Source organism: Mesoplodon densirostris, chromosome 1 (assembly GCF_025265405.1).
Source record: "Mesoplodon densirostris isolate mMesDen1 chromosome 1, mMesDen1 primary haplotype, whole genome shotgun sequence".
Classification (NCBI taxonomy): Eukaryota; Metazoa; Chordata; class Mammalia; order Artiodactyla; family Ziphiidae; genus Mesoplodon; species Mesoplodon densirostris.
This window is the reverse complement of record NC_082661.1, coordinates 155,770,949-155,876,738: the sequence shown is the minus strand read 5'-3', so window position 1 is coordinate 155,876,738 and position 105,790 is coordinate 155,770,949. Positions and strand designations below refer to the sequence as shown.

General features: G+C 38.5%; 1 protein-coding gene across 3 annotated transcripts; it reads left to right on the top strand.

Moving 5' to 3' along the window:
- The first annotated feature begins 15,182 nt into the window (after positions 1 to 15,182).
- WDR19 (WD repeat domain 19) lies at positions 15,183 to 104,311 on the top strand. 3 transcript variants are annotated; one of them, XM_060110955.1, is made up of 37 exons: positions 15,183 to 15,239; positions 17,849 to 17,940; positions 18,228 to 18,293; positions 21,920 to 22,045; positions 26,353 to 26,468; positions 29,919 to 30,034; positions 33,815 to 33,895; positions 35,035 to 35,147; positions 35,424 to 35,597; positions 43,876 to 43,946; positions 44,412 to 44,584; positions 44,668 to 44,782; positions 45,673 to 45,779; positions 46,935 to 47,057; positions 56,838 to 56,987; positions 61,265 to 61,412; positions 61,542 to 61,746; positions 64,278 to 64,437; positions 64,631 to 64,741; positions 69,035 to 69,144; positions 72,314 to 72,371; positions 74,529 to 74,669; positions 74,750 to 74,832; positions 75,311 to 75,394; positions 76,634 to 76,780; positions 77,098 to 77,222; positions 79,271 to 79,383; positions 80,929 to 80,997; positions 85,154 to 85,231; positions 86,795 to 86,891; positions 87,565 to 87,689; positions 90,601 to 90,682; positions 92,452 to 92,602; positions 94,309 to 94,432; positions 95,185 to 95,261; positions 95,584 to 95,708; positions 104,030 to 104,311. In XM_060110955.1, the coding sequence occupies exons 1-36, from the start codon at positions 15,234 to 15,236 to the stop codon at positions 95,693 to 95,695; spliced, it is 4,029 nt and encodes a 1,342-aa protein (XP_059966938.1). In that variant the 5' UTR covers positions 15,183 to 15,233; the 3' UTR covers positions 95,696 to 95,708; positions 104,030 to 104,311. The 3 variants fall into 3 exon arrangements, with proteins under 3 accessions (XP_059966938.1, XP_059966928.1, XP_059966945.1); XM_060110945.1 differs by having other exon boundaries at positions 103,994 to 104,311; XM_060110962.1 differs by lacking the exon at positions 15,183 to 15,239 and adding an exon at positions 15,248 to 15,331 and having other exon boundaries at positions 103,994 to 104,311.
- The last annotated feature ends 1,479 nt before the right edge of the window (positions 104,312 to 105,790 follow it).

The window sequence follows — 105,790 nt, the reverse complement described above, 5'->3', positions numbered from 1 at the left end:
GCCTGTTATTGTTTCATGGATGCTGGCCGAAGACACAAAACTCCTGGATCAGAGAAAAAGGACTTTATTACTCAAGGTGTAGAAAGCAGTATGACTGTCATCCTTGGGTTAATTCCCCTTGCCTCCCAAGTCCCACATGAGCAACGTGGAAGATCCCAGGTAGGAAATTCCCTGACTTGGGGAATCCACTGCTTTTGTAGTAAATGGTAGGCAACGCTTAATTTAAACTATGTCTCAAATTTTAAAATTAATGTGTAGCATCTAATATTCCTTCCATGATTTGATTCCCTTGTCCAGCCCCAATTAAACTTCAGATTCAGAAGTTCAACAGAGACATGGAGGTACATCTCATGTTCTACCTAAACATCAATTGAGAGAGCGATAAAGGATGTTCTTTTCCTTTTCTGCATGAACTAACAATAACAAAATCTATTGTGGCCATCTTAGACTGTGTCATACCAGCCTATGGACCCTTCCTTGGAGAAATGGAAAAGAAAAGAAAATGAGTGACTAAATAATAGAAGAAAAAAGAAAGAAATAGAACATGGCAATGGGGAAAAAATGGTTTACAGGGGATATTATGAAGTTAAACAGAGAAGGGGGAAATAAAGAATAGGGAAGGGGGAAATAAAGAATAGGGAACAAACTGTCAAGATTTACAAGGCTTTTGAAAGTAAAAACAACAGCCCTTGAAAAATGTATACTGTATACCAGTAATTTCAATCTAAAGTACCATCTGATTTTGTTGCCAAGCCAATTTAAAAGTAGGTAAGAGAATCAGAATGACTGACTGTAAAATTAATCTAATTCAGATAAAAACATACTAGGGACTTCCTTGGTGGTCCAGTGGTTAAGAAGCCACCTTCCAATGCAGGGGACGTGGGTTCAATCCCTGGTCAGGGGAACTAAGATCCCACATGCCTCGGGGCAACTAAGCATGCACGCCACAACTAGAGAGCCCATGCGCTGCAACAAAGACCCAGCTCAGCCAAAATAAATAAATTTTTTTAATTAAAAAAAGTAAATAATTTAAATTTCATTTAAAAAAAAGCATTTTCCTATCCTAATAATGCGATCTAAAGCCATTAGGTGGAATATGACAAGGATGGCGCCTGCAGTGGTGTTGAGGGACGTCATGGTAGCCCCGTGTGGGGTATTGGAGTCCAAGTGGGGTGAAGAGGGCATCCTACAGAGGAGAGGGATGGCCTGGGGTAGGGTGTCAGACCCCAAGCAAGGTAAGGAGGGTAACCACACAGGGGGCAGCCTGGCATTAGAAAGTCAGAGCCTGAGCAGTGAGGAAGGTGTGTGGGGGGAGGATGACACAACGAAAGTCTGGAAAGAGGACTTAGAGCCCAGCAGGGAGGCGTGGGCATCTGGGCAGAGAGGGAATGGGGGCAGGGATTAGAGAGTGTTTGCATACAAGGGTGTGATGTTGTGATTTATAATAAGAAATATGTATCACTATTTGTCTTCCAGTTTCTGGCAGCCTCCTAAAACCCTTGGAATTTCCTGAGCCGAGGGCGATCAAGGTGTCTTTTGTGTGTTAATGAGGTAACTTTCTGAAAGCACCTAAGGATGGAGGTCTGTTGCCAGGAGAACCAACTTAGTGATTAGAGGGTTGGAATTTTCAGTCCCACCTCCTTTACCTCAGGGGAGGGGAGAGAGGCTAGAAGTTGAATTAATCACCAATGGCCAATGATTTAACCAATCGTGCTTTGTAATGAAACCTCCATAAAAACCCAAAAGGATGGAGAACTGGGTTGGTGAACACGTGGAGATTCGAGGAATGGAATGCTCAGCAAGGACTGGAAGCTCTGAACCCTTTCTCCATACCTTGCCCTATGCATCTCCTCCACCTGACTGTTGCTGCGTTATATCCTTTTATAAACTGGTAAATAAAATGTTTCTGTGAGCAGCTCTAGCAAATGGATGGAACCCAAAGAGGAGGTTGTTGAAACCTCCAATCTATAGCTGGTTGGTCAGAATCACAGGTGACGCCTGGGCTTGAGATTGGTGTCAGGAGTGTGAGGGTGGGTGAGTAGGGGGTAACAGTCTAAGGACTGAGCCCTTAACCTGTGGGATCTGCCGGGATATTTCCAGGTAGTGTCAGAGTTGAGTTGAATTGTAGGACACCCAGCTGGTATCAGAGAATTGCTTGGTGGTGTGGAAAAACCCTGCAGACATTGGAATCGGTCCCAGAACTATTAAAGGGGATTAATCAAATTAGTGATTATATTAAGGATAATGAAAGACCAGATCCTCACTGTTGGAGAAGAGAGTTATGAATACAGAAAAGGAAAGAAAACTAGAATGAACACTGTAGTGTTGAATTGGAATTGGGCACATTAGTATGAACTCAGTTTTCAAGATAGATTTAGATAGATGAAGATAGATAGATAGATAGATAATAAATAGATAAATAGATATATTCCCTAGCTCAGGCCACAGAGAGTCTGGGAATAGCAGTGATCACATCTTGTGCCCAGATCTTGACTTCTAAACATCACTTTCTACCAAAAGGAATGACAGATCCTTGGGCAAATGGCTAGTTCCAGAGATGAGGCAGGGAAAATACATGGTGAACCTGGAACATCTTATTGTGCCAGTAAACAAGGCTGTACTCAAAGAATGTTGGGGACATAGCAAAAGTACACAGAAGTCAGCTTCGAGGGGCTTCCACTGGCCAAAATGGAGCCAATTTCAGCATAAAAATAAATGAGAATAATGAATTATATCCCTTTGAATAACACAGGAATCCATACAGGTATAAATAAACACACAAACTGAAAGTTTGATGAGGAACAAGATACTTACATGGTTCTAAGATATCTTCCCCCCAAAATATTCATTTATTACAAAGGGCAAAGGATAACTTTACAGGTAAGAAGCCTGGCAGATACCACTTTAATCAAGTGATCAAACTGAAAATCATCAGTAATGGGACAAATCAAAATCTTATGCCACATGATAGAATGGGATGAGAAGAACACAGCATTACTTCTGTGATACTCCTGCCGAAAATGCATAACATGAATCTAATCATGAGAAAATATCAGACAAAGTAAAATTGAGGGTCATTCTACAAAGCAACTAGACTGGAATTTTCAAACATGTTGAGGCATGAAAGTTAAGATTGAGTAGCTATACCAGATTGAAGACTAAAGAAAAATGGCAATTAAATGCAATGCATGATCCTGGATTGAATTCTTTCACTGTAAGTAACATTATAGAGACAACTGTCAAAAGTTGAATGGTTCTGTGAATTAGATGATAGTAATGTATCAATGTTAACTTCTTGATTTTTATGGTTGTATTGTGGTTTTGTAGATAACTATCTTTGTAGGAAATACAATGTATTCTGGGGTGATGGGCCATCATGCTGGCAACCTACTCTCAAACAATTCGGGGCAGGAGTCAGGGCAGTGGGGGCGGGGGGCGTTACTTTTCTGTAACTCTGATTGTTTCAAAATTTGGGAAAGTGGTTTTTAAAAAGTAGGCCCATTTTAGGCTTAACACATGTTCACTGTGTTCTAGGCCTCCTCCTTCCGGTTTTCCACAAAGCAAATTTCTTGCCTTCCTCAGATGTATAGGAAACATTAATGGAGTTGAAAATCATCTACAAGTAATTGATTATTGAAAACTGCACATCTGATCTCAGATTTGCCAATGATAGCTTCTCCGCATATAACTCCATCAATATGAGATCGATTTTATGAAAATGATCCATATTGCAAATGAAGCAGACAAAATTCAGTTTTCCATTTCTTCCTTCCAAGAAATTCTTAGAAGCAAATTGATACCCTTCCCTGTGGAAGAGATTAGATAAAGTGCGTGAAGGCATGGGAAGAAATGCTGAAACCTTTGAAATGAGTAGCATATATTTTACACATTAACTAGGAAGATGAAAAGGTGTTTTATATTCAGGGATAGCCTTAGGGTTTGAAAGACCTGATGTAACCAGAGTGTTTTAGGACCTTAGCTCTGTGTTATACTAGTGGTCCTCCTATAGATAGAAGTATCAGCTAGAAGAAATCTAGGGCAGGTCTCGGGTCCCTGACCACTTCTGCCCTGTAAGTCTGATCCTGTGTGTTTATCAGAGAATGTTGCAGTGTAACAGTTACATTACTTATCCATTATTTTCACTCTTTCAGAATAGTAACTTTTCACTCTCAAATAGTAACTTTTCCCTTGGTTCCAAATATATCCCATATGCTTAGCATTTTTAAATACCATAGGATATCTTTTTCTTTTTTTTAAGAAAAATTCATATTTCTGGTGTGTTTTCAAGAAAAATCTTGAAGTCTGCAGCTACTTAAGACAATATTCACATTTCTCAACCCTACTACTCTGATTTTTCCTATTCTTTTTATTTTCCTTAATTTCTTTCCTTCCCTTTGGCATGCTTCTCCTCTGCTCTTTTAGAGAAAGCATTAGTTTCAATCATTTACCCTTGGAGGACAGGTCCATCCAGAAGTTTGTAAATCACTAACACTAAGGGACTTCCCTGGTGGTGCAGTGGTTAAGAATCCACCTGCCAATGCAGGGGACAAGGGTTCCATCCCTGGTCCAGGAAGATCCCACATGCCACGGAGCAACTAAGCCCGTGTGCCACAACTACTAAGCCTGTGCTCTAGAGCCCGTGAGCCACAGCTACTGAGCCCGTGCACTTAGAGCCCATGCTCCAAGAGCCCGTGCTCCATAACAAGAGAAGCCACCACAGTGAGAAGCCCACGCACCGCAATGAAGAGTAGCCCCTGCTCTCCACAACTGCAGAAAGCCTGCGTGCAGCAACAAAGACCCAACGCAGCCAAAAAATAAATAAATAAAAAATTAAAAAAATAAAGACATAATATTTTTTAAAAATCACTAATAATTGAGACAAGCGATACCCTTTGGTCACTGCATGCTCCTCACTGAGGACCTAAACACCCAGTTTTAAAAAAATTCAAATCCCCAGATACAGTATATTCTTAGGTATATTCAGAATATAGGTAAGTCAGAGCTTCTACCTAAGGCTCTTTATGAAACAAACAAAAAACCTGGATCGTGTGATTAGGTAGATTCAATAGTTGTTTTATGACAAGGTTTAATCTGATTTTCAGAAAAGCTAGTTTTGTTTATCAAGAAAATCACATTAAATGTAAAGATTCAATGTTTGTGCATAGGCTTTTTTTTTAATTAAGTCAAAATTCATGTAACATAATATCCATTTTAAAGTGAACAATTCAGTAGTATTTAGTATATTCATATCGTTGTGTAACCACCACCTCTATCTAGTTCCAAAACATTTTCATAAGCACAAAAGAAAACCCTGTAGCCACTAAGAAGTAACCTCCCATCCCTCCTTTCCCCAGCTCCTGGCAACCACCAATCTGCATCCCATCTCTATGGATTTACCTATTCTGGGTATTTCATGTAGAATAATACAATATGTGACTTTATGTCAGGCTTCTTTCACTTAGCATACTTTCAAGATTCCTCCATTTTGTAGCATGAAATGTAGCAACACTTCATTCCTTTTTATTTTGGAAAAATATTCCATTGTATGTGTATACCAAAATTTGGTTATCCATTCATGGACATTTGGGTTGTTTCTACCTTTTGGCTAATGTGACTAGTGCTGCTATGAACATATGTGTACAAGTATTTGTTTGAATCCCTGTTTTTAATTCTTTGAGGTATATACCTAGGAGTGGGATTGCTGATTCATATAAGTAATTCTATGTTTAACTTTTTAAGGAACCATCAAACTGGTTTCCAGAGCAACTGAGCCATTTTACATTAGTGAGCATAGGTTTTTACCAGAATTAGCTCTCCACTTTCAGAAACAAAACAGGCGTTCCATCTGCTGTTTTACATTTGGCATACTCTAGAATAAACGAATGGTTCTCACCTCTGTACACCACAGAATTAGAGAGAGAGAGAGACAGACAGACAGAGACAGAGACAGAGACAGAGCAGGAAAGAAATAAAAGATAGGCTTCATCTCTAGAAATTCTGTTTCAATAAATCTGGGTTGAGCCTGAGCCACCCCAATTGACCCCCAAGTCATTCTAATGGCAGTCAGGATTAAGAACTACAATATGAACTCCGGGGAGTAATGCAAAAAATTTCTCCTAGAGAATAGGAATCATTAAATTGTCATGGACCCAGAACTAATTTTTTGTTTGTTTGTTTTGGTTTTGTTTTGTTTTGTTTTTATAGCTCTGCATTGGAGTATAATTGCTTCACAATACTGATTTAGTTTCTGTTGCACAACAAAGTGAATCAGCCATATGCTTACACATCCCCATATCCCCTCCCTCTGAGCCTCCCTTCCATCCTCCCTATCCCACCCGTCTAGGTCATCGCAAAGCACTGAGCCGATCTCCCTGTGCTATGCTGCTGCTTCCCGCAAGCAAACTATTTTACATTCTGTAGTGTATATATGTTGATGCTACTCTCACTTCGCCCCAGCTTCGCCCCCCTACCCAATGTCCTCAAGTCCATTTTCTATGTCTACCTCTTTATTCCTGCCCTGCAACTAGGTTCGTCAGTAACTTTTTTTTTTTTTTTTTAGATTCCACATATATGCGTTAGCATACAGTATTTGTCTTTTTCTTTCTGACTTACTTCACTCTGTATGACAGACTCTAGGTCCATCCACCTCATTACAAATAGCTCAATTTCGTTTCTTTTTATGGCTGAGTAATATTCCATTGTATATATGTGCCACATATTCTTTATCCATTTATCTGTCAATGGACATTTAGTTTGGTTCCATGTCCTGGTTATTGTAAATAGTGCTGCAATGAACATTGTGGTACATGTCTCTTTTTGAATTATGGTTTTCTCAGGGTATATGCCCAGTAGTAGGATAGCCAGGTCATATGATAGTTCTATTTTTAGTTTTTTAAGGAACCTTCATACTGTTTTCCATAGTGGTTGTATCAATTTACATTCCCACCAACAGTGCAGGAGGGTTCCCTTTACACCACACTCTTTACAGCATTTATTGTTTCTAGATTTTTTGATAATGGCCATTCTGACCAGCATGAGATGATACCTCATTGTAGTTTTGATTTGCATTTCTCTAATAATTAGTGATGTTGAGCATCTTTTCATGTGCTTCTTGGCCATCTGTATGTCTTCCTTGGTGAAATGTCTATTTGGATCTTCTGCCCATTTTTTAACTGGATTGTTTGTTTTTTTGATATTGAGCTCCATGTGCTGTTTGTATATTTTGGAAATTAATCCTTTGTTGTTTAATTTGCAAATATTTTCTCCCATTCTGAGGGTTGTTTTTTTTGTCTTGTTTATGGTTTCCTTTGCTGTGCAAAAGCTTTTAATGAAGTCCCATTTGTTTATTTTTGTTTTTATTTCCGTTACTCTAGGAGACGGGTCATAAAAGATCTTGCTGTGATTTATGTCAAAGAGTGTTTTTCCTATGTTTTCCTCCAAGAGTTTCATAGTGTCTGACCTTACCTTTAAGTCTTTAATCTATTTGGAGTTTATTTTTTGTGTATGGGGTTAGGTAGTGTTCTAATTTCATTCTTTTACGTGTATCTGTTCAGTTTTCCCAGCACCACTTATTGAAGAGGCTGCCTTTTCTCCATTGTATGTTCTTGCCTCCTTTGTCATAAATTAGGTGCCCATATGTGCATGGGTTTATCTCTGGGCATTCTATCCTGTACCATTGATCTATATTTCTGTTTTTGTGCCAGTATTATACTGTCTTGATTACAGTAACTTTGTGGGATAGTTTGAAGTCGGGGAGCCTGATTCATCCAATTCTGTTTTTCTTTCTCAAGATTGCTTTGGTTATTCGGGGTCTTTTGTGTTTCCATACAAATTGTAAAATTTTTTGTTCTAATTCTGTGAAGAATGCCATTGGTAGTTTGATAGGGATTGCACTGAATCTGTAGATTGCTTTGGGTAGTAGAGTCATTTTCACAATATTGATTCTTCCAATCCAAGAACATGGTATATTTCTCCATCTGTTTGTGTCATCTTTGATTTCTTTCATCAGTGTTTTATAGTTTTCTGAGTACAAGTCTTTCGCCTCCTTAGGCAGGTTTATTCCTAGGTATTTTATTCTTTTTGTTGCAATGGTAATTAGGAGTTTTTCCTTAATTTCTCTTTCTGATTTTTCATTGTTGGTGTATAGGAATGCCAGAGATTTCTGTGCATTAAGTTTGTATCCTGCAACCTTACAAATTCACTGATTAGTTCTAGTAGTTTTCTGGTGGCATCTTTAGGATTTTCTATTTATACTATCATGTCATTGGCAAACAGTGACAGTTCTACTTCTTCTTGTCCAATTTGTATTCCTTTTATTTCTTTTTCTTCTTTGACTGCCATGACTAGGACTTCCAAAACTATGTTGAATAAGAGTGGCGAGAGTGGACATACTTGTCTTGTTCCTGATCTTAGTGGAAATGCTTTCAGTTTTTCACCATTGAGTATGATGCTTGCTGTGGGTTCGTCATATATGGCCTTTATTATGTTGAGGTAGTTTCCCTCTATGCCCATTTTTTGGAGAGTTTTTATCATAAATGGGTGCTGAATTTTGTCAAAAGCTTTTTCTGCATCTGTTGAGATGATCATATGGTTTTTATTCCTTAATTTGTTAATGTGATGTATCACATTGATTGATTTGCATATATTGAAGAATACTTGCATCCCTGGGATAAATCCCACTTGATCATAGTGTATGATCCTTTTAATGTGCTGTTGGATTCTGTTTGCTAGTGTTTTGTTCAAGATTTTTGCATCTATGTTCATCAGTGATATTGGTCTATAATTTTCTTTTTTTGTGATATCTTTTTCTGGCTTTGATATCAGGGTGATGGTGGCTTCGTAGAATGAATTTGGGAGTGTTTCTCCTTCTGCAATTTTTTGGAAGAGTTCGAGAAGAATGGGTGTTATCTATTCTCTAAATGTTTGATAGAATTCGCCTGTGAAGCCATCTGGTCCTGGACTCTTGTTTGTTGGAAGATTTTTAATTACACTTTCAATTTCATTACTTGTGATAGGTCTGTTTATATTTTCCTGTTTATATTTTCTGGATGATCTGTCCATTGGTGTAATTGGGGTGTTAAAGTCCCCTACTATTATTGTGTTACTGTCGATTTCCCCTTTCATGGTTGTTAGCATTTGCCTTATGTATTGAGGTGCTCTTATGTTGGGTGCATAAATATTTACAATTGTTATATCTTCTTCTTGGGTCCTTTGATCATTATGTAGTGTCCCTCCTTATCTCTTGTAACAGTCTTTATTTTAAAATCTATTTTATCTGATATGAGTATTGCTACTCCAGCTTTCTTTTGATTTCCATTTGCATGGAATATATTTTTCCATCCCTTCACTTTCAGTCTGTATGTGTCCCTAGGTCTGAAGTGGGTCTCTTGTAGACAGCATATATATGGGTCTCGTTTTTGTATCCATTCAGCCAGTCTGTGTCTTTTGGTTGGGGCATTTAGTCCATTTACATTCAAGGTTATTATCAATATGTATGCTCCTATTACCATTTTCTTAATTGTTTTGGGTTTGTTTTTGTGGGTCTTCTTCTTCTCTTGTGTTTCCCACTTAGAGAAGTTTCTTTAGCATTTATTGTAAAGCTGGTTTGGTGGTGCTGAATTCTCTTAGCTTTTGCTTGTCTGAAAAGATTTTGACTTCTCCATTGAATCTGAATGAGATCCTTGCTGGGTAGAGTAATCTTGGTTGTAGGTTTTTCTGTTTCACCACTTTAAGTATAACCTGCCACTCCCTCCTGGCCTGCAGAGTTTCTGCCGAAAAATCAGCTGATAACCTTATGGGGATTCCTTTGTATGTTATTTTTTGTTTTTCCCTTGCTGCTTTTAATATTTTTTCCTTGAATTTAATTTTTGTTAGTTTGATTAATATGTGTCTTGGTGTGTTTTTCCTAGGTTTTATCCTATATGGGACTCTTTGTGCTTCCTGGACTTGGGTGACTATTTCCTTTCCCATGTTAGGGAAGTTTTCAACTATAATCTCTTCAAATATTTTCTCAGACCCTTTCTTTTTCTCTTCTTCTGGGACCCCTATAATTTGAATGTTGGTGAATTTAGGGTTGTCCCAGAGGTCTCTGAGATTGTCTTCAATTCTTTTCATTCTTTTTTCTTTATTCTGTTTCTCAGCAATTATTTCCACTATTTTGTCTTCCAGCTCACTTACTCATTCTTCTGCCTCAATTATTCTGTTATTGATTCCTTCTAGTGTATTTTTTCATTTCAGTTATTGTGTTATTCATCTCTGTTTGTTCTTTAGTTCTTCTAGATCTTTGTTAACATTTATATTTTCTCAGTCCATGCCTCCATTCTATTTCCGAGGTTCTGGTTCATCTTTACTATCATACTCTGAATTCTTTTTCAGGTAGATTGCCTATTTCCTCTTCATTTACTTGGCCTTGTAGGTTTTTACCTTGCTCCTTCATCTGTGATGTATTTTTTTGCCATCTCTCTTTTTTTTTTTATGAGTGGGATTGTGTTCCTGTTTTACCAGTTGTTTGGCCTGAGGCTTCCAACACTGGAGTTTGTAGGCTATTGGGTAGAGCTGGGTCTTGGTACTGAGATCAGGATCTCTGTGAGACCTCACTCCGATGAATATTACCTGGGATCTGAGGTTCTCTGTTAGTCCAGTGGTTTGGACTTGGAGCTCCCACCACAGGAGCTTTGGCCCAACCCCAGGCTCGTGAACCAAGATCCTGCAAGCTGCCTGGGGAGGCAAAAAAAAAAAAAAAAAAAAAAAAAGAACAATAACAAAGCAAAAAATAAAATTACACTAGGAAACTAACAGATATGTTAGAAAGAATATAAAGATTAAAATATAGATGAATCAACAACCAGAAGGTACATGAGTACCACAATAGTAAAAAAGAGGAGGAGGGAAAAGAAAAACAAAAGGGAGGGGGGAAGACCTTGGCTGTGGAGGGTGGGGCCTAAGCAAGGGCAAGGTTTGGGTGGTGGGCAGGGCCAATGCTTAGGATCCACAGGGCTGGAAAAGGCCCTGGGGGATGTGGGAGGTGGGGCTTAGTCTCAAGGAACAGAAGGGGCCCAGGTGTGCCCTTCCCCTGGTCTCAGAGGGCAGGGGACCTCACCTGGGAGCCCAGTAGGCTTCCCAGGCCGAGTGGACAAGGCCAGCACCCTCTGCTCCTCTCCTGCTCCTCCTGGAGGGCTCCTCCCACCTGCCTCTCCTCATCTTCCCAGCCTCCCTCCTGTTGCCCCAAGGACCTACACGGCCTGTATGGGGCTTTGGAGGGGGGAGTACTGGCTTGGTAGCTCAGCAGGCTCCCTGGCCTGGTGGGCCAGGCAATCACCCTCTACTCCTCTCCCCCTCTTCCTGGAGAGTCCCTCCTGCCTGCCTCTCCTGATCTCCCCGGTCTCAGAGGCACCAATCTCTCCTGGGCTCCACTTCTCCTACCCCCTCAGTCTCCCTACATCCCACTGGTTCACTTTGGGGTTCCTCCCCTCTCCTTGGGCAGCAGAGTCCCCCACCAGTGGCCAGCAGGTGCCCTAGTTGTGGGGAGATGTTAACTCTGTGTCTTCCTACATTGCCATCTTGACTCCGCCTCCCAGAACTAATTTTAATTTCTTAATTTCCTTGCTTATTTGATTCATAGCCATGTATCTGCATCTAGATCATGCTTGGCACAGAACTGGACAAAAATAATTGGCTTAATTTTGAATATTCAATTATATATATATATTTTTTAAATAAATAAATTTATTTATTTATTTATTGCTGCTGTTGGGTCTTTGTTGCTGTGCACGGATTTTCTCTAGTTGCAGCAAGCAGGGGCTACTCTGTTGTGTTGTGTGGGCTTCTCATTGCAGTGGCTTCTCTTGTTGCAGAACACAGGCTGTAGGCATGTGGGCTTCAGTACTTGTGGCTCACAGGTTCCAGAGCGCAGGCTCCGTAGTTGTGGTGCACGGGCTTTGTTGCTCCATGGCATGTGGGATCTTCCTGCACCAGGGCTCAAACCCGTGTCCCCTGCGTTGGCAGGTGGATTCTTAACCACTGCGCCACCAGGGAAGCCCCAGATATTATTTTTGAATACACTATCTTTCTCTAGTTATTGTTAGGCTTATTAGACTTCTTTTCTATATAATTTTTGTTTAATTTATTTATTTTTGGCTGTGTTGGGTCTTTGTTTCTGTGCGAGGGCTTTCTCTAGTTGCAGCTAGCGGGGGCCACTCTTCATCGCGGTGCGCGGGCCTCTCACTGTCGTGGCCTCTCTTGTTGCGGAGCACAAGCTCCAGACGCGCAGGCTCAGTAGTTGTGGCTCACGGGCCTAGTTGCTCCGTGGCATGTGGGATCTTCCCAGACCAGGGCTCAAACCCATGTCCCCTGCATTGGCAGGCAGATTCTCAACCACTGCGCCACCAGGGAAGCCCTCTATATAATATTGGTAGGAAATTATTTCCTCAAATGGCTATCATTTTAAAGTTTGGAAGTGTAAATGATAAACTGGAGGCAAATTATAAGATGATCAAACAATATTGGCATTTCCTGGAAGTGTAGTATGCAATAAAAACTTTCTGAATTTATATCTATTTATCTTTAAAATCTGAATTCCACCTAAATTTCCTAGTTTCTTTATCCGTACTTAGTGTTAAATGTCATTATTTTCCATCCCCAATCCCATGCTATCCCTCTTTCTCTTCACTTTGGAAGCTCTCCTCTTTCTCTCTTTGGAAAAACGTTTTTCTGATATTATAACAAGTTATGTTAATCATTTTTCTCAGTATCCTTTTGAGAAGCTTCATACCATTTTTACCAGCTTTTATAGCAGATTCTGACAAATACTTTCTCATAATGACATACTTTTCCAGATAAATTAGAGGTTCCTGAAGATTACTATAATAACATATTTATTTATACTTAAATAAGGAATCAATTTTAAGTTACATAGTTTATTTAAAAAATAGCTCTGTGCACTCTAGAATTACCCCTTCCCATATACTGTATAACAGATTGGCTAACTCTTCAGTGAATCTCTCCCAACAAATGGACACCAGATCCTTTCCCAGATGTACAGGTTTAATCATGTTCCTGGTTCTTAAATTTTAGAATGGGAAGCTGTATTTCTCTTCTTTCCCAAATATTTTACATAAAATTTTGTATTCAGGTAAGGATACACATATTTCCAAGGTATACAAAAACTTCCAGAAGAATACCACAACTAAAAATATTTTTATCAATTTTCAAGTTCCATTATAGATAAGAAAAGTGAAGCTTAGGGGGAGTTCCCTGGCAGTCCAGTGGTTAGAACTTGGCACTTTCACTGCCATGACCCAGGTTCAATCCCTGGTTGGGGAACTAGGATTCTGCAAACTGAGGTGCAGCCAGAAAAAAAAAGAAAGAAAGAAAGAAAGAAAAGTGAAGCTGATAATTATTGCTACAATGGCAATCATATTACAGTATATAAATGTATCAAATTAACATGTTGTACACCTTAAATCTATACCACACTATATGTCAAATATATGTTTCAATTAAGAAAAAAAGTGAAGCTGAGAAAGTTAAGTACATAACCTGTTACTAACTGGTTGTTACTGGGTTCAAATCAGTTTGTCGGCATCTTCCACCTTGTACCTCATTACCTCTAAGTATCCTTTCTCTTTTATCCACCTATTGAAATCCTGCCTATTCTGTTAGCCTAATGAGAAAAACAGAGTAATAAAAAACAAAAAACTAGGCATTAATTAGGATCCCTGTTTTATCTAAAATAATAATACCAAATTCTCCTTGCAGCTTAAACATAATAAATTGAAAAGTGACTTTCAGAGGCATATACTTGGAAAAGATTTGTTGCTTTGTAAATTTAATCAACATAAAAAGGAATACAGACTGTTTTTAGTATAACACGTATGACAAAAAAGTGGAGAGGCTTTAGGAAACAAATATGGAGAAAACAGTGGCCTCAAAGTGTAATCCACAGATGGGCATAATCAGCATCACCTGAAAATGTGTTAGAAATGCAAATTCTCCACATCAACCCCAGAAGGACTAAATCAGAGACTCCAGATGGAACCAAGCAACCTGTGTTTCAGCAGGCCCTCTAAGTGAGTCTGACACCCACTAAACCTACCAGATATACAGTAAAGTTAGAGAACCCATTTTTCTAAATGATTCAGCCTCAGAAGCAGTGGAAGGAGTTGAAAAAGAAAAAGTTGATTTTCTTGGTTTGGGGAAACTAAAAACTTTTATTAGGATTGTATGCTTTTCTATTGCTCAGTACTAAGCACCCTAATAAATGTTATATTATTTGACCTAAATAAATGTGTTAAATACACACATATATACCATAATTATAAATACATAGTAAAATTGGTATACATAGGGGCAAAAAATAGAGGGAAATATGCCCCCCAAATTAATATGTTGATGTGGGATTTTTGTTTTCTTTCTTTTTAACTCATTCTCCCATATCAGGTAAACATAATACATAGAAATTTGTACGCTTTTCCCCTATTAATTGGTCTTACGTCAGTTTAATTCTCAGGCCCTAAAGGTAAAAGTAAAATTTTGTCTCACATTCCCTAAATCTAAAAAAGTCCCATTCACTCTGTTTTTAAATACTACAAGGACAATTTCTGAATTTCTACGTCTCTAACCTTTTTCTCCTTCACTCAATCACCTATTAAAAACGTCTCCGTTTAAATGTGCAGGTCTTGCACCCAAATTTAAACATCTGAAGATACAAATATATCCCCAGCAGAAATCAGTCTTCAACTTTAACATTCCTTGAATAGCTTCAGAGTGATCTCTTTGCGTGGATTGCTTAACAGTATTGCCCCATGAACCAGCTCCCCCCTCCTTTTATCCACTCTCAGCTCCTTTATTTTCTTGAAATTCTCAGCGCCCTCCCCTGGCTACTATTGACTTCTTAGCAGCCGGGGCCGAAATTTACGCAGGCGCTTTCCAACGTCTCACAGAGTTAGCCTCCCCTGGGTCGCATCCAATCAGGGCCCAGCCAGAAAGCAAGGGCGCAGCAGGCCCTCGCGAGGTTCAACTTCTCTGGGCCTTGTTTCGCGGGCATCACGTGATCTCAGTCCGCGCCTCCCTCTCTTCCTCGCGGAGGTCGCCGCTAGGCCCTGTGCTTCAGCTAGCGCTCGCTGATTGGCCATTGCTCGCGCGGTCTCCTGGGTGACGGGAACGCGGTAGCCTTCTTGGAGGAGATTGGGTGCGCCTGCGCACTTGCTAGATCGCGCGGCTGCTCGAGCGTTGAGATGAAGGTAAGTAATTTACGAACCCCGGGGGAGCGGGAAGAAGCCCGCCAAGAGCCGCTTTGAGGATAGGAGCTTGTGACCTCCCTTCGTCCTCCCGAGTGCGTGAGAAGTGGGGAAGGGAGCGGGGCGACCAACGAGGGGGAGAGCAGGGGCGAAGTTGAAGGAACAAGGGAATAGGAAGGAAAATTGAAGAGGAGAAGGCGGGGAGGGAGGCCTCTTATTTCTGGGACCGCGGATGGGGTTGGCGCTTTGCGGCAAGAGGGAACCCCGCCACGGCTGGAAATGAGCAGACTGGATCTGAAGAGAACCAGAACTTCGCACGGTGGAAAGAACGAGTTGTGTGAAAGCGCTTGGAGGGTCGCGGTGAAGTTGACTCGTTCGGGTGTCAGGAGCTGCCTCATTTCTTGCAGCTAAACACCTGGCAAGCCGCGCGACTGCTCAGCGCCTTAAAATGATTGAAAAGCCTGCGAAAAAATAATCTCAAATTGTATTGCCTGTGACTGGTGCAATTTACAGATCACCTGGCGGCGATGTACATTATTCACGGGGAAATCTGCACACGCAGGTCTCAAGCTCTAGAGCGTCATCCTCTGCACGCAAGGTTTCTGGGCTTGGGCTTCTCGTGAACCCCATTCCCCTGGCTACAGATCATTAACCGTTCGCTTTACCGATCAATATCCCCTTACACACACACACACGCGCGCGCGCACACACACACACACACACACACACCCCTATCTGGCAAAGAAATGGAAAGCTTAGTTTTTATAAGTTCTGGTGGCTATTAATGTGGAGATTGGAGTTGACAGACTGGTAATCTTAACTCATTTCTAAAGCTCTTCACAATTTATGAAGTACCAGAAGTAAGGAGATATTATTATTCCTGGTTCACAGTTGAGAATTCTGTGTTTGAGGCAATTTAATCGACCTGCTTTAAGCCCTACAGCTAATAAATAAAAAGCCAAATATAAACGTTGGTTTTCTGGTTGTGAAGCTAGCACATTTTCCGGTCCATTGTATGTGTATGGAGTGTCTGTAAACCTCCTTTGAATAAAAATAGTTTATAAGATCACAGCCAGAGGAGGTCTACCATGAAGCTGGTAAAATTCAAGTTTAGGAACCCCTCACTTGCATGCAGGGGTTCCAGGGCAATGTGGTCATAAAATTGCAAAAGTAAGATGCTTTTATATTCTTTTTTTTCTTTAAGGGTGTCTTCATGGTCCACAAAACTTGGATGCACCTGTGATTTTAGCGCACCTGTTTTCAGTAGAGGTGGATTTAATCTTTAACATAGTAAATGCCTATGATTGGTGTTCAATTTTGACCACTGGAAGAGTTTTGTGTTGCTATTCATACTGTCAAGCCACCTGCAGTAGTCTCTAAACTTCACATGCCTAGATATAGGCATCATTGTTTAACCTGTAATTTAACCTAATGTTAAAATCTACATTTATTCATCCAAACTCTTAAGTTCCTAGATGTTCTAGATCAGCACTGTTTTGATATAAATATAATGTGAGCCAGTGTAATTTAACAATCTTAGTAGCCAAATTAAAATGTTTTTAAAGAAACAGGTAAGATTACTTCTCATAATATATTTTATTCTACCCAGTATATCCAAAATATTATCACTTCAACATGTAATCAGTATGAAAATTATCAGTGAAGATAGTTTTCATTCTCTCCTTTATAGTCTTTGAAACCCCATGTGTAGTTTATATTTACAGCACATCTAAATTTGGACTGCCCACATTTCAAGTCCTCAATATAATTCCAAGTCCACATGTGGTTTGTGGCTTCCATACTGGATACACAGTTCTTTATTGTCTAAGTGAAAAGAATGATTTTTCAATTGAAAAAGTGTCCACCCAATAGCCAAATTAAACACTTAATGATAAAGTAAATGTAACTGATGGGGAAAGGAAAATAATAATTTTGAAGAAAGTATAGACATTTTGTATTTCTATCGGGGTTTTGTTTTTTTTTGTTTTTGTTTTTTGTTTTTTTTGGCTGTATGCGGGCCTCTCACTGTTGTGGCCTCTCCCGTTGTGGAGCACAGGCTCCAGACGTGCAGGCTCAGTGGCCATGGCTCACGGGCCCAGCTGCTCCACGGCATGTGGGATCCTCCCAGACCGGGGCACGAACCCGTGTCCCCTGCATCGGCAGGCGGACTCTCAACCACTGCACCACCAGGGAAGCCCCAGGGTTAATATTTTTTAATAGCAACTTTGTTAAATTTAATCTCCCCAAATCTATGCTATTAATAATTAGCTAAGTTCAAGTTTAAATTATTTAAATTTTTAATAGCTATAAAACACTAAAGCCATACATTTTTATAAAATTGATATTTGAAAACATTCAAAAGCAAAAACGTTTTATAGTGAATGCTCCCATATATATCGAGGTCCATACTTTACCGACCAGATTGTGGTTATTTGGTTGGTTGGTTGATTGGTCATTTTGTTTGTTACATTGTTGACTTCTTTTGGGTAAGCTCTAGCATAAGCCTTCACCATCCTGAATCCTACTGTTTTCATTATCATGTTTTGACATCTTTTCTGACCAACGCTTAATTGTATGTTTTGACAATATAGAAATTGTATTGTGTTTTTTAGCGTGTTTTCTCACTGCTAGAAAAGACTTGGCTTGGCACACCAATAAAGTTTACCTGGCAGAAAACATCAGGAAACTACCTTGCAGTAACAGGGTAAGAAATCAGTGAATGTTGGTAAATCATCCTGACTCCAAATGGTTGTATGCCCACCTAACTACACTATCTGTTCAGTAGAAATTCTTGGGTGATGACTGAATGGTGGGAAAAGTAATATATTTCCATTAACATCACAATTCATAGAACCTTTTCCCTGGTAATAACTTTTTACATATAAATTATGAAACTATCGTGAGAAAATAAAATCAGTTGGGTGTATAAAAAAACTCTTTAGAGAAATAAGAAACACTTAAATCGTATCTTTGCGTTCTGATTTCTTTTAGAGCTGATCATATTGTGAAAATCTTTGATCGCCATGGTCAAAAAAGAAGTGAAATCAACTTATCTGGGTAAGTACAGTGGTAGATCAAAAACTTTTTCAAGCTTTGTGGCCTAAAAAATAAAAAAACACTGTCTGAAAACTATGATCAAATCGAATTTTATAACATATCTTACCTGTATCTCCTCTTTTGCCTTCTCCATTTGCAAAGAGATTTGGTTTTTTATACCATAAACAGTTAATGAAATATGTATATATATAGCATATGAATTAGAATTTAACATTTATAAACACTCATACATTCACAGATAGTCTGTAAGACAGAATTATAAATGAGTCCATGTGAAAGAATTCTTACTTAATTATAAACAAGCTTTAGTGTGTGTATATGCAGGTAAGATAAGCCCATATGTCTGTAGTATTTCCTCTCTAATAGTTACTTTTTGCATACTTCTTAAAGGACAAAGACCTTATTTTTTTTTTTTTTTTTTTTGGCGGTATGTGGGCCTCTCACTGTTGTGGCCTCTCCCGTTGCGGAGCACAGGCTCCGGACACGCAGGCTCAACGGCCATGGCTCATGGGCCAAGCCGCTCTGCGGCATGTGGGATCCTCCCAGACCGGGGCACGAACCCGTGTCCCCTGCATCGGCAGGCGGACTCTCAACCACTGCGCCACCAGGGAAGCCCAAGACCTTATTTTATATATTTTAAGGAAGTCATTCTAGATTACAGTAAGCATAACATAAACATTTTTTTTTTTTTTTTTTTTGCGGTACACGGGCCTCTCACTGTTGTGGCCTCTCCTGTTGCGGAGCACAGGCTCCGGACGTGCAGGCTCAGCGGCCATGGCTCACGGGCCCAGCCTCTCCGCGGCATGTGGGATCTTCCCTGACCAGGGCACGAACCCGTGTCCCCTGCATCAGCAGGCGGACTCTCAACCACTGCGCCACCAGGGAAGCCCCCACATAAGCATTTTTAATGATTCAGTGTGATCATTCCCTGTATTAGTTATTTTACTGATAGCCTTAGTGGTTATTATGATGTGTAGAATCCCTCACCTAAATGGTCTTATGCTGCCAGGCTTTTTAAATTCACATCTGCTTTCTGTAGCTTATCGCCATCATCTTTGCAAATCAGGTTGCTTTACTTCTCTCCCATCCACCTAATGCCACCATTTTAGCATTTCCCATTGCTCTCTTTTTTTTATTATTATTAATTTTTATTGGAGTATAGTTGCTTTACAATGTTGTGTTAGTTTCTGCTGTACAGCAAAGTGAATCAGCTATACGTATACATATATCCCCTCTTTTTTGGATTTCCTTCCCATTTAGGTCACCACAGAGCATTGAGTAGAGTTCCCTGTACTATACAGTAGGTTCTCATTAGTAATCTGTTTTATACATAGTAGTGTATATATGTCAATCCTAACCTCCCAATTCATCCCACCCCCGCTGCCCTTGATATCCATACGTTTGTTCTCTACGTCTTGTGTTTCTATTTCTGCTTTGCAAATAAGTTCATCTGTATCACTTTTCCTAGATTCCACATATAACGATATTAAATGATATTTGTTTTTCTCTGACTTACTCTGTATGACAGTCTTTAGGTCCACCCACTTCTCTTCAGATGGCACAAATTCATTCTTTTTTATAGCTGAGTAATAGTCCATTGTATATATATACCACATCTTTATCCATTCCTCTGTTGATGGACATTTAGGTGCTTCCATGTCCTGGCTATTGTAACTAGTGCTGCAGTGAACATTGAGGTGCATGTATCTTTTGAATTATGGTTTTCTCCTGGTATATGCCCAGGCATGGGATTGCTGGGTCATATGGTAGTTCTATTTGTAATTTTTTAGGGAATCTCCATACTGTTCTCCATAGTGACTGTATCAGTTTACATTTCCACCAACAGTGTAGGAGGGTTCCCTTTTCTCCACACCCTCTCCAGCATTTGTTGTTTGTAGATTTTCTGATGATGCCCATTCTAACCGGTGTGAGGTGATACCTCATTGTAGTTTTGATTTGCATTTCTCTAATAATTAGTGATGTTGAGCGTCTTTTCATGTGTTTGTTGGCCATCTGTATCCCACTGCTCTCTTAATTGTTGCTTCTGGTTTCTCTATTCTAAGAAACAGAGGGCAAGCTAGTGATAATTATGTCTAAAATAAAGTAAGAAGGCACTTAGTAAAAAAAACTTCTTTGAGTAAATTGTATGAGCTTTATTGCATAATCTCTGTGACATCTATTTTGGTTACACAATGGCCTTATTTTTTTTTTTTTTTTTTTTTTTTTGCTGTATGCGGGCCTCTCACTGTTGTGGCCTCCCCCGTTGCGGAGCACAGGCTCCGGACGCACAGGCTCCGGACGCGCAGGCTCAGCGGCCATGGCTCACGGGCCCAGCCGCTCCGCGGCACATGGGATCCTCCCAGACCGGGGCACGAACCCGTATCCCCTGCATCGGCAGGCGGACTCTCAACCACTTGCGCCACCAGGGAGGCCCAATGGCCTTATTTTTTTACTTATGAATCTTTTGCTGTATTCATCATAGTTGAATTAGACTGTCAAAAGATCTCCACATAAATAAAATGCCATTATATATTGTCTTTAATCGGCAGATGAGTTTATCAACAATTTGAAAGCCTCCCTCTTCCACACTCTCAAAATCCTGAAAATATTATAGAAAATTGAGATCCCAAAACATATTTTATTTCTTTATTTTTAACTTTTTTTTTTTTTTTGGCCACACAGTGTGGCATGTGGGATCTTAGTTCCCTGACCAGGGATCAAACCCATGCCCCCTACATTGGGAGCACAGAGTCTTAACCACTGGACCGCCAGGGAAGTCCCCCAAAACATATTTTAACAGTTCGAAGAATAAAATAACTTAAGTAATGCCCAGCTATCTTAAATGTAAAACTGAGTATGGCTTAGCCAATACCCAAGAACAGAGGGTCTCCAAATGAAATATAGCATCAGAGAAGGAAGGAAAGGTTAATCTTCAAGGAAGTTCTTAAATTATAATAGACATTTGGAGTAATGTTAAACAGTAAGAAACATGTTAAATAGAGCATTTCCTATTTATAACTATTTTGTTATCTTAATTGAATCACTCTTATTCTATTAAGATATGAAATAAAAATAAACTTTCTTACTCACTATTTCAGAATTCAGTCTTTCTTGTTGTTTGCAGTCCTACGTCTACCCAGCCTTGATCTGTTCAATACACAGTTTATCTAGATATAACATCATTTCTTATCAGTACCTACTTTCTCCCTCTGTAAATCTGAAATAACCTTTCGAAAGTTGATCATACAAATTTCCTCTTGATTCCAGATGTGATTCCTTTCCAGAGGTGCTTGATGAGTTTGTTTTACCAAAGGGCCAGGCTCTTTATAGGTGTTGAGAAAATCTGCTAACTTATTAGGTATAATTATATTTAATATAGTATATGAAAATGATATTTAAAATAGAATTTAAAATGTTTCTGTTCCCTCAACAATGACATAATTGGTGTTAGTTTTATCCAGGCACTGAATGGTGAGTTATATTTCTCACTTTAGAAAGTTTATGACGTATTCAAAAATAGATTGAATGGTCTTGTTATAGACAAAAATCACAAATAGTTGAGTGTTTAAATTTCTTTCCCTACTTAAAAAAAATGCATAGTGATGTTTTGCTCTCTTTTTAAAAAGTAACTGTGTTGCTATGGATTGGGATAAGGATGGAGATATCCTAGCAGTGATTGCTGAGAAATCCAGTTACATTTATCTGTGGGATGCCAACACAAACAAAACCAGCCAGTTAGACAGTGGCATGAGGTAAGGATAATTTTTTTTATATTTTAAATCTTCACTTAGAAATATCATTATTTGCAGATTTGATGCTACAAATACTGCTTTCATTATAAAGATGCATTGATGAGTTATTTTCTTATAAAGGAAAAAGTTCATTTCTTTTTTAATTGTTATATATAATCCTATTAATTTTGTTCAGTTAATTAGAATAAAGTTGTTATGATTATAAAATATGACTTCTTAAAAAGTTGCTTTCAATGGAACAGACTAAAATGTCCAAAGAAGAGAGAAAACATATATGGGAAAATCTGGAGATGGGATTGGCTGCAGGCATGGCTGGATCTAGGGGTTCTAATGATGCAGTCAAGACTGTCTCCATCTCTCAGCTCTTCCTTTCTCTGTATTGACTTCTTCTAAGTCAGACTCTCTCTCTTTTTAAAATTTTATTGAAGTGTAGTTGATTTATAATGTGTTAATTTCTGCTGTACAGCAAACTGATTAAGTTAAACATACATATATTCTTCTTCATATTCTTTTCCATTATGGTTTATCACAAGATATTGAATATAGTTCCCTGTGCTATACAATAGGACCTTGTTTATCCATCCTGTATATGTAAGTCAGACTCTTGATGGCTACTGGTAGGTATCAGCTTATACCATTCTTCACAGCAAGTTATGCCAGAGGAAAGAGCATGCCCCTATCACATTACTAGCGTCCACTCATTTCTTCAGAAGTTCTCTGAATAGGGTAGGCAGGGCCATGGGGTTGATAATCCTACCCAGTGAAGAGTGGAATGAGGGTGGGGAAGTTCACAAGTGGGAAAAATCCTGGGCAGACAATAAATTGCAGGTCTCTGCTGAAATGGAAACCATTTTGCCATATGGAAAAGAAAAACCTATCGGTATTTACAACTAAAACTGCAATTTTGACCTTGAACAAGTTGCTTAACCTCTCTTTAAGCCTCAATTTCTTCATATATGTAAAGAGTGTATAGTAATAATAATCTGCTTCATGGCATCATGTGGCCTGCAGGTGGGCAGGAAGAGATCACACACATACCATAAGGTTAGACTATACTTTTCCAACTTATTTACCAAGGAATAACAGAGCAGGACCAAACATCACCTTAGCGCAGGTTCTCTTGACCCTCCAAAGTGACGCACGAGACATGCATCCACAGGCAATAGTGCCTGACCAACATCAAGTCTTGCTAGGTCTGAGAACCTTCATTTCTTGCTCTGTCCTTTAACACTTCGGTACATCACTTTTCAGAAGGATTTTACACACCCTGTGTGCTTCCATTCAAGAGGATGTTTATAAACATCAAGTACTGCTTCATGAACCAAATTGAGCATCAGTGAGGCCAAATCCTGACCCAGAGAAAAAAATTTCATAATTAATCCCAGGTGTTTCGAATTGGCAGCTCTGCCTCCCACTGCCTATCTTCCCCCACTTCCATTTTCTCACATCATCTCAGGATTGTTGTGATAGTTAATTGTATGCAGTGGCCAGGCACCAAAATAAGAACTGAGGGAACAGTAGATGTTATTGTAATTATCAATAAGGTAAAATTAAGGGTGTTTTACTGTTGCTATTAATATGGAATGTCTAAAGGCCTTTGGCTATAGAAAGGTATACCTACTACTGTTTGTTTTTTTGTTAATGATCAATCTAATACATCATGATAGGTAACAATTTTGAATATCAAGTTTGCAAAATTTTCTTAAATATTTTGCAAACTTAAGTTTCCTTTAAACAATTAAAATTTCATTTACAAATTTAATCTGATTAGATTCTTCTGCGCACTTCAAACACAAATAATTCACAAAGCATCAAATATAATTATTACAAAACTTGCTGCAGTGCCACTTAACTATCTTAAATTATTAGGTTAGCACAATGGGTTGAATTTATTTCATCATTTTTACTAAATGTATTTTTTATACTTTTTAAGATTATAGTAGTACTTACCCTGGTCCTACCTAGGCCTACAGCAGTAATCATTTAGTTTTTTACCTGGGATACAGCAATCTTTTCAGAGAAACTCTGAGTACAACATCTGGTTCATCAACCAATTGATTCTTGGTTGGATTATGGGACATGGTTGCTTCTCCCAAGACCATTCACACCTGAGTACTAGTCGCCCTACTCAGCTTCTTTTCTAATTGACCTTCAACTGTCATATCAGCCAGAATTTTACAAACCTGTGCCTTTCACATAGGTTGCCTTTTTTTGTAGCCAGGTGCATTTTCCGAAAGTAAAATATTCATTACATTTTTCTTGGCCAGAAATACGTGTGATTATTATACGTTGGCCTGATCGGTTAACATAATTGGAAACATGTATGTCTTGGGATCTTACTGTACTTTGTAGAACCTTCTAGAGGTCTTACCTCCTAAGAGAGGAAAGATAAAGCCCATTCAGTGAACTCTTCTTTTGATGACATTTGATTACTTGATCTTCTTGGAATACACCATTTAACCCTCTTTCTAGTTGGTTGTTCTGTGACTGTTAGTACTGATCAACTATTGACTGGACTAATATTGTTACACTACTCTTACTAGATGTGACCACAGTTGCTAATCAGACCTTGTTCTTGTCATGTAGTTCCTCTTTTCTCTGATACTATTTAGCTCACTCCAATTTTTTAAATTCATGTTTTCTGAGCAGCAGACTCCAAAATGGGATTAAATGTGTAAGGTGTTTATCACAGGAAATATCTGTGAGGGAACAGAGAGGGAGAAGAAGTTAGAAGAGCCGTCAGACCACAGTGCATGTCTGACCCTTGTAAAGGAGAGAGGGAAGAAAGAAAGGGGGGTAGAAACATCTGGGACCGCAGCACAGTTCTAAAAAGTTCAGCTAGGCCCAGTCTGAGCCAAAGTTACCATCAAAGGAGTCCTGTGCCTCCCAGGAATGGGCCTCAGCAGGACCCCTGCCATGCGCAGTCATTGTCTGGGAACAGCCCATGGGAAGGTGTGGTCCCAGCACATTGAGGTGGTGATGGATTCCAATGCCTAGCAGCTGGGGGCCTTGGTCGGTTACACTTTCTATAGTTGGAGATCTGAGAGGCATGTTCTCAAGGCTGCTGTGCCTACTTAAACTGAGAGACAAATGCATATTTATCTTTTATAAAATATGTACTTAATATCTTTTATAAAGTATACTGTATACTTAATATATTCAATAATTGTAAATATATACTCAATTGAAGAAAGCTAGCAGACCGGTATATTAATACTTCTTATTAAAATTAATTTTTAGCTAAACATTTTATTACATTCACTTATTATTACAACTAACTTTTCCTATGCTTTAAGTGAATTTTTGTCTTCCAAGTATCATTAGGTTTTATGGCCTTTCACAAACTCAACTTGTTTCAATTAAATATGTAATTTTTAATGCTCAAATTCCTCTAATTTAGCCAGAGGAGTCCCCTTTAAGCTGACTCTTTTGTCCTTTTATTACTGCCCTCAACATTCTTGAGAGCTGTGTTGCTTTCTGAAAACAGTAGCTTGATCTATCAGTGACTCGCAAAGTTTAGCTGCATCAGAATCACCTGGAGAGCTTATGAGAACACAGACAGCTGCGCACCACCCCCAGTTTCTCATGCAGTAGGACAAGGGTGGGATCTGGGAACTAGCATTTCTGAAGTTCCCAGGTGGTGATGCTGGTCCTGGGATTGTATTTTCATAACCACTTTTCTAGATCCATTGTGATTTCTTTCCTCAATATATAAATGAGCTACTCTCCAAGGAGTCTTGATTCCCTTTAGTAGAAGATTGTATAAAAGTTCAACCTATGGATCCTAGAATGCACAGTAAGAACTGGTGGTAGGCAAACGTGCCTTCTACCTCCTTCTGAGCTACTCTTAGCAGAGCTGGAAAATGTATGTCTTTTTTCATGAATCATGAATTCCCAATGATTTTTCCAATTTAGTATATCGTATAGTTGGACCCTACTTTTTTTTAAAGCATGAGATGTTATCATCCATGAAGATTTTTACCACAATTAGAGTTACAACTATCATTAGTAGACAAATTAATAAGTATCTCATCATGAGTCATCTGATGAAATTTGATATTCCATCATGACTGAATTGAAGCCTATATTCATCATACATTTGTATTTTAAGTCTCACTCACCTAAGATCATTTTATAGTGTCTCAGAATGTCTTTAGCACTTCTTCGTAGTCCTAAAGCATTAAGTTGTAATTTTGTACTTCAGCTTCTAAGTAGATGTTAAAACTATTCATGAAGTACTTTTTAAAAGGACTACTTAAGGGGTTATAATTGTGAATTGTTTAGTAATTTGTATCTTAATGTTACAGGGATCAACTGTCTTTCCTTCTTTGGTCAAAATTTGGAAGTTTCCTGGCTGTTGGAACTGTTAAAGGAAATTTGCTCATTTATAATCGTCAGACATCTCGAAAGATTCCTGTCCTTGGTAGGTTGTAGCTGGAAACACTGCTAAATACTTGAGATGCTTTACATAAATGGAAATTTTACCACCTCAGATTTCCCTGATATTGCAAGAGAAATTTTGTAGTTTAAAATGAAGACTTCCCTGGTCAAGCCATACATCTATCTAAACTAGAAGATCCATCTTCACTACCTACTAAGAATTTCCCAGGCTATGTAACAGGTTGCCCTAGGGTGAGCCTGTGCCTTTGGACACCAGTACATTAATAGCATGGCTTCCATCTGACCCTTTCTCACCCAGATTGTGCCTCTGGCATGGAATAGCTCAGATGCATATCAACACATTAGTAGATGGGCTAAAACGTTTGGAGGCTTCTTGGACAGAGTATATCCAGATTCCTAATTCTGACCCCTCACTCTCTCCAAACACCAATTTATTCTAGGAGTTGACTTCGAGTTATATTTCCCTCAGGGTATATGACTGGATGGTATGTGTGTTTAATCCATTGACCTTCTTGGTTCGGTCTCTTTGATTCCCCCAGCCTCTGGTCACCTAGCATCTGCCCTGGGACTCCCCAGGAGGAAACAGTATCGATTCTTTTCAATTATTGTAACATCATGCTGGTGAATGGTGAAACAGTGGGCTTAATTACATACAGGTGGCCAGTATAATTTACCACTAATGGAAGAATTAAATCCCGGAGATAATAGTGCCCACAGAATACTTGAGAAAGTGCCTTTCAATTAAGGACACTTGTTCATTTCAAATTATTTTCACATATATGTATATCTTTCATAGGAATATTTTTAGTGCTCTAGCTAAACAGTTATGTCATTGATCCATCTGAAAAATTAAAGTAAAAACTTTTGAGTTACAAAACTCTGCTTTCACCATATAAATTAATTTGTTTGACTTAAGTAGGCATTTCCTATATCCCACTTCATTTACAGGTATATTCTACCAGTTAACTTATAAGCCCTAGAAATTTTGACACTTGAGGTATAAGAAAATAATTTGTCAAAGCATGATTATTTTGTGTCAGTATCTGTCATATACACATGATTTTATATGTGATCTTTGTATTTAATATGAATATTGATTCTAGTCTCAGCTAATTTAATTCACTGTGTAAAATGGAAAAGATTCAGGCTAATTATATATTTTAGGTCCTTTAGCTGCCTCTTTCAGAGTTAGTTGTGATTTGTGGCTCTGCTTTTTTTCCTTTGAAATAATTTACTTTCCTAAAACCAAGGCATTTCACTTCCAATAGCAGCTGCACGAATGCATGGTTTTTACAGTAGCTAATGTCTGTTACCTTGTTTCGTCATGCTCTGATTTATTTCCTTGAACTAGACTAGATATAGGCAGTTCTCACTTTGCATGCTTCTAACATGCATGAATTTCATTGTTCACAGTGTACCTAATATTGCCAGTCTCCCAATAACATGATTTACATTTCAGTGGCCATAGTATGGTAACTGTAAGTTAATACTAATTAAATGAGTCAATACATCTAAAGTGCCCAGAACAATGTTAAGCAACCACACAAAACATGTTAACTGTTATCAGTGAAGTTAAGGTTAACCTGACTTCTGAGCACTAGAAGAAAAGGAGAGATTTTCTTCTCCCTTTCTTGAGTATAGAAAGAAGTTTGTCTTTGGCGTCTTTCCACCGCTCCTCATGTACTCCTTTTTTCCCTTCTAACGCCCATTACTTTGGACACCCAGTTCCAGTGTACCACTTAATCTATGATCAGCAAAATCTCCTATATCCCAGTCTCTTCTCTGAATGTTCCCTTCACTTTTGTGCTCTGGTCTTCTGATTTGAAATACTACCTCTATAGTCCCATATTTATCTCTTCCAAACTCTAGACTCATACATCCAGGTGCTTACTCAACATCTCCAATGAGATTTCTAGTAAACACTTCAAATTTAATACCACCAAAACCCATAGTTTTCCCTCTCATTGATGGCATTTCATCCTTTTAGATATTTAAGCCAAACCTTATCGTCATCCTTGACCCTTATCTTTCTCCTATGTTCCATACCTAATTTGCCAGAAAATTTGGTAGGATCTATCTACAAATATCTCCAGAGCCAAGACTGTTCTCATCACCTCTACTGCTGCCACCATGGTGTGGGGCTCAGACATCTTTAGCCTGAATTTCTGGAATATCTTAACTGGTCTCCCTGCTTCAGATCTTTCCCTGCTATAGAATATCCTCAGCCCAGAGGCCACAGTGAGCCTTCTGCTCAGAACTCTCCAGTGGCTCTCCATGTCACCAAGGGTCAAAATCCTCACTATGGCCAGCCAAGCCCTCTGTGACCTGGCCCTTGGCGACTCTCTGACTTCATCTCTTACCCATCTTCTGGGACTTCACAGCTATACTCTCCTCCTACCTGAGCCTCTAACACACTGACACACTCTGGCCTCAGGGTCTACTCACTTAACGACTATTTATTTAGAGCCTGCCTTCTGCATACATACTGTATTAGGTTCTGTAAGGGGTACATGAATAAAATAAACATGATCTCTGTCTCAAAAACAGCTAAAATAGCTAACATTTATATGGCATTTCCTATATGCCTGGCACTATTCTAAGTGCTTTAACTCATTTGATCCTCAACCCCTATGAGAGAGCTCCTACTATTATCCCCAATTTTTGGATGATGTGACTAAGGAATAGAAAGGTTAAGTCACTTACCCATGGTTTTGCAGTAAGTGGTGGAGCCACTTATTCAAAATAGGCAGTCTGCCTCCAGAATCTGTATACTTAATTAACCTTGGGGCTCTTGAGTATTTATCTATCCCAGGACCTTCAACAAATGCCCTCAGTGTCAAGCATGCAACTTCCACCCCAAAATGTGGTTTTTGTACTGTCTAGATTGCTCAATAAAAAAAGTCCTGATACTTAGTGGTTATCTAATATCCCATACTAGCTAAATGAGTCAACTCTTAACACAAGTCTCACTAAGGTGCATTCATATTTGTACCTCAGTGTTATCACGAATCATTGTATGTCCTTTAGTTATATATGCATAGTCAAAACTGTGATATTGAATCTGCTTATGCCAAGGGTCTCCCACACTGTGAAGAGTAGTAGAGATAGTAGAGATAGCTTCAGTGCTTTGAGATTTAAGCACATTTTGTGCTTAAGACATTATTGTGATAAGTTTGGTTATATGGTAAACAAACAAACTTGTCAAGGGGTGGAATATCTTTTTATGTTAGGACATATGCTCATATGCACATAAAAAATTGGAAAACAGGATTGCCCTCATATGCCTTTATCTTGATTTACAACTTGGTAATAAACTGTTTTAAATAAGGTTGCTTAGACACTAACTGCTGAGATTTTAAATTTCTTGTCTGTTTAATTTCCATAGTATATTATCTAAACTTTCAGATTAACATCACGGATATCTAAAATTTTTTTTGAGAATCAATATGTACAAAAATCATCTCTTTTTCAGGAAAACATACTAAGAGAATCACATGTGGATGTTGGAATGCAGAAAACATGCTCGCTTTAGGTGGTGAAGATAAAATGATTACAGTTAGTAATCAGGAAGGTGACACAATAAGACAGGTAATACAGTAACATCTCTTTGGTCTGCTATATTCAAATTTTCTTCCAAAACAAAGTTTGTCTATCAAAAAATTTAAAAATCTCTATGTGAGATATGTATACAATAACTTCACATTCTAAACATCAATTTTTTTAATGTATTAGGACATTTTTCTTTAATATGAATACTTTATCCAAATATCCTCCTTTGTACATTTCCCATTGGCTAGTATTAGCATGGATTATCAGCTCTGTGGTTATAGTCAAACAGTATATTAGTGAAATAACTCTTATTTTATATACGTATATTTATGGCATAAATGTTAACAACTGGACTCAGTCAGGTAATGTAATCAACTGCCTGATTCTAAAGCCCACTCCTTTAGCTGATATGTTAAATTGCTTCCAAACTAATTCTAATTAAATTTAATTTTAGGATTAAATTTTACTGATGTTCAAATTTCCCAAGATTGATTAGATCTTCAGAGGCTCCTCTCAAGGGAATTTGTATTACCCATAGCTATAGAAGCTCACCAGTGGCAGAGTTTCACTTTGGATGACTTGGCTTATGATTTATTACTTCTAGAGCAATATTGACATTCTTTGAATACCTGCTAGTTACATGGCACTGTGCTATGTACTATAGAAGAAATATGAAATATGACTACAGAAGAAATAAGAAATATGGCCCTATATTAACTATCTATTGCTGCATAATAAAATACCCTCAAACTTAGCAGTTTAAAACAACAAACATTGCTTTGCAGTTTTTGTGGATGAGGAATCCAGGTGCAGCTAAGCTGGGTACTTCTGCCTCAGGGTCTCTCATGAGGCTGCAATCATTTTATCAGTCTGAACTGCAGTCTTATCTGAAGGCTTGACTGGGGACCACAACAAAGCAGCTGGCAAGAGAGTGAGAATAGTCATTCAAGACTTAAGCTGCAATCATTAATAAATAACCTGATCTCAAAATTATTTTTGCTGTATTCTGTTCTCTAGAGGTGAGTCACTAGGCCCAGCCTACACTGAGGGGCTGGATGGGGATTACACAAAGGCATGAACACCAGGAGGTGAGGATCATTCCAGACCATCTTAGAGGCTGCCCACCATAGGCCCCCTACTCTCAAGAAGAGAAAACTAATCATGATAAAACATATATCATCTTATATGATTATCAAATTGTGTGATATAGCTTACAAGTCCTATAACATTTGTGAGACAGAGGAGATAAATGAAAGTTGGATTGTGAATCTGTAAGAGAAAAGATGATCTAAATCAGTCAGGGTATAGGCAAAACTATTGTAACAACGAGACCCAAAATTACAAGGACTAAGAATATGGTAGTTTGGGTGGTTTTTCCTCTTTTTTTTTTCTCATAAAACAGAGAGGGGTAAGCATGTCATCTATGTATCTCTGCTTCTCAAGGTTGTATAAATTCCCCCTTCCTTCCTTCCCCTCCCTTCCTTCCATCTTATTGTTCTGCCATTTTCTAGAGTGTTTTGCCCTCATGTACATGGTTAAAGCAAGCATACCAGCACCTCATTTCAGCCCCAGGCAAGGAAAAAAGAGAAGTGGAGTGCAAGAAATTTGTGAACGACCTAATCTGGAAGATGCAATCATAATTTCCATTCATATCATATATCCAGAACCTAGTTATATGGTCACACCTTGCTGCTGCCAGGGAAGCTGCAAATTTAGTCTGCCTAGGTGATCATGTGCCCTGCTAAAACTTGTTTTAATGGGTATTGTAAGACATTTAGCAGTCGCTATCATTCACTCCAAGCAGAACAGAACAAAGATAAGAGGAAAAACTTATTACAGCTCGTTCATGGCTTATTCCAGACTGGACTGACTGAAGATTTGGACTTTGACTGAGAATTTATAGAAGATAAGTCTGAAGAAGAAAGTTGGTTCTTGTAACTGGAAAGCTTTGAAAGTGAGATAGAAGTAACTCAATCATGTTGAGCAGACCATAGCATGATTACAGTGGTTCTTAAGGAAGGTTAATATGGCATTACAATAGAGATGTTAAAATATATATATAGATAGATAGATAGATAGATAGATAGATAGATAGATAGAGATATATATATAGCATTACTGTAAAAAATAGTTTCTAGAAACCTTGTAATTTTGATCCATCTATATTGGTGTCCTTTAGAATTAGAATGCTACAGGTCCCCCCTCTTGTATCCATATCACACATCATCAGTAGATATTGGCATTTTTTTTCTTCAATGAATCAAGACCTTAGAATACTTTTCCACACATAACATCCAAGGAAGCCACTACCACTGAGCCATTATTAACATACAAGACAACTCTTTCCCATTTTTAATCCCCAAGAAGTATGTTTCCAGAATTTGGCATACTACTTAAGTTATGATGCAGTAAACAAAACATACGTTATAAGTATTGTTTTGTCTGGTATTTTCTCTGCATTGCTTTGACTTGGCTATTCTGCAGAGCACTCCATTGTAACTTGTGTGGATTTATCTTTATTTATCCTGCTGAGGACTTGTCTTGCTTCCTGAATCTGAAGATTGCTGTCTTTCATCAGGAAAGTTCTTAGTCATTATCTCTTTGAAATTCACCTCTCGCCATTTCTATTCTGTCTTACAAGAGCAACTGTTAGACATATGTTGGATATTCTTATATCTCTTTTTTTTTTTTTTTTTTTTTTAATCTTATATCTCTTGATGTCTCTTTCATAGTTTCTTTTTGTCACTCTTTGCAATCTTCAGGATAATTTCCTCAAATCAGTTAACTTATTCTTTCTTCAAATTTGTCTAATCTTCTGTCCATCCCATTGAGTCTTTATTTTAATGGCTCTACTTTTTATCTGTAGAAAGTACTTTGTAGTTCTTTTTAAAATCTGCCTGGACTCTTAAAGAAAGTGTTGTCTTTTCTTATATTTATGAGTCCTTTTATATTTTTAGCCATTTTAAATGTATTTATGATCTCTTTCTGATAATTCTGTTCTTTTTAGATCTGGTGACTCTTCCTCTTGATCCATTGTTTGTTTCTGAGTTTTCTCATTTTGAATTGTGAGCTCATCTCCAGCAGGACTTGACTGTGGAAGTTTTTTGAAGCCTTTGAAGAGGCTTTAGATTCATTTTGGCCAAACACCGCAGGGAGTTTCTAGACCACTCAAAGTATAACTTTGGACCTTAGACCACAATGAGCATAGGAGGGAAAGTTTTTTTTTTTTTTTTTTTTTTTTTTTTTTGCGGTAAGCGGGCCTCTCACCTTTGTGGCCTCTCCCGTTGCAGAGCAAAGGCTCCGGACGTGCAGGCTCAGCGGCCATGGCTCACGGGCCCAGCCGCTCCGCGGCATGTGGGATCTTCCCGGACCGGGGCACGAACCCGTGTCCCCTGCATCGGCAGGTGGACTCTCAACCACTGCGCCACCAGGGAAGCCCGGAGGGAAAGTTTTTGATTTTAAAAGAATTTTTTCTGACCCAAAGCCCAGCTTGAGCCAAATGGGCTTCCTTATTGTCTCCCTTTACCAGAGCTGCTGCTCTGGATATCTGCAGCATCAGTTTCTGCACACACTTTGGTTTTCAATTTGATCTTTGCTTATGGTCCCTGGAAATCTTCCTAACCTTCTTTCAAGCTTATCTTAGCCATTTAATAAGATACGTGTTCAGTTTCATCCAGAATTTCTAGAAGTTTGTAGCAGTGGGATTTTCAGGTTGTTAGTCCAACCTGTAACAGAAATGAAAACAAGTTACCTGTTTTAGTAATAGAATGTATTTGATTTTGGGGTTTATTCATAGTGATAGTATTTTCACCCTTGCAGACACCAGTGAGATCAGAGCCTGGCGACATGCAGTTTTCCATGATGAAGACTGATGACCGAACCTCCACTGCTGAAAGCACGGTAAGAGTTCTAAATCAAATCCAGGCCCAAATTATTTTGGTAATTTTTTAGGATATTCTGTCTCCTTTTCTAGTGTGGTTCAGAATCTATAGTGATAAATAAATTATAGTCCTTCACTTATTAAACCAATGCAGGCCCCAGTTTCTCAGGCCTAAATGTTTTTTCTGCTGCCACCTAATATCACAGCAAGTGAGGACAGTTTCCTGTTACACTTGCTGCTCTTCTTATTCTTATGGTAGCAAAAACAGTGGGGGCACCTTGAAAAGCAAGAGTGCTGATTTCTCTATCATTTTTTTTAATTTTCACTCTATCAGATGTGGGGACCAGAGCTATGGAAATTATAGTTTTATTTTTTTAATACCTTAGATTGTTTTCCCTGCCACACTTTAACATTCTGAAATACAGATGATTTTCACAATCAACAAGAATATATTTAATGAAGTAATGTTCCTTTATTTCTCAAAAAGCTATTATTAAAGTGATAATAACTCCTAACTGGTAGCGTCTTAGAATCAAGGAAATATATCAAAGTGTTTCTCTTTACATATATATATCCATTACCCTTAATGAGCCCAAATAAGTAATTCACTCTTTTCTCTCCCCAACACAGTTAGCCCCTCAACTGAGAATTATAGTTAAGTACCAACTTGTAACAGCAGGATAGTAGTCTAGCCACACTGACCAGTGCCCTGCAGGTGATGGGAAGAGTGATGATATAAAAAGCCGAGCTAGATTATCCACACAGGTGTGGACCTGTAATCCCAGATAGCCCAAAATCAAAATCAGACGGCCTTAGAAGACTCTCTATACTCCAGATATGAATTCAGTTTCAATGGAAGTATGTCAGACCTACCTCCCTGTACTGCACAGGACTCAGAGGTACATCGAGCTATTTTAGTGTACTTCCAAGGGTGTATTGCATATATGTGAAGCCAAGTATCCTTCCCAGACTGTATTTTAGTAAAATGTTACAAATGTTTTGAGTTAGTCACATTGTTACCTTACTAATTATAACATTTAACACGCTAAATTTGGCTCATTGTTTTTCTAAATTAGGTTTATGCTCTTTGGATTTGCTTATTAGTCTTTTCATGAAGTGCTGAGTAATTCATTTCATAATCTCTTTTCTTTTCTGGCAGATAAGTGTAGTGGTTGGCAAGAAAACTTTGTTTCTTTTTAATCTGAATGAACCAGATAACCCAATTAATCTGGAGTTTCGGCAGTGCTACGGCAACATTGTCTGCTATAGTTGGTATGTACAAAAGCTCATTACAGAAGGATACCCCTGTGTTTTCCCTTACTAATTATATTTAATTTTTGTCTGTAGCATTTTCACTTCTCTATGTAACATTTTCTGGATTATAGTCTATGATTTATTATGTGGAACTACCTAGCATAGTATCTGACAAATAGGCCCTTGATAAATTATATTCTCTAATTCCTTAGTTTTAAGGTATTTGCTTATTTACTGTATTGCAAATGATAGTTAATCTTCCTTTTTACTGTATTATTGCCTTTGTTGCTATAGGTGTGGTGATGGCTACATCTTGATTGGTTTTTCACGTGGAATTTTTATGCTCATTTCCACTCATATTCAAGATATCGGTCAAGAGATATTTCAGACTCGTGACCATAAAGATAGTCTAACCAGTATTGCAGTATCACAGACCCTTAACAAAGCTGCTACATGTGGTGATAACTGGTAAGTTATATTCACATATTCCCAGGAAAGCTTATATAAGGAATATTCAAGAGATTCAACAGGACATTGTTAACTAATGTGAATCTATCAACCATAGTTGCACTGTTAGAATATGTTTGCAGCTGAAAATTCCTAACATGTCTTTACCTCTGCCTTTAACACTCGGGGTAATACCTAAAATACTAAATGCGTACTAAATACAAAACCTAAAATGGAGTATGCTTGAAAATCAATCTTAAAAATAAAATAGGCACTTCTGGGTAACATGGAGTAAGCACGCTCCACCCTGTCACTCTCACTGAATACAGCCATAAAACCTGAACAGAATCCATGGAACAGCTATTTAAGGACTCTGAAAAGTAAATAGTAGCAGGCAGATTGGAGAAGAAGGCCGGCGTTTGAAGTATCACTGAGCCAGTGGTGAGTCTCCCATTTGTCTTCTGGTCTCTCTCAGCCAGGACTCAAGGCAGCCTGAAACCTGGACCCTGGATGTAAGCACCAGGCAGAGAGAGAGAACTCTGAGAGAAGCCCTTTAGTTCTGGCTCAAGTTGCAGGAAAGAGAACTCCTAACACTCAGAGAAAGTTGGGGAAATCCCCCAATTTTTTTTTCTTTCTTTGTTCTCTCATGCCCCAGCCACCAAGCATTCTCACCATGGCAGTGACAGCAAGGACCCACAGGCACCTAAAACTCTGATGGAGGGTAACCTTCCTCTCCAATTGGAGGAGCTGTGGTCCCGAGAAGGTGGGGCATACCCTTGTTATTTATTTTTCTCTCTGTCCTCTCACTACTTGGCTGCAGGCACAGTTGTAGGAGGTACAAGGTAGAGCAGAGCAACTAGAGCCCCAGCTTTCCTGCTGGAAGCTTTCCTGCTGGAAGACCAAAAAGGGGAGCCCCAGGGAACCAGAATATACCAGGGAGGTCCTAGAGAAGGAGAAACTCTGGAAAGCAACCCTATAAAGATATTTATGAACTCCCAGGTTCATCCCTGAGCTGTGTGTGTGTATCACATCCTAAACACATACCAAAGACTTTGAGAACTGAAATAAGGGATAGATCATAGCCCATGTCCTATACTGGCCAAAGAGTAGGGCATACAGGGACATATCCGAGTACCACTGCAAAGGCTTTGGAAGTGGAACTGACATTGAAATCATAACCCACAGAAGGCTGGTTAAAATGTGTGGCCTGAACCCAACTGGGCTGTTTGCCTGCTTAAAAAAAGAAAAAAAAAATTAACCTTCTCTGTGGGATTTAAACAAGACAGAGTCTCATAACATAATATTCAAAATGTCCAGAATATAACCCCAAATTACTTGACATATGAAGAATCAGGAAAATTTCAACTCACTTGAGAAATGGCAATCAAAAGACACCAATGCCAAGATGATGCAAATAGCAGCTATTATAAAAATGCTCCAAGAAGTAAGGGCTAGCATTCTCAAAACAGATGGGAACAGTCTCAGACTAGAAATAGAGCTTATAAAGAAGAACCAAATGGAAATTCTGGGACTGAAAAAATAATATTAATGCAGTGTATGTAGCACCAGAATGGAAATCACAGAGTAAAAGAGTTGGTGAAGTTGAAGGTAGAGCAATAGAAATATCCATTCAGACCCAGAGGAAAAAAGATTGGAAAAAAAAAAAAAAATGAGCAGAGCCTCAGGGACCTGTGAAACTACCAAAGGTCTAACATTTGTGTCTTAAGAATCTCAGAAATGATGGCCGGAAACTCTCACATTTGGCAAAAGACATAAGCCTATATATAAGTTCAGCAAACCCCAAAAGGGTAAATCCAAAGAAATCTAGGCCCAGACACATCATAATCAAACTGCTAAAAACTAAAGGCAAAGAAAAGATTTTGAAAGCAGCCAGAGAACATTTTGAATGACAGCAGATTTCTCACCATAAACCATAGAGGCCAGAAGGAAACTCACAACATTCTTAAAGTGCTGAAAGAAAAGAATTGTTAACCAAACCTCTATCTATATCCAGTAAAAATATCCATCAGTAATGAAAGTGAAATAAAAACATCCTCAGATGAAGGAGAATGAAGAGAATTTACTGCCAGTGGACCTCCTCTAAAAGAATTGCTGAAGGAAATTCTTCAGATAGAAGAAAACAGATGACAGAAGGAAATTTGGAACATCAGGAATAAAGGAAAAGCAACAGTAATGGTAAATAGCTGGGTAGGTAAGGTGGAGGCAGGGGAGACTGTTGGTCACAAGGGCTATTGGTGAAGTCACATAAAGAACTTACATTTGCTTGTGTGGGCTGCTATGTAGGGCATGCATGTGCAGGAAGGACTAGTGTTAGTTTAAGGTCCCTGCAAGCCACTTGGCCAAGTAGATGCCAAGGAAGCTACATCATGGTGTAGCTTAGCTAAACTCTCAACAGACTTGGACCGTGTTGTAAACCAACCAGACCTAGCAGACATCTACAGAACACTCCACCCAACAACAACAGAATACACATTTTTTCCAAGCACCCATGGAACATTCACCAAGGTAGACCATATCCTGGACCATGAAACAAACCTCAGCAAATTGAAATTGAAATCATACAAAATGTGTTCTCTAACCATCATGTAATCATGCTTGAAATCAGTAGCAGAAAGACAACAAGAAATTCTCTGAACACTTGGAAACTAGACAACCTACTTCCATAACTCATGGGTCAAAGAGTAAATCTCAAAGCAAATTAAAAAATACATAGAACTTAGTGAAAATGGAATTGCAACATATCAAAATATATGAGAGGCAGCTAAAGCATTTCTGAGAAGAAAATTTATAGTATAAATTCATACACAGGAAAGAAAAGATTTCAAATCAATTAGCTAAGTTCCTACCTCAAGAAACTAGAAAAAGAAGAGCAAAATAGGCCCAGAGCAGAAGGAAGAAAGTAATAAAGAGCAGAAATTGAAAATTAAAAAATAAGAAAAAAATTAATTAAAAAGCTGGAATTTTTTTAAAAAAATGATAAGTCTCTAGAAAGGATGACAAAAATAGAAGACACAAATCACCAATATCAGGAGTGAAATAGAGGTATCACTACAGATCTGAAAACCATTAAAAGGAGAAAGGAATACTACAAACAACTTTATACTCAGAAATTTGACAACTTAGAAGATAGGGAACACAACCCAATCAAAAAATGAGTGGAAGATCTAAACATTTCTCTAAAGAAGACATACAGATGGCCAAAAAGCATATGAAAAGATGCTCAACATCATTAATTATTAGAGAAATGCAAATCAAAACTATAATGGGATATCACCTCATACCAGTCAGAATGGCCATCATCAAGAAAATCTACGAACAATAAATGTTGGAGAGGGTGTGGAGAAAAGGGAATCCTCCTACACTGTTGGTCAAAAAGATATGTGCACCCCAATGTTCATTGCAGCAGCATTTATAATGGCCAAGACGTGGAAGCAACCTAAATGTCCATCAACAGAGGAGTGGATAAAGAAGATGTGGTACATATATACAATAGAATATTACTCAGCCATAAAAAAGAACAAAATAATGCCATCTGCAGCAATATGGATGGACCTAGAGATTGTCATACTGAGTGAATAAGTCAGACGGAGAAAGACAAATATCATATGATATCGCTTATATGTGGAAGCTAAAAAAAATGGTACAAATAAACTTATTTATGAAACAGAAAGAGAGTCACAAATGTAGAAAACAAACCTATGGTTACCAGGGGGGAAGGGAGGGAAGGGATAAATTGGGAGATTGGGCTTGACATATACATACTACTATATATAAAATAGATAACTAATAAGGACCTACTGTATAGCACAGGGAACTCGACTCAATATTCTGTAATGACCTATATGGGAAAAGAACCTAAAAAATAGTGGGTATATGTATATGTATAACTGATTCACCTTTCTGTGTACGTGAAACTAACACAACATTGTAAATCAACTATATTCCAAAAAAAAAAAAAGAAACAGTTCTTCAAAAGCCACTATCAAAACTCAACCCAGATGAAATAGATAATCTGAATTAGCTCTGTAACCATTAAAGACATTGAATAATAATTTTAAAGCTCCTGAATAATAAATCTTCACATCCAGATGGTTTCACTGGAGAATTCTACCAAATATTTAAAAAAGAATTAACACCAATTTTACAAAATCTCTTCAGAAAGAGGAGGAAACACTTCTCAACTTATTTTACAAGGCTAGTATTACCCTATACCAAAGCAAATAAAGATAGTATTAAAAAAAGAAAGATGGGCTTCCCTGGTGGCGCAGTGGTTGAGAGTCCACCTGCCAATGCAGGGGACACGGGTTCGTGCCCCGGTCAGGAAGATCCCACATGGCACAGAGCAGCTGGGCCCGTGAGCCATGGCCGCTGAGCCTGCATGTCCGGAGCCTGTGCTCCGCAACGGGAGAGGCCACAACAGTGAGAGGCCCGCGTACTGCAAAAAAAAAAAAAAAGAAAGAAAGAAAGAAAGAAAACTAGAGATCATTGTCTCTCATGAACTTAGACACAAAAATCCTCAACAAAATTGAGCAAACTGAATCCAGCAATGTAAAAAAAAATTGTGCCTCATGACCAAGTGGGATTTATTCCAAGTATGCAAAGCAGGCTTAACATTCAAAAATCAATGTAATTACCATATCATCAGTCAAAGAAGAAAAATCATATGATCACATCAATTGACACACACAATTCACTAAATCTAACACCTATTCATAATAAAAACTCTCAGCAAATTAGGAATAGAGGGGAATTACCTCAACTTGATAAAGAACATCTACAAAAAACGTATAGATAACATTATATTCTATGGTGAAAGACTGAATGCTAGCCCCCTAAGATTGGGAACAAGGCAAGGATATCCACCTTCATTACTCTAACTCAATCTAATATTAGACATTCTGGTCACTGCAGTAAGGCAAGAAAAAGAAATAAACCACATCCAGATTGGAATGGGAGAAGTATAACTATTTTTATTTGCAGGTGACATGTTTGTCTATGTAGGAAATCCCAAGGAATCTACAAACTCTTAGAACTAAAACTAATAAGTGAGTTCAGCAGGGTGGCAAGATACAAGGTCAACACACAATCAATTGCATGTCTATGTACTAACAATGGACATGCGGAAACCAAATATAAAATATACAATTTTTAATCCAAAGAAAATGAAATACTTAGATACACACTTCACAAAATATGTACAAGGTCTGTATGCTGAAAACTACAAAATGCTGCTGAAAGAACTCAAAGAAGATACAAGTAAATGGAGAGACATAATGTGTTCATAGAGTGGGAGACTCAACACAGTAAAGATTCCAATTCTCTCCAAATCGATCTACAGATTTAATGAAATTCATATCTGAACCCCAGCATGATTTTTTCTAGATAGAGAAAGCTTATTCTAAAATATATATGCAAAATCATAGGCCCTAAAATAGCCAACAGCAGTCTTTTAAAAAGAACAATAAAATTTTACCTGATATTAAAGCTTAGTATGTAGCTACAGTAATCAAGGCCATAGATTAATGGGAACAGAATAGAGAAGCCAGAAATAAACCCACACAAATATGCACATCTGATTCTTGACAAAAATGCAAAAGTAATTAAATAGAATTAAAATAGCCTTTTCAACAAATGGTGCTAGAGCAGTTGGAGATCCATACACCAAAAAAATTAACCTGAACCTAAACCTCACACCTTAATCAAAACTTAACTCAGGGCCTCCCTGGTGGCGCAGTGGTTGAGAGTCCGCCTGCCGATGCAGGGGATACGGGTTCGTGCCCCGGTCTGGGAGGATCCCATATGCCGCGGAGCGGCTGGGCCCGTGAGCCATGGCCGCTGGGCCTGCGCATCCGGAGCCTGTGCTCCGCAACGGGAGAGGCCACAACAGTGAGAGGCCCGCATACCGCAAAAAGAAAAAAAAAAAAAAAAAAAAAAAACTCAATGCATCATGGACTTGAATGTAAAATGTAAAACTGTGTAAAACAGGAAATCTTTTGGATCTAGGGCTAGGCAAACAGTTCTTAGATTTGAAACCAAAAACATCTATATGAGGAGAAATTGCTAAATTCAGTTTCATCAAAATTTAAAACTTTTGCTCAGTGGAAGATTCTGTTAGGAGAATGAAAAGATAAGCAGCAAAATGAGAGAAGATATTTTGCAAACCACGTATCCAACAGAGGACTAGTGTCTGGAATACATAAAGGGCTCTTTCAAAACTCAAAAGTAAAAAACCCAACAGTCCAAGTAGAAATGGGTAAAAGACATTTCAGCAAAGAGGATATACAGACAGTAGATAAACACATGAACAGATGTTCAACATCATTAACTATTAGGGAAATGCCAACTAAAACCACAGTGAGATATCACTACACATCTATAAGAATGGCTATAATTAGGGACTTCCCTGGTGGTCCAGTGGTTAAGAATCCACCTTCCATTGCAGGGGACACGAGTTCAGTCCCTGGTCAGGGAACCAAGATCCCACATGCTGCAGGGCAACTAAGCTCATGCACTGCAACTACTGAGCATTCAAGCCACAACTAGAGAGCCTGCGTGCCACAACTACAGAGAAGCCCAAGCACTGCAACAAAGAGCCCGTGCGCCGCAACAAAAGATCCCGCCTGCCGCAACTAAGACCCGACACAGCCAAAAATAAACAAATATTTTTTTAAAAGAATGGCTATAATTTAAAATATGTAGTGATAACACCAAATGTTGGTGAGGGTGAGGAGAATCTGGATCATTCATACATTGCTGGTAGGAATGTAAATTGGTACAGCTACTCTGGAAAACAGTTTGGCAGTTTCTTAAAAAAACTAAACATGCAGTTACACTCCTGGCCGTTTTCCCCAGAGAAACCAAAACATGTTCACAGAAAACTCTGAATATGAATGTTTATAGCACCTTTATTTGTAATAGTTGAAAACTAGAAACAGTCCAGGTGTCCTTCAGTGGGTGAACGGTTAAATAACCTGGTATTCCATAGTGTGAAATACTACTCAGCAATAAAAAGGAACAAACTATTCATGCACGCAAAAACTTGGATGAATCTCCAGAGAACTATGATTGAAGAAAGGTAATCCCCATAGGTTGCATACTGTATGATTTCATTTACATAATATTCTTGAAATGATAAAGTTATAGAAGCAGAACAGACTAATGGTGGCTGGAGCTTAGGGATAGCTCTGGGGTGTGGTAGGGAGGAAGGAGGTAAGTGTGTTTATAAAAAGGGACATACAAGGGATCGTTGTGGTGATGGGAACCCTCCTGTATCCTGACTGTGGTTGTGTCTCTCAGGAACCTCCTGTGTGAAAAAATCTCATAGAACTAAACACACACACACACACACACACACACACACACACACACACACACACACACACACACACACACACACACACACACACACACACACACACACACACAGTACAAGTAAGACCAGGGACATCTGAATAAGATTCATGGATTTTATCAACGTCAACATCCTGATTATGATATTATACTATAGTTTTTCAAGGTGTTACCATTGGGGAAAAAGGTAAAATTTACACAGAATCTCTCTGTTACTTCTTACAACCACATGTGGACCTATAATTATATCAAAATTAAAAGTTTAATTAAATGAAAACATTTAATGTTTTAAATGAAAGGAAAAATATATAAGTGGGACAGTGGGAGGGAGGAGAAGGGAGGAAGGAAGGAGAGGGGAAGGGAGACAGGAAGAAAGAAATGTTGCAACCATTAGGTCCCGCTACACAGCTTTCATTCGCATTAGCCTACTTACTCTTCCCAATAACCCCGTGAAGTAACATTATGCCTGCATTTTTCAGAGCTTTCCACCTAGGCCTTGTGATTCCAAATTGAATGCTCTTTCTATTATACGTCACTTCTTTTTGTAGGAAAAAACTCTTGGGATGGGCGGGGCGGGGCGGGGAGGACACATTGCAAAGAGAAACCTGCTTCAGCTTGCAATAATTAATACTGCTCAGGGGAATGTTTTCCTACTCAAACTTTTCTTCAGGATAACTTAAACCTCCTTGTTCCTGAAGCTGTAGATTAGAGAGCTGAGGCACAACCCTACCCCACAACTCAACAAACAAACAAAAATTTAAAGGATAAAATATAATTAAATATAGAAAATTTATATTTTCTTACCTTAACCCAGTGGATCCTCCTTTTTTTGAAGAACACTGACCTGTTCCATAGCTTATAATTGTTTGTGAAGAAAAACAATTTAACTTAGCGGTCATATTTAAAGGACATTTTTTTAATTTTTCAGCATTAAAATCCATGACTTGGCAGAATTAAAAGACATGTATGCTATAATCAACCTGGATGATGAAAATAAAGGTACTGATTTTTCTGTAGCAGAATGACATTTTATCGTTTCGATTACAGAAAGTAATGTGTTACTGTATGGTCTGCATTAATTATAGGAGGAATAAAATTAACACCTTTCACTAGAGTTCCCTAAGATAGCCTCCTTATTTCAGTAATTATGTTGAGTCATACTCCTTGACTAGAAGCATATAAGTCCACTTTGATTCAAAGATTTCTGGTGCGTTTTATCCCAAATCCAGTTGCAAAAACTAAATTCTTACATACCTTCCCTTTGAGCCAGTGTTGAATGAATCAGGGCTCATGTTCATAAGCCAATCCATGATGAACGTCCTAGTCTAAATAAAGACTATTTAAACTATTTTTTAAATTTTGAAGATTTTTATGCCTCTAGCAGCTTAAGTGAAGAGAGTTGCTTGTTTGCCTGCAACAGTATCTCTGTTTTTGAATAATCCTTTATTATGTCCATTATTTCAGGATTGGGCACCTTGTCCTGGACAGATGATGGTCAGTTGCTGGCACTGTCTACCCAGAGGGGATCACTCCATGTTTTCCTGACCAAGCTCCCTGTCCTCGGGGATGCCTGCAGCACCAGGATTGCATATCTCACCTCCCTCCTTGAAGTCACCATAGCCAATCCTGTTGAAGGAGTATGAAAATGCTGTTACTTTTATTTATTAATAAAATCAAAACAGTTTCAGTGGTTAACTACTGTTATTTTTCTCTATTATAGGAGCTACCAGTCACAGTTTCTGTGGATGTGGAACCCAACTTTGTAGCAGTAGGGCTTTATCACCTGGCTGTGGGAATGAATAATCGAGCTTGGTTTTATGTCCTTGGAGAGAACGGCAAGTCTAAATCCAGTTGTTTTCTTATCTAGCATATAATTTGTTTTTATTTAGGAAGCACTGATAGTTTCTTTTAAGACCAAGTCTTTTCACTCTTTTTCTTCAGACATCTCTTTCTTAGCTTAAATGGTTTTGCAAATCCTCTAAAAATTTGTAATAGTTGAAAACTAGAATTTTGCATAATTTTTGGAAAGGTTTTATTCTTTATCTTTGTTGTGAAGACACCGTGGTATAGTGGGGCAGAGTGTGATCTTTAGAACTGGGCCCTGGGTTCAAATTCCCTTCTGCCCCTTTTAGCTGGGTGCCTGTAGACAAATTCTTTACCCCTCTGAGCCTTGGTTTACTCATCTGGAAAATGAGGATTCTTCTACTTATGAGGAAAATTAAATGAAATAAAATGTGTGATCTGCTTTTGCACACAGTCTTTCTTAGGCACTTCTTGGTCTGGTGGGTACTTAGTAAATGTTGATTCCCTCCCCCGCTTTATTCTTTGAAAAATGACCATTAGCATCTGAAGGGAGCCTTGCTTTTTCTTCCCCTCCTTCCTCCTCTCCACCCCTTTCCCCACTGGAGGTCAGATATCCCTCAGGAACAGAGCCAACCTGAGAATTATCGTTAGATGTTCTATTAAGCTTATTGTCACTAAGGTTTAATTTTTGGTTGTTTTGCACGTGATTTTATTTTACGTTACTTTGTTTCATGTGAACCACTATGAAATTCCTGAAGGCAAATTTATATGGCAACTAAGATTTTCTTTAGAATGGCTAAAATAAAAATTTTAGGTTCAGAATATTCTTGCAAAGGCACACGTTTAAAACTTATTTGCAAATCATTAATTAGATCATTTTATTTATATTTTAATGTGTTTGGTTTTGTTTTAATTGCTGCAGCTGTTAAAAAATTGAAAGATGTGGAGTATCTGGGGACAGTAGCCAGCGTTTGCCTTCATTCTGACTATGCAGCTGCACTTTTTGAAGGCAAAGTCCAATTACATTTGGTAAGTATAATTTTGATGTCCTGAGGCCTGCTCAGGTAAGTGATGAACAGCCTAATGTTTTATTATCAAGAACTTTGGTCAAGAAGCGACCATATGCTTTGTGACCACCTAGAGGAGTGGGATATGGAAGATTGGAGGGAGCACAAGAGGGAAGAGATATGGGAACATATGTATATGTACAGCTGATTCACTTTGTTATACAGCAGAAACTAACACACCATTGTAAAGCAATTATACTCCAATAAAGATTTTAAAAAAACAAACAAACAAAAAACAGCATTAAGGTAAAAACTAGGAAATCTGAATAAAGTATGGAGTTATGTTATAAATGATGTTTCGATATTGGTTATTATTTGTCATAAACATACCATACTCATGTAACGTGTCAATGATAGGGGAAACCGGGTGTGGGGTATATGGGAACTCTACTATCTTCACATCTTCTCTGAAAATCTTAAAAGCATTCTAAAATAAAGATTTATTTTTAAAAAATAAAAAAAATAAAGAAGCAACCATATGACAGACTAACTAGAAAGCCAGATGTGGATAAAGGATTAACAGAACTCCTTACCCTTCTGCACGAGCTGTTCAGTTGACTCTCAAGCTCTGTTCCCATGAAACCTGACAAGAGTTTCAGCTGTGCTACTCACAACATTGCTTATGGTAAAAATGACTGTGTAGACTGCATCTAGGAGGAACTATAAGTAAATTGTAAAAACTGATGGGAATGCCATACGTCTGGCTTCCTGGAATGCACTGACCCATGTATTTGGGCATGTCACTTGTGGGGATCTTGAAACTATGTCTGTTGAGTTGCTCAAAAGATATTGGCCCCTGAAATATGGGGCTTCTCAACCAGGGCATCTCCCACATCTGTTTCTTGGCTCTTTGCTTCTGGGAAGCCAAAGAGACTAGCTACTAGACAACTGCAGAGCCTGCTGCGGAGACTATTCCCATTAAAAGGGATGTTTAATGTGCCCTGCTGGCATGCTGGGTTCCTTCCTGATATCTTTCTGAGTAAACTGGTCTGTGATAGTTTGGTGAGTCTGAATGTTTAGCTGAACTTAAGAAAAAGACTCTCCCCTACCCCTTAAATGTTGCAAACCAGGTTTATTCAGATAAATCTATGATCCACTATTATTCTTTATGTTTTAGATAGAAAGTGAAGTGTTGGATGCTCAAGAAGAACGTGAGACTCGACTTTTCCCAGCAGTGGATGATAAGTGCCGTATTTTATGTCATGCCTTAACTGGTGATTTCCTCATCTATGGCACAGATGTACGTATTGTCTTCCTTAATATAGGACATGGGGGAATTTCTCATTTTTACTTTGTAATTTGTTTATTATATATGTGTTTATATACATCTATTATATAGATATCATATGTGCAACTACAAACATTATATACTTATGTAGAGCACATAGGTGGCGTGATTTGCCAGTGTCAAGTGCTTTTGTAACTATAAGCAATTTTGATGGCACAACGGCTTTGGAGTCTGGACAATCTGGGCTCAGATACTAGCTGTCTTACTTGCTACTTCCTGCTTGAGACCTCCCAGCCTCATTTTCCTTATCTAGATGCTTTAAGGATTTAATTTGATGACAAATGTAAGACACGTCATTCAACTTTAGCTCTCCAGTGCCTACTGGAGATGTGCCTGCTAAATGCCATTTAGTGGGCATTTAATTAAAATTAATTGAATATTGAGAATCCCACTTCAATGTTTTCTCTTTTGAACCACCAATACCCTGTACTCCTAAATATTACATTAACCACATATACATAAAACGTAGTTCAGTAATAGCATCTTATATTTGTAAAAAAGTTTTCAGAGTTTTTCAAAGCATATCATACCTCTTACCTTGCTTAGCCTCTAGAAGAATTCAGTAAAGTTGGTTTAAAAAAAAAAAAAAGCATTGTTTTCCACGTTAGAAAACAATTATTCACTGTTTCAAAGGTTTCATTTTCTCATACTGTTTTCTGAACCGAGCATATTTTAAAACATGCTTATTGCCAGAAGAGAGACTTTTTAAATTTAAGTTTGACCACAAATAATGAGTCTTTGAGCTGTATACACAAGTAGGGTGGGTTTCATGTATCAGGTAAAGTGGTAAATGATACGGTAAATAAGTAGTAAATATAGTCATAAATATATAAGCAGAAAAGTTTTAGAGATAAGGATACTGAAGATTAAGTTAGTAAGTTTGTAGTAGAGGTGGACTTAACAAGCAAGATTTTCTGATGGAAAATCTACTCTTCCCACTGTGCCACACAGCATTGTGAAGTAAGAACTCAAAGTGTAGTAATCTGCCAATAACGTAGCATTTATCTCTATCTCAGTTTCTTTTTTTTATTGAGGTATAATTGACATATAACATTATATTAGTTTCAGGTGTGCAGCATAATGATTCAGTATTTGTACATATAGCAAAATGGTAACCCTCTAGTTAACATCCATCACCACACAGAGTTACAAAATCTTTTTTTCTTATAAAATATCTCATTCTTGAGTGATTCGGAAAATATCGGGTTTTTTTAACAGCTTTATTGAAGTATAATTGTTATACAATAAACCACACTATTGAAAGTCTATAATTTGATAAGTTTTGACATATGTATATCCTGTGAAAGCACCATCAACTTAATCAAAATAGTGAACATATTCATCACCCCCAAAAGTTTTCTCATGACCCTTTATGATTCCTTCTTCCCGTCCCTCCCCACTCAGTGCTTTCAGTCACTATAAATGAGTTTGTCTTTTCTAGAGTTGTATATAAATGGAATCATATAGTAGGCGCTCCTTTTGTCTGGCTCAGTATAGTTATTTTGAGATTCATCCATGTTGGTGTGTGTGTCAATAGTTCATTCCTTTTTCTTGCTGGGTAGTATTCCACAGTATGCTTATATCATAATTTGCTTATCCATGAACCTATGGATGGACGTTGGTGTTACTTCCAGTTTGGAATATTTACAAATAAAGCTGCTATAAACAAATTTGTGTTCAGGTCTTTGTATAGACATATGCTTTCTTTTCTCTTGGATAAATGCCTAGAAGTAGAATGATATGTCATATAACAAGTGTATGTTTAACCTTTTAAGAAACTGACAGACTCTTCTAAATTAATTGGTGGTACCATTTTACATTCCCATCAACAGTGTATGAGTGCTCCAATTCCTCTACATCCTCACTAACACTTGATATGATCGGTCTTTTACATTTTAGCCACTCTAATAAGTGTGTAGTGATACCTCATTGTGATTTTAATTTGCATTTCACTAATGGACTAATAATGTACAACATCTTTTCATATGCTTATTTGCTAGCTGTATATCTTTGGTGAAGTGTCCAAGTTTTTTGACCATTTCTTTTTTTTTAAATTTACTTATTTATTTATTTATTTTTGGCTGCATTGGGTCTTCGTTGCTGCGCGTGGGCTTTCTCTAGTTGCAGCGAGCAGGGGCTACTCTTCATTGTGGTGCACAGGCTTCTTGTTGCAGAGCACAGGCTCTAGGCATGCAGGCTTCAGTAGTTGTTGCACATGGGCTCAGTAGTTGTGGTTTGCAGGCTCTAGAGCGCAGGCTCAGTAGTTGTGGTGAACAGGCTTAGTTGCTCCGTGGCATGTGGAATCTTCTCAGACCAGGGCTTGAACCCGTGTCCCCTGCATTGGCAGGCGAATTCTTAACCACTGCGCCACCAGGGAAGCCCTTGACCATTTCTTAATTGGATTGTTTGTTTTCTTATTGAGTTTTGACGGTTCTTCACACATTTTGGATTCAAGTCCTTTATCGGATATATGCTTCGCAAGTATTTTCCACCCAGTGCGTGAGTTGTCTTTTCAGTCTCTTAACAGTGTCTTTCAAATAGGAGAATTTAAAAATTTTTGACCAGGTCCAGTTTATCATTTTTTTTTTTTTTCAGTACGCGGGCCTCACTGTTGTGGCCTCTCCCGTTGCGGAGCACAGGCTCCGGACGCGCAGGCTCAGCGGCCGTGGCTCACGGGCCCAGCCACTCCGCAGCATGTGGGATCTTCCCGGACCGGGGCACGAACCCACGTCCCCTGCATTGGCAGGCGGACTCTCAACGACTGCGCCACCAGGGAAGCCCTATCAATTAATTTTTTTATAGGTTGTGCTTTGGGTGTCATATCGAAGAAATTTTTGCCTAACCCAAGGTCACAAAGTTTTTCTCTTATGTTTTCTTCTAGAAGCTTTCAACTTTTATGTTTTACATGGAGGTCTGTGATCCATTTTGAGTTAATTTTTGTTTATGCCGTGAGATATGGATCAAAGTATTGTGGGTTTTTTCCCTGCATATAGCTATTCAGTTGTTCCAGCAACATTTGTTGAAAACACTATTATTCTGTTGAGTCGATTTTGTACTTTTGTCAAAAATCAATTGTCCGTAAATGCACAGATCTTTTTCTGGACTCTCTATTCATTCTCTTGATCTGTTTATCTGTCTTTACATCAGTATCACACTGTTTTGATTACTGTAGCTTTATAATAAGTCTTGAAATCAGGTAGTGTTAGCCCTCTAACTTTTGTGTTTCCTTTTCAAAGTTGTTTTGACTATCCTCAGTTTTTTGTATTCCCAGTTAAGTTTTACAATAAGCTTGTCCAGTTTTACAAAAAGCCTGCTGGGATTTTTATTGGGATCATTGTTGAACTTACAGATCAACTGCCATCTTAACAATATTGAGTCTTCCCACCGAGGAACAAGATATATATCTTCATTTATTTAGATTTTCTTTAATTTCTCTTAGCAATGTTTTGGAGTTTTCTGTGTGCAGGTCTTTCACATCTTGTTTCAGATTTATACCTAAGTGTTTCGTATTTTGGGTACTCCTATACATGGTATTTTTTTATTTTGATTTCTGATTATTCATGTCTAGCATATAGACATGCAACTGACTTTTGTATATTCGTCTTGTATCCTGAAACCTAGCTAAACTCACTAGTTCTAATAGCGTTTTTTTTTTTTTTTTGGTAAATTCCATTGGATTTTCTATATAGATGATCATGTCATCTGCTAATAAAGATAGTTTTACTTCTTCCTTTTCAGTCTGCCTTCTATTCCAATACATTGTTGGATAGAAGAAATGAGAGTAGATGTCTTCGTCTTGTTCCTGACCATTAAGATGACGTTAGCTGTAGATCTTTTACAGATTCCTGTTATCAGGTTGAAGAAGTTTTCTTCTATTCCTAGTTTACTAAGAATTTCTGTGGATGTTGGATTTTATCAAATGCTTTTTCTCCATCTATTGAAATGATCACATGGGTTTTCTTTTTTAGTTTTTTATAATTTGTGGATTATATTAATTAATTTTGTAGTGTTAAGCCAACCCAGCATTCCTGGGATAACCCCCGCTTGATCATGATGATTCTTCTTTTTATACATTGTTGAATTCACTTGCTAAAGTTTATTTCAAATCTTTATATCTATGTACATGAGGGATATTCGTCTGCTGTTTTCTTTTCCTATGATGCCTTTCTCTGATTTTAGCATCAGGGTAATGATCAGAGAATGAGTTAGTCATCTTCAATTTTCTGGAACAGTTGATTAGAATTAGTGTTTTGTTTTGTTTTTTGCCTAAATGTTTGAAAGAATGTGCCAGTGAAGCCTGTTGGGTGATCAAGCAATTCCTAGCAGCAGTTGAGTAGTACCTGCTAGGTTGGCTTGCTGCACTTCCATAGATTCAGCTGGTAAGGAGGAAGCAGTCCCAAATAGATGTATACAGCAAAGGCAAGATCATGTCATTAGAGCCCCCCACATCCTTAGTGCCACAGGATAATACCAAACCGAAGGGGTCAGATGCTCTTCTGTGTACTCTGTGGTGGAGGACTCAACTCTGCTACAATTAAGCAGTTTATGCTCTGCAGCTATACACTAAGGAAGATGAATTGGACAATCCAAGATGAATTGGACATCATTGGAACCAGGGAAGCAGCTGAGAAATTCCTCATGGAAGTCAAGTCTTCCACAAGACAGAGAGGTGGATGAGAAATGACTCGGTGACAGGTTTTCACAAGAGTGCCCATCTCACCATGTTCCTTGTAAGATAACAGAGGATTCTGCCAAGACATGGGTCAGACTACAGTTGAGCCTTGACTCTGTGGCATTGCAAAGTAGCCAGGTGCCATGGTGGAGCTGTTTTCCTACAAAGCCTTCTGGGCCTGGAGTTTTTTTATGGGAAGGTTTTAAACTATAAATTTAATTCCTATAATCAATATCAAAATATTTGGGTTATCTGTTTTTTCCACAAGTGAGCTTTGGTAGTTTCTGTTTTTCAAGGAATTTGTCCGTTTATCTAAATTATAAAATGTATAGGCATAAAATTATTCATAATATTCCTTATTATCCTTTTAAATATTTGTAGAATCTATAGTAATATCACCTGTTTCTTTCCTGATTTGGGTAATTTGTGTCATTTTTCCTGATTGGTCTGCCTGGAGGTTTATCAGTTTTGTTGTATCAGTCTTTTAGAAGAATACAACTTTTTTGTTTCATTGATTTTTCTCTGTTGTTTTCTGTTTTCTGTTTCATTGATTTCTGCTCTGATCTTTATTTCCTTTCTCCTGCTTATTTTGGCTTTAATTTGTTCTTTTTCTAGTTTCTTAAGATGGAAGCTGAGTTCATTGAGTTGAGACAATTCTTTTCTAATATACTCCCTTAGTGCTAGAAATTTTCCCCTAAGTACTATCTTAGCAACATCCCACAAATTCTGATATGTTGTGTTTTATTTTTATTCAGTTCAAAATGTTTTACAATTTCTCTTTTAATTTCTTCTCTGATTCATGGGTTATTTAGAAGTCCGGTGTTTAGTTTTCTAACAATCGAGATTTTACAGAGATCTTTCTGTTATTGATTTCTGATTTAGTTCTGTTATGGTCAGTGAACATACTTTGTATGACTTGAATCCTTTTAAATTTGTGAGACTTACTTTATGGTACAGAGTGTGATCTATCTTGGTAAATGTTCTTGTGTATTTGGAAAGAATATGCCGTTCTAGAATGTCAGATCAAGGTGGTTGATAATGTTCAAGACTTCTGCAACTTTATATATACTTGTTCTGTCAATTATTGAGAAAATGGTATTGAAAACTCAGATTACAATTGTGGATTTGTCTATTTCTCTTTGCAGTTCTGTCATTTTTTTTTGATTTATGTGTATTGAAGCTCTGTTATTAGGTACATAACCATTTAGGATGGTTATGTTCTCTTCATAAATTAGCCCCTTTATCATTTTGAAATGGAGTTGATTTTGCCTGATATTAATATAGCCATTCTAGTTTTTTAGAATGTTACCCTGGTATATATTTTTCCATTCTTTTATTTTTAACCATTTGTGTCTTTATATGTAAAATATTTTTCTTGTAGGCACCATACTAATTCTCACAATTTGACAAACTCTGCCTTTTAATTACAGTGTTTATTTATTTTATTTTTTTATAAATTTATTTATTTTTGGTTGTGTTGGGTCTTCGTTGCTGCACGCGGGCTTTCTCTAGCTGCGGCGAGTGGGGGCTACTCTTCGTTGCAGTGCGTGGGCTTCTCATTGCGGTGGCTTCTCTTGTTGCAGAGCACAGGCTCTAGGCATGCAGGCTTCAGTATTTGTTGCACATGGGCTCAGTAGTTGTGGCTTGCGGGCTCTAGAACTCAGGCTCAGTAGTTGTGGCACATGGGCTTAGTTGCGCCACGGCATGTGGGATCTTCCTGGACCAGGGCTTGAACCCATGTCCCCTGCATTGGCAGGTGGATCCTTAACCACTGCGCCACTGGGGAAGTCCAATTATGTTGTTTAGACTTTTGAATTTAATGAGATTATCTCTGTGTTTAGGTTCAATCTACCATCTTGCTATTTGTTTTCTATTTGTCCCATCTCTTCTTTGTTGCCTTTTTCCTCTTCTTTTGCCTTCTTTTGGATTGTGTATTTTTTATTATTCAACTTTATCTCATTCATTGACCTTATTAGCTACAACTCTTATTTTAGTGGTTGTTTTAGATTTTGTAGTATACATCCTTAATTTATCACAGGCTACCTTCAAGTGACATTATACCTTGTAAGGTATAGAGAATAGTTTAAGTTCATTTATTAGAATAGTATGTGTCCCCTCCTACCTCTGCTGTTGCTGTCATACATTTTACTTTTACAGGTGTTATAAACCCCATAATACACTGATATTAGTTTTGTTTAAACAATCAATTAAGAGATTTACATAATAAAAAATATCTTATATATTTCTCCATATAGTTACCATTTTTGGTGCCCTTCATTCTATTATGTGGATCCATAGTTCCAGCTGGTATCATTTTCCTTCCACTAAAGGACTTCCTTTATCACTGTTTGTAGTGCTGGTCTGCTGGTGATGAATTCTTTTGCTTTTGTGTCTGAAAACATCTTTATTTCTCCTGCATTTTTGAAAAATATTTTTGCTAGATATAGAATTGTAGGTTGACAGTTTTTTCTTTCAGTACTTTAAAGATGTTGCTCCTCTGTCTTCTTGCCTGCATTATTTCTAATGAGAAGTCGGTCGTCTTTATCTTTGTTCCTCTGTGTGTAAGCTGTCTTTTTCCTCTGGCTTCTTTTAATACTTTATCACTGGTTTTGAGCAATTTGATTGTGATCTGTCTTGATGTAAGTTTCTTCATATTTCTTTTGCTTGAGGTTGTTGAATCCAAGGGTTTATAGTTTTAATAAAATTTGGAACATTTTCAGCCATTATTTCTTCAAATATTTTTTTCTCCCTCTGTTTGCATTCCAATTTCAGAAACTCCAATTATACATATATTAAACCACTTTAACTTATCCCACAGTTGATGCTCTTTAAATTTTTTTATTTTTTTCTCAATTTCATTTTGGATAATTTTTACTGCTGTATTTCAAGGTCACTAGCCTTCTCTTCTGTCATGTTTAATCTGCCAGTAGTTTCATCCATCGTATTTTTCATTTCAGACATGGTAGCTCACCTGCAGAAGATATATTAGAGTCTGTTTTTGTATCTTCCATGTTTCCAATTACCTTTTAAATATATGCCATGCAGTGATATTAACTGTTTTAGTTACATTGTCTGCTAATTCTAATATCCGGGTCAGTTTTATTGATCAGTTATTCTCCTTAATATGGGTTATGTTTTCCTACTTCTTTGCACTCATGGTACTTTTACCTTTTGGGGTGCTGGATGTTTTTGTATTCCTAAAAATACTCTCCAGCTTTGTTCTGGGATGCAGTTAATTTGCTTGGAAACAGTTTGACCCTTTTGAGTCTGCTTTTGTGATTTGTTAGGTAGATGTGAAACACTGCTTAGTCTACAGCTGATTACTTCCCACTTTTGAGGCAAGATCTTCCTGAATACTCTACCCAATATCCCATGAATTATGTTTTCCAATCTGGCTATTGGGAACAGTCACTCTTCCCAGTCCTGTGTGAGTGCCAGTCACTGTTCACTCTCATCCTTTTGGATGGTTCTTTTTCCTGGCTTCAGCAGTTTTCTCATATTTATGCAGTGATTAGTTCTCTGCCGAAGATTCAAGGTAGACCCTCTGAAGATCTCCAAGGTTCTCTCTCAGTGCAGTTTTCTCCTCTCTGGTACTATACCCTACAAAGTCAAACTGTCTCCTTCCCTGCCCCCACTGGATTCTTAGCTCTATCTCCTCACCTCAGGGAATCATGCTCCACCTGCATTTTCCCTCCCTTTGCCATGGCTTGAAAACTCTCTCAAGGCGAAAGCTGGAGCATTCACAGGACTTACCTTGTTTGTTTCCCATCTCTCAGAGATCTTTGTCCTTTGTTGCCTTATTCCAATATCTTAAAAACTGTTTTTTCATGTATTTTGTCTGTTATTTTTGGTCATTTTGGGTGGGAAAGTTAAATCATGTCTGTTATTCCATCTTGGCCTGAATAGAAATCTAAGATATTATCATGTGTTTTTATTTCAATTAAACTTTTTATTTTGAGATCATCATAGATTCACATGAAGTTGTAAGAAGCAATACAGAGAGATCCTAATAAACCCTTTTCCTAGTTTCCCCCAATGGTAATATTACACTGCATATCACAACCAGGGTATTGACATTAATAGTCAAGATACAGAACAATTCTGTCACTACAAGGATCCTTCATGTTGCTGTTTTATCTCCACATCCACTTTCCTTCTGCCCCCACCTCATCCTTAATCCCTGGTAACAAATAATCTGGCTTTTCTGGTGTATTCCAATGATCTATGTGTCTTCCCTCCACCAATACTACAGAATCTTGATGGCTGTAGCTATAAAAAAAAAAAGTCTTGACATTTAATAGACTAATTTTCCCACTATATTTTTTCAAAACTGTTTTAGCTATTGTAGTTCCGTTGCCGGTCCATATAAGTTTTAGAATAATCTCGTCTGTGTCTACAAAAAAAATCTTGAGATTTTTGTTGGAATTATATTAAACCTGTATATAAGTTCAGGAGAAGTAACATGTTTACTGTGACACCAATCCATGAATACAGTACACCTCTCCATTTATTCAGATGTTCTTTAATTCTTTCATTAGTGTTTTTTAGTTTTCAGCGCACAAATCCTATGCATGCTTTGTTGAATTTACACCTAAGTGATTTTTTGAGTGATTGTAAATGATATATTTTTAAATTTTGATATCTACATGTTCTCTGCTAACATATAGAACTACAATTGATTGTATCTGGCAGGTTTTTGTTTATTTTTTATTTTAAACTTAATTTTCTAATTTATCTATTAACAGCAAAAGTATTTAAAGTAACATGACTTGAAAGTCACTCTTAATATGGGTATTTCTTGCAAGTGGAAAATCTGAAAAATCAATTAAGCTTTAATATCACTAAGAATGTTAGAATTAATAGACTGTTGAATCACATGTGCATTTTACTTATTTTCTTGGGTCTGTACTTTGCTCATATAGTAAATATTATTCTTAGATTCTTCCTTTATCAAAAATATGACATTTTTTCCTTTAAGTTAGGAAATATGTTTAACATAAATGCTGAAAGTCTGTATTTTCTTAACAACCTTTTTTTTTCTATGACCGTATTTTTTTTAGACTGGTGTCATTCAGTATTTCTACATTGAAGATTGGCAATTTGTTAATGATTATCGACATCCTGTCAGTGTGAAAAAGATTTTTCCTGACCCAAATGGGACCAGATTAGTTTTCATTGATGAAAAAAGTGATGGATATGTCTACTGTCCAGTAAGTCAAAAAAATTTTTCAAATGCTTGTTTTTAAAAAATGCAACATATGAAGGAAAAAGTGTTTTTAAAATATATTCCATATATAAGATCATTTTCTCTTAAACCTTGCCAAGGATTGTAGTACTTTGTTATCATGTTTGTGATATCACGTTTGTGATCCGTTTTCATGACTATTTACATCAAGAAAAGTTTTTCCATTATTTTGCCATTTTTTCGGTGTTAAAAATCTTCAGAGAGACTTTTTAGTGGAAAGAATAGTTGTTATATTCTGCACCATTTTTAACCTTATTTACTGCACAGTATTACAGTGTATCTTCAGGTACATGAGTTTTCTCTCTAGAAATGCAATAGCTTCAGAGGACAGGGACTGTTCTCTGTCCTTTCTGCCCACCTCAGTTGATTTCCCTCTTCCCTTAAAGATCCTGAACATAAAGGAAAGGTATTTTTGTATTAGGTGATTGAAAACAGATGAACCCATTTTTAGACTTAGTTACTCTTATTTTTAAACATCCTTAACTTTTTTGAGACTAGATTTAGATAAAGGAAATGTTGTGTTTTTACATCATCTACTATACTTGAATTTTTCATTTATTTTTGATATCCAGTTAATGATTTGTATGTTGTTGGTCACAGTTCACACAGCCTACAGCTGCTCTTGGACCCACCGTTAATAACTGTTCCCTAAGCATCTGTGCTTCACCACAGTGAAGACATGATTCAATGAAGACAGCTCTCCCCTCACAATACACTCTCCTAGATATAAAGACTTTCTTCCTTCCATTTCTGTCTCTCTCTTTCTCTTCCTCTCCTCCCTTCCTTTCTTTATCTTCCCTTCATTTTTTTTCTTTTTCTTTTCTTTCTTTGACAAATGTAACAGGTTTCCATGGGTGTCTGAATTATTTATGCCAAATTCCTAATATTCTACTTCTTATTCAACCCATTTCTCATCACAAAACAAATGAGGAAAAATGACCTAAATAAAAAGATGACCTTGCGTTCCCTCTACTTAATAAGGAAATTCAATCTGTAGAGATTTCCTTTCTGGAACAGGGTATAAGGAAGTTAAGCTGCCTTGCTTCCTATGTGGGTTCACTCCAGGTGGAGTCTGCTGTTTAGACAGGGTGCACAAGAGGGTAGCAGGGTGCAGCGGGCATCTGACAGGACTGAGAGTGAGAAGTGGGGTCTGACGGCTTGGAGAAGGGCCAGGGGTAAGACCTGTCCCGAACAAGTTGATGCTTTTTTCTTTCTCCTTTTACAGTTCTCCTTTACTTGATAATTTCTGTCAAAGAGGCTAGTGTGACCTCCTTCCTAGGGTTGGGATGAGGTTTCAGTGAGCTGATTTTTCCAGACATATTATCAGGCATAGGGTAGCTATTTAGCAGGGGTTAGTTAAAACTCTGCCCTCTTTACCTCTTTATCACAACTTAAAACCCTCACGTTCCAGAATTTTGTCACCTCTTGCTGCTCATCCCCAATCCCTTTTCCAAGTCTAACCTGCAACTCAGTTAAGTTAAAAAGAAAAACCCTGGGGAAACAAATCCGCACAAAAGAATGACTCCACGAGGGCATAGCCCCTCCCTAACCCAACATGGGGTTGGGTGTGAACTTCTTTCCAAGTTAGGGCTCATTGGTAGGTTAGAGTTTTAGGTTGTTGGACAAGATATCCAAGGGGCGTGTGGTACCCACAGGAGCGGTCCCTCTTTTAAATAATACCCAGTCTTGCCTAGGAGTGAGGCCAGCCTGGCAGGGAAGGGAAAGGAGAGCTTGTGGTGCAGAGCCTCCCCACACCTCAGACACAAGAGGAAGCTATGCTAAGGCCCTTGGACTCTTGACCAGAGTGCTGTGCTTTTTTTTTTTTTTAACACTCACCCTGTCATAGTGTGCTACTATTGCAGCTTACTTTTTCATCCAACTTCAAAGTGAGAAAAACATTGCTTCTGTGATGGACATATATGAAAATATATAATAATTCAAACCACAACTATTCCTCTTTAAAATTCCCATATATACTCACAATTTCTCTTCATATGTACATTTATTCAACCTCTTTTCCCTCACTGTGTGGATGGCAAGGAAGTGACTCCTGTCATACATTAGAATTGGGAGAGATGGCTTTTTTCTTACATGTGCCCTAATGAAAACCTTGCACCCCATCACTCCCTGTATACCCATAAAGGATGACTTGTGATATACTGTAGGAAGTTCATAAACAGAGGCAGTAGAGTATAGTAGTTTAGTGCATGGGCAGACAGACAAACCTGGATTTGAGATTAGTAATAATGACAACTAATATTTCCATGCTGAGTATGCTGTACATATATCAGGGATTTCTTTTAATCCTTACATCAGCCCCAGAGATAAATACTCCCATCTTACCATTTTATTTTATTTATTTTATTTTATTTTTTTTTGGCGCTACGCGTGCCTCTCACACTGTTGTGGACTCTCCCGTTACGGAGCGCAGGCTCCGGATGCGCAGGCTCCGCGGCCATGGCTCACGGGCCTAGCCGCTCCGCGGCATGTGGGATCTTCCCGGACTGGGGCACGAACCCGTGTCCCCTGTATTGGCAGGCGGACTCGCAACCACTGCGCTACCAGGGAAGCCCCCATCTTACCATTTTACAGGTGGAGAAATTAAGGCATAGAAAAGGTAAGTCACTTGTCCAAGGTCACACAGTCAGCACATGGTATCAGTGGTGTGAGACTAGGCCAGCTTCCTCCAGGGCTCTCACTTTGATTGGATTCCCAGTTTCCCCATCTATAAAATGAAAATGGTTCCAGTACTTACTTTGTAGATTGTATAAAAATTAAGTGGGATAATGTACATAAACCTTTCAGTATAGCATCTGCCACATAGTAAGCATTTAACAAATGGTTACCCCCTTTAAAACATTTCTACCATCTAACACTGGTGTGCTCATCCTTACAAACTGAGAGTCAGTATGACATAGTGGCTAGAAGCATAGACTGTGGAGCCAGACTGCCTGGTTCAAATCCTGACACTTCAACATATTAGCGGTATGACTTTGGGAAGATTTCTGTGTGCCTCAGTTTCTTCATCTGCAAAATGGGCATAATAGAATCTGTCTTATAGAGTAAGAGATTAGAATTCAATATATTAAATTATAATCTATTAAATTATATATATACTTTCATATCTTAAAGTAATTCTATATATTAAATTCAGTAAGTATAATTTACAAAAAGTAATTTATAAGGTAAATTAAGTACATATAAGTACAATAAGTATAATTAAATATAAGTACACTACTTGGTAAGCAACACTATCCAATAGAAATGTAATTTGAACTACATATATAATTTTAAATTTTCTACTAGTCACATTTTTTAGAAAGGTAAAAAGAAACAGGTGAAATTAATTTTAATAATATTTTTAATTTAACCCAATATTATCATTTCAGTATGTAATCAACATAAAAATTATTAATGAGATGTTTTACACTCTTTTTTTCATACTAACTCCTTGAGATCTGGTGGGTAGTTTACACTTACCCACATCTCAGTTTGGACTAGACACATTTCAGTGCTTAAGAGCCACATGTGGATATTAAATAGTGGCCATACTGTATTGTATGGCTGTATAATATTAGTTATTTATAGGAATTTTATATTTCATTCTTATTTTGAGAGGAAGATAGATTAGAGAGTAGGCAGGTGTTTCTTAGCTCCACATTGAGGATATATATAAGCCTATCTGCCTGAGGAATATGTGGAATTGGAATATGTGGACTGATTTTTTTAATAGCTTATATTACTGTAACTACAGTTTATGTTTGTTGGAATTGCACTGTAGAGAAGTTTTTGAAATAAAACATACCGAGTGTAATTTATTTAAATCTCAAATCATACACAAATTAATTTGTTTCTTCTTTAGTTGGAGCATTTCTGTACCCAGTACTATTGAAAATTTTCTAAGCACAAGTGTGTTCATAGTTTAAATTTCCATCATCTTGAGCAACTTCAACTTTTTTTTCTTAACCTGAAGTTTTGTGTCCAGACTTGTAGTTTTTCCTGCAAATTCACCAAATTTTAGATAAAATCCTTGATTTTCCATATAACTACAGTTTTTTTTCAAGCCAGACCTCTAGGAATGGGAAAAGAAACTTTTCTTCCTTTATCTTGGGATGTTGCTGAGTTGAATGTGGGTTGGTAAGCTTTGCCAGCTAAGGCTGTAGACAGGCTCCTTCCTACCAAGGCAAATGATAATGGTTTAAGTACAGACCTGGGGCAAATCTATAAATCCTTATTTTGTAGGTTAATGATGCTACCTATGAGATTCCAGATTTTTCACCAACCATTAAAGGTGTTCTTTGGGAAAACTGGCCAATGGATAAAGGTGTGTTTATTGCCTACGATGATGATAAGGTGTACACTTATGTCTTTCACAAGGACACTATACAAGGTACTTAATCACTTTTTTTGTACATTTAGTGAGAAATACATTTCCATTGCAGTGAAATTAAAACATTCCTTTCTGATGTGTGTGCTGAGTATTAGCTTTCAGCATTAAGATGTCTGTTTTATAATATAGGATCCAAGGTCATTTTGGCTGGTGGCACCAAAGTTCCCTTCTGTCAGAAACCTTTGCTGTTATATAATGGAGAGTTGACCTGCCAGACACAGAGTGGAAAAATAAACAACATCTACCTTAGCACCCACAGCTTCCTCCACAGTTTAAAAGATGTGGGGCTTAATGATCTGAGGCAGATGCTGACGCAGACTTTAATGCTAAAGAGGTATGGTTTTAAACACTTCTCGTGGGGCCTCTCATTTGCTTTTGTGATTTTAAAGGTCAACTTCTATTAAAATAGTTAGAGGTAATAGTATTTACCTCGTTTACTTCACAGGATTATTGTGAGGCTCAGATAAGATGATGGATATGAGAATGTATATAAATTCTAAGGGAAGTACTTTTGTACAATACCATCGGTGCTTTATTCCAAGAAAAGCCCTTCAGAACAAAAAGGTTTCTCATCACCCAAATAGCACAGTTATTGCGAAATTCTAATAAACATAATTATTTCAACACTCTTAATTTCATCATAACAAAGTTTGATTTTACTTTACTTAAGATTTCCTTTTCCTGCTCTTTCCTCTCACCTCTTAGGGCCACTGTGAATTCCTTTGTGGTTCTGATTCTTCTCACCATCTCTTAAATGTTGCTCTTCTTCAGGGCCCCTTGAGCTCCTTTCTTCTATTCTCACTCTAATTATTCTTCCAGAGTGAATCTCCTCAAAGATGGTTTCAGTACCATCTATACGAGGCTGACTCCAAAATGTGCATCCTTGACTGAAACCTCTGTTTACCACCGCCTCCCAGTCATACGTAGTTGGGAGTCCATGAGTTCTTCAAACTTGCCTCATCATCTTCCCCAGCCTCCCCCTCTGCCCGAAACACATTGTGCACATGCTCTACCACCCACCCACACACGCACACACACACCCTCACACACACACCTCATACACACACCCTAACACACACACACCCTCACACACACACACAAACACCCCTACACACACCCTCACACACACAGCTTCACACACACATCCTCTCACACACCCTCTCACACGCCCTCACAAACACACACGCTCACAAACACACCCTCACATCCCTCACACACACACACCCTCACATGCACCCTCACACATACACCCTCACACACACATGCACACACATGCACACACACACTTCACACACACACACCCTCACACACACACATACCCCAGGTCCTTTTGTCCTCTGCTATTCCCCCACCTTAACTCAGGCCCTCACGTGGAGTAATGTATAGCAGAACCACTTTCTGACTGCTCTCTCTGCTGGTAGCCTGATGACAATCTAATGTATTCTCTATACACTTTGGAAAATGTGAATCTGATCCTCTCATTTCCCTGCTGAAGATCATCCAGTGACTTCCTGTAGCCTTTAGGAAGAAACACCTGCTTTTCGGGGACCTCAGCATGACATGCCAGGCTCATGACGATTTCATGCTCTCCTCATCTGTCCCCACTCCTCCACTCCTCTCTGTGCACTGACTGCTTGGATTCAGTATTTTTCATTATTTCTTGCCTTGGCATGAGCCGCTTTCTCATCCTGGGCTGCCCCTCCCTGTCTCTGTGGACGGTAACTCCTCATTCTTCACCATACAGTGGAGTGCTCTCCTCCTCCAGGAAGCCTTCCCAGAAGCCCCGACCACTGGCAGTCTAGGTCAGGGCCTTTCCGATGTGTTGCCTTAGAGCCAGGATCTGGTGTGCAGAGTGGTTTAGCACATGTTATCTCTTACCACTGTGTGACCTGGGCTGGATTTTTAAGGCCTCTAAGCCTCACTTTCCTCATCTCTAAAGGAGAAATAATAATAATACATAATGGATAGGGTCGTTAGGGTGATCCAGCGAGAGAATTTATACAAAGCACTTAGCACAAAGATCCACATATTGTAGGCACTCCAGTACCTCTGTCATACTGTGTCATAGTCATCTGTTTTCTTACCTGGCTCTTCCACCTTCCCCAAGTATGACTGCCTAAAGGACAGTGATCTGCATTTGAGCCTTATGTCTTGGTTCCTGGCACATAACGGTGCTCAGTGAATGTGTGTTGGATAGAAAAATGCATCAGTGAATAGAGGGGGAGGCGTAACATATTCATTAATGTAGGGGTTCCACAAAAAGTCTCACTGGCATTTATGGTTAAGTTTTATACCAGAGGTCAGCAAGCTTTTTCTGTTATGGTCCAGATGGTAAGTATTTCAGGCATTAAGGGCCATAGGGTCTGTCACACCTGCTCAGGTCAGTTGTTGCAGTGCAAGTGCAGCCAAGACAGTCCATAAAGAGCGGGCAGGTGAGTGTCTGTGTTCCACTCACACTTTATTCTCCAAAACAGGCAGCTGTGGGCCATAGTTTGCTGACCCCTGTTTTAAAGTTCCCAGTTTATAGGAATAGAGTACTAATTTTATTAGACTTATGTGAGAACAAAAATAATTTTCATCTGTGTGTGAAGTAAACCAAGAATAAATAAACAGAATCAGTTGTTGATGAGGGAAGGTGGTTATACAGAATAGATTCAGATTAATTCAAGAAATTCAAGAAAAAAAATCTGCATAAAACTGGAAGAAAAGTTTATATAGCTTTTCATAACTTGAAAATGATTAAAGATTAAGAAATGTTTCTGCAAAATTTATCTAGGGCATAACATTAAGTTATGTACAATCTGAAAATTGCCTAATAGGGGGCAAATAGAGCTCCTTGATTAAGCTTATGTATTCAACTGCTAGGTTTTCTGATGCTTGGGAAATGTGCAAGATTCTGAGTGATCATGCTGCCTGGAATGAGTTGGCCAGAGCTTGTCTACACCACATGGAAGTGGAGTTTGCAATCCGTGTTTATCGGACAATTGGAAACGTTGGCATGGTGATGTCCTTGGAACAAATAAAGGTAAACAGCATCTTAGGGGAATTATCAGATTAGCATTTAAATGGTGTTTAGTCAAACATTTAAAATTTCTGCAGTTAATCTTACCTAACTCATAAACAAATTAATTGATAGACCACTACCACTTTCTCCTAAGTACAGTCCTTAAATAAAAAACCTTTGTATTTCTTCTCATTAAAACTGCTTTTATTTGTAGGGAATAGAGGACTACAGTCTTTTGGCAGGACATCTTGCCATGTTTACTAATGATTTCAACCTGGCTCAGGACCTGTACCTGGCATCCAGCTGTCCCATTGCTGCCCTGGAGGTATGGCAGCAAATGAGGGGAAAAACGTGCAAAGAGGCTCTCACCTTTTGTAGAGTTAAAATCTCTCAGCACCAGATACCACATGCCTTCCGCCTCCTAGAATTCAGATTTCAGCTTTAAGAGTTCCTGAGTATTCATTAACTTAAGAAATATTTTCAGTCTGCATTCTGTGGAGCCATAAAAGGCATGGTATTGTAACATTACCAAATAATTTAAAGTCAGACTGTGTCCAGAGAGGACAGATTCCATAACTTACAAAAACGCACACAAATAAAAACAGCCACCATTTCTTTTTCTTTCTTTCTTTCTTTCTTTCTTTCTTTCTTTTTTATAGACAAAGATGTTTAAGAGTATTTTTTTTTGTTTCTTTTAACATCTTTATTGGAGTATAATTGCTTTACAATGGTGTGTTAAGTTTCTGCTTTATGTGAATCAGCTGTACATATACATATATCCCCATATATCCTCCCTCTTGCGTCTCCCTCCCACCCTCCCTATCCCACCCCTCTAGGTGGTCACAAAGCATGGAGCTGATCTCCCTGTGCTATGCGGCTGCTTCCCACTAGCTATACATTTTACATTTGGTAGTGTATATATGTCCATGCCACTCTCTCACTTCATGCCAGCTTACCTTTCCCTCTCCCTGTGTCCTCAAGTCCATTCTCTAGTCTGCGTCTTTATTCCTGTCCTGCCCCTAGGTTCTTCAGAACCTTTTTTTTTTTTTTGTAGATTCCATATATATGTGTTAGCATACGGTATTCGTTTTTCTCTTTCTGACTTACTTCACTCTGTATGACAGACTCTAGGTCCATCCACCTCACTACAAATAACTCAGTTTCGTTTCTTTTTTTTTCTTTTTTTTTTTTTTTTTTTTTGTGGTACGCGGGCCTCTCACTGCTGTGGCCTCTCCTGTTGCAGAGCACAGGCTCCAGATGCGCAGGCTCAGCAGCCATGGCTCACGGGCCCAGCCGCTCTGCGGCACGTGGGATCCTCCTGGACCGGGGCACGAACCCACGTCCCCTGTATCGGCAGGTGGACTCTCAACCACTGTGCCACCAGGGAAGCCCTCAATTTCGTTTCTTTTTATGGATGGGTAATATTCCATTGTATATATGTGCTGCATCTTCTTTATCCATTCATCTGTCGATGGACACTTAGGTTGGTTCCATGTCCTGGCTATTGTAAATAGAGCTGCAATGAACATTGTGGTGCATGACTCTTTTTGAATTATGGTTTTCTCAGGGTATATGCTCAGTAGTGAGACTGCTGGGTCATATGATAGTTCTATTTTAAGTTTTTTAAGGAACTTCCATACTGTTCTCCATAGTGGCTGTATCAATTTACATTCCCACCAACAGTGCAAGAGGGTTCCCTTTTCTTCACACCCTCTCCAGCATTTATTGTTTGTAGATTTTTTGATGATGGCCATTCTGACTGGTGTGAGGTGATACCTCGTTGTAGTTTTGATTTGCATTTCTCTAATGAGTAAAGATGTTGAGCATCCTCTCATGTGTTTGTTGGCAATATGTATATCTTCTTTGGAAAAATGTCAGTTTAGGTCTTCTGCCTGTTTTTGGATTGGGTTGTTTCTGTTTTTGATATTGAGCTGCATGAGCTGCTTGTAAATTTTGGAGATTAATCCTTTGTCAGTTGCTTCATTTGCAAATATTTTCTCCCATTCTGAGGGTTGTCTTTTTGTCTTGTTATGTTTTCCTTTGCTGTGCAAAAGCTTTTAAGTTTCATTAGGCCCCATTTGTTTATTTTTGTTTTTATTTCCATTTCTCTAGGAGGTGGGTCAAAAAGGATCTTGCTATGATTTATGTCAAAGAGTGTTCTTCCTATGTTTTCCTCTAAGAGTTTTATAGTGTCTGGCCTTACATTTAGGTCTTTAACCTATTTTGAGTTTATTTTTGTGTATGGCGTTTGGGAGTGTTCTAATTTCATTCTTTTACATGTAGCTGTCGAGTTTTCCCAGCACCACTTATTGAAGAGGATGTCTTTTCTCCATTGTATATTCTTGCCTCCTTTATCAAAGATAAGGTGACCATAGGTGCATGGGTTTATCTCTGAACAGCCACCATTTATTGAGTGCTCACATGTGCCAGACACTTTTTTAAGCATTGACGTATTTTAATTCACTTAACCTTCACAACAGTCCTGTGAGATAATACTGTTATTTCCTCTATTTTCCAAATGGGAAAATTGAGGCGCATTTGTCTTTTATTTATTATGTGAAATTCTCTTTTGTATGAAGAGAAGGTTAAGGCTTGTGTATCATCACTAGTTTCCCAGAGGTGAGTGTTGCAGGTGAAGGATCAGAGAGGAGTGAAGGACCTAGTTCAACGCAAGGAAGGAAGGAGCTGTGGCTGTGTAGAGTAGCGGTTAAGAACATGGACTTTAGAGTTGGACGTGGCTGGGTTCAGATCCCAGCTCTGTGTAACATTGGACAAGTTATTTCATCTCTCTGTGCCCTAGATCCCATTTAAAGGAGGGATAACAATATCTAGCCCACAGGGTGTTGTAAAGATTTAATAATGAGGTTAGATCTTTTGGAACAGTGCCTGAAGGGCTGTAAAGACAGAGATGGTGGCTGCTGACACTCACATTATTTCACCCCAGCCAGCATTTCTACAACCACATAGGGGGAAGCATATTTGCTGTTGATTTCACAACTTCTCTTTTCAAATTGTTCTGTAGCAAATTTTCATTTTTAAATTTTAAGTGAACTAAATTACTTTTGTTTTAAGAAAAAATTAGATAATTTTACAACATTATTTGAGCTCATTGGGGACACCCTGAGAAATTTACAGAACTTGGATTGGTAAGCACTGAAGTAGGAACATGGCAGCACTGAGTGAGGGCAACGATGTCATCCCAGCTCTTCTGCATTAACTATGGACACTTGTGTGCTGCTGGATTTGTAAAGGATTTAAGGTGATGGCTTCTCAGTGGAAAGAGGTGATGGAACCCCGTTGTTCCTTTAACCTCACTTTGAAGACTGATAGGTTAGCTAAGTAAAGAGGTTGGAAGCAAAGCCCTACTGCCCAGCCGTGCCACACACTAACAATGAGAATTTGTGTGCAAAACTAGCCTCTCTTTGCCTCAGTTTCTGGATCCCTAAAATGGGCACAAGAGCAGCTCATTACAAAAAGCCTAGTTGTGAAAAGTAAATAGGCTGGGCTTCCCTGGTGGCGCAGTGGTTGAGAGTCTGCCTGCCGATGCAGGGGACACGGGTTCGTGCCCTGGTCTGAGAAGATCCCACATGCCGCGGAGTGGCTGGGTCCGTGAGCCATGGCCGCTGAACCTGCACGTCCAGAGCCTGTGCTGCGCAACGGGAGAGGCTACAACAGTGAGAGGCCCACGTACCGCAAAAAAAAAAAAAAAAAAAGTAAATAGGCTAATGTCCTAAAACAGTACCTGGCAGAAAATAGCACTTACAAAATGTTAGCCATTATTAATTCTTTACAAAGAGTGAATAAAGTGAGGAGTGAACTCTAAAAAATTAATGGTTTAATCTTTAATGGTTAGTTTATATGTGGAATTGTGTACCAGACACAGATAAAAGACCTTGGGAGCCAGAGAGAAAGACACGTTCACGTTTTATTTATGTTTGCTACTATTTGTCTCCTGATATACGTTCAGATTTTCTCAGAAAATAACATCAGTTCCTACAGTAAAGTATTTCTCAACTTTTTCTTTATTATCTCCCCTCTAAAAAGAAATATTAATTTTAATTTAGCTGATTGAATTAATTTTAATTCAGTTTAATTTTTTCCTATGGAGAAAAATTAAATACTAAAGAGAATAAGATTTTGTTTAGGATTGAGTTTTGGAGGGCCACAAACCATTGTAATAGCCAAGATGTTTTTGGTCCCCAAGAACCAATTTTCACCCTTTTGGAGGCTCTGTCACCTGCATTGAGAATGTATGCTATAGTAATTTATTGTCTTTGGAAAGACCAAGTTTCATTTTTAAAACAAAAAGTATCTGTAATCACTTTTATTAAAAACTATATGGTGGGGGCTTCCCTGGTGGCGCAGTGGTTGAGAGTCCGCCTGCCGATGCAGGGGACACAGGTTCGTGCCCCGGTCTGGGAGGATCCCACATGCTGCGGAGCGGCTGGGCCCGTGAGCCATGGCTGCTGAGCCTGCGCGTCCGGAGCCTGTGCTCCGCAACGGGAGAGGCCACAACAGTGAGAGGCCCACGTACCGCAAAAAAAAAAAAAGAAAAACTATATGGTGACTGTGCAGAATAATTTGCTATTTGAAATTAATATCTCTCTCTTCCTAATAGATGAGAAGGGATTTACAGCACTGGGACAGTGCTCTACAACTGGCAAAGCGTTTAGCCCCAGACCAAATACCATTTATATCAAAAGAATATGCTATTCAGCTTGAATTCACGTAAGTACTTGTCTTTATATGTTTCAGTCAGTATCTAATTATTGAATATCTTCAATTCTAAACTGCTGTTCATTATAAGGCCATTGATTTAATAATTAAATCCATTGATTTAATAATTGCTTCTTAGGTGGAAAAAGCCATATTAATTATACATCCAAAAAGTGTTTTATTCTAACTAATGATGTCTTATCCATGTATTTATCCACTTGCATTTTCAGCATCAAAGTCTAAGTTGGGGTCTAAGCCTTTTCTATATTTAGAGTCTAAATATTATTTTGAATCACATTCGGCCAACAACAGTTACACATAAACATTGGGGTGACTCTGCTTTTCTTAACCTACGTGCATGACCTTGACCTCTTTGAACACTTTGAGGATTTGCAGTGTGATTTCAAGGCACAGTGAAAAATACCAGGCTTTGTTCTACAACTTCTATTTGCTTAAATTTGTACTTTTTCTTTTGTAAATTGAATTGCACATGGATAAAAATTCAACAGTTAATGTTGAAAATCAAGCCAGAAACTTTTCACAGGTGGATATGTAGTGCTAGAATAATAATCCTTCATGATGCATGATGAATAGCTTCACAGATCTTTCCTACCTTTGAAAATGCCATAATCTATTCTGAGAGATTTAGAATTTTCTAGTGCTGTTAATTGCTAGATGGTCTTAACTGTCAGAAGTCCTAATTGACACACTATACATTTTTATTTCAATGCTGCATAAAAGTGTAAGTTTAGAGGCATTCAAGATCCAATTGTAAGCTTACCTTCAGCCATGGTTAATGCCACCATTGCAGATACCTGCAGAGACAAAAAATGAATAATTCATTTGCAAATATAAGTTCACAGGTATATGTGCAATGACAGTTACATCACAACTGGACAGTTTCTTTTGACATTTATTATAGGATACATTCCAATTTCAAAAACTGTAAAATGGGAAAAATACTGTTTTTTGAACAAAGAAAATATGGTTCTAACATTTAAAACAACATTTTTATATACTTCCACTTTGTTTTCTATAGACTTTAGATTCATTGAGAATGTTGACAGATAATAGTTGTAGAAATTATTCCATCAAAAGTATTCTTTCATTTCTAACCAAGATACCTTATTTAAAATTTTCCATTTTGCAAATAAAAACTTTTGAGATTTTATTTCTTCTTAGTCAACCTTGATCTAAATTTGGCACATTTCTGCCTCTTATACAGTTAATCCATATGTTGAAAAGGTCAAATAGGAATCTTAGTACTTAACACAATGGACAAGGCCCTCCGTGTCTGTCCTGAGAGTGACTGGGTCTTAGAGTAAAGAGAAAAGGGTCAATACATTGGGAGATGACCCACCATCTCCTGTCAGAGCACAAACACCAAAGTAAGCCCTGGAACCATCCAGAAAACTTCCATTGTCTCTTCTTACAGGGGAATCAAAGTTTTTGTAGCAGACCCTCAAAAACTGTATAGTCAGAGAGCTGAGCTAGTTGAAAGCCTGTGATGTTGTTGATATTTTTTAACCCTTTCTGGTCAACACTTCACCATGAAGCCACCAATTCCCAAAACTTTCACTGTTATTTCTGTGCTGACCCCTGGACCCTGATCTAGATACACACCCCAGCCCCCCAAATCAGGAGACTTTCCCTTGTGATAATAGTAATGAACAAAGTATATCTCATCATCATCCGATATCCCAGTAGCCACCAGCTGCTGATTTTGATGCTAAGGCCCTAGGCCTGAGCTCAGTTCCATCAGTCTGTTTTATTCTGCATCCAAGACATTGATTAGATCAAAGCAGGACCAGTCTGTCACCTGTGGGAGGGATTTAGCTCTCCAGTCTGGCACTAGAATAATGAGCTAGATCCACATGAGAGTTCCAAAATAAAATAATAATAAAGTGAGCGAACTAAAATACCATAAAAATAAAGTGAGAGTTCCAAAGTCTTAATTTAGCATCTCCTAACTGGGTTTGCCCAAGGAAAACCTCAGGCTCCTGAAGGAGGAACTGTCAGGAGACATCTCTAGCTGTATTGACGTAATTGGGTCCAAGTGTTAGAAATTCGCACTTAGGAACACTGCTGACTCTGAAGCCCTGGGCTGTCCAAAACAAAGTTCTCAATCGGCTTCTCTTCCAGAAAATTCCTTGTAACCAACAGATGAGGAAACTGAGTGAGGCTGAGAGAGGTTGAGTAACTGGTCTAAGCTGATAAGGTGGAGCTCAAATAATGCCATTTCCAGAGCTGATTAATTTATTATGACTAACACACCATTGTAAAGCAATTATACTCCAATAAAGACGTTAAAAAAAAAAAAGAAAGTAAATTTATTATGGAGGAGATGATTTCTCAGAGGACAATTGATCTCCAGACTGATCTTAAGCAAATCACTGATCCATTCTGTTCCAAGCAATAAAAATGAATTGAGGTAATAAATATGACTTCTAGATATGCAGATCCATGTTAGCATTGGTCATGGGAATAGGGAGTGGTATTATTTATTTCACGTATAATACTTCTAATCAGAATAAGAACCAGGGCCCTTAATACTGTCATCCCCAGTGTTTTCCTTCATTTCTACCCAGATTCTCTTAATACATATTGTACTTATAAATATTGGGTGTTTGGAAAAAACATTCTTTTTTATGGTCACATGATTGTCTTTAGTGCCCCAAAGGAGATAATTAAGCAAAAGTGACCCATAAAATTTAATGTACCTCCCCAAAATGCCTAGCATACTGCAAAGTTAGTACCTTACAGTCTTAGCAAAATCTAGCTTAATAATAATTTTTTTTTTTTTTTTTGGCGGTACGCGGGCCTCTCACTGTTGTGGCCCCTCCCGCTGTGGAGCACAAGCTCCAGACAGGACACACAGGCTCAGCGGCTATGGCTCACGGGCCCAGCCACTCCGCGGCATGCGGGATCCTCCCGGACCGGGGCACGAGCCCATGTCCCCTGCATCGGCAGGCAGACTCTCAACCACTGCACCACCAGGGAAGCCCTTAATAATTATTTTTAAAGTAGCAAAATAATGGACTGCACTTGAAAGAATGCATGTATAAATGTTGTATATCACACCTTTTATGTGCTTAAGCAATTCAGTGACAGATGATCTTTTAAATCTTGTATATGTAAATAAGATACTTAAATGTGTATTAAAATTCACTTTTTTTTTCAGGGGTGATTATGTAAATGCTTTGGCTCATTATGAGAAAGGAATAACAGGTGATAATAAGGTAACCTTGAATAAAGATAAGATATGCATAATTATCTTTGGGTTTGTTGTTAGTTTCCTTTAAAAAATAATCTTATTTGCACTGTATTTATTCCGTATATAGCAGGTGAGCCTTTTTTTCAGTTTATTAACAGCTTTGCAAGGATATGGTTAAATCATTTTAAAACACTGAACGCTTAAAAACTGAAGTTGACAATATTTTTATCAGTCTGAAAAAGCTATGTTTTCCATTACACCCTAATTATGAGCTTCATATTAAGGTTGGGAGTATGATTTTTATCCCTTCCCAGTTACAGGCTAGCTATGATTTTCATAAAGCTGTTCCTTTTACTCTTAAAAAGTTTCAGTAACCACTTTGAAAGTGAATTCCCAGTCCATAAAAGTTTGTTCTGCCATTTCATTCCTTATGCTGTATCTTTTATGATGAACCTGGTAAGCATGTACTTTACCCACCATTCCAGTCCATTCTCCCATCCCAGACGATCCCAGAATTTTAGCTCCAGAAGCTAAATTTTGCGATAAAAATTGATGTTTTTAAGTTAGGTGATGTCAAGATTGAAAATCTTTTTCTTTTCTATATTATATCTAGCATTTTATTACGCAAGTAATACAATATCAGTATAGTCAATTTGAAAAATCACCAAAGTATTTTTTTTTTTTTTTTTTGCGGTACGCGGGCCTCTCACTGCTGTGGCCTCTCCCGTTGTGGAGCACAGGCTCCGGACGCGCAGGCCCAGCGGCCATGGCTCACGGGCCCAGCCGCCCCGTGGCATGTGGGATCCTCCCGGACCGGGGCACGAACCCGTGTCCCCTGCATCGGCAGGTGGACTCTCAACCACTGCGCCACCAGGGAAGCCCCCACCAAAGTATGTTAACCTGCAAAGTGAGAGTCCAATGTTCTCTCCTCCATCCACACTCCTTGATGGTAACCACCGTTCATGATTTTATATATTTCCATCCAGAATCTCTGCTAAGCATACAGATATGTATATAATAGGGATTTTTACTAAAAATGAAATCATTCACTTCCATTCATTCAGCAAAGATCAACTGAGAATCCATTCTGTGAAAAGCAACATTTTTGCTTTATGGTCTTTCCAAATCAATACATTATGAATGTTTTAATTTTTTAAGAGCTTCTAAAATTTCATTGTTTGGATGTACCATGGTTTTTTCATCCACTCCCTTATTGATTATATTGTAGTTGTTTGGGGTTTTGTTTCTATCAAAAACACCACAATGAATATTCTACCTAGTATATATATCTTTAGCTACTTAAAATAGTATTTCTGCAGGATATATTCTTACAGGTGGGATTCTGGGTCATAAAATGTGTGCTTTTAATTTTTTGTACTGCTAGATTGCTCTCCAAAAGAACTTGTAGTAATTCATCCAGCTGTTAGTTGTGTAGGAAAGTGTCTGTTTCCCTCACATTCTCAACACTACCAATCTCTACCAATTTGATCAGCCAAAGAAAAGAAGGTATTTCATTTTACTTTGTGTTTGATTATTAGTGAAGTCAAGCATGTTTTATTTATTTATTGGCCAATTGTATGTTTTTTTTATGAATTGCCTGATTATATCCTTTGTTCATTTATCTCTTGGGGTTTTGACATTTTCTTTGTTTGGCTGCATCTATTTAAGTTCGTCCTTAATTGTGTTATTAAATACAGTCACCACTAGTCACATGTGGCCATTTAAGTTATTTAAAATTAAATAAAATATAAAATTCAGTTCCTCTGTCACAAAATAAATAAATAAAGGTTTTATGTTTCATCAGACCTAGTAGAGAAATTTTCAGTTTGATAAGTATTTTCTCTTTTAATGTTATTCATACATAGCATTTATGCTATGTGCCCAGTATATTTCCTCTCACATAAAATTTTATACCAAGAAGCAAGGTATTATGACAAAGAGGCAGTAAAAATTTGGTCTTGAGCACAAAAGATCTAGACTTCTAAAGAAAAAAATATAACTTTACAACAGATGATTTTTTTTAAAAGACTCAATGTTATTTCAAAATCTTGAGATTTGCCAGAAAAAGATTAATGAAAGTAAACCATAACCTTTGGGCTCATTTTAGATTTAAATTGTTTGGCTAGAATACATCATTTTAAGTTAGGGTCTGATTCATTAGTTATTTGCCTTCTAATTTCAGGAACATGATGAGATATGTCTGGCTGGCGTGGCCCAGATGTCCATAAGAATGGGAGATATCCGCCGAGGGGTTAGCCTAGCCCTCAAGCACCCCAGCAGGGTCCTTAAAAAAGACTGTGGAGCCATATTGGAGAATATGAAGGTAGACATTTCTGTGAATAAATATTCATGTGGTGTCATACATAATAAATTTAGTATGTTGATAATCTCATATTATTTTAGCAATTTTCAGAAGCAGCTCAACTCTATGAAAAAGGTCTCTACTATGACAGAGCAGCATCTGTTTACATCCGCTGTAAGAACTGGTAAGAATTTGCTAAAATTTGTTCTGAGCAGGTGTGGAAATGAATGTGTGTCGACAATCTCCCCACTGGCTTTCTTGCTGCTCCTCCCAGCTGTACAACTATTGCCTCTATCTGGGCCTTCCTTCCATCTCCTCTTTTTCTTTTTAGATGAGTTCACATTAATAGTTCCTTTTCCAAAGAACAGCACATTTTCTTGGTTTAATATGGGGAAATACCTGATCAGATAAATTGCTAGAATAAAAAAGCCCTGTTGTCCCCAAAGACTTAATGAACTAACCTTCATTTTCCCACAGAGGGTGGGCTAGTGGGGCTGGGGGCCGGAGAAAGAGCAATTAAATCTTTTACCTATAGGAGACCAAGACTTTTTAAAGATCACGATAAGTGTTTTTTGTATCCTAAAAACTAATATCTGATTGTAGGAAGCTACTATTAGGGCAAATGTAGTGCTGATATTATTCTCCTAAACCTACCTTTCTAGGGCAAAAGTTGGTGAACTTCTGCCTCATGTTTCTTCTCCAAAGATTCACTTGCAGTATGCCAAAGCTAAAGAAGCAGATGGAAGGTTTGTACAATTTCTCAATTTTATACAAATTTAAAAGAATGTTTTATAAATTAACTATTGATATTTACAACCCTCTAAGAAAGGCAAAGCACAGAAAGACAGAAAATAGCTTTACTCCTCACCTGGCTTGAAGTGCCAGACTATTAAATTTTCCCCACACTTTTATATACCTCAGTCAATCCTTTATGTATTCATATATGGACTAAAATCTCATTTTTACTTGAGGGTTAAATATAGGAAGTTGAAATTTTGATATAATATGGCATGAAAATGAAGTTAGGCAATAGTCATTTTATTAAGGATGATAACTTACAGATGCAGAGGAAAAGAAAAGTGAAGAAACATGAAGTTCATACCTATGGCTGCACTGTTTAAGCCACAAAACAGTATTAAAATATAGCAATGGATAGTTGTATCCTAAATGTACAAATATTTCCTGGAACTTTAACACAAGAAACTCAAAGGCACTAGGAGGAAATAGGCTAAAGACAAGGAAGAAATACAGTTATGAAATTATATTTTATGCAAACGTGAGAAAGTTCTATCTCACTGACAGTAATTAAATTAAAGCAAACAGTATATCATTTTAACTTATCATATTGGGAAAAGATTTATTTTAAACTAATAACCATATTGTCAAAAAGCACTTGTTTTACATGACTGATGAGACTGTAAATTTCTAAAGCCTATAGAAAGTTATTTAGCAATATGTATTAAGAGATTTTTAAAGGTTACTTCCTTGTACTTTTTGAAAAGTAACCTTAAGAAAGAGATATACACTAAGTGTCTTGTTAAAACGGAAAGAGCTAGAGAGCTCATGGGGACTGAACAGAAGTCTTGAGCTCCATCTAGAGGTCAACACACAATGATTTTATATATCACTGTTAAGCTATGTCTCTAATTGTGAAAAAATCCTTATTTTCTGTTTTCTAAAATAAGCCTGTATTACTATTATAATCTTTCCACTCTAACGAAAACAATAAAATGTAAAAAAGTGTATATATATGGTTCAGATGAGAAAACAGTAAAATTTGTATTTTACTGTTAGTTTATCAAACCTCTGAAAAGAATATATTTTAGTGAAATGGTTCCTGATATTCTTTCTGCTAAAAAATGAAGAAGTTCAAGAAAAATAAGCAACCCCCGTCAATAAAAAAGTGTCCCAAACATTTATTGACATTTTTTTCCCCAAACGTGACAGTGTTAAGAAAGTTTGTCTGAAATAAGTATCTTTCATAGATACAAAGAAGCTGTTGTGGCTTATGAGAACGCAAACCAGTGGAACAGCGTGATCCGCATCTACCTGGACCACCTCAACAATCCAGAAAAGGCCGTCAGTATTGTCAGAGAAACCCAGTCCCTGGATGGAGCCAAGATGGTAGCCCGGTAACATAATGCATTAATATTTTTGGACTTCCAAAAACGAACCTTAAAAGAGAGCCCCCGCTTCCTCTTATCAAATAAATCAATTCAAATGGAATACTTATTCTGTTTTGGGGGGTTTTTTAAAAATTACATCTAAGTGTTTAAATTCAAAGGCTGTTTGTTGTGGTCAATGTATGAGAGTATGTTTTCCAAATATAAACATATGGTATAGAACTGCAGTTTACCGAATACATTTTTACTTTTAAATGGTTTCTCTTATTTTGTAAATGACAAACTTCTTTTAAATGAGTCAAGTTCATTAAAGTACTTTGTTTCAGGTTTTTTCTACAGCTAGGTGACTACGGGTCTGCCATCCAGTTTCTTGTTATGTCCAAATGTAATAATGAAGCTTTCACACTGGCTCAGCAGCACAACAAAATGGAAATCTATGCAGACATTATTGGTAAATATCATTGTTTTCCCTAATTTCTCTTAAAGACTTTATCAAAGGAACACTTTGACTCTTATGGTCTAATGATCAGATTTGTATATCCACAGTGACATGCACACACACCATTTATACACAGACACACACACCAGCTATATGTTACTTGTTAGATTTCAAGATCCCTACTATACCTTAAAGATGAGATGGAATTATAAGACCATTTTCAAAAATTAGGTGTTTTGGGTGACTTCTGCGAGAGGCCAGATTTCCCAAATCCTGCTACTGCTCAAGGAACCTGTTAGAGCAAGGTTCCAAGATGAAGGTAATAGGAAATGAAGAATGATTTTTGAAAAAGTTTTCATAAATTTTTTAAATTGAGTTATAAATTAAGAATATATGATGTGGTTTTTAAAGATTTTGCAAGTACAAAAGAAAATTTTGTATTCTGAGAATACTGGCTTATAGGTTTTCTTCCCATGTTTGTAATTATTCTTAGAAATTACTGAAATAATTTTCAGATTTTTCACTTCATGGGCCATGTATAACATTATTTGTGGTGTGATTTTTCTTCTTTTTTTCCTTTTTTATTGTGGTAAAATATACATAATGTAAATTTACCATTTTAACCATTTTTAAGTGTACAGTTTGCTTGCATTAAGTACATTCGCATTGTTGTGCAACTATCACCACATCCATCTCCAGAACTTTTTCATCATCCTAAACTAAAACTATATACCCATTAAACAATAGCTCCCATTCCCCTCACCTCCCAGCCTCATAACCACTGTTCTACTTTCTGTCACTATGATTTTGACTACTCGTGGTACCTTTTATAAGTGGAATTATAATATTTGTCCTGTTATGTTATTTCGTTTTTTTACAATTCACAAAATGACCATAAGAATTGTTGGTGGGATTCACGAGAAAATTTTTGTTTCAGTCTTCAAGGGAAGTAATAGGTAAAAGTATCTTCTAATATCTTAGGAAGTCATTCAGGTAATTGGAGAAAATAAAGAGCTAAAGAAAAAAAGGAAATACAGATAAAAGCAACATTACAAATATTAATGTTTAACATGACAGATGACATTTCTGTCCTAACAATTGCAAATCATCATTGCACTAAAGCATTTAAGTTTTTCTAATTTCAGAAGGATGTGGCTTATCCGAAATCATGCACACACACATATACACACATATGCCCTCCCACTCCCAAAACATAACACACACTTTTCTTCACCTTTCTTTACTCCCTTCTTTTATAAACTTCATATCTGCCTTGGTCTGGAGACACAGAGCTGTTCTTATACTTTGGTGCCCTGCTGGGCCTCCAACTCCCATGGGTAAATGTAAACAGTGAATTGGAATTCCAGCATCTTTGGGGTCTTCTGTGCTTAATATGTTTAAGCCTGTAAAAGAAAAACAGAAAAGGGACTTACCTGGTGGTTAAGACTCCACGCTGCCAATGCAGGGGCCCCGGGTTTGATCCCTGGTCAAGGCACTAGACCCCGCATCCCACAACTAAGATCCAGCACAGCCAAATAAAAATTAATTAATTAATTAATTTTTAAAATAGGAAAACAGTAATTATCTTTAAATAGCATCTGTTGTCCATTTGAGTATCATCTCCCTTGTCTGACAGATACATACAGACTATTGTTTAAACTGGGCACTAGAGAAAGGAGATGGATTACATTTGCATTATGGTTAACTTTGCTCCTGATTGTTCCCTAGGGAAATCCTGGATTGTTCCTTGTTTTAGGAAATGAGATTGAGACTCTTAAAGAAAGATGAAAGTCACTAAGGGTGATGTCAAACCATAGCCCAGCTTCTCACAAAGCGTCATAACTTCCTCTCCTGATTGCTATTTAGAGCGAAAAGAAGATGGAACAGAGTTGATATGTGGAGTTATTACGGTGAATGTGTTTTGTGATGAAAAAGACACTGATAATAATATTTACTGTTAAAAGGTTTTCATCACCTCTTTTTAGATCCTGTTTTTAGATTAGCAATAAGAGGTAAACAAGTTTTGCTCAGATATTTTACTCAATGAATTCCTGTTGTAGGTTCTGAAGACACTACTAATGAGGACTATCAAAGTATTGCCTTATATTTCGAAGGAGAAAAAAGACATTTTCAGGCTGGAAAATTCTTCTTGCTGTGTGGCCAGTATTCACGAGTGAGTATTTGCCAAGAAAACATACTTTGGACTCCACAGGAATGATCAGATAAAATAAATAATGATATTAAAATAATGATAATCATTAAAATAATGATATTATTTTAAGTAATATCCTAAAATATGTTACGCTCCCAGACACCCAGATTTGAAATATCAGAGTCAGCCTTAAACTCTTCCCCTCTCTCCCACATCCAGTCACATTCTGCCTTCGTAACCTCTCTCACAGCTCTCTCTTTTTCATTCTAACTACCATCCATGTAATCCAAACCTGGGTCACCTCACTTTAGATTATGGCAATGGTTTCCTATTTTCCTCATTTTTAGCTTCTCTGTCTATAACTCATCCTTCATTTTGTTCCCCAAATGGTACTAACTTTGACTGATAAAGAGCCCCTAAAGCAGGGGTTACGGTGTTCAAGCAAGGGACGTAAACAAGTGAAGCTGCAGGGTCAGCCTGTGCGTTCACTGAGTGACAGGGTAGGGACTGCTGGGCGGGATGCATTTTGTCTGAAGGGAACAGCTGTTGCTCACCTCCAAAAAAGTGTTGCCATTCAGGAGTTTGGGCCTACTAGCTCAGATCATAGGATTTTTTACAAGAAACACAAGTCTGGGTCAATATTAAAATATAGGCCCAGATATTTGTATAACATCTCACTGGCCAAAGAAACATGTCTGTGTGTGAATTCAGCCTTCAGGCCATCTATTTGCTGTTCTGGCCTCTTAGTTACTGAGTCTAAACTCCTTAGCTGGCACTCAAGAGAATTTCCACAGTTGACCAACCAGCCTGAACTTCCCTATCTGGCATCTAGCTTTTTCCATTGAAGAATCCTATGCTTCCGCTAGCCTTCTCCTGTCCCTGTTCTCCACCTGGGTTCCTCTTTGCCCTCTTTCCCACCTTCCACAGACCTGTTCTTCTTCAAGTCCTTTTCCTCTGTGTTATCTTCAAGATCATCCTCATGTCTAATCATCTTTTCTTCTTCAGACCACCTATAAAGCCAACTGGCAATACTACCCATTTGTCTCTGAAACTTTTATAACTTTAAACGTCTTCATAGGTGTGGTGGTATGGCGTTCAGGAGTTAGACAACTATGGCTTAAAAATTTTGATTATAATAATTATATTTTCATCACATCACATAGATCTCTCCAATTAGATTGTACATGATACAAAGAGACGGCCTGGTATTTTCCATAGCATCTAGCACAGTCTCATATACAGAGCAGCAAGTTGTCAGTAAATATTTGTTGAGTGAATAAATGAATGAAAATAATTAACTCTTCCTACTGAAAGAGGGCACTTTTTTCATTCTGATTTCATGTGAAATCAGAACTAGATTCTTCAAAGGGTCAGCTGGATCCTTCCACTTTTTAAACTACACTCAGCCTTTTAAGTAGATATTTTATGACTCAGCACTGTGCAAGCTCCTGGTTGAGATGAAGATACTTTCACAAACTGTGATTACTTTGTTTGTGTGAAAACTTTGTTTTTCCCAATGTGAAAGCAGTCTGAAAATTTTTAGTTTCTATTCAATTCTCATTTCAGGCACTTAAACACTTGCTGAAATGTCCAAGCTCAGAAGACAATGCAGCAATAGAAATGGCAATTGAAACTGTAAGTTAACTCTGGAATGAAACTTTCATGAATGCTAATTATTTTTTTAACTTTTTGAGGAAATTTCCAAACATTTACAAAAGTAGACCAAACAGCATAACAAACCCCCAGATACCCGTCATCTCATTTCAACAGCTATCCGCACATGGCCAGTCATATTTTATTCATACCTCCACCCTCTTTCCCTATATTATTTTAAAGCAAATCACAGACATCATATTTCATTTGTAGATACAAAATCTATCTCTAAAAGATAAGAACCTTTGCATTTTCTTTTAGGTGTAACTTGCATACAGTAAAATGCTTGAATCCTAAATATGTAACTCAATTAGTTTTTTCAAATAAAATCTGTGTACACCTGTGTAACCCCCATCCAGATCAAGCTCCCCAGAAGGCCCTCTGCTGCCTCCCAATCAGTGTTCCCCACCAGGGGTAACCACAATTCTGACTTCTATTCTTATAGATTGGTTTTACATGTTTATGGATTTCATGTAAATGAAATCATATACATATGTTCTCTTTTGTGTCCAATTTCTTTCAGTCAACATTAAGTCTGCGAAAGCATCTGTGTTATCATGTGTAGCAATAGCTCATTCTTATTCATTGCTGTGTAGTATTCCACCATATGACTGTCACAATTTCTTTACCCATTATTGTGTTAATGGACATTTAGGTTGTCTCAGTTTGGGCATATTATGAATAAAGTTGCCATAATGCTGTTCATGTCTTTTTGTATACATAAGCCCTCAGTTTTATTGGGTATATATCCATGAATAGAATTATTAGGTCACAGAGTATATATATCTTCAGCAATAGTAGGTACTGCCAAACATTTTTTTCTAAGTAGTTGTACCAGTTTCACTCTACCAACAATGTAAAAGAATGTAGTTGCTTCCCATCTTCACCAGCACTTATCAGTCTATTTCATTGTAACTATTCTGATAGATGTGCAGTGGTATCTCATATGGTTTTAGTTCATTTTTCAAAAGAATAATGAAAGTGAGCATTTTTTCATGTGTTCATTAGCCATTCAAATATCTTCTTCTATGAAGTTCTGTTCAAATCTTTTTTCTAATTTTTAATTGTATCATCTCATTCTTACTGATTTGTAGGACTGTATTATATATTCTGGATACAAGTCGTTTCATCAGATAGATGCATTGTTGTAACATGTATCAGTACTTTATTCCTCTTAAAGCCTAATAATATTTAATTGAATGTGTACACACTGCATTTATCCATTCATCAGTTGATACACATTTGGGTTGTTTCCACTTTGGGGCTATTATGAATAATGCTGCTGTGAACATTTGTGTACAAGTTTTTGTGTGGACATGTGTTTTCATTTCTCTTGGGTGTATACCTAGGAGCAGAACTGCTAGGCTATATGTTAAGTCTATGTTTAACATTTTGAGGAACTGCCAAACTGTTTCCCAAAGCAGCTACACCACTTTACGTTCCCAGCAACAATGTATTGGGGTTCCAGTTTCTCCAACAATTATTATTATTTTTTTTTTGGTATGCGGGCCTCTCACTGTTGTGGCCTCTCCCGTTGCGGAGCACAGGCTCCGGACGTGCAGGCTCAGTGGCCATGGCTCATGGGCCCAGCCGCTCCGCAGCATGTGGGATCTTCCCAGACCAGGGCACGAACCCATGTCCCCTGCATTGGCAGGTGGACTCTCAACCACTGCGCCACCAGGGAAGCCCCCCAACAATAATTTCTTGATATTGCTCCTTCGCTCTTGCTGTTACCCACACCTAGGACGCCCTCCCTCCTGCACCTCGGCCTCCTACCCAACATGCAGGACCCACTTCACATGCCACTCCCTGTAAAGTTTTCCTGAACTGTCCTCTGGATGAAATTTCACCCTCCTTAGAATCCTGTAAGTACTCTGAACCTTACTGCTACAGTTAACCCCCTTCAGATTAGTAGTTCCTCAAGGCCAAAGGCCCATCTCTTTATAGAGTGTTTAGCACATTGTGGACACTCAATAAATATTTATTGAAGCTATTATGTAGGTGATATTAGTTTCCTTCCCATTCCTTTATCCCTTTATCTTCTTTTCACCTTGAGACCCCTCCCCTGAAAAAAAAATCACCTTTACTTGCGACATGCATTTTCTCACAACCTGTGCACTGGTACCTGCTGATTCTCAACCAGAAGGCATAGCCCTTAATCATTTGAGAACATCTTTAAAATGTTCATGCTTCACTCACCCCCACCCCCATCCTCTACACCTCAGAGTTCTGAAATACCTTCTTGGTGTGTGTGTTGGAGAAGGGGGGCAGTAATAGACCCCTAGTTGGGAATCATCACCTGAGAGGACCCACGATAGGGATGGGAAAGATGGGTCTGTACAGCATCCAATGGGTAGCTTTGTCGGGGGCCTGCTCACCTTGCAGTCAGCTTCTGCCTTCACCCCTCTGTAAACCTTCTCTAAGAGGTCCCCACTGATCTCGTCCTTGCTAAATACGGACGTCCCTTCTCAGCCTGCACCCTACCCCATGTTATGGCAGCATTTTACTCTATTACAGTGCATCTTTCTCGAACTTCTTACTCCCTTAGAACACCGCTTCTCCTGCTCTCCAGGTACTCCTCAGATGGTCCCTTCTCAGCCTTCTTCTCTGGCTCCTCTGCCCGTCAGTGCAAGTGTCCTCAGCGTTCTGTCTCCACCCTTCTTTTAACTTCAGTTCTGAGTGGCCACATCTGTTCCCTGCTGGCTCCCCTTTCCATCTATCCTGATGTCTTGGGTGTGCTCAAGTCCCTGAAATTCAAACTTAACTGGGCATCTTATATTTTTTGTTAGCTTTGTCTGGCAACACTGCCTGTTTGGCACCAGTCCAAGCCCTTTATGTGTATTAACTTATTTAATCCTTACAACAATTCTGTGAGTTAGGTATTATTTTTATCCTCTTTGAGGTCCCAAGAGTGACCTGCTCTGGATCACACAGGTTATCTTTTGACCTCAGGCAGGCTGACCCCAAAGCCCTTGCTTTAACCATTTCTCCATACGGGTTTATTCACCCAAAGCCGCACACAAAAGCCATGGAGGTGATGAGCTCTACCTTCTCTTCCTTCCTTAGAGCAGTGGCGAGAGCAGAGGCAACAGATTGGTCAAAGCTTAGCTTTCCTACACCGGTGACGACCACGGTCAGTGGAGCGTGCGGAAATTCTGCAGCCCGAGAACCTCTGTCCCCCACAGGTTCACGGCGACCTCTTCTGTGCTCAAGTCTGCTGATCTCATCCTTCCTCTCCTGCACAAAGAACTTCCGAACTTTTCCTTACACTTTCCCGGACGGGTGGCAAGCTAGGCCACATGTTGCTCTGTCCCTAATGAGTTTCCTTCCTTTTCTGGTAGCTTTTCTCACTGTATCACTAATGTGACTACGCTGTTCAATGTTCCTTCTCCTTGGCTGAGCTCCAGTTGGGTTCTTGGCTCACCTCTTTTTTATAGACACAAGACTCTTAAGCCTCCTAATCTTGTCAGTAACTATTCTTACTATCTAAATCTAATATATTTCCATCCTCCAATTTGATAAATAATTTTCCTGATCCACACCGCCCAACATGGCAGTGATTTAAGTGTGAGCTTTATGGAGATGACTCTCAAATCCAGATTTCCAGGCCAAAGTCCTCTCCAGAACTCCACCCCACATTTCCAGCTGCCTGCCCTTTTCTGGGATCCTCTGGCTGTACTTTTATTTCTACTTTAAATTACACATAGCCATATGCAAGCGCCTTTTCTCGGGGAGCTGCTGGAGATGAGGCACTTGGAGGTATATTGTTGTATAAGGCCCAGCTGCTGCGCTCAAGATGGCATTCTCTCCATGTCACAGTCACTTAAAGTTTTTATTGAAACATCCAAGAAGTACATTCTCTCTGTGTGTAAAAAAACTACCACAGTATTTTGATATGGCAACTTAGAAAAGCTATAGCTTCTAAGAGTGGATTTCTATTAATGGAGACTCTACAAATGAATGAAGACATACCCTGAGCTTACATCATGTTTCAGGCACTTGACTATAGGTATTTTTACAAAATTTTTAAATTTCGTCTCCTCAGTAGATTATTTGTCCTCCCCCACCTCACCAACCATGACCACCCCTTCCTAAGTTTAAGATGCTGGACTTATTGTTTCTTTCTCTTCCTAAACAGGTTGGTCAGGCCAAAGATGAACTGCTGACCAGTCAACTGATAGACCACCTTATGGGGGAGAGTGATGGCATGCCTAAGGTACTAAAAGTGTTTTCGCCACTGAGATTCTCAAGTATCTTAGTTATGGTTTTACTTTATTCTGCCCTGTTTTTATCTATTATGGCTTTTGCATCATAGATGTAAAAATTTTTCTTTCTGGGTGCAGCTTGAGGTCATCTAGACAGACCCTGCGTTTTAGATATTGTGGACATTCACTTTTTGAAATTGGCATTGCCCCTTGTGAAATAGCCACGCCCTTCTGGGTAACAATCCTCACCACCCACAATTTTTCTCAAATGTTACAGAGTTTTATTTATTCTAAGAACTATGAAAATGATTACTAAAACCATGAGTTAGCACTAATCCCTAAAAATCAGTGTACTTTGTTCATATTTCAGAAATTTGGGGACTTAATAAAAATCCTATTTACCGTAAAAGTAACTCACTGAAAATATAAAATAGAAATAAATCATTAAGAACATGTTTCCGAAATAGGTAACTCTTGGATTTTGTGCAGAAGTTGGTCTTCTCTCAGTCCTAAGGAGGACAGACTCCTTTCAGAATGCCCCTAGAGCCTTTATTTTTTACTTTTGCTTTGGTGTTTTAAGGGGATCTGCTTGTGAAGGAAACTCGAGTACAGTTGACCCTTGAACGACACGGGTGTGAACTGCACAGGTCTGCTTATACACAGATTTTTTCCAATAGTAAATACTATAGTACTACCTGATCTCAGGTTGGTTGAATCTGAGGATACAGAGGAACTGCAGATACAGAAGGGTGACTATAAATTAAACACTGATTTTCAACTGTGTGGAGGTCGGCGTCCCCTAACCACAGCATTGTTCAAGGGTCAGTTGTAAGTGATTTGGATACAGGTGCTGGAATGTCATAGCTGGAGAGGATTGTAGCCATCCTGATCCCTGAGTCCATTTTCTGTATTTTACAGATAAAGACACTGAGACCCAGGGAGGCTAAGTTAATCTGTCAAAGGGCACAGGCCCTTAAACTGTGCCGAATCACCTCACCTTATGTCCACTTATTCTAATAATCAGCAAACCAGCATCAAGTATGTGAAATTGTTTAGAGTTAACATAGGAATGGGAAATGAGCCAAAGAAAATTTTATAGGCCAGAGAAATTTATATAGGTGTAAAAATTTTTGAAATCTTGCGAAGTTGGTACATTGTACAAGAGCACCTTTCCATTTGAAGCACACGAGAGAGAACTCTATGGACTAGGGTTAGCACGCAGACTCTGAAGCCAGACCACTGTGCTTCAGATCCTGGCTCTGGAGAGGTGCTGTTGTGTTTCAGTTTCTCATCAATGAAATTAGTACAAAATCGCACCTTCCTCCCAGGGAGGGTATGAGGATTTAACCGAGTTATTACTTCTAAGGGTACTTAGAATACTCACCTGGCACATATTAAACCCTGAATAAATACTTGATAAAGAATTCTTTATTTGTTGGCTTTAAAAAAAAAAAACAATTTCAACCCTCAGTTACTGGAAAGTGAATGTGATTCTAACAGAAATGCAAAATTTTAGATGTTTCTCCCCTTAGCAAATGCAGAAAGTGATGTTTCTCTAACGGCTTGTATGTCAGGATGCCAAGTACCTGTTCCGCTTGTACATGGCCCTGAAGCAGTACCGAGAAGCCGCCCGGACTGCCATCATCATTGCCAGGGAAGAGCAGTCTGCAGGTAGGTCCCCAGTAGGCATGCTTTTCTCCCCAAACAAGTAGTAGAAGCCAGCTCCAGTCCCTTCTCTGTCCATTTCTAATCTAGGATTGCTTTGAACCCAAAAGGCTAAGCAGATGACCATTTCTGGGCTTCAGGGAAGTAAAATCATTCACCATCACAGAACAGCCCCACTGAAGCCTTCTCATGTTCAGTGCTAGTTCCTCTCCTCCTCACAGTTCTGTCTCCTGGACGATGACTTCTCTGACCTCTCCAGCCCACAGACCCCCCTGCACTTCCACTACACTTTCTTTCCATCCTAGGTGTTTGGTCTTAACAATATAAAACATATTACAAGGTGGAAGACGATGTGGTATTCTTATTGACCTAGTTCTTTATAACACGCAGGGACTGTTTATAGATCCTCTAGAATGGTTCTGTTCATGTCTATGTTCTGTAAATACTCATTGAAAAAGTCAGAATTAGTCTGACATCTTCACTAATATTTGCAAGCTGATTCTTTTAGATGTTCATAAATATGGAATACAGTTTTGGAAAATATGGAATTAAATGTCATTCTTTATTACTTAGTAACTTAATAAGATGATTAACAAAATCCACCTGTAAAATGGTGGCCCATAGAAAGTCCTCAGATTTCATCCTTTGCAGTAATGTCATCTTACCACCTCTTTTCAAGGAAACTATCGGAATGCACATGACGTTCTCTTCAGCATGTGTGCAGAACTTAAATCTCAGAAGATCAAAATTCCCTCTGAGATGGCCACCAACCTCATGATTCTGCACAGTTACATACTAGTGAAGGTGAGGCCCTTTGAGTGACTTGGGACACAATCTGCCAGGTGCGCTAATCACCTGAAGGGCTTTCCTTCTGGGCACCTCTCCATTGGATTAGAGCCATTTCCTAGATCTCTGTAGCGTTAACCGAAAAAGCAAGATACAGAATAATTATACAATATGCTGCCTTTTGTGTAAGAAAAGGCAGAAATATATTTTTTTTTCATTGCAAATAAAGTTAGAAATATACCTTTAAAAAAACCTAGGAAAAATAGTTTCCTAAAGGGATCAAGGCGTGGGGCAGAGGAGGTGTGGCACCAAACCCAGTCAGGGGAGAAGAGGGAGAACAGGTTTCTCCATATAGTATATCTTTTTATACTGTTTTGATTTTGAAGCATATAAATGTATTACTTGGTCAAAAAAAGATTTACGGAAAACATTTTTGTTAACCAGAGCTTCCTAAGTTTATTAATTCTAGGATAGTGGATTTTATACAATTCCACTGCGTTTTAATACTATTTAGTTTTCATCTGAATATAAAATAGATATTCAATGAGAAAATTTAGAGAATATAGAAAAGTATAATGAAAAAATAACTTGCCCCCTTTATTTTTATTTTTATTTTTTTTTGCGGTACGCGGGCCTCTCACTGCCGTGGCCTCTCCCCCTGCGGAGCACAGGCTCCGGACGCGCAGGCCCAGCAGCCATGGCTCACGGGCCCAGCCGCTCCGCGGCACGTGGGATCTTCCCAGACCGGGGCACGAACCCGTGTCCCGTGCATCGGCAGGCGGACCCTCAACCACTGCACCACCAGGGAAGCCCTTGCCCCCTTTAAATCCATCACCAGATATAACAATTGTTAACACTGTGTTGTATATATCCTCCATATTTCTTAAATACATGTGTGCACCTTTTTTTTTACATTAGGAATATATTTATGTCCATAAAAATCACTGATATTGTTTAATCAGTGATTTTCAATAAAAACAAAATAGAACATGCAAACCTGTAATACTTCTATTTATAATTTACATAAATGTTATATGTGTATATATATATATATATACACACACATATATATATATACACACACACATATTTATATACAGACACATATCTTTGTAAAAATACAGGTAGATGCCAACTTATATACTTTTCCAAATTTTCATTTATGTCAAAGTACATCTTCCCATATTAATGCTAAGTCGGTTTTCAGGCCAGACCACAAGAGCTTATGCAATTTTGAAGCTTTCTAGGTTACAGCAATCACATTATGAATGGTTTAGATCCTTATTATGGTCCATAACAGCACTGCCCAATAGAACTTTCTGCAGTGCTAGAAGTGTTCTGTATCCACTAGCCTGGCTGTGGAGCACTTGAAATACAGATAGCGCAACTGATAAACTAAACTTTAAATTTTATATAATCTTAATTTTTATTTAACTAGCCACATGTGACTAGTGGCTACCATTTTAGGCCCCATAGGTCTATAGTTCTGATTGTAAGAGAAAACTTAGAATTCCAACGTGCAACCACCAGGAGTGCATTTCCCTTCGGAGCCGCATGGGGTCCCTTCTCTGGTACAGAAAGGAATAGAAAGGGGGAGGGAGGACTTTCTCAGCTTCAGACATCAGTGCTGGTGCCAATGTGCTGGGGGCACAGAATCCAGCCTTTAGGGGTGGAGGGGAGGATAGAAACAAGTTAGTGGAAGATGGGAACAAAAATAGGGATTGCTGTAAGAAGCCCTCTAGGACCAGGGCTTTCTTCCACCAAAAGCCATAGGGATGGTTCTTGAGTCTTTTTCTTTTCCTCCGGCCCTAAGAGCTGGCCCACCACTTCCACTGGACCAGACATCCTCTTCCCCTTCCACTGAAGAGCGCCCGTGTGACTTTTCCCCTCTGCTCTAGTCTCTTATTCAAGCACCAGATATGTTCAAGATTTTTAACTGCTTGTGGTTATCAAAAGGGAAACTATTAGACCTTATCAAATAAGAATGGATGTAAAAATGGACAGCCCTCTCTGACACAAAGGACTGGAGAAAGTCAGCCACATTTCAGGGGACATGGAGACTTGGCTTTGGTGGATGCTTCCTCCCTAGAGCTGAGACAGGGACTTTGGCTGAAGGACAGCCTGGGGCCTTTGCACATGGGTGGCTGAGCCGGGCAGTCTGAGGCCCAGGGAGTCAGTGGAGGGTGACTTTAGATTCAGTTAATATTTATGAATTACATTGCAGTGCTCAGTAAATTATACCATCATCCACGTGCTTAGACCGGATGGATGTTATGCCTGGGAGTTATTCTCTACTCACCCTTCACCTTCTCACCAGATATCATCAGTTCTGACTCCTCGTCTGTCTCCTTCTCTCCATCCCCACTGCATGCCCTCTGTGGACCGCCTCCTCTTACTGGACGACAGCAGTGACATTGTGGTCCGGCCCTGCTGACTCCCCAGCCTCATGTCATCCTAAGTGGACCCCCTCCTTTCATCACAGATCCCACTCGTACTTACCTAAGCTCAGGCCCCTCCAGCCATCGTTGCCCCTTCCCTTACACAGGCAGCGCCTTCTTCCTATAACAACTCATCCTCTCTCCTGCCTAACTCATAACTCAGCTTTCAGGTCTCACAACAACTTGTTAGTCCCCCATAATGGCCAGTAAGAGATGGACCAAGGATTTGAACTCATGTGGAGTGGTCTCAGGCAAAGTAAAAGCTGAGTGTAGAGTAGGGGTGAGGCCAGTGAGGCCAGGGGGCCAGGTAGCAGCTGCTGGAAGGAGGATAAGTAAGGGAGAAACCCCAAGTGGCATTAAAGTAAGGCTGCAAGGAGCCTGTGACCACCCGTTCAGGGTCACAATCAAGGAGTTGTTTATTTGGGTGAATGAAACATGGATTAGGGTTAATCAAAGTCTCTAAGAAGAGTAAAATTTATCATTTATTTCAGATTCACGTTAAAAATGGAGATCATATGAAAGGGGCACGTATGCTTATCCGGGTGGCCAACAACATCAGCAAATTTCCGTCACGTGAGTACTGAGAGGAGCCTGTTGTCCCCATTTCTGCCTGACTGTAGCATGCCAAGATCATCCTCACGGACTCTGCCAGCCGCTGTTCTCTACACGTAGTAACTCATTTAATCCTCACAACCACCCCATGAAGTGGTGTAACCGGCGTCCGTCCCCAAGACCACCCCCAGGTGTGATAATTCACGAGGGGGATTCATATAACTCAACATATAGTAGTGCTAAAGCTAAGATTTATTACAGGGAAAGGATACAAAGCCAAATCGGCAGAGGGAAAAGGTGCGGGGGGGGGGGTGCGCCCGGAGGTCAGGGGCGAGCGTCCACAGCCCCCCTGCCACCCCCCATCCCCCCAGTGAAGTCGCACTGGACACACTCAGCACCTCCGGGCAGCACGTGAAAGGTGGTGTCTACCAGGGTGCTTGTGAGAGACTCGGTACCCAGGGGTGGTCTTGGGGAGCTGGCCACGTCAGCACCCCCTGCTTGGCATGTACCAAATTTGCAGACTCCCAGAAAGCAGGTGCTCCGCATAAACCCTACTGTTTGTACAAAAAGGTCGGGCACAGGCAGCCACTCTTCTCCGTTCTGGAAATGGCGGGAACTCTCCCCCAAAATCCAAGTTCCCAGATCCCAGTTTCAGGCAGATCCTTCTAAGGAAAACAGTCTCAAGATTGCACACAAGTGGCCTATTGTTATTTTCCCTATTTTACAGATAAGCAAACTGGGGCAAAAGAAGTGAGTAACACTTGCCCAAGACCATACTGTCAGCCAGGAAGTCTGACTCTGTGTTCTCAACCACTGTAGATGATTTGCCTCTGAAAAAGGTCCCAGTATTCTAAAAGACTTGTCATTATAACATTTTTCAGTGATTAGATTTTGTCACATTCCATGACGGGGTCAACAGACGTTTTCTGTAAAGGGCCAGATGTCGAATGTTCAGGGCTTTGTGGGCCACGTGTTCTCTGTTGCAACTATTCAACTCCGCCGTTTCGGCGTGACCCATACATAAATGGATGAGCATGGCTGTGTTCCAAAAGAACTTTATTCTTTCGGACACTAAAATTTGAACCTCATAAACCTTTCACATGTCACAAAATATTCTTCTCCTTTTGATTTTTTTTCCAGTCGTTTAAAAATGTAAAAGTCTTTCTTAGCAAATGGGCTAAGAAACAGAGGGCCAGATTTAGCTCACAGGTCATAATTCACCAACCCCTGTTCTCTAAATGTGTTCTTTTTTGTTACATAAAAAAGACTAAAATAATTGTACACCATGCTGGCAAAGGGTGTGATAGGACAGGCATTCTCATGACTGCTGGGATGGAATGGACATTGTTGTGGCCTTTCTAGAAAGCAGTTTGGCAATTTGTGCTAGGAGTATTTTTTCTTTAAAGTCACGTTCTTTGAGCCAGTAATTTGACTTTTAGGTATCTGTCCTGAAGAAACAGGTGCACGCAGAGAGGTTAGTGCATGAAATTGTTAATCTCCCCACCCATTCATCAGCAGTCCTGTCAAATACAAAACTCTCTGAGGCGGGAAGGACGCACACAAAAGGTTACCTCAAGGGAGTGTGGGTCCTGGTGTTACAGGCAAAACACAGTATAATCAGGGGAAAGACATTGTGGTGAGCAGTCACGTGACTCCACTACCGTGCCCTTTCCTTGTTAAACAGTCCACTTCTGGTTCTTTGTCAGAAAAAGCAAATTTAGAGAGGTGCAATCCTGGCATCACGCCAGTAGAGGCAACGTGCTCTTTCTGCTCCTCTGTTTGCGTTGCAGACATCGTGCCAATCCTGACGTCTACCGTGATCGAGTGTCACAGGGCCGGCCTGAAGAACTCTGCCTTCAGCTTTGCCGCCATGTTGATGAGGCCCGAGTACCGCAACAAGATAGATGTCAAATACAAAAAGAAGATCGAGGCAATGGTCAGGTAGGCGGCGACAGCTGTTTCTACCATCTAATCGCATTTCACAAGTGTATCTTTCAGAACGTAGCTGCTATTATGTGGGCTCAACAAGAACACAGATTGGGGGTAGCAATTAGGATTGTACTCAGCTACCAGCACCTGGAAACCCAACGATGGCTTTATCTGATTTATGTGACTCATGCACAAGGCATCATAGTCCAGGGCTGGTGGTGCCGTGTCCCGATGTCACCAAGGACCGATCCCTCTGCCTTTTGGCTTTACCATCCAGAGCACAGAGGTTTCCTCCTCATGGCTGCACAGTGGTGGTTGTCATGGTGGGGTGACATCATGTACCCCATTCAACGCAGAAAGAAGGAGGGAAATTAAAAGATGAAAGGTCTTTTGCCTTTTTAATGAGGAAGGACACCACCCCCAGGACTTGCATTTACATCTCACTACTCAGCCGCGTGGCTACCTCTAGCTGAAAAGCATACTGCTGAGTAAAAACCAAGTTCTGTTGGCAAGGAAGAAGGAAAAGATGGCTATTAGGGAGGCAGCAAACAGCGTGTCTGCCACAGACAGACAAAGAGTGGATATTTCTCAGTGTAAGAAACTTGGTAATTATACCACCTATTGCCAAAAGGGACTTCATTTCGAAATCCTGTGTAGCTCCAAAGGCACATAAGGCATATCCTCACCTCAGAAAGCCTGGTTTTCAACAGGAAAACGAGGAGAAAGTAGCACTCATCTTTACAAAAGGAAAAATTAACTGCAATCCTGTAGTAGTTCTGTACTACCACTTGTTCATAGCGATGACATCTGGGGTACCTGTTAGTCCCATTTTGACCAGCGAACTCAGGTGTACCTGAATCTTGACCCAGAACTCTCTCATCTCAGCCAAGGGAGATGGCTACACCAGTAATGGCAAAGGGAAGCAAATACTACTTATTGTTAACTGGGCTCATGGCAGAGAACTCTAACCTGGATAGGGGCTACATGGAACACCCCCTTTTTTTTTTCATAGCTGATAAGCCTAAGTAGCTTCAGACCAAATCAGTCTGATCCAACATACCTGCCATCAGGGAGAGTGAGGTGGGGAGAAAAAGCTAGAGCACATTTATCCCCCAGTTTCGTGCCACACCAGCCTAGGTGCCAGCTTGAAGAGGCGCTGGTTATTCTCTCCCCGCACAAGAGTACTCTTAGCTATGAGGTCTAATACGGTATCTGCTGGCTGCATGTGGCTCTTTAAATTTAAATTAACTAAAAGTGATTAAATTTGTTATAAAGCAAAAAATTAAAAAAAAAATTCAAACAAAAGTGAATAAAATGTAAAATTTAGTTCCTCACACTATCCATATTTCAAGTGCTCTGAGCTCCATGTGGCTCATGGCTACCGTATTGGAGAGCGCAGTATTAGAACAGTGCCATTGTCACAGAGAGTTGTGCTGCACAGCCCTGGACAGCCATTACTTCAGTACACAAAGGGAAAGACAGAGAAGCAGCAAGCTCACTACTCCAGTGGCAAGGAAGACACGAGACAGCCAGACCCACCCGTGTTTTCTCCCACATGATGTGCTGTGAACTCCAGCTCCCAGAGGTGGCCATGGAACGCTAGCCTGAGCAGTCCTCTTTCCTCTCCCTCCTCCGGAGGGGGGCCGGAGCGTGTATCTCTAGTGTCAAGAGTCTGACTATGAAGAAGAAGGTGCATTTCATGTGATTCTTCCTCACAGGAGACCTGATACATCCGAGACAGAAGAGGCCACAACCCCATGTCCATTCTGCGAATTTCTTCTCCCAGAGTGTGAACTCCTCTGTCCTGGATGTAAAAATAACATCCCATATTGCATTGCAACAGTAAGTTTCTTTATCATGGTTTCCCTTTCTTTGCATATCTATCTATAGCCCATTTGAATACTTGTTGTGTGTGTCAATACTTCCTTCACTTCTGAAATAATCTTATCCCTCAAATTTCCTGCAACATTTAGCATACAATTTCATGGTCAACAAAGCTGAAAGTTATATTCAAGGCACACAGTAACCTAAGTGAGTATCAGGAAGGCACACACTTGGGGATCAGATGGTCCTAGGCTTAGATCGTCTTTCTGCCACTTACTGGTTACATAACCTGGTGCGATTTGCTTTTTTACCTTGCTAGGTCCATCAGTTAACAGTACCTGCCTACTGAGGTAAACTGCAGGTTGACGAGAGGATATGTTTGAGGCCTTAATACAATTCCCAGCATGCTGTAGCACTTAATAAGTGATGGCTTTTATTGTACACTTTAATATTAAGACCTATTATTAGAAAATTTAAAAATATCAGATTATTTGTTCATCACTAGGCTAAAGTAAGCTTTATTTTAAAGGAAAATAAATCTAGGTAATGTCACAATATTGAAGATTATTCTCTTTATACATGAATCTGATAAATTTGGCTTTAGTCCTTTTGATGCCATTTCTTTCTAATTACCCACCTATGTGAAATATCAATAATTTCATAATTTAGAGGTCTGTCTGGCTTTTAACTGTAACCATGTATTATAACTGAATAATGGGGGGAGTTTTAAAAATAAAGATGAATTTTATTCTTCAACGTACTGTTTCCAGGGTCGACATATGTTAAAGGATGATTGGACGGTGTGTCCACATTGCGACTTCCCTGCACTGTATTCAGAATTCAAGATGTAAGTGCGCATTATTTCACTCAGCCATACAGATTTATCGAATAATAGGCCTTTTATTCAACCACTTTTATACTGAGGTCTCTTTATTTGTTCATGTTCTTAAAAATCTCTAAAGACTCAAATTGTCTTCTTGGAAGAAACTTCTGTGATCTTTGAGAACATTTTCCTTAAAGGGGATTTCACATGAGACTTAAAATTCCTAATTCTTAAGTCTCATGATGAACATGTACTAAGAAGTAGAAAGGAATAGTTGGTTTCCACATCACAATAACCCAAAAGTAAAGGAATATTTAATCTACTCTGTCTTTCCCTCTCCAAACAGCATGTTAAACACTGAAAGCACATGTCCTATGTGTTCAGAAAGATTAAACTTTGCTCAGCTGAAAAAAATCTCAGACTGTACCCAGTACCTGCGGACAGAAGTGGAGCAGTGAGTGGCATGTGCAGGTAAGGGCCAGACCATCCACTTACCTTCCCAGGGCACGAGATCCACGGGGTGGACACAGCTTTACAGTGTGTTTTGCCATTGGCTCCTTTTTGTGCATCGTGTAACTTGTCAGATTTGAACGAACAAAACTTGTCAGATCTGAAACAAACCTTTGATGTACTTTAAAAAAAGCTAAAACACAGGTTGTACAGTCTCCATGGTGACAAAGGTTATTTGGCCAAGCAGCATCATGGATTCCAACCAAAACGTATATTATCAAATCACATGGGCTTCTTTTTAACCAGTCCATTAAAACTGTAGCTAGCTATTAACAGTGGGGTTTTTGAGTTCTATAACTCAGGAGAATATATTGTAAAAATTTTTGCTTCCAGAGGCTTGAAAAATCCCCATTTCTTTTTCTTTCCAAGTGTCATTTTTGTTGCATGGAAGCAGCACAATACCCCTTCCACTCCCACTCCATTGGCAAGAATTTACTCATAGGGCCACACATACTGCAAGGGGAGGCAGGGAAACATAGTCTCCAGGTGGAAAGCCAAAAGCCCCTGCCAAAAACTCTTTAATTTTAAGATTCTGTAATTAAAAGGAAAAAGTAAGATTAGTCCCTGACACAGCTCTAAACATAGTTAAAACGGAACCCTAGGTTTTCACACGAAACCTGTTCTCGCAATCTTCACTCCATCAGTAAACAGCAGCTCCATCCTACCAGCTGATCAGGATGGAAATGTGGACACCACCAATCCCCCAGTCGATGGGCAAATCCTCTCAGTCCCCCTCCAGTGTATCTGGTTCCCTTTCTCAGGGGGACTTTTTATTGCACCTGCAAAAATAGAGCCTAAAAGACTCGACATGAACTGCCCCAGCCTCCTCCTCTGCTCACTACACTGCAGCCCCACTGGCCTCTTGGCTGTTCCTTGGACTCCAAACTGCTTTGTGTAGTACCTGCAGTCTCTCACATTCCTGCCAGCAGCACCCGAGGGTTCTAGTTTTCCCATATCCTCACCAACACTTGCTGTTGTCTGCATGCTTGATTATAACCATCCTAGTAGGTGTGGAGTAGTATCGCATTGTGGTTTTGATGTGCATTTCCCTAATGGTAACAACGCTGAGCATCTTTTCACGTGCTTGTCGGCCATTTGTGTATCTTTAGAGAACTGTCTTCAAGTCCTTTATCCATTCTTTTAACTGGGTATTTTGTCTTTTTATCGAGTCGTAAGAATCCTTAATATATTCTAGGTACAAGTCCTCTATCAGATACATGATGTGCAAATATACTATTCTGTGGAAGTATTTTTTTACTTTCTTCATAGCATCCTTTGATGTACAAAAGTTTTTATTATTTTGATGAGGTCCAATTCATTTTTTTTCCTTTGGCTGCTTGTGTTCTTGGTGTCATGTCTAAGAAACCACTGCTTAACCCAGCGTCACAAAGATTGACACTTATGTTTCATTCTAAGAGTTCTATAGTTGCTGCTCTTATACTTAACGTCTTTGATCCATTTAATTTTTGTGTATGATGTGACGTAGGGACCCAATTTCCTTTTGTGTGTGGATGACCAGGTGTCTCAGCACCATTTGTTGAAAAGACTGTTCCTATTATTACTGGGTATTGTCTTATTATTATTGTTATAAAGGTTCTTTATTTGTATATTCTAGATCTAAATCTTAGTCAGATTTATTTTGCCGATATTTTCTTCCACTCTGACTTCCCACTTCTTTTTCTTAATGGTCTTTTTTTTTTGGAATATAGTTGATTTATCAATACAGTGTTGTGTTTCAGGTGTACAGCAAAGTGAATCAGTTATACATGTATCTTAATGGTCTTTTGATGAACAGATTTTGATTCTGATGAATTATAATTTATCAGTTTCATTTTATTATTACTTTTATTACTTTCTGTGTCTAAGAAAATTTTTGCCTACTCAAGTCAGGAGCATATTCGCCTATGTTTTCTTCTAGAAGCTCTGGGTCTGTGATCCATCTTGAAGTTATTTTTGTTTACAGTATGAGGTGGGGATTGAGATTCTTTTCCCCCTCAAGTAGATATCTAGTCTTCCAACACCATTTGTTGAAAAGTCTTTCCTTTCCCCATTGAACTGCTTGCATGCCTTTGTTGAAAATCAGCTGGGTTTTAAATATGGGTCTACTTCTGGACCCCCTCTTCTTTCCATTGCTTTATTTGTCCCCTATTTTTATACTATACTGTCTTCATTACTGTGACGTTATAGTATATCTTAAAGCCAGGTATTGTGGATCCTACAACTTTGTCATTTTTTTCCAAGACTGTTTTGACTACTCTTACTTCTCTCCATTTCTCTCTAAAATTTTAGAATCAGCTTGTCAAATTCTGTTTTAAAATCTTGCTCAAATTATGATTGGGATATGTTTATTTTTCTGTTGCCACATAACATTATCACATATTTAGCATCTTAAAACTATATACATTTAATATTTCACAACTTTTTTTTGAGGTATAATTATCACCTTGTATTAGTTTTAGGTGTACAACATAATGATTTGATATATGTTTATACTGTGAAATGATTACCACAGTAATTTAGTTAACATCTATCACCACACAGTTACTTTTTTTTTTTTGCGGTATGCGGGCCTCTCACTGTCCTGGCCTCTCCCGTTGCGGAGCACAGGCTCTGGATGCGCAGGCCCAGTGGCCACAGCTCACGGGCCCAGCCGCTCCACGGCATGTGGGATCCTCCCAGACCAGGGCACAAACCCGTGTCCCCCGCATCAGCAGGTGGACTCTCAACCACTGTGCCACCAGGGAAGCCCTACAATTTTTTTTTAATTGAGAACTTTTAACACCTATTCTCTTAGCAACTTCCAAGTATACAGTGTTGTTAACTATGATCGCCATGCTGTATATTACATCCCCAGGACTTACTTGTAACTGGAATTTTATACCTTTCGACCACCTTCATTCTGCCCACCCCCACCCTCTGGCAACCAACAAATTGTTCTGTATCTATGAGCTCAGTGGGTTTTTTTTTTAATTAAACATGTAAGTGAGATCATACAGTATCTGTCTTTCTCTTATTTCATTTAGCATAATGTCCTCAAGGTCCATCCATGTTGTTGCAAATGGCAGTATTTCCTTCTTCTTTATATGTATATACACATGTATACATATGTACCACATATTCTTTATCCAGTGCCATTTTCTTTATCCAGTATTAGTGGACACCTGGGTCATTTCCATGTCTTGGCTATTGTAAATAATGCTGTAATGAACACTGGGGTGCAGATACCTTTTCAAGATAGGGATTTTGTTTCCTTCAGATAAATACACAGAAGTAGAATTGTTGGAACATATGGTAGTTCTATTTTTAACTTTTTTTTTTTTTTTTTTTTTTTTTTGCGGTATGCGGGCCTCTCACTGTTGTGGCCTCTCCCGTTGCGGAGCACAGGCTCCGGACGCGCAGGCTCAGCGGCCATGGCTCACGGGCCCAGCCGCTCCGTGGCATATGGGATCCTCCCAGACCGGGGCACGAACCCGTATCCCCTGCATCGGCAGGCGGACTCTCAACCACTTGCGCCACCAGGGAGGCCCTATTTTTAACTTTTTGAGGAATATCTGTAGTGTTTTCCATAATGGCTGCATCAATTTACATGCCCACCAACAGTGCACGATGGATACATTTTCTCCGTATCCTTGCCAAGACTTGTTATTTCTTGTCATTTTGACAATAGCCATTCTAAAGGTGTGAGGTGGTATCTCATCGTGGTTTTGATTTGCATTTCCCTGATTAGTGATGCTGAGCACCTTTTCATGTACGTATTGACCATATGTATGTTTTCTTTAGAAAAATGTCTATTCAGAGCCTTTGCCCATTTTTTTAATTGGATTTTTTTTCTATTGAGTTGTATGAGTTCTTTATATATTTTGTATATTAACCCAAATTATCAGATATATGATTTGCAAATTTTCTCCCATTCTATAGGTTGCCTTTTCATTTTGTTGATGGAGACTTTTTAGATTGATGTAGTCTTGTTTATATTTGTTTTGTTGCCTTTGCTTTTGGTGTCACATACAAAAATACATTTCCAAGACCAATGTCAAGGAGCTTACTCCCTATGGTTTTGTCTAAGAGTTTTATGTTGTCAGGCCTTATGTTCAAGACTTTAATCCATTATGAGTTAATTTTTATGTATGGTGTAAGATAGTGATCCGGTTTCATTCTTTTGCATGTGCCTGTCCAGTTTCCCCAACACCATTTAAGAGACTGCCTTTCCCCATTGTATATTCTTGGCTTCTTTGTCATAAATTGACCATATATGCACAGGTTTATTTCTGGGCTCTCTATTCTGTTCCATTAATCTGTGTGTCTGTTTTTATACCAATACCATACTGTTTTGATTACTATAGCTGCATAATATAGTTTGAAATCAGGAAGTGTGGTGCTTCCAGCTTTGTTCTTCTCAACATTGCTTTTTGGCTGTCCAGTGTCTTTGTCATTCCATACAAATATTAGGATTGTTTGTTCTATTTCTGTGAAAAATGCCATTGGAAATTGACAGGAATTGCATTGAATCTGTAGATTGCTTTGGGTAATGTGGACACTTTAAATGATATTAATTCTTCCAATCCATAAGCATAGAAAATCTTTCCATTTATTTATATCTTCAGTTTCTTCACTGATAGCTTTTCAGTGCACAGGTCTTTCACCTCCTTGGTTAAATTCATTCCTAGGTATTGTATTCTTTTGTAATTGTAAATAAGATTGTTTTCTTAATTTCTCTGTTAGTTCATTATTAGATACAACAGATTTTTATATATTGATTTTATATCCTGCAATTTTACTGTATTAGTTCTAACAACTTTTTTGGTGGTCTTCAGGGTTCCCTATACACAATATGTCATTTGCAAATAGTGACAGTTTAACTTATTCCTTTCCTATCTGAATACCTTTTATTTCTTTTTCTTGCCTAAAGGCAAGAGTGACATCCTTGTCTTATTCCTGATCTTCGAGGAAAAGCTTTCAGCTTTTCACCATTGAGTGTGATAGCTGTGGGTTTGTCCTATATGGCCTTTATGATGTTGAGTATGTTCCCTCTGTACCCACTTTTGTGAAAGTTTTTATCATGAGCAGATGTTGAATTTTGTCAGATGCTTTTTCTATATCAAGATATGATTTTTATCCTTCATTTTGTTAATGTGGTGTATCATCTTGATTGATTTCTGGATGTTGGACTATCCTTGCATTCCTCCAATAAATCCCACTTGATTGTGGTGATTCCTTTAATGTATTATTGAATTCAGTTTGCTAATATTTTGTTGAGGGTTTTTGCAACTATGTTCATCAGCGATATTGGCCTGTAATTTTCTTTCTTGTAGTTTCTTTGTCTGGTTTTTGTATCAGAGTAATGCTGGTCTCATGGAATGAGTTTGGAAGTGTTTCCTCTTCTATTTTTTGGAAAAGTTTGAGAAGGATTGGTATTAATTCTTCTCTAAGTGTTTGGTAGAATTAACCAGTGAAGCCATCTTGTCCTGGATTTTTGTTTTGTCAGGTTGTTTTTGATTACTGATTCAATCTCCTTGATAGTAATTGGTCTAATTTTCTGTTTCTTCATGATTCAGTATTAGAAGGTTATATGTTTCTAGGAATTTATCCATTTCTTCTAGGTTGTCCATTTTGCTGGCATTATAGTATTTCATAGTAGTCTCTTTTGTATTTCTGTGGTATCAAATGTAATATCTCTTCTTTCATTTCTGATTTTGAGTCCCCTCTTTTTCTTGGTGATTCTAGCTAAAGGTTTGTCTATTTATCTATCTTTTGGGCAAAAAAAAAAAATAGCTATTAGTTTCATTGAACTTCTCTATTGTCTTTTTAGTCTCCATTTCATTTATTTCTGCTCTTGGAGATCTCCTTCCTTCTACTAACTTTGGGCTTAGCTTGTTCTTTTTCTAGTTCCTTAAGGTGTGAAGTTAGGCTGTTCATTTGAGATCTTTCTTGTTTCTTAATGCAGGTGTTTATTGTTATGAGCTTCCTTCTTAGAAACTGTTTTTGTTGCATCCCATAAGATTTGGTATGCTGTATAGCTGTCCCTCTGTATCGTGGGGGATTGGTTCCAGGATCCCTAGTGGATACCAACATCCACGGATGCTCAAGTCCCTTATATATAATGGTGTAGTATTTGAATATAACCTATGCACATTTTCCTGTATACTTTAAATCATCTCTAGATTACTTATATTACCTAATACACTGTAAATGCTATGTAAATAGTTGCCAGCATGTAGCAAATTCAAGTTTTGCTTTTTGGAACTTTCTGGTACTTTTTTTTTTTTCCTGAATCTTTTGATCCATGGTTGGTTGGATCTGTGGATATGGAACCCACAGATATGGAGGGCCAACTCTATTTCCATGTATATGTCTCAGGTATTTTTTTAATTTCTCTTTTGATTTCTTCTTTGACCCAGCAGTTGTTGAGCAGCATGTTTGAATCTCCACGTATTTGTGAATTTTCCAGTTTTCTTCTTGTAATTGATTTGTAGTTTCATACTTTTGTGGTCAGAAAAGATGCTTGATATGATTTCGGTCTTCTAAATTTATTAAGACTTGTTTTGTGGCCTTACATATGATCTATCCTGGAGAAATGTTCCGTGTGTGCTTGAGAAGAATGTGTATTCTCCTGCTTTGGGATGGAATGTTCTGTAAATGCGTTAAGTCCATCTGGTCTAACATGTCATTTAAGACCAATGTTTCCTTATTGGTTTTCTGTCAAATGAAAATCTATTCACTGATGAAAGTGGGGTAATGAAGTCCCCTCCTATTATTGTATTGCTCTTTCTCCCTTTAGATACGTTAATATTTGCTTATATTTAGGTGCTGCTAATGTAAATAATAAATATTTACAAATGTTATATCCTCTTTTGGATTGATGCCTTTATCATTATATAATGGCCTTCTTTGTCCCTTCTTACAGTCTTTGTTTTAAAGTCTATTTTGTCTAAGTAGAACTACTCCAGCTTCTTTTGGTTTCCATTAGCATGGAGTATCTTTTTCCATTCCTTCACTTTCAGTCTGTGTGTCCTTAAAGCTGAGTGAGTCTCTTGCAGGCAGCATATAGATGGATCTTGGTTTTTATCCATTCTGTCTTTTGATCAGAGAATTTATAAATTATATTTAAAGTAGTTATTGATAGATAGGGACTTGCTGCCATTTTGTTCATTATTTTCTGGCTGTTTTGTAATTCCTTTGTTCCTTTCTTCTTTTCTTGCTCCTTTTTCTCCTTTTGTGATCTGACAATTTTCTGTAGTCATATGCTTAGATTCCTTTCTTTTTTGTCTACCATAGGTTTCGCTTTGTGGATACCATGAGACTTACATAAAATACAACAGTCTGTTTGAAGTTGACAACAACTTAAGTTCAAATGCATTTTTACTCTCACCATCCACATTGTGATGTCACAATTTTATATCTTTTAATCTTGTGTATCCATTAACAAATTATTAGTTATTTTTACTATTTTGTCTTTTAACTTTCACACTAGGTTTATAAGTACCTACCATTACAACATTAGAGTATTCTGAATTTATATATTTACCTTTACCTTTGAGATTTAGTTTCATACATTTTCGTATTATTAATTAGTGTCCTTGTGTTTCAGCTTAAAGAAGTCCCTTTAACATTTCTTGTAAGGCCAGTCTAGTGGTGATGAACCTCTTTAGCTTTTCCTTGCCTAGAAAACTTCCTTGCTCCTTCAATTTTGAAGGATGGCTTTCCCAGGTAGAATATTCTTGGTTGGCAGTTTTATTCTTTCAGCACTTTGACTATATCAGGCGACTCTCTTCTAGCCTGCAAAGTTTCTGCCAAAAGAATCTGCTGACAGTCTTATGGTGGGGGGGGGTTCCCCTGTACATAACAAGTTGTTTTCTTTTGCTGCTTTTAAGATTGTCTTCTTGTCTTTAACTTCTGGCAGTTTAATTATAACTTGTCTTGGTATGGGCCTCTTTGGGTTGAGTTGCTGAGCACTAACTTTGCACTTTCTCATTCTTCTCAGTAAGGTGGCTGTTATCATCATCCTCAATTTGTAACAGGTTCAACAGCTTGCCCATACAGTTCTAGTCACTTGAAAAGCCAGGACTGAAACTCAATTAACAGACTGGCAATTTCTAACTTGAATGTAGTGATCCTGCTCCACATTCCAGAAATAAGCAAGAAAATCTTCTTTATTATGCTTGGCTTTACTCCTAAATGCTAGTAGTTACTTGAAACCCTTCTAAAAGCATATGGGGTTTTGTTTTTTATTTTTTTGTCCTTTCTAGGTATTATGGTCCTGAGAAGATACCATTTTTCCACAGGAGGCTGTGTTTCTACCCCTGGCAGATTTCAAGATGGTCCTTCCTGAATACAGAAGAAACAAGGTCACCTCTCCAGGTCACCACTTTCAACTTCTGTAGAGTGGGAAACAGTGACATGGAACATGCTGTTTATACTTTGTATATTTCCTCTTCTGAGTCTTACATATTCTGTGCTCTATACTGTTAATAGTAACCCATGACATCACTATAAATATTCAGCTTTTTGATATCTTTTCTATTTTGAAATACCTCCTTTAAAATAAACTTATTAGATATTTGTAATGTTTTCCCAGATTTAAAGACAGAAAAAGAAATAAAGGAAGGTAGCTTTAAACCATACTGTGAAGTTTGGGCAGCACAGATATTAACAGTGTTAAAAAGTTTGAACTGAGAGGCTTACACAAATCAAGGCTATTTAGCATAATCAGCCTGAGAATAAAAACATCAGAAATCAGTAAAATCAGCATTTTTAAAGAATGAAACTATAAGCTTATGTTTCTTGTCATTATACTACATAGTATGGAATTCCTGTCACAAAATTAAATCATTTGACTTTCCCTGAAGATGTACATTATTCAGAATCTTCCCCAAGGTGGGTGGAGGGTTCATTTCCCATGTCACACACACCCAATACTATACATATCAGTATATGCTTCCTTGCCATCCAAAGCCAAAGTATCAAAGTCTGAGCAGCTGACAGAATCATGTAGCCTAACTAACTCTGAATATATCAGATGATATGATTTTACAGTATAGCCACCAGCATTCTGAGCATTACAGAGGTACCTACGAGCCTAGGGTAGAACCCAAAAAGTGCCAATAAAGTTTTACAGCATCCAGGTATCCATATGCATGCCTCCAGCTTTATGTTTTTCCTTCCCAAAGGCTGGCTAGAGGCCCTGGCCTTCCTAAGTGATACAAGTCATTATCATTAAACCCACCCGTGGTTCCTTTGTTTTGTGTTATCACTTGAGGGATGTTGTAAGGCTACAGGAATAGTAAGAGTCATAGGCACTTGGGATCTGTAAGGGGAAGCACATTATATTTTGGGAGTTAGTTATGGGCCTCAGACATTCACTAATGAGCATAATTGTACCAGAACTTATTTAGGAAGATACTCCTCCTAGTACACATAACTATGTGCTCCTTATTAATAACTTCAAGAGGCCCAATGTTGCTGTAAATAATACACTGACAGAACTTAAAAAATGAAGGATGAAGTAGTATTAGTAATAAAGTAGTAGTTTGTTATAGACTACCAAATGGCCAAGACTCAATGGATCTCAAAGAAAGCAAGTATACAGTTTTACGCTGCAAGGATGATGTGTGGCATCCAGTGGCTCCAATAAGGATTTACTAGTTGCTCCAAATCATAATGAACAAGTAAAGGACACTATCTTGTTCTGGCTGCAAGGAGATTACAGTCCCTTTCCTGGGAAGCACAGAGCAAGTAGGCAGATATGACTTGCATATCAAAAAGCAATAGAAATGGAAAAATACACTTAAGAAATTTATGCTCACCCCACTGGTGAGGTGAGGCAGTCGTCAATCAAGAAAATCTTCACTGAAGCAGAAGTTTCAAGCAGGGCTTTTAACAAAGAGAGGGTTTAGTAGGCAAAGGCTTAAGGCAACGTTTTATTCCCATAATGAACTTAATCTACATGAAAGACATTTTTCACACTGGTAAATACATTTTAAATGTCTCAAGAACTTCGTCTGTCCTCCCAAACAAGACTATCAGTTCCTTAAAGGCAGGGAACA

What these genes read in the sequence shown, in the direction of transcription:
- WDR19 (XM_060110955.1), top strand. An exon ending in AGTGAAATCAACTTATCTGG is followed by an intron (nt 18,294 to 21,919) that starts GTAAGTACAGTG and finishes CTTTTTAAAAAG; the next exon opens with TAACTGTGTTGCTATGGATT. An exon ending in AATCTATGCAGACATTATTG is followed by an intron (nt 77,223 to 79,270) that starts GTAAATATCATT and finishes TTCCTGTTGTAG; the next exon opens with GTTCTGAAGACACTACTAAT.